The sequence below is a fragment of the Podarcis liolepis genome (genome assembly GCF_965112155.1).
Source record: "Podarcis liolepis genome assembly, chromosome: 14".
Lineage (NCBI taxonomy): Eukaryota > Metazoa > Chordata > Lepidosauria > Squamata > Lacertidae > Podarcis > Podarcis liolepis.
Window position 1 is genome coordinate 18,405,121 of NC_139569.1, and position 129,809 is coordinate 18,534,929.

The following is a 129,809-nucleotide window of genomic DNA, read 5'->3' on the forward strand; positions in this document are numbered from 1 at the left end:
GTTTATGGGCAAGAAAGGCTGTAACTCAGTGGTAGAGCATCAGCCTTGCATCCAGAAGGTCCCAGGTTCAATCCCCAGCCTCTCCAGATATGGCTGAGAAAGACTCCTTCTCTGAAACCCTGAAACCCACAAGTCAACATAGAAGATGATACTGGGCTGGATGGCCAATGATCTGACTCTGTATTCCTATGTTCCCTGTGAATTGAATGATGACATCTCCAAAGAGGGAGGTGTGGGCTTCATACACAACTAGAACCTGCACCTATCTCTGTGGGAGAGATTGTGTTACAAGAGGTCGGTACATCTGCTTTTGAACCTTTTTCTCATAACTTGAGAATCAGCCATCGATTACAGAAATGACACCCAAAGGCAGGGAAATAATGTTACGAAACTAAGCACCCTGGGCCCCTTCAGGAGGAAGGGAAAATATAAATCTAATAAGTAAACAATAACTTCTCTGATCCATTTCAGGTGCCAAGAGGTGGGTCAGGTGGGAGCATCACCCAATGTTTTGTGCAAGTAAACGTTTTAATTTCCTGCCATTGCACCATGGAGTGTGATGGATGAACTCTGTTGGGAAAGAGACAGACAGGAGAGTGCAACTAGGGATGTTGGAGAATTCCATCAGAAACGGGAGCGGAAATTTCCACAATTTGCATGTTTGTCAGAGATCAGGAATGTAAACCAAGCAAATGACATGAGTGGCATGGGTATCATTTTGGCCTGCAAATATTATGTAAATCATTTCATTATTCTCTGCTGTGCTTTTGACACAGTTCCCATCAATTGAAATTGGGTGTGTAATAAATTATGCTAGTTTTTGGCATAGCGGATAGCCAGGTGAACAATGTAGGTGTTAGTGGAAGCCAAACGGGTAGCACAGAAACAGCGCTGATTGCAATAGACACAGGATGGGACAAAAATGGCTGCCTCTTTACTTCCCTAAGTGCAATGCTGTGGCATGTCCTTGATCGCTCAGTGGCTTTTGGTACCATCCAGCGTGATATCCATCCAGGCTGGCCCTACAGGTTGGCAGTGGGAGGCACAGTGATATATATGCCAGCGGTGCATTGGGCAGAGGGTCTGGTTTGGTCACTTTGGCAGTTCCTTTTTCATAGCAGAAATTCGTGGTGCCTCGCAAGACGAAAAGAATCCGTTCTGTGATTCTCTTCGTCTAGCGTTTTTTTCGTCTTGCGGAGCAAGCCCATTGGCGGATTAGCGCTATTAGCGGCTTTTAGCGGCTTTTAGCAGCTTTTAGCGGCTTGTCTGCTGATCGGATCAGCTGATAAGCGGCTTAGCGGCTTAGAAAAAGGGGGGAGGGGAAAAAACAGCAGGAACTCGCAAGACATTGTCGTCTTGCGAAGCAAGCCCATAGGAAATTTGTTTTGCGAAGCACCTCCAAAATGGAAAACTCTTTCGTCTAGCGAGTTTTCCGTCTTGCGAGGCATTCGTCTTGCGGGGCACCACTGTAAATCATAGGTTTAGAGGGGACCCAAAAGATGGCATCTAGATTTTGTACACACACACACACACACACACACTGGGTGCAATTGTCAAAGTCTTGTTTCCACCTGCATTCCACCCCCTTTTAATTACAACAACAACAACAACAACAATTTCCCAAGTGTGTAAAGCTGAATGCACACAAGTTAAATGTGCATGTTGGGGGTTTCCTGCACCACTGGGCCCATCTAACCTGCCATTGCCTGCCCACCCCCATTTTCATACTCCAAGGGGGGGGGGGAGTGCCACTTCCAATGGAAATCAAAGTATGCTCTTTGCTCCAGAACTGTCGTTTCCCCCCATTGGCTGAGTAAGGCTGCAATCCTAACCCTGTTTACGTGGGAATAAGCTTCTCGAATTCAATAGGAATTACTTCTGAGTACACACAGTTAGAATTGTGCTATAAGGCTGCAATCCTAGACATACTTACCTCGTAGTGAGCCCACCTTGAACACGGCAAGGCTTATTTCTGCTAAGATACCTCCTTGTTTAACGGAACATCCTTTCTTTTATCAAATGAGAACCCTACCTATTTCTCCATACTTCCCATGCAGGCAGAATTGTGTGTCTGAAACAAAATCAAACCTGTGTTTGATACTAAAAATAATATGTATTTGTGGTGGAAGGGCTTCTGCGGGCAGCAAAGACGATGACAGGAGGTGTGTGTCGCCACCCTTAACTTCCCTCACTCTGAAACAGGTGTGTATTTTACATAACAGCAATAGGAAGAGCCATAGTTCAGTGGTGGAACATCTGCTTTGAGTGCAGAACATCCCAGGTTCCGCCTCCAGCATCTGCAGGTAGAGCTGAGAGAGACCCCCTGCCTGAAACCCTGGTGAGCTGCTGCCAGTCAGTGTGTACAATACTGAGCTACATAGACCAATGGTCCGACATGGAATAGGGGAGCTTCCTAGGTCTTGATGACCATTAGGGGCGCTAGTGAGCTATCTTTCAACGCTCTATGAAAAATTGCAGGTGAAAACTTTATTACCCAGTATCTGCGATTATAGTTTATTTTAATAAGCTTGGTGCCGAATGATTTTTGTTCCACTGGCATGTCATAGGGCTAGATTATCCATATTATTGCTGCAGCCTGCAGAGGATATCCGTCTCCTCTGTACAGCCTGCACAACTACTAAAAGGGTGATCAGTCATATAAAACTGCTGTTTAAAGCGCAAGAGCGGGGCAATTCAGTTCTCCCCCGCCCCCGTCAGTTGGTAATCTTAGGATTGGCTGCGGGTGGAGGAAAGAGAACGAGTGAACGACTTTACATTGTTGCAAATGGAACTCTTATTTCCTAGGCTTGCCATACGTCAGGAAAATTCCTGACATGTCCTGGTTTGTGGGTGCAAAAAAATTGTTTTTTTGGGGGGAATTGCCGAATAGGCAAAATGTCTGGGTAAACCCGGATGTATGGCAATGTGTGATGGAAAAAGCAGTGGAAACAGCTCCACAATTTTAAAACCAAGTTTTTTGGGGGTCTTCCTACAAAAAGCTCAACAACTTTGCGCGTGTCAGGAATTTTATTCTTTCCTATGCAAATTGCAAGCCAAAATAAAGGGGTGGGATCCAACTAAGGACTACAGACTCGTGTTTGTCCACCGCTCCCTGCATTTAAGGGCACATGCTGCCGCTCTGTTTGGTGCTTAATAAATAATAAATAATTCACAAAGCACAAGTGGGTCACTGGTAACAGATTTTTTAAAACATGGAATTTCCCCGGGAAAGGGTAAATCCGGATTAAAAATTGTGTGTGTGTGTGTGACGGGGGAGAGATCTTTCCCTGCCAACGACGACGTGGACGCTGCAAAAAAACTGCATGTATAATGAGCGCCCATCTCATAATAAACCCACTAATTTCTATGGCCAGTCAGCTTTCACAAGGTGCTTTGGGTCCAAAACCCAGTTGGGTTTAAACCTGCGACCTTTTGCATGCGAAACCGTTGCTCTGCAAGCTTTGCTCAAGAAGTCCTTCTCTTCTGAGGGTGGGGATTTGCGGGGTGTCCCCAAAACTCCTACAGACGTGCCTCTTCGAGCTCTTCTGCGGCAGATCCCCTTGCGGAGAGCAACCCAAAGGGGCGGAGCAGACGGGAAGGAGAAGACTGCGCCCCAGCACCTCTGACCCCTCCTTCCCCACCCTCTCCAGCCTCCTCCCCTCTCGGCGCGTCACGGGAGGCGGCGCCCGGGCGCATCAGCTGGCAACGAGCGGCCGCCTCCCCGGCCTGAGCCAACAGAGCCAGGATGGCAACGGTGCCGGCAGCTTCCGGAGCCGGTAAAGGGGAGTCGTCGCCTGCGGGACCCCGAGAGCTGTGTTAAGAAGGTAAGGGGCGCCGGCCCACCGTCCGCCTTTCCTCCCAGTGACTGCGCCCCAGCCAGCGATGCAGCCTCCCCCGGCGTCCCAGGCACAGCCGCTCCCAGGCGGCCTGCCTTGCCTCTGCCTTGCTTAGATAACCTTGCCCGGCCTCGATCCCACCTGCTTCTTCCTTTCCTTTGCTTGTGTGTGCGCGCCCCTCACCGGGTTTTGCAGCTGCTGTGATTTTCCCTTTGTTCTGCTGTTATATGTTTGTGTGTGTGTGGCTTTTGTAATACGCCGATCTTGAAAGCTCTTGAATTCCCATAAAGAGGAATTCGCCTTTTCACTCTCCATCCAGGACTGAGGCTGTGTGCTGTATATCAAAAGGAAAGACCCCTCCCGTTCCCCGCACTTCTGCTCCCCCCTACCCGTTTTGAAAACCCACCTTGCGTTGCCAGCATACAAAGGGCTTCCCAAAATGCTCTTCCTCCTCGCCTCCCTCCTTTCCCCTAGGTAATTTCTGTTTCCTGCCTGCCCGCCCTCCTACGAGACATCTCAATTTCCGTGGAGCACCGCTTTCCTCCTCTGTGCTTTGTTCGTGTTTTCTCCTGCTGCCCAGAACCCCCCCCCCGGTGTATTGAGGGGGTGCAGAAGTGGTCGTCGGCGTGCAAGTTCTCCCCTCTCCCCCTCCCCCACGGGCGCCCTCGCTTTCAAAGAGAGGTGGTGTATGTTCTAAGCAGCGCATGAATCATGCACCCTTCCCTATGACGTCACACCCTCCTCTGCTGGTGAGAACCTCATCCAGGGATGGGGTGTCGACCCAGTTCCTTGCTACCCAGGCAGGACCTTGGGGGAATTGGCTTAGGCTCCCTCTGTCTAGATTCAGGTAGGATGGCGGGGCCTGCCTTGCTCTGACACAAAGGCAGGGGGAAGCCAGAGGGCCTGTAAAGCCAGCTGGTGAATCTGCTCCGGCTGTTGGGGCTGGGGCTGGCCTGTGCCAGAGGGCCAAAGACTTTGGCTTGGATTGTAAACAAAGCAGTTTCCCGACTTGCAGTGCAGGCTGGTGTATATGGGCAAGTGGGGCAGTGCCCCAGCGGCCTCATTGTGCTCTCAGCCAGCCTCTGCCTGCCTGCCTTCATCCTTGCCACAGGGCTAGGGGTAGCACTAGGTGTCAGTTTCCGCTCCTTTCCCCCCTAATTTTTTTTGGGGGGGGAGGCTGCAAGGATCAAACCATAATATCCTGTAAGAAAATATGACTTAATATAAAATTACAACATTCCCTTCCAGAAAATTCAAAACCTACTTGAATTTGCATTCACGGGAATTATTTTATTGACAATATTTGTACAGGGCAACCAGTTTCCCCAGAATTTATTTATATGTTCACTTGCAGTTCTTAGACTGCAGCTATATGTTCACTTGCAGTTCTTAGCTGTTCTTTCCAAGAAGGGAGTAATGCAACTTTCAAGTTTTGAGCCATTAACATCTTTGCAGCTGGTAACAGATAAGATGTGAGTTCAAAGGGAATTATTCTTCTTTCTTGGTGTCAGTGTTGCACTTTCTGCCTCTCCAGTCCCACCAGTTCATCACCGAATGTAGCTCTGCTGAGGAAGATCTCTGGCCTTCGTCTTTTTTTGAATAGAGGTATAATTCCAGTTCTGTCTTTGATATTTGTTTTGGATGGGAGGAGAATATCTCTTCTGTAAGGAAGGATTCTCCAGGAGGTGGAATAGCTGGACTGTGTAAGGTACGTGCTGGAGAAGTTTTATTCAGGCCATAACTCTTGTGAAGAAGGACCATCACTCATCCCTGGCAGCTTCCATGAAAAAAGATGTCACAACAGCAGTTGATGAGACGGACTTTTCTCTGCCTTGGAGCTGCTAGACAGATTTGACAGTCCTTGGACAAATAGTCTGAGCTGCTATGAACAGCTTCCTGTGTCCCTAGAGTTCTGCCTGGACCTCTTAAGGTCAGGTGGTTGGCCACGATGGCTGCTTCAGATGGGAGCAGTTGGGTGTTATAATGGCAACAGAGTGAGAGGAATAGACTGGGTCACAGTGTCCATCTAGCTCACTGTCCTCCCTGGCAGCAGTTCTCCATCTCTGGCAGAGGTTTTCCACAACTTGACTGCAGGCCAGGTGCATCCCTATTGGCCTCTCTAGTCCACTGGCCTTTCTAAAACTTAAGTAACTACCAGGATTTGAACCTGGGACTTCCCTGCATGCAACGTAAGTTCTCTACCACTGAGCTATGGTCTTTGGGGGTGGGGTGGCAAGGTTCGGTGGTAGAGCATTTGCTTTGCATGCAGACGGTCCCAGGTTCAATCCCTGGCATCTCCAAATAGGGCAGGGAATGTTCCCTGCCTGAAACCCTGGAGAGTTGCTGCCAGTCAGTGCAGACAGTCCTAAGCTAGATGGACCAATGGTCTGTATACAGCTTTCTACATTCCTTTCTCCAGGTCTTTTTGTTCAGATCTTTCAGTAGGGGCATAACTATTTTTTATTCCAACTAGGCTTGTGTAGGAGAAGTTTTTTGGGGAAATGGGTCCCATGTTTCCTGACGATATTCTTCCACTCATTTCAGTGGGGATTTGCAAAGCAGAACTTCCAAGTGGATCAGCTCCTGTGTTAGCAGGAAATGTAGCCTTTTTCTTCTTCTTTTGCGCTTTGGGCCCTGGAATGTTTTGTGCTGGTTGCCTTAATATCTATAATGCTAGGGCTCAGTTCACATCAGTGAATGACTCCAAAGAGCCTGTGAAAAGCTCTTTTCTCACTGCTGAGTAACCAAAGCCTGCCCCTATTCATTGGAGATAATAGGCAGGGAGTCTGAGGGTGAAATTTCTAGACAGTTTTGAATTTCCATCGGTTTCCCTGTTTGGGAACCAACCATGATTCTTACCTGATTGTAGGTTTGGTGACAGTGGTGTTTTTGGTCCCCACTAGCATTTATTAGCTTCAAAGGAAACACACATGTATCAGGAATGGGGAATTGGTGGCTTTCCAGATGTTGTTTCTGCAACTCCCTTCATCTCAGGCCAGGACAGCCAATGGTCCTGTGTGTATGTGTATATGTCTGTCTATCTACCCATATGAACTTTGCTCCAGTCTGGTAATATTAGTTTGCACTTTGTCTCTCTTTATTTGAGTTTAAAATTCTAGACTGGAATAGCAGAGGTTATTGCAGAAAGCCCCCCACCCCCAGAACGGCTTATCTACCTTGTTTGTCTCCTGCTGCAAACAGAGAAAAGCTCTTTATTTACAAAATAGTGCAAGCCCTTGAGAGTCTGAGAACAAGGAGGGCATCAAAAGTAATTGCGTTTTTTAAAAAAATATTAATTCCTCTTTTTTGAATTTCAGGTGATATAGTTTCCATTCTCCCAGATTCATATAGAGATTTTGATTTCTGCCTGTCTCTGTGGACTTTTGCAATAGAGCAGATCCATACCATACATTTAAAGCACATAGACTTCCCCAAGGAATCCTGGGGACTTTAGTTTCACCCTCACAGAGCTACAGTCCCTAGCAGCCCTAACAAACTACAATTCCCAGAATTCTTTGGGGGAAGACCATGTGCTCTAAATGCATGGTGTATGCTCTGCCCCTAGTTTGTAGTGCAGATTGATTTGGATGTATGTGAGGGGGTTGTGCTTGATGGATTGTAGCCCTACCAAGCTCTATGGATCTAGGCTCCAGGTCGGACGCCTCTGTGAGGTTAGCAAATGGTTTGGGGTGGGGTGGAGAATGGATTGGCACACCCTGAAGGCTTCAGGTTGAGGAGGCCCACCCCCAGAGAGCCAACACTCTGTCTCTGGGTTCAGTGGCTTGCACAACTGAACAAACACTCCAGGAAATGTGAAGAGGGCGTTGATGAAAGGATCAATATTTTAACAGCTAGAAAATTGGGCTCTTAAGAGGGAACAAGTCCCTTGGGAATAAAAGAGAGCTTTTGTCAGGAGAGGAAGGCGGAACGTGGTGTTTAACTAAAGGTAACGCTGGGCCTCCTCCTTGTGGGATTCATTAGGATGCAATAGGTCTCTGAATGAGGTCACTGTCTCTCACACACAATGCGCTCTGAAATGTCAAGTGTCTTATGCCATCTGCACTCTTCCAGGCTCTTCCACACAGCCTTGGTTTCGTAATTTCCGATAAAACCCATCTCAAATGTGCCGCCTGGTCTGGAGCCGTGGTTTGCATTGGCGCTTATCATCACCACCATCTCCTCCTCCTCCTCTGGCACAATTTCACTTTTGCCTTTTTGCTGCAGGTTACTCCAGGGCGAGTTCTCTTGATACTGCAGTGCACAGTGGTTGGGGGAGGAGGAAATGTAGATTTCTGCAGTTTTACTTTGGAGTTCCGTCTGCTGCAAAAGCTCTTTCCTTGCGAGCAAGCTAGGCATGCAAAAGTGCAAGGAATAGAAGACTTCAAAGCCGCTGGAATGCAAAGCATCCCAGGGAGACCACAGAGAATTTTCCAGGTTGGTACTACAAATTGAAATAATAGGTCAGGAAATACTCATTTTGTAAAGAAGCTGCGCAAGGCAGTTAACCGGGTTTTTTTTTAATATATAAAAAAGCAAAATAAATCAGTTCCAACAACACTATAAAACAGTGGTGCCTCGCAAGACGAAATTAATCCGTTCCGCGAGTCTCTTCGTCTTGCGGTTTTTTCGTCTTGCGAAGCACGGCTATTAGCGGCTTAGCGGCTATTAACGGCTTAGCGGCTTTAAGAAAAAGGAAACAAACTCGCAAGACGTTTCGTCTTGCGAAGCAAGCCCATAGGGAAATTTGTCTTGCAGAACGACTCAAAAAACGGAAAACTCTTTCATCTTGCGCGTTTTTCGTCTTGCGAGGCATTCGTCTTGCGAGGTACCACTGAATTTCCAGAGAAGTAGCCATGCCAGTATGTGTAGCAAAAGCAACTAAAGAGTCTTGTGATGCTTTATTGACAAATTCATTATGGCATTAGTGAAGGGTCATTAACCTTTCTGGGCATGTTTGCAAACTGGAGAAGCTGTTGTGAGCACACCACCCACCCACCCACCCACCCACCCACCCACCAGGGAATGCCTCTCAGGGTACCTGTTCCATTGCAGGCACCACACTGGCAGCCCCTGGCATAAGCATTCATGAACTCAAGTCTAGCTCAGGTGCTTCTCTACCAGGCATTTAATGCAGAATTGCCATGCTTTGTCCACTCGTGTCTAACTTCCCAGTGGTTCTTCCAACTTTTCTTAGACTGCAGAAAGTCAACCCCCCACCTCACCCCCATCCTGAAGAATTGAAGGGTAATTCAATTTCCACAGATGTGGATGCCTTCAGCTCTATTTTTCTGTCGTTTTGTTTTAAGGGTGGGGTTTTGGTATGGGCAGGGACATATTGGGAAAGGGAAACTTTTGATATGGGCAGGGACATACTGGAAAAGTTAATCTATCACCACGCAGCCCACATTCCTTATAACACTTCTGGTGGGTAATGTTACGACATTTAAATAATCATTTAATTTAATAGTTGGTAATTGATCTTATCATTATAATTATCACTAAAACGCTTTTCCACTTTGGGTGTGTGTATGTATATATATATTGATGTCATGGGACCTTGTGGTGAAGGACAAGTAAGAAATTGAATAAATTCTTTGTCCAGGCCACTTCTGGATACAGGGGCCACAACATGAGAGGCATTTCAGCAGAGACTGGTCAGCCATTTCCCAGGGGTAGTGCAGTTGTACCATACCCTCCATTAAGATTGTGTGCAGGTAGCTTTCGGCTAGATGACCCCCAGAATCACTTCCAACTCAAATGCGATCATCAGCACTCTGAATTACACCTGGGAGCACATGGTAGATCTCTTAATGCTGATAAAACAAGCTTCTTCTTTTTTTAATATAATGGGTCCCTGTCAGTAATCTGACTGCCATATTCTGAACCAGCTGACGTCTCCAGATGCTGTTTGGGTATTTGCTGAAAGCATCATTCTGATACTCTGAAAAAGAAATGAGCCAGTGATGATAGAGCAGCGAACTGAATGTAAGGTCAAACCTGATTGCTGGGTTGTCTGCCCTCTGCCCCCCAGCTGTCTAGACCTGAGTTACATCCTTTAAAAATGCAGCGGTTGTGCTTGATGTCTTGTTTTGGAAATTATAGTATGCAGAGTGATAAATACAATTTCCCCTTACATACTACTAGTGGAAAGCACCTGGTGTGGCTCAGAAAGTGTCATTTGCTAGTTTCTAGGGCTGTGCACACCTGACTTAGGGTCCTGATCTGGAGCCATGGACTGGCCCAATCTGCATCTGGGTCAAATAATTATTGGGGGAGAGATGTTGTTTAATTAGGGTTTTTAAAAAACCCCATATGGAGGGTCTAACAGTTTCCAAACAAAAACAGAAACTGGTTTCTCCACCGGGGAACCTCATTGCCAAGTGGGGCAACAATATCTGAATGCATAGAGAATGGATGGACAGAGAGACAGGCAGGCAAACCACTTCCCAAAATACGTAATACTTAGGACCAATGGATGGGAATATTCTTTCAGGGTATGTTCACAGCAGAAAGAGACTCTTATATGCGCAGATGGAGCATACCTATGGGTGAGCACATGATCACGAGTGATGCAAGTCTGGAAACAGAATGATCTGCTCCTCCCTAGCAATAACATATTTAATACACCATGCCATTTGGTCCTGAGCGGCAAGCTCTTCGGTGTGAATTCCTGACCAGCCCATTTGATTCTGCAAGAGTTGTGACATTGATTCCAGTCATGTGGATGGGTCCTTTGAACACGTAGGAAGCTGTCTTATACTGAGTTAGACTATTGATCCATATAGCTCAGTATTGTCTACACGGACTGGCAGTGGCTGTCCAGGGGTTCAGGCATGGGACATTCTTCCAGCCCTACCTAGAGATGCCAGGAATTGAGCCTGAGACCTTCTGCATGTGAAGCAGCTGTTCTGCCACTGAACTATGGGCCTTCTCTACTGTGACATCAGTGATAGGTGATCTTGCCAGTAATAGGCAGGTGGAGGATATTCTTTTAAAAAGATCCTGGAAAACACCAGCAAATATGTTTGGGAAATTTCAGCAAGTTGTTACAGGTTTCCCTTAAGATCTCCTTCCCATTGGCCTTAGAACACCTCACCTACTTCTCAGCGCGACTGACAGTTTTAATCTCTTCCTCCTGCTGTCAGGAGATTTCCAGATACTACTTTTGGAGTGGCAATTATTCATTTGCTGTCCCTTTTAAACCACAGCTTGTGTGCGTGTGTTTGAGAGAGAGAGTGTGTGTTTGAGAGGTATGTCATTGCATAATAAGAGTGTTCAAGAGAACATTTTATTTCTTCCTGGATTTGTTCCCAATTTTATTCATAATGCAAGAGTGTAAGTTATACCAGACCTAGTGAATACCTTAAGGGAATGGAGGAAGATGTACAACTTATTTGTTGATAAACCCCTGAGATGTTCTATTCACAATCAAGCAGGACGTAAATCTTATTAATTGAATAAATCATCTTGATTTCCTTTTCTTTAGCCTGCCTGCCAGTCCCTGCGTACATGCAGTTATCACTCTAACTTTTCCGAGTTGCTGCACCAATGTTGTGAAGGGCACAAGTTGAAAAGTCCCCAGTCAAAATCTGGCTCAGAACCCATCTTCACCTACAGATTCACATCGCTAACATACCGCTTTAAACAGTCATGGCTTCCCCCAAAGAATCCTGGGAGCTCTGGTTTGTTTTACGGGTTCTGAGAGTTGTTGGGAGAAACACACACACCCCTTATTCCCCTCAGAAGAGCTATAGTCTGCAGGGTTCCCTAGGAAGAGGGGCTGGTTGTTAAACCCCCTCTGGGAATTGTAGCTCTGGGAGGGGAATAGAGATCTCCTAGCAACTCTCAGCACCTTTAACATTTTGGAAACCCCTGTATTGCCGAGCGTCTCCAACAGTAACCACACTGTGCCATTTTCTATTTAGCTACATCTTCCTCTTTTCTCACGTGGGCACTGGGAGTGCTTTCATTGCTTCTCACTCTGCTGGATCAGCCCAAAGGTCCCGTCTAGCCACAGCATCCTGTTTTCACAGTGGACCACCAGCTGCGCCAATGGAAAGCCTGCAAGCAAGACAACAGAGCTCTCTCACATGTGACTATCCTCGTGTTTCCGCTCAGGAGCGCAAAGCAGTACATGTGGTTCCAGGTCTGTGCAGAGAAGGCAGGGGCAGCTGGGTACACTTGTCCCGAACCTCAGAGGGGAAAAGTTAGCCGGGTGCCCCCGCCAGGGACCTGCTGGACTTCCGATGTCAGGCCAAGAATTAGACTCCCTCCTGGGGCCTCAAACAAGCTCTGCACAGGCCTGCGTGGTTTTCCCGTTTAATCATCACAACAGTCCTGTGAGGTAGGCTAGGCTGAGAGGCAGTGACTGGTCCAGGGTTCATGGCTCAGTGGGAATTGATTCTGGATCAGTTTGCAGTTCTTGCTGAACACTTTCCTTGGCGCCACTTTATTTGAAAAGTCTATTCCCTTTACAGTTTTGTGAGTACAATGGTACCTCGGGTTACAGATGCTTCAGGTTACAGACTCTGCTAACCCGGAAGTAGTACCTTGGGTTAAGAACTTTGCTTCAGGATGAGAACAGAAATCATGCGGCTGCGGCGTGGCAGCAGCAGGAGGCCCCATTAGCTAAAGTGGTATCTCAGGTTAAGAACAGTTTCAAGTTAAGAACGGACCTCTGGAACGAATTAAGTACTACTGTAATTATGTAGTGTGCTGTGTGGCTCTAAGTGAAATTTAAACAGAAGTAAAGATGGAAACTGATTTTGTTTTCCCCTGAGAGGGAGGGATTGGCCTCATCTTATCTTTGTTGACAGGTTATATGCAGATTTCTGTCATGCTCCAGAAACCTACAAAACCTGCTTGACCAGCAGGACAGAAAGAAATTGTGTCCTTAGTGGAAAATTCTGTCTGTCCATCCGTTCATTGCTGTTGCTTATCTCCAGCGTAATAGACCTTGATGATGGAGTGTTATGCTAGCAAACCCAACTCTGCTGGGGAGAGTTCACACAAAACTGGCTAAAGAGCTATCTCTGAACCAAAAGTCCTCCTCCTGCTTTTTATTCGTGCCACATACCAAAGCATGCAAGCTAAGCCTGGGATGGAGGGAACCTGTGACTCTCCATATATTTTTGGGAACTGCAACTCCTATCATCTGTGACCAGTGCCCACACTGGGGCTGATGGGAGTTGGAGTCGAACAAAATCTAGAGCACCACAGGTTGCCCATCTAGAGCTTTAGTCTCTGTAAACAAATGGATGTAAATAGATTCCAGATCTTAAGTCTCTCTCTATGGCAGATGTTGTGACTGTTCATCATTGCTTACATCTGGGGCGTTAACAGTCTCTGTCCCACACACTGTAATCATATAACTAATCCATCACTGTGGTCTGCAGGTGAGGGCTTCCTGCAAATGCCATCTTATCAGGACGTCTGCTCCACACAATGTAGTAGGAATTGGACGTTTAGTGTTGCGGTACTTGCCCTTGGAAAATTAGAGGCATGGAATTTTTCAGCAAATACTACATGCATTCCACAAGCCTTTTAAGTTGAGATCTTTCCAAGACTGCCTATATATTGGAATTGTTTTAAAGTTTATCTCCTGCTGTTTGCTGCCTGGGGCTCCTTTTAGGAGGAAGGGCAGGATATAAATTTAATACAGAAATAAATGATTTGGTGATAAAGGACAAACTGCCCCTGTTTTTAACCAAATTATTGTTAAGAGAGCCGGACGAGAGGGTTGGAGAGGGTGAGGGAGCCTGTACCTTTCCTAAGGACTTGGCTCTTTAGGCAGAAGGGGAAGTGTGTAACTACAGGGTCTGTTGCCGAAGACCAGAGAGGAAGTCTCTAGCAAAACCAGGGGAAATTGACTCTCTGCCTCTTATGTGGCAACCGCATGGCTCTTGACTCTCCCAAGCAGATGTGTTCTTAAAAGCAGAACAAAGAATCCCTGTTTTCCTTCTGTTCCAGAGATCTTGAGTACAATGTGTACTAACTTGTTGAAATTCCCCAGACATAAGTGACGTCCCTCCCATCATATTTGCTGGTGTTTTCAAGGGTCCCCCTGTAAAAGAATGTTTCTACCTCTTCTGCCTGCTTGCTGCTGGTGGTGGCAAGCTCATCTTACGCTGGTGTCCCAGTGCAGAAGGCCCAAAGCTCTGAGATAAGAGCACCTCCTTTGAGGTTTCTTCAGCAATCAAGTGGGTGTATACATTCTGTTAAATGAATGAACGCAGAAAGTCCTGGGTTCAACCCCTGGCATCTCCAAGGAAGAGAAGGGCTGCTGCCAGTCAGTGTGGATGGTACTAAGCCATATGAGCCCAGTGGTCTGACTCATTGTAAGGGCCGCTTTCTATGCTTGCACTGACCCCTCTTATCTGTGCCACATTAAATGCTCAAGGCCCGTGGGACCAAAAGGGGGAGGGAGCAAAATAACCCACGGTACACAAATGTTGCTAAATGACTCCGTTATTTTCTCCTTGATTGCTCTCGGTGCCTTGTTGAGAGGCTATCTGGCCTCAGGGTTGCCTTTGCCTTCCCAACCCCCAAAGCTTGACAGGAAGTGGTCCCGATGCTGCTAAAACAGGCAGAGACGAGGTTCCCATGATGCAAGGCTGTCTGGTGTAACCGTTCAGGTCAGAATCCCAGCCTCTCCAGACCTTACGGCTGCATCAAAGTGAGCTGAAACGCTGCCTTTTTTGCAGCCCCAGTTCCTATGGAAACGGTGCATCAGAAGAGCAAAGAACGTGGCGAGGGCTTTAAAGGAACCTCTTGTCTCTCCGCCAGCTGCTTTTGAACTTGCTTGCCCTCCTTGCAATGCGATAGCTTGGCAGCAGAGCTCATCTGTAGCCAGCCATGTGGCTGGGAACTCATATTTTGTGTTTTAATGTATTTTTATTGATTTTCAAGATAAGACTACAGATATGAAGAAGAAAAGGCATATAACCAAACGTTGGTGTAGCTGAGGATCTAATGCAGTATTGTTATATATAATAAATGTTCTCTCTCTTTTAAAAAGCTATTGTTTTGACTCAGCTGCACAGGTAACAGAGAGGAAGTGGGACAGTCATCAACAGTCTGTAGGCATAATCTATCATGTTCACACAGACTTGGCTATTTCTGGCTAAGAGATGTACATATTTTGATCCATGGTAGATTGAATGAAGTCCTTGCAGCTTTCATTTACCCTGTATCAGTCTGAATGCTATCTTTTCCAAGATTGCTATATAGACCAAATGCTGTGTGGAGAAATGGTCTAATTCCTTTCAGGGAACACATCTTTTGTGATTTATTTCTAGCGCAGAATAATACAGTGCTGTATGTCCTTATAGCAGCCTTTGGATTTCTAGCTATTGCATCAGTGTGTTACTGATGCTGAGAAAGCACAGTTTACAGATAATGTGAAGAGGCAAAGGTGAGCCCAGAGGATGGCTATGAAGGGCTTGTTGTTGTTTAGTCGTGTCCGACTCTTCGTGACCCCATGGACCAGAGCACGCCAGGGATTCCTGTCTTCCACTGCCTCCCGCAGTTTGGTCAGACTCATGCTGGTATCTTCGAGAACACTGTCCAACCATCTCGTCCTCTGTCGTCCCCTTCTCCTTGTGCCCTCCATCTTTCCCAACATCAGGGTCTTTTCCAGGGAGTCTTCTCTTCTCATGAGGTGGCCAAAGTATTGGAGCCTCAGCTTCACGATCTGTCCTTCCAGTGAGCACTCAGGGCTGATTTCCTTAAGAATGGAGAGGTTTGATCTTCTTGCAGTCCATGGGACTCTCAAGAGTCTCCTCCAGCGCCATAATTCAAAAGCATCAATTCTTCGGCGATCAGCCTTCTTTATGGTCCAGCTCTCACTTCCAAACATCACTATTGGGAAAACCATGGCTTTAACTATACGGACCTTTGTTGGCAAGGTGATGTGTCTGCTTTTTAGGATGCTGTCTAGGTGTGTCATCGCCTTTCTCCCAAGGAGCAGGCATCTTTTAATTTCGTGACTGCTGTCACCATCTGCAGTGATCATGGAGCCCATGAAAGTAAAATCTCTCACTGCCTCCATTTCTTCCCCTTCTATTTGCCAGGAGGTGATGGGCCCTATGAAGGGCTAAGGAGAGGTAAACTATTCAACATGTGCAGTGCACATGTGTCTCATTCCCAGTGGTGCCGTCAGGTCAGGACTTTGTGTCCTAATCCACAGGGGTTCCCACCACTGTAGTTAAGTGATGGCCCAAGCAAGGGGAGGCCAGTCATTCCCAGGGGGCAAGACAAGGGAAGATCAGCACCTTGGAGAGGGATCAAGGTATCGGTTTCAGGACCACAGCCGGTGAGTCTGCAGTTGAGACATAAAGTAGATGTTGTCTCAGCAATTCTGACAGATCTTTATCACATGATTAGGTATTCAATTGCTAGAAGCCCCAGCTTACCTCATGAATACTGAATACTTGGTCAGTTAAAGGGGCAGTACTTTTCCCTGCAACTGCTGGATCAGTAATGAGAATCTAGTGGCAGAGGGGTCTCATTGGGGAAGAAGATATGGGCTTCAGGATCCCCAGCTCCACAAGGGACAGACCAGGGAATGCGGATCCATCTCCTCCTTTAGGGCTGACAGAAATGGAAGACTTTGCCCATGAGAATTCGTGGTCAGGAGGCCATGGAACTCTGCAACAGAAGGTCAAATTTCATTCAGCATAATGAGCCCCCCAAACGTGAAGTTATACACATTACTTAAAAACATAACTATGTTTGGCAAGTAAGCGGTATATAAATCAATAAATAATAATACCTTCTAAAGAAGTAGGGTACCTAGCTGCAGCACTGCTCTTCTCTCTAGCCTGATCTGTCCCCACTGTGCCAGCTGGTGGGTCCATAACTCAGTAGTTGCCCACGTTTCAAGACATGGCATTTTTGGTTAAAGCAAGTGTGGGGAATCTCAAGCCCAGGTCCCAAATGCAGCCCTCCAAATCTCAACCCTCAGAACCCTCCCAGGCTCCTCACCAGTCCTGCTTTGAGCCTTTTCACTGGCTGGAGTGCATTTCCAAACTGCAATAATGCCTCTTGCTTGTTTGGATAGAGATTGGAGAAGTTTGTGTGTCTGTGTATGCCTGTGTAGAAACTTCTGACTACATGCAGAGGTGCATTACATACCCACAACAGCAGACCTGAGCATGACTGCTTTTATTCTAAAAGGCAAGTTTCTAGTCCTCAGTCCTGCAAAGGTTAGCTTGATGAAGAGACCTGCATGGGTGGTTCTCATTAAAATCTTAGGTGAGCTGCACAGGAAAGGATTCTAGCTATTAATACTGAGGGTTTTACATATCACTTAACCTCTCCTTGTTACTAGCAGAGCAGTTTATTTATGCAGAATAAACTTATGCATGTTTATGTGCATAATGAATCAAGGTAACAGAACTCAGGGCATAATCCGGGTTGCTTTCTTATGCATGCCTTTTGAGCCTCAGATGCGATGTTAATTGTGTGAATTCCATTAATGTGCAGCGGCTGTGGGGGACGGGAGGAGCAGAATCGGAACCATAGAGGAGGGAGAGTCTATCCCTTCCACCCTGTGCCACAGTCCTGGTAAAAATGGCATCCCTCTTTGCATTGAGAGGAAGCCTCCATTGTGGAAATCTTGCTTATTTGACTCCTGTTGTCATCAGGGGTGGAGCTGTTCCTGTGATTCTACAACCAGGGTGCTGCCACAGAAAAGGCTCTTTTGTGCATGGATAGCTGCTCTTTCTGCTTTTGCTTCTTTGCCATGGGAATCTCTTTGTAGATCAAATCAATTCAGGCTGCAAAAACCTGCAAAGTGTTGTCTTTTGAAGTGGGTGGATTTGTCTGTTTCAGTTTCTCATTTTTCCAATCTTAAGTAGAGTTTTCTACATTTCCACATTGGTTTGCAGTATAAAATAAAGTCCTTATGAAATTTCACCAGCATTATAGTATTAATTTATACACACACACACACACATACACACACACACACATTTTCCCCCCAAACCAGTTTTTCCTACTGTAATGCTATTTAGCATGTTATTTTCACAGATACATGCATTTTTATGCACTCTTTACCCCCATTCTGTGCATATTTGTACCCTTTACTTAGCTGGAGAACTGCATTACAAAATTCAGGTAAGTGCAAATTTCAAAGAATGTCTGTGTTTCAGCTAGTGTGTTGTTTCGGAAAGTGAAAATTAAATAGGTTCACCAGTAAGTGCAAATAATTAAATTTCTTTCCCCCTTCCTAATTATGTCTAAAACAGGGGATGGGATGCATTTTTGTGCACGCTGCTTTCAGCATTTGGATAAATGTGAATTTTAAAGCATGGCTGTGTTTCAATTCGTGTTTTGTTTCAGGAAATGTGGATTCGGTAGGTTTGCCTTTAAATGCAAACTGAATCAAATTCCTCCTTCATCCCTTGTTGCCTCTGTAGCATCCTTGTCTTGCGAAAGATCAGAGATGGTGCTTTGTTAGCCTTTCATTGATTTGTCTGGTTTTCTTCGATGCTATAAGCCTGGGCCTCTGGTGGTTTGAGGCTTAAAGTGAGATTATGGCGGTTTTGTCTCTGGAAGCCCATCTCTTTGATGAGGGCGTTCTTGGTTTTCAGACAAGGAAAAGGTAACATTAAGGCTTCTTGTCGGTTCATGGGTACCCGCTTAAATCAATAAGAGGAAAGCTGCCCTTTGTGTTGTGGAAGGAGGATAGCAGAATTGTCTGATGTTGCGGGGGGGGGGGGGAGGCTGGGCAAGCTGCTATTCCTTTATTTCCCTTTAAGTTGGCAACTTCTCTTCATGCAGCAAAGATGAGGCTATTTTGGTTTTGGGAAACAGGTAAAGAGGGGAAAATGCATGAGCAAGATAAAGGAACTCTCTCACTCATGTTTTACAGCACCATTCCATTTCTTATGAGAACTCCAGAAATAGCTGTGCTGAGATCTGGAATATGGGTGGGGGGTCTCAGCCCTCCAAGACTTTCTATCTGGTCCTTGGGAATCTCCTGAGGCCACACCTCCTCCCTAGCCACACCCCTTTGTCCCAGGCCATACCTGTCCCAAGCCCTGCTTTGCCCTCCTTGTGTGTTCTTGCCTGGCTGGACTGTTTCCTTGCACTCTGATCATGCCTCTTGCCTCCCTGGTTAGAGGAGAGAAAGGGATGTGTGTAGGAACTAGCCTACTGTACAGAGGCAGTATTTGTGGCTCTGCATATGTTTGCCTCTGGCCCCACCCACCACTACCACGTAGCCCCTGGGTTGCCCAAAAGGGGATGTAGTCCTCAGGGTGATCAAAATTCTCCATCCCTGATCTGTAATGTTGAACTTAGTGCCAGTCTACTTGTTTAGAGAAATTGCACTGAAGAATTGATGCTTTTGAATTATGGTGCTGGAGGAGACTCTTGAGAGTCCCATAGACTGCAAGAAGATCAAACCTATCCATTCTGAAGGAAATCAGCCCTGAGTGCTCACTGGAAAGACAGATCGTGAAGCTGAGGCTCCAATACTTTGGCCACCTCATGAGAAGACTCCCTGGAAAAGACCCTGATGTTGGGAAAGATGGAGGGCACAAGGAGAAGGGGATGACAGAGGACAAGATGGTTGGACAGTGTTCTCGAAGATACCAGCATGAGTCTGACCAAACTGCAGGAGGAGTGCCTGGAGTGCTCTGGTCCATGGGGTCACGAAGAGTCGGACAGGACTAAACAGCTAAACAACAACAACAACAAAGTCCTCCCAAGACCAGACCATTTCAGATGGTTGGGGGTGCATGCTTTAATACTTTCCTGTAACCATGTTTTTAAAAAGAAAGAAAATAAATCCTTCTTGAATGCTGAAAACCAAAAGGCCAGGGGCTGGATCTTCTGTCCTGGGGATTTCCCCCCAAAAGGTAAAAACAGTCCCAGGGCAAGGGGGAGTCAGAATGGGACTGTAACTTTTGGGAAAAGGCGGGTTTGACTTCCCCCCTTTTCCACCTTGATGCTGCTTATTTGCACCACAAGGGGACAAAATCCTGTTTACTATAGGGGTAGCATTTGGCTCAGAAGATGCTGTTGGTCTGCATCTGCATTTGGCTTCCTTCAGGGTTCCACTTTATCCCTAAATCAGTGCCTGGAAGTGGCCATGGGCTGGGTAAGGGCCAATAAATTGAACAGAGGAACAAGACAGAGGAACTGTTGTTTAGCCATGCCCCATGAACCCCTCAGAAGTTCAACCTTAAAAACTCTGGTGAATTTGAGAGGGATGTTGTCACTCAGCAGCATGGCTCAAAGTGAGATGATAGTGAAGCCAAACTAAATTATGTCTGCCTGAAAAGAAGTGGGATGATATCCTCATCACACCTCAATCATGAAAATGAACCACTGGATCGACTTCAAAATGGCCGCCCCTTGAACTCTCTCAACATACCAGCCAAGTCTACATCAGAAGGTGCTTTAGGCCTCACATCCCTTCCTGGCCTTGCGATCTTGAGCATCATCTTCATTGTATTCCCTGCTTAGAAAATAATTTCTATTTATTGCTCTTTTAGTTTTTCTATCCCTTTTTGTTGGTGAAAAAATAATGTGGGCAGGGTGAAGCTTGCCTCTGGCACACCTCAGGCGACTGTATCAGTTTCCGACTGGTTAATGACCTGCAAACCCAGCAAAGTCCTTAGGATTTATAACCCCTTAAGTACTTGTTACGCAAGAGCCTTAGAATTATATTCTGGGAAAATAAACACTGTACTCAACCCACAGTATGCTGAAACATAACAGCTGCGAAATGGAAAAATTATTTACCCCAAATGTCTTCAGGAAGATTATGGAAGTCGTTGTGATTTATAGTGAGGGACCAAAGCATTTGACTTTCATAGACCATAAAATAGCTATACTGGGGTCAGGAAAGGTTCTGGTATTAAAAATGAGAAACAATCAAAATTAAAAACTTTGCAACCTGTCAGTGCTGGCAAATGTAGTGCATGGGTGCTAAACATTACCTGTTTCGTTTATCCCAGTCTCCTGCTCCACCGCACAGTCATTTTGAAAGTATAGTCGAACTTCAAAATAATAGATAAAATACTGCTGAGCAGATGCAAAGTTTTAAAGGCTGCTGTTACCACAGAGCTTTTCCCATTGGTGTTACTTCAACCAGGTTTTCATCCCTCAGTGGCTCTTCCCTTAAACCTTTTGTAATATTGCTCTTATTGGCAATATGTGTCACCTGAGCGGGTGTTACATCCATGCTGCAGATTTGCGGTCTGGTAAGACAAAATTGCATTGCATGATTACAGTACATTATTTAGCCTTGCTTAATTGCAACACAATGTCACAGGCTTCTGGGCTAGGGTTCAAAGTACTCTGCTTTGTAGACATCTGGTCCAATTTAGACCAGTTAGTTGCACAGGTATTGCCAGCGCACATGGCTTTGCTTGAGCCCTTGCCATTCTAAAAACTGTGTTCTGCCTTTCACCCGGGATCTGTTATCTGTCCCACCACTCCGGAAAGGTGCACTTTCAAAGGGATCCTGACTGGTGCTGCCTTTCCAAATTTCGTATTGCTAGGAAGTAGCACTTTAGCTGTTCTCAGCTGAGCTGACCCAGGCAGCATAAATAATAAGATAAATGTTGGACTTTGTTCAAACAGCCTCTTGTTGCTTATTATGCTATTTAGCACTAACCTTGCAGATGCAAGAACTATCTGGGTAAGTTATTTGCATTGAAATTCTACCCATTCTGTGCAGACTCTGCTAATTCTCCAGTATGTACTGTTTGGATGAGTGAAGATCAGCAAGGAATTAGACTACTGGGCTCTACCAGATTCTCACAGTTTTGGGTTGGAATTCAATCCTATCCTGGCAAATTCAGGTCACATCATGCATTTAAAGCACTATCATATGTCTTTAAACAGTCATGGCTTCCCCTAAAGAATTCTGGGAGCCGTAGTTTGTTAAGGGCGCTGAAAGTTGCTAGGCCACACTTCACTCCCAGAGCTATAATTCAATTGGTTGTTAAACCACTCTGGAAACTGGAGCTCCAGGAGGGGCATAGGGATTCCCCAACAACTCTCAGCACCCTTAATAAACTACAGCTCCCATAATTCTTTAGGGGGAGCCATGACAGTTTAAAGTTGACTCATAGTGCTTTAGAAGTTTGGTATGAATGTACTCTCAAACCGCACACTTAAAACAAATACAGTGGTACCTCGGGTTAAGTACTTAATTCGTTCCGGAGGTCTGTTTTTAACCTGAAACCGTTCTTAACCTGAAGCACCACTTTAGCTAATGGGGCCTCCTGCTGCCACCGTGCCGCTGGAGCCCGATTTCTGTTCTCATCCTGAAGCAAAGTTCTTAACCCGAGGTAATATTTCTGGGTTAGTGGAGTCTGTAACCCGAAGCGTATGTAACCTGAAGCGTATGTAACCTGAAGCGTATGTAACCCGAGGTACCACTGTATGGAGCTCTTGTGAAAGAACCCTGCTCGTCTAAAAGACTGGATTTTGTGCAAAAAGGAAAATGATGGGGAGATGTACTAGACAGGGATAAGACTTGCTTGATGCAACATCATCTGCTCTCCTTACAAGCAAATTGGGATGCCTGCTCATTAAACAGGTTGTCTGGAAGTGACCTTTAGCCCAGTGGCAGCAGACGCTGCTTTGCAGGCCAAAGATCCCAGAACAGGTAGGGGGTAATGGCTGCTTCTAGAACAGACAGCACTGGAGGTGGGCCAATGCAGCTTCCTTTGTTCCTGTCACCAAGGGGCCTGTCACAGACCACGAGTCCTGAGTGTGTTGCTAAATCGGTACAACCAGCACCAGCGGCGTAGCTAGCCGCTCAGGCACCCGGAGCATCGTGTGCACCTTCTACCCAGGGGCGGGACAAGCCACCCATTGAGCAGGGTGCACTGGGGCAGGGCGCGCTGCATCGAGCTTCGTCACCCCCCCCCCAGCTGTAGGGTGGCTGAGGGAGAGGCAGTGGGCAGATGCAAGCCCCACGCTGCTGTTTGGGGCAGCATGGAGCCTGCAGGTGCCCAAGCCACTGTGTTACATAGCCCATAGCCATTTTGTCACCCCCTTCAGGGTGGTGACACCCAGGGCGGCTCGCACCCACCGCACCCCCCTTCCTACACCACTATACACCACCTGAGAACTTCCTGCCGCAAAGCATTTTACAGTAGTACCTCAGGTTAAGAACTTAATTCATTCCGGAGGTCCGTTCTTAACCTGAAACTGTTCTTAACCTGAGGTACCACTAATGGGCCCTCCTGCTGCCGCTGTGCCGCCACCGCACAATTTCTGTTCCCATCCTGAAGCAAAGTTCTTAACCCAAGGTACTATTTCTGGGTTAGCAGTCTGTAACCTGAAGTGTCTGTAACCTGAAGCACCTGTAACCCGAGGTATAATGTTCTAGGTGTTGCAAAGAGCATTTTCTGGTCTGCAGGACACTACACAGGTGAAGATAGAGATGTTGTTTGGAGCCTATTCTGCCCAAGCCCTGGGCTGTCTCCTCTCACTCAGAAGGAAGTTCTTAGCCTATTGTGTTTCTTCCCTCTTCAGTAAGCTGCCCTAAGCTGACTTGAAAGACAAGAGGGCGGTTTCTGTTGTTATGGAAAGGCGTAGGAGGTTTCTTTTCTTCTTACAACAGATAATTAAGAATTCAAAATAATACTTGGGTTATTGTAGTGCATAGGATCATAGGAAGCTGCCTTATACTGAGTCAGACAATTGGTCCATCAACTCAGTGTTGTGTGCACTGACTGGCAGCATCTCTACTGGGGTGCAGGCAGGAGACATTCTCCCAATCCTACCTGGAGATGCTGGGGATTGAACCTGGGACCTTGTGCATGCAAGGCGGAGGCTCTGTCACTGAGCTGCAACTCTTTCCCCCTGTGATGCTGGTGTTAGATGAGCTGGCCACTAGTAGGCAGGCTGAGGATGTAGCAACACATGGGCCAATGCCAGTATGTAATTTGTAAAATAATATTTATATACCTCTGTATCATAAAAATATATCATTGTGGTCTACAACGTATAGTTCCTACACACTCCGTGATGTGGCTTTGGGGCCCACAAGAGATTTCCTTGCTTCAGGTACCTTTTTAGGGAGCGAGATGTTTTCATCTGTTGGGTCTCTTGTTATTTATTTTTGAAACTGTTGCTGACCTTTACCTTTGATGGCTGTTTGTTGTTGCCTCCAGACATGGAGTCTAGTTGTGGAAAGATGCGTTTTGTGGAGCTTTGTGCCGTCTGTCTCTCAGGCCGTTGGAGTTTATACGTCCTCTTATTATTGGTTCTGTAAAGTGTTTTTCATTTTGCCTGCACAGTACAGAAGAAAGGAGCCTGTGCTTAAATCAAAGCCCATGGTAATAGAATTCCACTTTATTTCCCTTTTCAATAAATATAGAAGACACAGACACATGCAAAATAAAAAATGGTACAAATGTATTCTGTGGTGGGATGAATGTATGGTGTGCTTTGATCCTGATCAATGTAGCATCTGGAATGACTGGACTGAATGTCTCCCTTCCCCTTGACCTTTTGAGTGCAGCCTTTTAGACAGCATCCCAGATCAGAAGTTCTCAGACTTATAGATTTCCCTACATTGCCCTGTTCTGCCTGGTTCACCAGCTGCAACCTTTCTTGGACTGAGAGCATTTAGCCTCAGAGATTCATTCTCTAATAATTTCTCAGGTACTGTAATGCACTCTTCATGGGACTTCCCTGGATGATATTCTAGAAGTTGGAGATACTGCAGAATGCGATTTCCAAGTTACAGTACTGCACTGTGCAGCAAATGGAGATCATAGCACCGCCTTTCATTGTACTATTGCTCCTACTGCTTTTGAGCTACTAGGTCCAATTCAAGGTGTTAGTACTAGCGTAAAAAGGTACCCCTGCCTGTATAGGCCAGTCGTGTCCGACTCTAGGGTTGTGCACCCGTCTCACTTAAGAGGCCGGGGGCCAGCGCTGTCCGGAGACACTTCCAGGTCACGTGGCCAGCGTGACGAAGCTGCTCTCGCGAGCCAGCACCAGCGCAGCACACAGAAACGCCGTTTACCTTCCCGCTATAAAGCGGTACCTATTTATCTGCTTGCACTTAGGGGTGCTTTCGAACTGCTAGGTGGGCAGGAGCTGGGACCGAAAGACAGGAGCTCACCCCGCCGCGGGGATTCGAACCGCCGACCATGCGATCAGCAAGCCCTAGGCACTGAGGTTTTACCCACAGCGCCACCTGCGTCTTCAGTACTAGCGTACAAAGCCCCAAATAGCTTGAGACCCAAGAGTGCTTTCACCAGTACCTTCCAACCCTAAATCTGCAGCCTAGGGAAGAGCCCCTTCAGTAGGAGAAGTTAAATACATACTTTTGGGAAACAGTGTTTCCTAATATAGTGGTTTAATGATCAGTCCTTCTTCCCAGGGAACTCTGGGAACTGTAGCTCTCTGATGGAGAATAGGGGGTCTCCTAACAACTTAGCCCCACCCCTGTTAACAAACGGCAGGTCCCAGAGTTCTTTGTAGGAAGCCATGACCATCAAAGGGATATCATAGTGATTTGAATGCATAGTGCGAATGTGACCGAAGAGTTCTTCTCTGCTTCGCTTTCTGGAAGAGAAGCATTCCTTGTCATGGAGGACTGGTGTAATGTTTTAAGTTCCAGAGATTAAATATCGTACATAACTCGTAACAAGCTCATTCTGCTGGCACTGATCCTAATGTAGCCAAAATGACACCACCCAGACAGAAGGAAGATGTTCAGCAAATTTCAGAAGTTTACAGAAGCACAAAATCCTTTTTTTATAATTTTTTTTATTAGTTTTTAGCTTACAAAATTTTAAAAACACACCACACAAATTATTACACACATATTCTTATTTAGACTTCCTTCAGCTCCTCTGATAATCCTCCGTCATAATCACATCTCCTGCAATTCTTAACATAATATTGCCTTTATATTTCTTAACAGATCATCTCTCTCTTTCCATTTTTACAATATTTCTTAAATTACTCCTCACAGAACTTCTTGTAAACCTACAAACATAGTTTGATCATCACAAATACTTTTCAAATACTCTATAAATTTAGTCCAGTCTTTGGTGAACCTCTGGTCCCGCCGGTTTCGGATCCTTCCTGTTAGCTTATCCAATTCTGCATAGTCCATTAATTTCATCCTCCATTCTTCCAACGTTGGTAATTCTTCTTGCTTCCATTTTTGGGCCAGTAATATTCTTGCTGCAGTTACCGCGTATAAAAAAAGCTTACAGTCTTTTCTATTTATCTCATTTCCAACAATACCCAAAAGAAATGCTTCTGGTTTCTTTATAAATGTATATTTCAGCATTTTTTTCAGCTCATTATATATCATCTCCCAGAAGCATTTCACCTTTTTACACTCCCACCACATATGATAGAACGATCCTTTAGGGGGAAAAAACAATGATCCTTTAGGGGGGAAAAACCCTGAAGGGGTGGGTGTCTCTCTCACACACACACATACCCCCACTCCCAGCAAAGAACAGCCCAACCCAATGAAGTCACAGCATGTTTAGTGTAGGGTTACCAGACGCCCCCGGATTTGCAAATCTGTCCCTGGGAAACGTGACAGTGGCAGCCTCAGCAGCCCAGAGCCAGCCTGGTAGCGCAGTTGGCTCTGGCTGGCTTCAGGAGCTGCTCGCTGCTGTGGTGCCCGCCATTTTTCCTCGCTGGAAGTCCCCATATGATGTGTGTGATCTAAACTGCAGCATTTTGTTGCAGGTTCTGTTTCTCATCTTCTCTCTCAGTCCTTGTCTGAATTAGGAAACATCTATCTCCAAAAGGGAATTTACTGATATCTGATTCCGGCCAGCTCCTGAATGCAGGGCGAGTTCAGACTTGCCTTGCCTTACGTCCTATTAAAGCAGGCTATTTTGTTGCATCAGTTTTGCTGCCGGGATTCCTATGAATCTACACCCAAGTCTATTGTTCAGGGCTTTCATGCTGAAGTTAGCAGGGGCTATTCTCTCATGCCACCTCTGACAGTGGAGGTAGAACATAGTCATCCTGGCTAGTAGCCATTCGTAGCCTTACTCTCCATAAATTAGTCCAATCCTCCTTTAAAGACATCCGAATTGCTGGCCGTCGCCTCCTCCTGTGGGTGTGAGTTCCATAGGTTTATTGCGCACTATATGTGAAGAGAGTACTTCCTTTTATCTCTCCTGAATCTTCCAGTAGCCAAGGTGATGACAGTTTGAGCTAAATGGCTTCTAGAATATTTTCCAGCTCTTTTGGCTAAGATCAAGTGTAGTATCTAGAGTATTTTCCAGCTCTAATCCTAGGCTCTTCTTGAGACATGCAACTCTTTGTTTTGTAATTTTGCCCATTTCTTCCAACACAGGAGACAGCAGAACACTTCTTGGAGTAGGTCTTTCTATAAGATGACTGTCTGGTTGTGAATTTGCTTTGCATGATTAACTGAAAGCTCAAACCATTTTCTTCCTCAGAGTCCTGGAAGCTTGTGGCTCCTCCCTTCCGAAGTGAAAGATGGTTCTGCTACGGCAGTTTGGGCTTCTTCTCTGGAAGAATTACATCTTGCAGGTAAGATTACAGAGAGTCGTACAACATGGGCAAGAGGGTGGAAATGGAGAACAGAGATGTGGAGGTCAGACCTCTGCATTCTTGCTGCCAATGTACCTCGCTTTAAGGCCCCATCTGCACTATACAGTACATATATTTAAAGCTGTGACATACCACTTTAAGTAGTTGTTGCTTCCTGGGAAGTGTAGTTTGTTAAGGCTGCTGAGAGTTGTTAGGAGACCCCTATTCCCCTCATAGTGCTACAGTTTCCAGAGTTCCTTGGGAAGAGAGATTGACTGTTAAACCACTTTGGGAATTGTTCGCCATCTTGATCTAGCGATAAATGAAATAATAAAATTTCAACAAAGCGTTATTTCAAGAGCAAAGCAAAGCAAAGCAAATAACCAATGCGAACAGTTGGGAAGGAAGGTGTTTATTCCTGTGTAGCTCATACAAGACTTGGGCAATGCAAACGTATCTAACTAAGGTGTGTTTGTTTTGCTTTGTATTAAACGTTGATACGTCCCTGCGGGCTGGATTGAAAGATGCTTACTTGAGATTTTGGGCATGGACTAATCCTATGATCCCTTGCCAAGGTTAATCTCCTTTAGTCTCTCTTTTATTGCACCTGTCAGGTGTAAATGGATCTTCCATTGTGAATCAAAGAACCCACTAGGTCGTAAGGTGGTGGCCTACAATTGCGTATCACTGTGTTAGTTGCACAACTCATCTGTCTCATCTGCACTGTATCAGAGGTCAGTTTGCATAGAAGGCTGGTTTTATACCAAGTCCATCTTGACCATCAATCCCCCTTGACCAGGGGACTGGCAAAGCTTCTGAAGGGTTGTGTGCAACCTTTCCAAGCTCTGCTGCTTGAAATCCTTTTCAGTGGAGGTGCTCAGGATGGGACATGGAGCCTTCTGCCTCAAAGCATGTGCTCCACTCCAGAGCTGTGACTTCCTCCCAACGATGATTGTACACTGCATATGAAACAAAGGTAGCATAAACCAAGGCTTCTCAAACCATAGGCTTTATTCAAGTGGCATCCATAAAAATGCAATTAAAATTAAAATTAAAATCATACAGCATCTAGCACAATGCATTACAGTTGCTACAACAGGCAGAAAAATTATTCCTTGTTCCATCAAGACCCTCAGGAATTTTCAAGCGGGGGAAAAAGTTTGGGAGCCACTGGTTTAAACAACAATATTGTGGCACATTTAACAAAATTAGTGGAGAATAGCTTAAATTACCCAATGCATGAAGCATTTTCCTGTGTTGCTAGTATAAATACACATGCTTGGGAGAGGGAGAGAAATGTCAACCATAAAGTGTCAAAACCAGGAAGGGCAAAAGTACAAAGGGATATCTCCAAAGGGATAATAAAATATTAACTCATACAAATATTCCCTTCACAAATAATAAAGATATGTAAAAATCAATCCACCTGTGAATTCCATTATTGAGAATAAAGGTTCTATAAAGTCATAGATGAGCCAGACATTTTATATATATTAGTGTTACCGAGTGAGTATGTGCCTCAGTTTTTGTATAAGAAATTACGTCATGCCATATGGGGTGGTGGGAGGTTCATTTGAGTTCTGCCATTTAGATACTTTTAGTTTATGAGCGCTCTTGTCAAGGAAGGCAATTTGCCAAACCCTAGAGTACCAACAATCCAGATTATTAAGATTGAAGTTCGACAGTAACAATTACATAATAAGCAATGACCATTCACAGAAGGCACCTCCAGGCAAGAGTTTAATACTTCAAACAAGTCATTCACCTATTGCAAACAAGTTACTGGCAAACAAGTTTCTTGAACTTACTGGATTTTGCATGGAAAGGGTAAATTCTGATTCATTGGGGGGGGGTTCTACAGGGTGGCATTTTGATGCTGTCAGTGCCATGTGGATGCTGCAAGGGGAGGGGGGAGAATGCTTCATGCACCAATCCCACAATACACTGACATCCTGACATTGGTTAGGTAACTGGCTCAAATAGTGTGTCCGTGTGATTTATCCTGATTCAAGCCACAGGTGAGAGAATTGCATTATGACTGCAGAAGAAAAGGTTCCGCTTGATCCCAGCAAGTTATGTGAATGTATGGGATTCCTAGCCCACTCTGATAGGTACAAGAAATCCTATGTACACTGCACATTGATAGACCCAGCAAAGAGGAGGAATGGGCAAATGGTTTAAATGCTTTATGAATTTCCTTGGCAATTCATTGCTTAACCATTATCATTTTTGTTTGTTTTTGTTTTGGAGATTGCGGAACTGCCTGTACTTTACTTAATGAATAAATGTCTTTCCGAAACATCCACCCATTCCACCCACCTTTTTCATCCAAACCAACCCCACCCCCAGAGCCCCATTTCTTGGCCTCCTTTTTATCTGCCATGTAACTTGATCTGCTTGCAAAGTTTTGTGTAGAGTGTAGTAATATATGTAGAGTGTAGTAATACATATGTAAGGCAATTGCAAAAGCTGTGGTCGCTCCTGATCGCACGTCTACAGCATTTGCGACTGGATTGGCAGCTCTTCTCCATGGGTGAAGATCTAGATGCCTTGGCAAGTTCTATCTGCAGTTGCTGTAAAGGCGAATGAGCAGAGACTGGCTCTCTATGCTTTGTTTGCTAGCTCAAAGGAGGCACGAAATGGCTTGCAGAGGAGCAAGTCATCCCCATGTCTCAGTTTATTAAGCTGAATGAGGCCATTGTCTGAAAAGGTTATTGGTCCCAAAGATGCTGCAGTGCTCTTTGGACTTGATCTAGAGGTGATCCCTTGGATACGGTCTTGATCTCACTTGATTACAGGTATGAAAGAGAAATGGCCAAGATGAAAATTCAGTGCCCTGGAATTGCTTTTTAGAAATAGTTCAATAAGTTGGCAAATAATTTACTGCAGAAACAGAAAGTTGTGTCGTCGTTATCGTTATTAATATTTTTAATTTAATGAACTTAGTCACTTTTTTTTTAATAAAATGTAACTCAAAGTGATTTACAACAAAATAGCACATACAGTAAAAGCAACATAGAACTAAAACACACTTAAAGCTAAAAACACATTCAAATTTATAAAAAGGAGGCCTAAAACGTCCCACCCACTGAAGGGCACAATAGATAATTAAAGACGAATGCCAACAACAAAGGCCTGGCATAAAAGAAACATTTTGACCTGGCACCTAAAGATAGGCAACAATGGTGTCAGATGTGCCTCCCCGGAGAGAGCATTCCATAAGCAAGGAGCCAGCACTGAGAAGGCCTGTTCTCATGTCGGTTGCTAGCAGACAGACCCTCGTTGATGGTTCAGCATGTCAATTCTTAAGTTCTAGCAGCAGCAAAGAGTAACTTGCTGGGGGTGCAGCATGGATAGCAACACCTGATCTACACTTGCAGGTATTTCCCACCCAGGGGAAAGGATTCCATGCCAAGCTAAACACATATACCTGGTTTGTTTTGCAGAAGCGACAGATTTTGGTCACGATCATAGAGATCTGCCTGCCATTGTTGTTTGCTGCCATCCTCATTGCCCTCCGTCACAGAGTACAGGCGGTTGACCACCCGAATGCTACCACCTATCACAGCCTTCCGGTGTCTCAGCTTCCTGTCTCCCCTCACTGGCACCCATACAACTTGGAGCTGGCCTATGTTCCTGCTAACAACACGGCTGTGAAGAGCATTGTGGAGACTGTGGCGAAGGCACTGGAAATCAATACCAAAGGTCAGGAACTAGGCAAGGTTGTCTGCATGTGCAAATGTTTGCTCCTCTGTAGCATAATGCCTCTGCTTAGCACAGGAGTGGGGCACCCCTTGGCGTTCTTTCTTAGTCTTTGGCTTTGACTCTGTCTACTGTTGGGCTCCTTACCTTCTGCTCAACCAGTCCCAGTGGGGAAAAGTCTGGAGTTAGCTGGCTCTGCTTGTCACTGGATCTAGCTCCACCAGCTGTTGGACTCTCTGCCTTCCTCCCTACAAAAACCCATAGACACCAGCCACCACTTCTTGAATGAAACACCTTGCCGCTCCTGTTCCCCACCCCCACCTCGCACACTCATTGCGTATTTCGTTTTCCTTGCAGTTCGAGGCTTCCCTTCTGAGAAAGCCTTTGAAGACTACATCAGGTTTGACAACCGCTCTGGCAATGTTCTGGCTGGCATTGTCTTTGAAAACCTCTTAGCTCACAGTCAAGAGCCCCTGCCACTGCAGGTAAGGAGTTACGCGGGCAGGGTTCCTCAAGTTGATGAAGCAGGGGTGGGGGACTTTAGTGGGCTGGGAGCCATCTTGGAAAATTTAACTTGGCCAGTGAGTGGCAGCTAATAATGCACAGTTAATTAGCAGGTGCTTCCAGACAGCCTGTTATAGTGAGCATTCTTTTTGCTTTGTTGCAGGGAGGTTAGATGATGTTGGCTTTTTACAGTGGTACCTTGGTTGTCGAACTTAATCCATCCCAGGAGTCTGTTCGACTCCTGAAACCATTTGAAAACCAAGGCGCAGCTCCTGATTGGCTGCAGGAGCTTCCTGCACTCAAATGGAAGCTGCGTCAGACGTTCAGCTTCTGAAAAAGTTCAAAAACCGGAACACTTACTTCCAGGTTTGTGGCGTTCAGAAGCCGATTGTTCGGCAACTAAGCCATTCAGGAACCAAGGTTCCACTGTAATGAGTAATCATTCTGATTTGTTTGCTGGGAGATTGGCTTTTGCCCGTTTTTCTATATTGTTATGTGGGTTTTTAAATTTATAATTCCTCTTGCAGGTGAGTTACCGACTGCGTTTCAAATACAGCCCTAGGAATGCCCCTCGGAGTGAGCAGACAGGCCTGAACCCTAACCTGGACCGTGATTGGCACACCAGCTACCTCTTCCCGCTGTTCCAGTTACCAGGACCCAGAGAACCCAACTTGCACGATGGAGGGACACCAGGTGAGTAATCTCTGGGCCGGGAGTTCATGGGGAAAGTTAACTACATGGGCATCAGGGCACAGGAACAGAGGAAGCTGCCTTAGGCCAGGTCAGACTCTTTGAGCACCATAGAGTAGCACAGCCTCCCCCTGACTGGCAGTAGCTCAGGAGAGTCTCAGGCAGAGGCTTCTCATATTCTGTGCTGCCTAGTACATTTTAAACTGGAGATGGCAAGTATGAAACTTGGGACGTCTTGTGTGCAAAGACAAGTTCTTTGTCTTTGTGTGCAAAGACATGTTCTGTAACATGAACGATGGTCCCTCCCCAAAGGGATCTACCAGGCAGGTGTTTTTTTGTGTGAGTATGTATTCTGTTCTGCAGTTTTTATTGGAGATGGTGTTACTTTAGGTTCTTGCATCTGAGGCCATTTAGGACCATGCATGCTAATACTGGGACGTGGGTGACGCTGTGGGTTAAACCACAGAGCCTAGGACTTGCTGATCAGAAGGTCGGCGGTTTGAATCCCTGTGACGGGGAGAGCTCCCGTTGCTCGGTCCCTGCTCTGGCCAACCTAGCAGTTCAAAAGCACGTCAAAGTGCAAGTAGATAAATAGGTACTGCTCCGGCGGGACGGTAAACGACGTTTCCTTGTGCTTCTCTGGTTCGCCAGAAGCGGCTTAGTCATGCTGGCCACATGACCCGGAAGCTGTACGCTGGCTCCCTCGGCCAATAAAGCGAGATGAGCGCCCAGAGTCTTTGTAGAGCTCAGTAGCTAGGAGGATGGAGACAAAACTAGAGTTGGTTCCACCTATCATTGACTCTGACTCCACCCAGAGTGAGTCTCCTTGCCTCCTGCCCTACCAAGTCCCAATGGGCACCAGCTACCACTGGGGAGTCTGTGGCCCTGCAAATGTAGATGGACTCCTGCTCCCTTAGCCCTCAGTCAGGGCTGATGGGAGGCTGTAGTCCAACAAATGCCTGGAAGGTCACCGGTTCTCCACCCTTGCTGTTGTGGTTGTGAAGACAAAATGGAGGTGAGTAGAATCTCGCAGCCACCCTGAGATCCTTGGAGGAAAGATAAAAATATGATGCCCTCCTCTTTTTAAAAAAATTGAATTTGCATTCAGCTGTCATAGCTGATGTATGATCTTCCTAGAACAAATTGTGCTGTTAAGTTAATGAACTGTGTGGTTATAGATGTGGGTGAGGGCTGCCCTCATCAGATGGCAAGCAAGGCTTTTGGGTAAATACACAATCCATAAATGGCTGTTTTTTTCCAAAGCAACTAGAAACTGCTTAAAAGCAGACCCACTCTGCATTGCACACACACAGCCACGCTGCTCCACGAAGCCTCTGGTGGCAGGCACCGGCACAAAACTAGGGCATCGCTGGCCAGCACAGGCTGTGAGAAGCAGGAGGTCTCGTTTCCAGCTGCCTACTTGTTTATCATTTAAAGGACAAGCTGTGTGCATCGCCTGCCTCTCTCTCGAACCCACTTTCATTGTCTCCTTGGCTCACTTACGCTGAAGGAGTGAGCGGCGGAATGCATTTAATTAGCAGCTTAACAAATGGCTGCAGTTGCAGAGAGTTGGCAGAACTGCCGGCACCTAGGCTTGGCATGCTTCCGTGTTAGTCATCTCCTAATTGGAACAGTGTTGGTGAAATTCTTCTGATGCAAAGACACAATGACATTTGGCGGCTAATATGCACATCTTAGGTCTAGCTGCAAACTGCATGGATATGTCGTTTCAACAATAGAAGGGAATTTATGGGGGTAGGAGGATAGGGGGCTTGGAAAGAAAATACAGAGGTGATGGTGGTGGTGATATTGATTTATACCCTGCCCTTTCCCCTGGCATGGACTCAAGGTGGCTCAAGATTTTACAGATAATATCTCAGCTGTGATTCTAACTTGTAGGAATTTAGGTTTCCATGAGGTTTGAGGATCCCAGAGAGCACACTGCAGCTTTTGATCACAGTCACATGATACGTTTAAAGCACCCAAGGCTTCCCCAGAAGAACCCTGGGAACTGTAGTTTGTTGAGGGTGCTGGGAATTGCAGCCCTGGGGTGGGTAAACTACAGTTCCCAGGATTCTTTGGGGGAAGCTATGCACTTTAAATGTGCTTTAAATGCATTGGTGTGGATGTGACCTTTTAAGTCTCATGTCCGCATGTATGTATGCATTTGCAGAATTATTTATATACCACCAATAGTATAAACTGTTGAGGTGATGTAAATGGTGAGACATTACTTTGTTGTTGTAATAAAATACTAGGTTGGCGATTGAGTATGTAATTATAATGGTGAGTAGAGATCATAGAGAGTGCTGGAACTAATAGGCCATAAACTGTGGGAGCGGCTAGGAGAGGCCTGTAATTCCACACTGAACTTCAGTAACTGGCACAAGAAGTTATGCAAATGTTTGCCACGTGAGATGTATTTGCTTGATTTACAGGCTTTGTTTGGGCTGAATCCTTGTTGCTTGTTTTAAATAAATTCCCGTATTTTGTTAGAGTCCGAACATCCTACTATAACTTAGCCTTCCTTGTTGATTACTAACAATAATTGCACTATCTTGCCTGCAGGATTATAGTGTTAATAGACATGTGAAGCAAAGGCAAGAGGAAGGGAGTGGAGGAAGATAGCCCCACAGTTAAAATAAGTCAGTTAATTAGACAGGGCATGGGAGCCTGGTCATTTTTTGAGAGGCGCTGACCTCCCTGTAACCTGTTTATTCAGCACTCATCCAGATTTGCTTACACGAAGTTTATGCAGGGATTAGATTATATCTCATTTTTATTGAGCGTTCATTTTGATTTGTTTATGGAGCAGTTCTGTATTATAAGAACATAATTAGAGCTGGCTAGGTCAAGCCAATGGCCTATCTAGTCTAGCACCCCCTTCTCCCAGATGCCTGTGGGAAACCATCAGGCAGGACCCAAACACTATGATATCATTTTAAACAGCCTTGGAATTCTGGGAACTGTAATTTGTTTAGGATGATGGGTAGGGCCAGCCCAAGATGTTTTGCCGCTTGAGGCAAAAAAGAAAATGGTGCCTCTTCCTTCCCCTCCTTCTGTGCCTGAGGTCACTGAAGGAGACCAGGGAAAATTTGGTGTGCAAACTTTTCTCTAGTAAAACTTAGCTACAGCTTCAGCTTCTACTGGATTCATTGATTGGCATCAGGCTTATCTTGTGCAAACTCTAAAAATCATATGAACCTTATGCTAACATACTTAAGCAAGCAAGTGTGGTCAAATGCTCTCATCAACACTCGAAGAGTGTGAATCAAAGCATATCAAGATTACTTGGAGGCACATACCTCAGGGAGTTATTTGGCAAATTTTGTTTGTTTTTTTTAATAAAATATTTATTGAGATTTTACACAAAAGAAAAAACAGTGTGATAAAAAATACAAAAAGAAAAACAGACATTTAAAAAAGTAGAAAAAGAAGGGGGGGAAAGAAAAAAAAGAAATAATATCTTAAAAAAGAAATAATCAATTTTTCAATATCTTTAGGTTCGTTTGCTTATTTCCTTGACCTCCTCGCACCTCCCCTTTTTGTATTCCCGTTTACAAAGTCCTTTCAGCAAATCCTTACCCTCTTTCATTTATCTTTACTCTATATTCTTAACCTATTATAACTATAAGTTTTCATCCATATAACTATCTATATTTACATATTCTTATTAGCCTTAATACCAAAACCACTTATTTTCAGTCCAACATCATTTTAACATTCATTAATTTTACAGTATTTCTGCAGATAGTCTTTGAATTTCTTCCAGTCTTTATTTGGCAAATTTTGATGAGATTGAATAGCAAGCAAAATTTACTGTACCAGATGTAGAGTACAAAACTGTCAAAAGAAGGCAGAAAGTATGGGGGGGGTAACCTAATGATGGGACAGCACCCATAGTCTTAGATGAACTTTCTCCAAGAGATAAGTTTGGGGTAAATTCATTTATCCCTGTCATGGGTGTTGAAGCTGCAAGCAACCAAGGAACAGATTCACAATGGCATTGAGATGTTGGTGCAAGAGTATCCAAAGATGAACTTTTGCACTCACACCTGTACACCTGTACAGGCTCATGCTGAAAAGCCACCAAGATATATATCAAATAATATTCCAGGAGAAAATTTGGACCACTTTTCCAAATGTGGAAGCAATCTTCAGATTGTTCTTGTATTTAATGGTTGCAAACAGAATGGTTGTCTGATCTAAGCATTCTACTGCATAGAAAATGATAAACTGTATCTTCCTGATTTTAATGATAAGTTTGCATCAAAAAGAGCTCGAAGGAAACTGTTCTGACTTTGTATATAGTGAAATGTTATAATATAATATAGGTATGATTCCCCTATGAATGTTCTGTGTGAATGTCTTCATTAATTCCATACTTCTGTAAAATTATTAAAGGTTATAAATGTGTAAACAATTTATTCAATGCTGAAAATTCAGCAACGTTCTACTTCCATTGAGCAGATAAAGAAGAGGACTAGGTTTTATTTCTCATGATCCTGCTTGGCAGGGGGTTGGACTCGATGGCCCTTGTGGTCTATTCCAACTCTATGATTCTATGGTTCTATGATTCTATGATTCTAAGACCTCCTAGCCCTTGGCCTCCAGCTGTTTTAATCCAGGCCTGGAGGTGGGCAGAAAGGAGGCTGGAGAGGAACAGGCAGGGGAGGAAGAGGAGGAGTAGGAGGAGTAGTGCAGGAGGCAGCAAGCAGTGCCTTCCTGTGGGCCTGGACTTGCCCCCTGTGGCTGTCCCCAGCCTGCCACTTGAGGTGACTGCACCACCGAGCAGTGATGAGAGATGTTAAGAGACCCCTATTCCCCTCACTTGAGTCCCTACAGTTCCCAGATTTCACAGTGAAGAGGGATTGGCTGTAGAACCACTCTGGGGTCTCCTAAGGACTCTCAGCACCCGTAATAAGTTGTGGCTCCCAGAATTCTTGGTGGGGGATTGGAGGGGAAAGCCATGACTGTTTAAAGTGGTATGATAGTGATTTGTGGTGTGAATGTGGCCTCAGTATCAGACAACTCCTGTGATGTCCTTTCTGACCCCCTCCTCTTGCTTCCTTAGGATATTACCGAGAAGGCTTCCTGGCAGTGCAGCATGCTGTGGACAGGGCAATCCTGCAGTCTCACACCAACACTTCTGCAGAAAGTCTGCTGGAAAGGTTCATGGTGGTCATTCGCCGTTTTCCCTACCCACCCTACGTCAACGACCTCTTTGTGCTGGCCATTCAGAACCAGCTTCCCCTGCTGCTCATGCTGAGCTTCACCTATACCTCGCTCAACATAGTCCGTTCTGTGGTGCATGAGAAAGAGAAGAAGCTGAAGGTAATACAGTGACAAGTGCTTCTGACAGTCCAGGCTAGGCAGCAAGGCTGTCTGTGTGGATTTCTGCATCTGCCGTGTATATAACTGAATTTGCAGTTGCACCAAACACCTATTGACTTTGGGAATCTAATCCCAGAATTTTTTATCCCCAAAGAATCATAGGGTTGGTTCTAGCTAGGTCCTACTCAGAGCAAACCCACTGGACCTGAGTTAGTCATGTTCATTAATTTCAGTGTGTGTACTCTGAGTAGGACTTAGCTGGATACCACCCTTGTCTTCCATCCATTTTTTGGAAAGAGATTGAGGTCCCATCTGCACTATACATTTAAAGCAGTCATATTTCGCATAAAAAGGTAGGTAGCTGCTCGCTTCTTGCTTGCATATGTGTTGGAAACAGTAAGTGATCTTACAGCGAGCAGGAAAACTGAAGAGCAATTTATATTGACCAATCTTTTGCATGGAACTGTAGGGGTACGGCTGGTTTTGAAAGATTAGAAAAGACAAACTTGGGCAGAAGAACGTGTCCAGTGTTTGCTGATTGCCCTTATCTGCTGAAAAGAACTATAAACGTTCATAAGTGCTCCTTGGAAGGGAGAAACTGGCTATGGGATTCAAGGGATGAATAATGTTGGGAAGGAGTCAATGTTAGAAGAACCCAATGGCTTGCATGAGGTTATGCTGAATTTTTGCATCCGCAGGAGTACATGCGAATGATGGGCCTCAGTAACTGGCTGCACTGGAGTGCCTGGTTCCTCATGTTCTTCCTCTTCCTCTTGGTCTCCAACTTCTTTGTCACCATCCTCTTCTGCGTAAAGGTGAGCATCTCCCAGCTGGCACTGAAACTTACACACACATCAGGGTTGGCAGCACACTCTCCCTTCCATCTTCAAGGTTTCTTTAGTCTGTATGTTGCTGCTGAGTTCTGAGTAGATAATGGGACTAACCGCAGGGTATTGATTTTTGCAGGTGAGCAAACAGGGAGCGGTGCTCACAAATAGTGACCCCACTCTGGTGTTTACCTTCTTGACCGTCTTCTCCATCGCATCCATCTCCTTCAGCTTCATGGTCAGCACTTTCTTCTCCAAAGGTAAGCAAAGTGTCCTTGGCTGTTTGTCTGTCAGGATGTAAGAGTGACTGATTTGCACAACCACTTCTCTCAGGCTGGCAGAATCTGCTGGCTGCTGCTTAGCCCACATTTGAAAAGTTTGTTGCCAAGTTTGCTGAAAAGCTTGTTGCCTTTCAGGCCTTGCTTTTGGTCAGTGGAAGGCAGAAAGTGGATCCAGATCTGCTGGCAGATCCCTTTGTGCTTCGAAGCAGATAAACATGGGTGCCTGGAGGAGATTGGGAAATATTCTAAGAATGGCAGCAAGAAAATGGACCTCCCTAATGAAGTCCTGCCCAATAAAGATCACTTTCATATTATGTTAATGGCTGCTAAGCTCGCAATTTCACATTACTAGAAAGCGGATAATGAAATTTCTGTTGATAAATGGTATGACAGATGCTGGATTATTGCCCCGTTAGAAAAGGTTACCAATAATATAAGAACCACGAAAGGCAAATCAAATGCTATGAACCACAGTGCAGTCTGGGCACCCTTTTAATTTTGTGTACATCAACATCTGATACTGGGAGACATCCACCATCCTGGCAGAAAACAATTTGATTGACCTTGGTTGACTCTCTAATGAAAGGCTAATGTCAGTTTATTTGTTGTGCCGGCAAAGGCAAATTGTTATCAGCTGTAATGTGTAATAATCTCACCTGTGGTTTTTTTGTTTGTTTGTTTTTTGTCCCATTTCCTGTTGTTTTTTATGGTTTTCAGCTATTTGATTTGCATTTTATAGCTTGGCTGTGATTTCTTTTTCTTATACTGTGGTGTCTAAGGAGAATAAGTAGTTTTGAAAGGAAAAAAGGACTGTTCTCCCTGCAAATTATACTAGCCATAGCTGTCAACGTTTCCCCTTTTTTAAAGGGAAATTCCCTTGTTCCGAATAGGATTCTTCGCAAGCAAAGGGAAAAGTTGACAGCTATGACACTAGTGAGATGAAGTAAAATAAGGCGATGGGAAAGAGAGGGTGGCCAGCCGTGGATTTTTGCTTGGAAGGGCTTTGAGTTCAGTTCAGTTCTGGTACTCAAAACAAATTCTGAGGCTCACATGATGGTTCCTTTCTTGGCCCAAGGTTGTGGGGAGGAACGGAAGTACATGCTCATCCCTTGTTTGTTTTTAGCCCAACGATAGGATGTCCTCTTGCAATCCACAGAGAGTCGGCCACAAGCTTAACCTCACTTATCTATAGGCAATCCGAAATGAATCCCGTAGGACTTATTTCTGAGCAGATATGGGTAGGACTGTGCTTTTAAGTTGCAGAGGCAGTTAACTGCTGTTTATTCAGCCCCCTGGTGTGGCATTCCACAGCTTTATTGCTTCCAAGTTGAAAGTACAAGAAGCCATGTTTTGTTTTGTTTTGCTTTGCTTTGCTTTTGGCCTGGCAATTTCCCCCTCCCTAGTTTCCCAGGGTGATCACAAGACCAGGAAGCTGGTGGCGCTTTGTCTCGTCATATTCTGGATTTGAAATGTTAATTATGAGGTTATGCAGGAGCATCAGTGATGTGCATGATAGCTGATAACAGACGAGCAGCTGAGTGGAAATTCCCCAGGGGTGTGGACTGCCTCTTTGCAAACCTAGAAACACGTGCCTTTTTCTTCTACTGCTTTGGCCTGCTCAAGATACAGGATTGTCCCAGGCAGGGGAAGTAGGTTGGGTTACCCACTGCATGTAACTTAGCCATGGTTCCTATGGCAGCTCGATTTGTAGTCGATAGTGCTTGTTGCCACTGGGACTGCAAAATCATCCCCTGCTCATTTGTGAAGATCAAGTTGCTATTTCAAGCATCAGAGCAGTGTCCCTTGTTGTGTCCCTTGATGCCTTTTTGCTTCACTGCCCTCACATATTGGGGTAGAAGTGAATGAAAGAACTGGGAGGTCTCAGTAATATCCATGCACGTATAGTATTTGCTACTGTACTGCAGAATAGTAGGCTCAGCTTTCTCCCCCTAAATAAAGCATAAGAAAGGAGCCATGTAGGTCAGACCAAAGGCTTAGCTAGTCCAGTACAGTATTCTGTTTCCCACAGTAGCTGATAACACTGAATTTCCCTCCTTTGCAACATAATGCATCCCCACTCCCATCAATGTTTTTGCCCCTGCAGTGTGCCAAAAAACAGGGTGTGGAATGGTCCCTGAGATGATGGCATTGCTGGATTTGAGCATTGCAAAGTATGCCAGATTTAACTTACATTGTTTTTTAAATTTACTATTGTATTTTAATATTTTGTTGGAAGCCGCCCAGAGTGGCTGGGGAAACCCAGCTAGATGGGCAGGGTATAAATAATAAATTATTTATTTTAAATTTAGTATAAATTATATTAATTAATAATAATAATAATAATAATAATAATAATAATAATAATAATAATAATTATTATTATTATTATTATTATTATTATTATTATTATTATTATTATTATTATTCTGAAGTGGGGTGTATGGGTGGAGAATACCAAGGAAGAGGAGCTGTACATGGCTTCCTTTCAGACGAATTCGTGCTGCCCTGGGAACCATCGATAGTCCCTGGTGTGTTTTCAACTAGCCCCAAGACCTCATCGCACAGGAAGATGCCAAAGAGCAAGAGGTTTCTTTGACTCAGCCACTGCATTCTGAAGAGGCAAGCCACCTTTCCACTTTCAAATCTGAAATGAAATGTGGCTTGCTTCTTCAGCATTTGAAACAGCTGCCTGTGGAAACATCAGAGGGCTTTGAGCTTTGTTCTCCCTGCCCCCCCCCCCATGGCATGCTTATGGTATTAATTGGGTCGCAGCTTTAAAGCACAAGGGGAGGAGATGCAATTATATGTAGGGAGTAAGAAAACCAGAACTTTCAGCACAACAAATTTTATTGTAATGCTCTAAGCTAACCCTGGGAAAGGATGCCTCACTTTAATGCGGTGCTGGGGACTTCTAGCCCATGAGCCTAATTAGGCCTGATGAGGTAGGTGTCTTTGGTAGGTGTCCTTTTTCTGAGTGCAGCCGGTCCCTGCTAAATCAGGATTTGCACCCGGTACCTGGAAATCCCACTGGAATCAGCTGCAAATGCAGCTAGTCCCTGTTGAAGGTGCCAGCAGCAACACCCCACCCCACCTTTGGCAGTTTAATGGATTGCAATGTTTACATGTCAAAAGCAACTCCAGGAATTTGAGGCCTAAGCAGTGACTATGCTAGGAACAGATTGCAGAGTGAAAAACAGCCTGGTCTAGTGTGCCACTGCAACAGTAAAACTTGAAAATCTTGTTTGCCCCTGCTTTTCAGAGTTGCTCCTGTAATTCACTCTCTGGAAGAGGTGGGATGTGACTAAGCACAGTGAACAAGTTTGTCACTGTGGGAACGCAGATGCAGACTCTTGTTCAGCCCACCCATGCAACAGTTTGTCATTTTGATGCCTTTTATACTGGAACCTTCCAGCCAAGCAGACAGTAATTCATTTGAGGTTTACAAGTTTAATGTACCTGTCATTGTGCATTAACAACGCTTTCTTCTTAGTAGAAAACATTGCACATCAAGTCACAAAAGCAATGCCAATTTTAATTGCGCTTTGTTCATTTTTAACAGATGAAAAAGTTAACAAATAAAAACATTGTTACTTATTATATAAACAGTGATAGAATGTGTGTCAAGCATGCATCCAGTCAAAAGTTTCCCTGCATATGGAATGTGAGTATGTCAAGGAGAAGAGTTTGAGCCTGATCTCCTTCTTTATGTGCTAGCTTTCCAAATGCAGAGAGTTGTGTGTATGTGTGTTTTAACTTGGCGGAGTGTTCAGATCATGTTCAGACTGCCTCACCTGCAGTCTGAAGTGATACACTCCTGGAAAGGGTTTATAGACGCCATATACAGTGGTACCTCGGGTTAAGTACTTAATTCGTTCCAGAGGTCCGTTCTTAACCTGAAACTGTTCTTAACCTGAAGCACCACTTTAGCTAATGGGGCCTCCTGCTGCCGCCATGCCGCCGGAGCACGATTTCTGTTCTCATCCTGAAGCAAAGTTCTTAACCTGAGGTACTATTTCTGGGTTAGCGGGGTCTGTAACCTGAAGCGTATGTAACCCGAGGTACCACTGTATACATATATATATTTCTTTTTTTAAAAAAAGATTTAGACATACAGTACAGTGGTGCCTCACAAGACGAAATTAATTCGTTCCGCAAGTTTTTTCTTCTTGCGAGTTTTTCGTCTTGCGATGCACGGTTTCCCATAGGAATGCATTGAAAATCAATTAATGCGTTCCTATGGAAACCACCTTCAGACCAGGTCCGGGGACAGTCTGTCCCCCGACCTCTTCTGAAGGCTGGGGGGGGGCAAGGGCTTTTCTTCCCACCCCCAGCATTTTAAAAAACCCCGGGACAGCGGAGGACTTCTCCGCTGTCCGGGGCGATCTTAAAATGCTGGCGGGCAGCATTTTAAAATCGCCCGGGACAGCGGAGGACTTCTCCGCTGTCCGGGGCGATGTAAAAGCCCCTGGGAAGGCAGGCAGGGGGGACAAAGACTTTTGCCCCCCGCACGCCTTCAGAAGAGGTCCTGGACCTCTTCTGAAGGCGGGCGGGGGGCGAAAGTCTTTGCTCCCCCCCGCCTGCCTTCAAAAGCCGTCCGGGACAGCGGAGAAACGCGCTGCCTTTCTCCGCTCTCCCGGGAAGGCAGGCAGGGGGGAGCAAAGACTTTCGCCCCCCGTCCGCCTTCAGAAGAGGTCCAGGACCTCTTCTGAAGGCGGGCGGGGGGCAAAAGTCTTTGCTTCCCCCCCCCCGCCTGCCTTCAAAAGCCGTCCGCGATAGCGGGAAGCGCTTCCCTGCTATCCCGGACTGCTTTTAAAATGCTGGCGGTGGGGAGCAAAGCCTTTCGGCCCCCGCCGGCCTTCCTGGACCTCTTCTGAAGGCCGGAGGGGGGGAAAGGCTTTGCTCCCCACCACCAGCATTTAAAAGAGGTCCCCGGAGATTTCCCTATGGGCTTTCTTCTTGCGAAGCAAGCCCATAGGGAAATTCGTCTTGCGAAGCGCCTCCAAAACAGAAAACCCTTTCGTCTTGCGGGTTTTCCGTCTTGCGAGGCATTCGTCTTGCGAGGTACCACTGTATAAGTCTGGCGCAGGGGTTGGAACCACATATAGGAGTGATGAGCATGCTCAGTGTACACAGAATGCTGACTGATTGTTTTGGGGAAACAGGGAAGGAAAAGGAGACTGCAATGGAGTGTCCAGGAAAAGGGTATTATCTTGCTGGGCTCCTGAGCAGGAGCACTCCATGCTGCAAATGTTTTTTGCAGGTCCCCCTTCATATTGCATTTGGCTCCACAGTTTAAGGAGTCTAGGAAAAAAGGTGTCAGGACCACATGACCCTCTTTTGCCCTTCCCTTCATACACTGGTTTTGATGCCACAAGTTGGGTTTCCACGAAACAAAGAGTTCCTATTGAATTTGTTAGTGCACATGAATCCTTGCTGTTGCCGTTATTTTCTCTGAATATTGTCTCTCTTGTTTGCCTTCCCAGCAAACGTGGCGGCAGCTGCTGGGGGCTTCCTCTACTTCTTCTCCTACATTCCATACTTCTTCATCTCCCCGCGCTACGACACAATGACACACGACCAGAAGCTTTCGTCATGCCTCATTTCCAACGTCGCCATGGCTATGGGAGCGCAGTTGATCGGCATGTTCGAAGGGAAAGGTGAGTTGGCTAGGATGCTCCTGGCCAGGCGAGAGTCCCACCCTCTTGGCTGGCTGCCAGTTTTTGTGGATGCAAATCCTCCTCTGGCAGAAACTGCCGAGCTGCTTTTGTTCTTTGTGCACGTGCAGGAATGCACAGAGCCCATTGTTAAACTGTGGAACTCTGCCCCACAGGAGGCAATGATGGCTGCCAACTTGGGTGGCTTTTAAAAAAGATTGGACTAGTTCATGGAGGATAAGACTATAGATGGCTACTAGCCATGGTGGCAGTGCTCTGACAGTAGGCCTGGGCAATATATCAATATATCACCCAGGATTGGTACAAGGAGTAGACCATGATGTCAGCTTCACTCAGTGGTATATTGCTGGTGAAACCGCCATCACTTCCGAGTCCCTCCGCTAGCTACAGTGGTACCTCGGGTTAAGAACTTAATTCATTCTGGAGGTTCGTTCTTAACCTGAAACTGTTCTTAACCTGAAGCACCACTTTAGCTAATGGGGCCTCCTGCTGCCGCTGTGCGATTTCTGTTCTCATCCTGAAGCAAAGTTCTTAACCCAAGGTACTATTTCTGGGTTAGAGGAGTCTGTAACCTGAAGTGTCTGTAACATGAAGCGTCTGTAACCTGAGGTACCACTGTGCTTCCTCCAGCGATCGTTGCAATTCCATTCTGCCCTCATACTGTGCAGAGGGAGAAAAAAGCTTCATCGGCGAGGCACCGATAACAGCTTGTTCCTCTGCATCTTTTAACTGCTTGGCTGAGGAATGTGTGGTTGCCGCTCCCCTCAGCTGAGTAGGTAAAGGATCCCCCAGTCCAGCGCTGGCTCCTGCGCAAGCGGGTGTGGGGGAAGCACCAGGGATGGCTCTGCTGGGGGTGGGGAGCCCTCCCCATTGCTGGCAGTGCTGCCCAAAGGAGCCCCGATGCTCTCCCTACTCATCCGTGAGCGGGGAGAGCACCGGGGATGACTGAGCTGGGGATTGGGAGCCCTCCTGTGCCCCAGGTGAGCTGTACAAAGAAGCTGCCTTGTCCCACCCTCTAGGCACTAGGATGAACCCTGTGAGAGCTGCGGCAATTTCCTTTCTTTTTTTCTTTAGAAAATCTTTAATAATTTTCACATAGACAAATATACATAACATATAGTACAAAAGACGATACAAATGAATAAAAACAAAGTAAGGAAAGTTAGAAAAGCAAACATAAACAAATACAATATATTACACTTACATAACAAATTAAAATATCTAACTTCCAATAATTCTCCTACTACTTATGTTATCTGTATTCCTTGCACAGATTCATATTATTTTATTTTGCATATAGATAGATAATCCACTATTACATTTTGAACAATTCTTGGTTATCAGTATCACTCTATTTCTGCAAGTTCGTACAGTACATTTTCAGGTATTCTTTATATATTTTACATTCCCTAAATACCTTTTGGTTTGACATTCCTCTTAAGTTTTCCAGTCAGTTTTGCTAGTTGCTGAGGCCAATGCAGCTTGTTTTTGAACATCGCCAGACCGCGATGTTTGGTTGGTGATATAACGTGATGCTGAAAGGCTGATATCGGCCAGCCCTACTCCACAGCTGGAGGCAGCAATGCTTCTGAATGCCAGTTGCTGGAAACCACAGGAAAGGAAAGTGCTCTTGTGCTCAGGTTCCCGCAGACATCTGGTTGGCCCGTGCAAGAACAGAATGCTGGACTAGATGGGCCATTGGGCTGATCCAGGAGGCTCTTCTTATGTCTTTATGGCATGGCATGGGTTGCAGCAACCAGTGTGGTGTAGTGGTTAGAACGCTGGACCAGGACCCTGGGAAACCGGGGTTCAAATCCCCACTAAGCTATGTAGCTCACTGGGTGTCCCCTTGGAGCAGTTACCTTGATATCCTTGGAGGAAAGTTGGAATTTAATTGTATTAATGCAGATTGTACCATAAGAGAATGGCAGGAAATGTTGATTGTTTGCTGCGTTGGTCGTGATTAGCTCCAAAAAGAGGGTGGTGAGATTAGTACGCTGTGAAAGAATGTATTCACCCACGGTGTGAATTGCCTAACTATCATCAGGAGACAGGCAGCCATAGGTTTGTCCTGGGCTGGGCTCTGTATCTGTTGCTATATCTCTTGCAAGCAGGAGTCAGTGTGAGACCAACTCACATGACTTACCAGCTGGTTATTGAGCAACTGGTAAATGTTTGTTCAGCTGCAATACTCTTGTTGTTCCAGCTCTGGCTGGAATTAAAAGCGGGCTGAATATTTCTTCAATTTTTCTTTCTTTCTCCTGGAAAAAAACACAAACAAACAAAAGTGCAGCATATAATAATACTAATAATTAATAATAGTAAAAATTTATTTATATCCCACCCTCCCCAGCTGAAGCCTGGCTCAGAGAGGCTAACAACAGTAAAAATAACACAGATTACATAAAATCACAATCAGTTAATTGAAATACATTCTAAAATCAATTCATTCTAAAATCAATTCAAAATCAAATTAATGGCAACCATTGGGCTAAAGGTAAAGGTAAAGGTACCCCTGACCATTAGGTCCAGTCGTGACCGACTCTGGGGTTGCGGCGCTCATCTCGCTCTATGAGCCAAGGGAGCCGGCGTTTGTCTGCAGACAGCTTCCGGGTCATGTGGCCAGCATGACTGGTTCTGGTGAACCAGAGCAGCACACGGAAACGCCGTTTACCTTCCCGTTTACCTATTTATCTACTTGCACTTTGACGTGCTTTCGAACTGCTAGGTTGGCAGGAGCAGGGACCAAGCAACAGGAGCTTACCCCATCACAGGGATTCGAACCACCAACCTTCTGATCGGCATGCCCTAGGCTCTGTGGTTTAACCCACAGCGCCACCCGCGTCCCATTGGGCTAGAGTGGGCTAAAATATTTTTTATTTATAAGCGTGTTCAGTGTACATGGTGCTCTGCAAAGAACAGGTTTGATAGGTATCTACTCCAAGAGGTTTCCAGTCTAAAACACGTACAGGGAAAGAACAGGGAGGAATAATGGAGGCAGGGATAAACAGGGAAAGAGGTTTAGCTGGTGCAGCCATTTCCTCAAAACCATGGCCACCTCCTCATCACCTGATGTCGCAAGTGATATCAGGTGTGGGGGCAGAGAGGAATGTGGCTTCCAGCACACAGTCAGGAGCCTGTCAGCTGGTGCCTATTGGAATCGCCTGTGCCATTGTGGTGGCTAAAGTGTCAGGCTAGGGCCTGCGAGACCAGGGTTCAAATCCCCCCCCCACTCCCGCCAGCATGGTTGATGGTCAGGGCTGATGAGAGGTTACCATGTTGACTGCCCCTTGTCTAAAGGATTCCTGGAAGAACTGTTTTTGGGGAAGGACTTTAAGTAAGTAAAGGCCTGGAGGTTCTCTCGGAGGCAAATGTTGGAGTGTGAAGGATCAAGGGAGAGTCAATCAGGTCTGCAAGTATCCACCACAATCAGTGGCGGCTGGTGCCCGTTGGGAGTGGCAGGGCAGAAGGCAAGGAGCTCAACAGCAGGTGGAGCCAGAGTCCATGGCAACTAATCCTAGCTTTGTCCCCATCTTCTTCGCCACCCACCCTGTCTCAGGTCCTTATCTGCAATAACCATGAAGTCTGTGCGCTCTGTTTCCACGGTTGGAGGCAGAAATGCTGCGGAATACCATTTGCTGGAAACTGCAGGAGGGGAGAGGTCTCCTGTGCTTGAATCCTGCTTGCTGGTTTCCCACAAGCTTCTGTTTGGCCACTGTGAGAACAGGGTGCTGGACTAGATGGGTAATTGGCCTGATCCAGCAGGCTCTTTTCACATTCTTAGGTTCTTAATCCACCATCATACTGGACTACCTCGTAAGATTGTTGTAAAGCTACCCAAGATAGTGCATGCAATGTGGTTAGGACACTCAGAATCTTTTGTTGTGTTGAAATATTTCTTGTATACTCCAAACCGGCTAGTAAATATCCTTCACAATGATGTAGCAGTAAGTATTTAAAACAAAAACAACTTTGGGATCCCTAATTTGGGAGGAGAGGGTCAGAAGAAAGGGATGTCTTGTTCCCCACCCTGGCCCCTCACATTTCAGGTCTCAGTAATGTATTAGCAGCCTGCTTTCACTTTGCACTGTTGGATGCAAAACAGAACTTGGATGCTGAGACCACATAACACCAGTCTTGAAAGACCTACATTAGCTCCCAGAACGTTTCCAAGCACAATTCAAAATGTTGGTCCTGACCTTTAAAGCCCTAAACGGCCTCGGTCCAGTATACCTGAAGGAGCATCTCCACCCCCATTGTTCTGCCCGGACACTGAGGTCCAGCGTCGAGGGCCTTCTGGCAGTTCCCTCGCTGAGAGAAGCCAAGTTACAGGGAACCAGGCAGAGGGTCTTCTCGGTAGTGGCACCCACCCTGTGGAACACCCTCCCACCAGATGTCAAAGTGAACAACAACTACCAGACTTTTAGAAGACATCTGAAGGCAGCCCTGTTTAGGGAAGCTTATTATTATTATTATTATTATTATTATTATTATTATTATTCTGTTTTCCAGGCACTGGGGTGCAGTGGAGGGACCTTCTGAAACCAGTCAGCGTGGACGATAACTTCACTGTGGCTCACGTCCTAGGGATGCTACTCCTGGACTCGGTGCTGTATGGCTTGGTGGCCTGGTATGTGGAGGCCGTCTTCCCAGGAGAGTATGGCATCCCACAGCCCTGGTACTTCTTCTTGATGGTGAGTCCTGTGCTGCTCTCTCTCCCAATGACCAGCTGTTGTGTAGCCTAGCCTGTGCCAACCTGCTCCCTCCAGTTGCTTTGGACGACAACTTGCAAGTGGTAATTGAAAACGTCTGGAGCTTAGTAATGGGGAAGAGTCCAGTGCTGAGGGTATGCTGTGACGATTCTCAGGAGCACAGAAAAAGAGCAAGTTGTGGAACTGAGAAATGGAATGTTTGTGGTGGGGTTTGACGCTGTGAAGACACATGCAGAGAAACTTGGTTTGTCACCCAAACCTGGACACCTGGTTTTACTATCTCTGGACTAGCCATAAGCTGCCACCAAGGTTTCTTTTATGATTTACAGCTCATGATTTGTCCAGAGAGCCAAACCATGATTCTGGGATTGAATGGCAGGCTAAACCAAACGAGCAGAGGAATGACAGGAAGAGGAGCAAAGCAACTGTGATCTCCTCTTCTAGGAAGTACATGGCCATGTTTATGCCGGGACTTGGTTTGGTCCAGCGTGGCTTGTGAGCCAGGCCATTGTTTTAGGCCAGTGGCTTTCAACCAGTGTGTTGTGGCACCCTAGGGTGCCTTGAATGATGGTTGGGCGTGCTGTGGGCAACACTGGCCTCTGTCCCTCTTTCCTTCCCTCCCTCCTCTGATGCCCTCTTGCGTCTCTGCCTCCCAGAGACTTGCACAGTTGTTTGTTGCAGCAGCCCTGGTTATAAGCTCCCCAGGCAAATGGTGCCTCTGGGGCTGGCTAGGGGATGCTTCCCAGGCCCCTGTGGAGCAGTGTGAGGAAGCACCTTTCTTTGGGGTGGGTGGGTAGCTCAGTGATCAGGGGTGGCAGCAGCGGCTGCCCAGATGACTCCCAAGGAGAGGGGAGAGGGGAGGAGGCTGAGGGAACACTCCACAAGGGAGGTTGTTCGAAAAAGAGTGAAAGGCTGCCAGCTCTGCAGGCAAGGGGTGATATAACTGGGCTCCTGAGCCCCACAGGGGTGCCGCAGAAAGAATGTAGTTGGTCAAGGGAGCCATGGACTCAAATAGGTTTAAAACCTCTGTTTTAGGCAAACAAACAAGGCATAGTAGCTGATCTATTTCTGTCTTCATTAGAGGACATCATAATAGCAATTAGTGGCAACAACTTGTTCTGCTTACCAGGCTTCCTGATCTGACCAAGTGGATATATGTGAGCTCCATTTGGTATCTATGAATAGCTAAAATGAATATTGACTCTTCATGAATCCCTGATGCTCATTCTTACTCTTGCATCATGCAGGCTGGGGCTGATGGGAGCAGTAGTCCAAAGTATCTGGAGGACACCAGATTGGGAATGGCTGGCGCTGGGGGTAGAAGTTCACCCTGTTTCATTGGAACCAAACAAAATAGACAGAGGACTTCAGCTGGCATAAATAAGTAGCAGAGTATGAGAGAGTGAGAGATTTGTTTACCACCCTTCATCCGAAGATTATAGGGTGGTCTACAATATAAAAAATACAAAATGAGAACACAAAATCCATATTAAAACAAAAGCAAGTCAATAGTTTATTGCAATTTATTCTTCTGAGCATCTGGTATGTGGCCCCTGGAAGGGTGAATGTGGCCCTCAGACTGAAAAAGCTGCCTCACCCCATCAATGAAATAATTGGCAAACTCCAACTGTTCGCAACAATAAGAGCCTCCCTGTTTGTCTCTCCTTAGCCTTCGTATTGGTGTGGGAGTCCTCAGACAGTGCTGGGAAAGGAGAAAGAAGAGGAGGAGGACCCAGAGAAGGCCCTGAAAAGCCAGTACATAGAAGAGGAGCCGTCAGACCTGGTTTCAGGGATCAAAATTAAGCACCTGTCCAAGGTGGGTTCTTCTGGGATGCCGCACTCTGAAAGCTGAGTTGTGCAACAGCAGCTTATGGAAAGAGCATCTGAATGCCTGTTTATGTATACTTCTCACTTGGCTGTCCTCAGGTGTTCAAGGTGGGGAACAAAACCAAGGAAGCCGTAAGGGACCTGACCCTGAATATGTATGAGGGGCAAATCACAGTGCTTCTGGGGCACAATGGTGCTGGGAAGACGACGACTTTGTCCATGCTCACAGGTGAGGTTGGGCTGTTGGGACTAGGCTGGAAGGGCAGTGGTAGACTATTTGCTTTGCATGCAGCAGGTCCCAGGTTCAATCCCTAGCATCTCCAGGTAGGACTGGGATAGATTACCTGCCTGAAACTGTAGACAGCGGTTGCCAGTCAGTGTAGATAATACTGAACTAGAGGGACCAAAAGGTCTGACTCAGCATAAGACAGCTTCCTAGGCTCCTAGGATCATCATCATCATCACCATGCTGAGCCTGAATAATGAGTCAAGGCTATATTTACAAAAATGCATCTATTAGGAGCAAGTGTGCATAAAAAGGAGCATATTAATGAAGATACAGAAATGCGCTATATTTGCTTACAAAATGTGGGAATTCACACCCCCCACCTGGTAATAGGTTACAGTAATTAACGGGGTTTGAAATGGTTGAGATTCAGTTTATGTACCACACAGGCAGCAAACTGGGATTGGATACACCCAAGAGAGAGTTGTGGACAGTCTTGGCAGGGATACTATAAAATGCCTTTTAAACCTTCTCGGATTTTAGGGGATCCATCTAATCTAATGGCCGCTAATCTGAAGGCTGTTCTTTTTCCCCAGGACTGTATCCTCCAACAAGTGGCCAAGCATACATCAATGGCTATGAGATCTCCCAGGACATGAATCTGATCCGAAAAAGTCTTGGCCTCTGCCCTCAGCACGACGTCCTCTTTGACCAAATGACAGTGGAAGAGCACCTGTACTTCTACGCTGGGGTAATCTCGGATAAATATTGCGAGGCTTCTTTTTATCCTTTGTTACATAGCATGGTGTAACTCTTCAGGAGATAGCCTACATTAAATGAATGGTGTATATTCTCACTTAGAACACCGGCAATCACGATCTTCTGTAAAAGCAAAGGCCGTACAAACACCAAACTTCTCTCTCAGGCTGGAGGGAGATGCAGATGATGGATTCACATTTCTTGGGCTTGTGAATGCACACATGAGCTTTTCCTATGTGGAGCATTGATGCACTTTCAGGCTGATGCCACAATGTGGGACAAAGTGCAATAGGATTCTGGGGTCAGCAGTTGTCAACTACAGGGACTAGAAACCTGTTCATTTTTTTTAACCTTTTTGTCTAACTGGGGATTAGGAATCTCCGGTCCTCCAGATGCTGTTTGACTCCAATTCCCATCAGCCCCAGCCAGCATGACCAATAGCTAGGGATGGGTCACACATTCCCCAACCCTGATTTAAATGAAAGCAGCAGCAGCAGCATCAAAAAAAAATTTTTTTGTCAACCCGTGTGCTAACTCTTTTTCCATTTTATTTCCTCTCAGTTGAAAGGTTTTCCTGCAGAGAAATGTCTAGAGGAGATTAGCCGCATCCTGCACATCCTCAGCCTACAGGAGAAACGCTTCTCTCTGTCTAAAGCATTGTCTGGGGGGATGAAACGGAAGCTCTCCATTGGCATCGCACTCATTGGAGACTCCAAAGTGAGTCTTGAGAGTCCTCCGTTTTCTTTCTTCGTTATTCTTTCTGCCACCCCATTTGCTTCCATTTCCCCCTGCCACTGCATGAAATTAGGCCTCAGGCTGCCCCCCACAATTGCGCCACACTGTCTCTCTTCTGTATTCTGGGCACCATATTTTTCGCTCTATAAGACGCACCCGACCATAAGACGCACCTAGTTTTTAGATGAGGAAAACAAGAAAAAAAATATTCTGAATCAAATGTTGTTGAAGAGGTTTGCGCGGCTACCCCTGAAGCCAGAACAGCAAGAGGGATTGCTACACAGCTCTCCCTCTGCTGGCTTCAGCGATAGCTGCGCAGCCTGCATTTGCGCCATAAGACGCACACAAATTTCCCCTTACTTTCTAGGAGGGAAAAGGTGCATCTTATAGAGCAAAAAATACGGTATGTGCCCTTCATATCTTACACCAGCTGTGTTTCACCTTGCACTGAGGCCTCTTCTCTCTGCACTGTCTAGGTGGTGATGCTAGACGAGCCAACCTCAGGCATGGATCCGGTTTCCCGCCGGGCCACCTGGGAGCTTTTGCAGGAGCAGCGGAGCACCCGCACCATCCTGCTCACCACACACTTCATGGACGAAGCAGATCTGCTGGGCGACCGCATTGCGATTATGGCAAAGGGGGAGCTCCAGTGCTGTGGGTCTTCGCTCTTTCTCAAGCATAAATACGGTAAGGAGAATCCCCCTTGTGCCAGCACCTAACTTGAAGAAGACCACAAAGAAATAAGGACCTTGCAGTGGATGGCATTCCCCTTTGGTAGCATTCACAGGATTATTTCATTCTGTATGAGACTTGGAAGGGGAAGAGCCTAGTGACCTGTATGGGAGAGGGGCTTTAAATGTGAGTGCCTTCACCAATGGTGTGTATATATTCTGCATTTCAAAAAAACCCAAAAACCTGTCAGGCACCTGGCAATTTCAACATAGCAATTGTTACTGCAGGGCAACCTGCTGGTATGTAGTTTGAACACCCCTGATTGCTTCTTGACTGGATGGAGTTCAGTGGTAGATCATCTGCTTTATTTGCAGAGGGTCCCATGTTCTAGCATGAGACTCTTAATCTCAGGGTTGTGGGTTCAAGCCTCAGGTTGAGCAAAAGATTCCTGTATTGCAGGGGGTTGAACTAGATGACCCGTGTGCTCCCTTCCAGCTTTGTATTTCTATGATCTAATCCCCAGCATCTTCAAGCAGGGAAAGATCCTTGGTCTCAGACACTGGATTGCTGCTGCGAGGCAGTACTATTAGGCAATGCTATGCTAGATGGACCAACAGTCTGGTGGATTCAGACATGGGAAATATTTCGTTCCATTTTCCTGATTATAACGCTAGCACTTCTGTCTTGTTTAGGGAAGTTTAAAAAAAATTAAAAATGACCGATGTTTTAATGTATTTTTAATCTCCTGTTGGAAGCCGCCCAGAGTGGCTGGGAAAACCCAGCCAGATGGGTGGGGTATAAGTAATAAATTATTATTGTTGTTGTTGTTGTTGTTGTTGTTGTTGTTGTTGTTGTTATTTCCAATGTCACTTTCACACTGCAGTGCCTGTTGTGGAACTGTGGCTTTTTTACTGATATACCGACATGTCACACTAAATTAAATTCATGCCAAGTGGATGTGCGGTGACACAGGAACCAACATAATTGGACAATAGTGTTCCTCCCCAACCCTTTCCTCATATACCTGCTTTTGTTTCCCCATAATTCCCCCCATGAAAAGGGCAGGAAAGAATTGTATGTCAATGCCCTTTTTATTTTTATTTTTAGTTTTTTATTAGTTTTCTTGATGAACAAACACAGACAATAAAAAATAGTATGCCAATATCCTTCCCCAAATTTCACCATTTTAGTGATTTTATGGGTTAAGGGGCACAGACAGTTTTTTAATGGAATCAAACAGCAAATAAATCACTGCATTCCGTTAGTTTTCCAGAAGTGGTTTTTACATCACATTAAAGCTCCAACATAATGCGGAAATTAACAGTTAGGTAAAATGTCAGGGAAGTGGAACAAAATAAATGCAACCTCAGTATGAGGCAGCTTCCTATGTGCACACAAAAATCTCTTCTCTTCTCCTGCACTTCTTCCCCCCACCTTCAAAATCTCCATCTGCTCCCTTTCAGGTGCAGGATACCACATGGTGATGGTGAAGGAGCCGTGCTGCAACCTCGGGGAAATCTCCCGTCTCATCTATCACTATGTGCCCAACGCCACCCTGGAGAGCAACGCTGGGGCGGAGCTGTCCTTCATCCTTCCCAAAGAGAGTACGCACAGGTAGTGTCACCCTCTGCAACAACTGATGATGGCTTGCCAGGTCGTCATTGGTGTGGGAGCTTTGTCTGTTGTGAAACTGCAGTGCCGGGGGTCTCTCTAGCGTTTGCAAATTTTGGGTGTGTGTCTAAGCCAGTGAGAGCTCACCTTCTCTAGGCGAAGACTTCGCCCTCCAAGGATCACATGCCAAGAGTGGGTGTGGCCAAACTGTGAAATTGGGCTGGCAAGAACTGCCGTGCAGATTGCTTTCCCAGCAGCTGCTAAACTCTTGTGTGCATTGAAAGTGCATGGAAAGCACATTCCCCCACAAGAACCCCAGGTTACAGGCCTTTGCCAAAGTGGTAGGAAGCACTTCCTCTGTGTAATATAGGGAATGTTAAGAATACACTTTGAATGCTGAAGTTCTTTCCTGTTTCCTGCTGCTTTTCCAGGTTTGAGGCTCTGTTCACAGAGTTGGAGTTACGCCGGGAGGAGCTGGGCATTGCCAGTTACGGAGCCTCAGTCACCACTATGGAGGAAGTTTTTCTCAGGTAGGGCATTGGGGAAACTAGCAAGGAAGGTAAACGTGCTCTTTCAGCAGGAGTAAGTGTGAGTTAAAACATGTTGGATTTAATTTCTTTCTGAAATAAGATTCGGATGTATATTGAGGGGGAGGGAATCTGAGATTAACAGTGCTGTTCTATTAACAGTGCAGTTTGGAAGAAATCCCCATTGAGTTCATTGGGACTCAAGTAAACAAGATGCTGAAATGATTTGGCAAAACAAAATTTGGCAGTGGTGGGAATAATTTCACAAAAACATTTCTCCTCAAATTATGGGTCAATACCATGAACTTCTGGTCAAATCCCTGTTTCTCTGCAGTCTGAACAACCTGCCCTCCCTTCTCCCTCTGCATCAGATGAGCAACCCACATGCACTGCCACCTTTTGGTGCAATTTGGGGGGGAAAGCACAGAGAAGGAGGGACAGTGGCTTCATGATTGGCATCACAGCTGATCAATCAGTATCATGCACAGCTGTGCTTTGAAAAGAGGGAGGGTTGTTCTATGATTGAAGCAAGGGGCAACCAATCAGACCTGCCCCAATGCATACTCTGCTCACACTGGGAAAGCCCATTTCTGCTTCAACCAGAAATGGGTCCAGAACATTGTGCATGACTCAGAAATGTGGCAAGTGAGCTTCCAGAAGAGGCTCATTTCTAAAACTTGTATACAGGTATCAGTTACAGATAGGTAGCTGTGTTGGTCTGCCATAGTCAAAATAAAAAAATTCCTTCCTTCCAGTAGCACCTTAAAGACCAACTAAGTTAGTTCTTGGTATGAGCTTTCGTGTGCATGCACACTTCTTCAGATACCAGGTATGACGCTGAGGTTGTTGGGAAGCTAACCTCTGGGGTGACTTAATTTTAAAAACAAAACAAAACCACAAACCCCACCTAATGCCAATGGCATTCGCTTACATGGATTCACTCTTTTCCTTTAAGAGTTGGCAAGCTGGTTGATTCCAGCATGGACATCCAAGCCATCCAGCTGCCGGCTTTGCAGTACCAGCATGAACGGCGATCCAACGACTGGGCCATGGACGACTCCAGCAGCCTGAGTGGGATGACTGACATGACAGATGACAGCGGGGCTCTGATCACGGAAGATTGCTCCAACATCAAGCTGAACACGGGGGTGAGCTCTGGTTGGTTGCTCTGGTGCCATGGGGACCCACCAGCCTTTGTGAACATAGCAATTGATTAATCGTGGGTGTTGACAAAAATGGAACTCACCATACTTTGTGGCTTGAATGAGTAGTACCCCGAATGTGGCCATGCCTTAGTTCTGAGGAGTTTTATTTCCAGCCCCTTTCCTAATTATTCCTAAAGTTGAATCCAGCCTCTACCATTAGCCAGAGCACCAAGGACACTGGAGTCTTCATCCTCCTGGGAAGATGATCATCGTTTCTAGGATAACTGCCTGATTTTATATTTGACTAAAATTCTCACCCATGGTTCTTCACATGCTCAAACTGCTTTTGCAAATAGAGTAGTACCTCCGGTTACGTAACCCTCTGGTTATGTAAACTTCAGGATGAGAAGGCGGCAAACCCGGAAGGATTTGACCGGGTTTCACCGCATGCGCAGAAGCGGTCCTCAGGTTGCAGAAACCTCGGGATCCGACCGGACCTCTGGAACGGATCCTGTCCGTAACTGGAGGTACCACTGTATATGACCTAAATGAATGTTCATTATTGCTACATACGTATACAAAGCCAGACAAATTCAGTGTGGGTGATTTTGTCAAGCACTCATCATGATACTGCTTATTGACGGCTGGTGTGAAATTTCTTGGAAGCATTAGGCGCAGCTGTGTACTTAAACATATCCAAGAATGGCTTTGTAGTTTTAAAAACACATCACTAATTTTTTAAAAAAAAATTAAATGGAAAGGGGGAATGCTTCAATTTTTATTGATAATTGTTAATTCATATTTTATGTAAACTGCTCAAAGGCTTTTACGTTGAAGCAGTATACAAACAAAATACAGGTGGTGTCCAATGGATGTGTGATTGCTGATGTGCAGGTCCTTTGGACCCAGAAGAAGGCAGAACAAGGACAGAGCGGGATGTGCTTATATACGCTCCACCGACACACGCGGGGGCTTGGAATGGAACCCCCACAGGGAATGGTCACCGCCTTCATATAAATAATAACAGCAATAATGCCCTGTTAATATCAAAGTTTATCTAATCTTCCAAGGGGACCCACCTTATCAGTATCCTTAGCCTGCTCTTTGTCTTCATAGTTCTACCTCTGCTGTCAGCAGTTCTATGCCATGTTTATGAAGAGGGCTGTCTACAGTTGGCGCAACTGGAAGATGGTGGCAGCGCAGTTCCTGGTGCCTCTGATCTTCACTGCCTTTGCCCTGATTGTGGCCAAGACCTTTCCAGGCCCACGAGACTCTTCCTTGCTCAAGATGACCTTAAATCCGTATGGACAGACTACAGTGCCCTTTTCTGTCTCCCAAGAATCCACCCTGGCCCAGAGACTAGGAGAGCAGTATAAGGATATTGTGGACTCTCAGCACCAAGGGCCACTGGAGGTAGTGGGTGAGTAGCCGAACCAGGACAGAGAACAGATATTTAGTCTGTCTTTAAGCCCTTTCAGCAAGAAAGAGAGAGGAGAACAAATAGGAGCTGCTGCCGCTGTGGCTCAGCAGCTGGGATATGGCAAAATGCTCATGGGCATTGGAAGCACCTGAGGGAGAAGGCCCAGTCACAGAATGTGCAATATCAAAGTAGATGCTGGAAGGGAGGGAGAGAACGATAGTGACTGGTGTGTGCCTGCCTTGGTGCATTTGGCAGATAGGGAGACTGGGGAGCAAGGGATTAGGGTGGAAGGTTGTGAGGAAGAAGTCTCACATGGAGTGTGGAGTAAGGGAGCAAAAAGAGGAGGAAGATAGACTTCCATGTAAAGTTAAACACCCAACCAACTTTGGGGCTGCTGGAGTCTTAAAAACAAGATGCTGTCAGCAAACACCAAGCTTCAATAGGCTGTTCATGTACATTATTTATAGATACTCTGCTTTACTTGAGGCTTCAGATCATGCCAAAATTTGGCCTAGTTTCCAGCTTCTGGCACCTGTCGGTTTCCTGGAAATCCCCGTTTCTGTTCAAACAGCAAGTTTCTAGACCTCAAGGTTGCAGAGAAAACCTTCCTCCGCTAAATACCTGTAGCAATATCTCCTAACGGTTCATCTCAAATAGCATGTGATCGGCCAACAGAAGGACCACTTAGGAGGCCTGCTGCATTGACAAAAGTGTTGTTGCAGGTGATCTGCAGGAATACCTGATTTCTCGAGCCGCTGAAGAAGGGGGAGCCTTCAACGAGCGCTACATTGCGGCAGCGTCCTTCGAAGAAACCGGGGATCTTGTGAAGGTGACAGCTCTCTTCAACAACCAGGCGTTCCACTCATCTGCCGCAGCCCTTCTCCTGGTTGACAACGCCCTGCTGAAGCTGCTGGTTGACCCCAATGCTTCCATCTCCGTGGCTAACTACCCACAGCCCCGCAACACAACAGAGACCGCGAAGGACCAGCTCATGGAGTGAGTTGATTCTTCCTCTCTTTTGAACAACGATAAATTCACTCTTTATTTAATTCCTTTATATATAGTGTTGCCTTTCCTCCAAAGAACTGAAAGTGGCGTGCATAGTCCTCTCGCCTCTCTTTTTAGCCTTACAACAACCCTCTGAGGCTGCCACTTGGAGAGCAGATCTCCTGCGACTCTATTCCATTTCCCTCCCAGCAGTCAGCCAGCATTCCATGCCCACGGAGCATACTCAGTGTTTTTGGAGAGTTCCCGTTCCCCCTTCTCCTTGAATTTTCCCTGTACAAACCTCAGGATTCCCTTGAGTCTGTCACTACCACTCTCTCTTACACATGGCGTTTGCAGTTCTGTTAGCTTTGCAAGGCCTGGCACCTGAAGAGCTGACTTTCCTGATATTAGTACAATGGTACCTCGGGTTACATACGCTTCAGGGTACAGACTCCGCTAACCCAGAAATAGTGCTTCAGGTTAGGAATTTTGCTTCAGGATGAGAACAGAAATCGTGCAGCGGCGGCACAGCGGCAGCAGGAGGCCCCATTAGCTAAAGTGGCGCTTCAGGTTAAGAACAGTTTCAGGTTAAGAACAGACCTCCGGAACGAATTAAGTACTTAACCTGAGGTACCACTGTATAAACGGTGATGGATTACTGTTTTTTAAAAAAAATATTACTTTGTCTCGTATTAATTGTGTTTTGTTTTTAAATTGTTTTGTGAACTTCTTTGGGTGCCTTTAGGCTGAAATAGCAGCATAGAAATATTCTTCCAGAGGGTCCTTTTAAGGATGGGAAGGGAGATTTCCCCCACCCCCAATAGGGCTTATTCCAGTCTTCCCCTGCTTGGTGCCCTCTGGATGACTCCCAAATCCTATCACCCCTGCTGGTTGGAGTTGGAGTCCTGATGACGTCCAATGGGCAGCTGGTTGGTGAAATCTGGCTTCATCCCTTTCTCATCCCTGCTGCTCCCTGCACACCTGCCTTTCCCCCTTGGATTGGGAAGACATGGGGAAAGTGCAAGTGTCACCCCTTCATGAGCTAGACTTGGTCCAGGGCCTGCCAGTTGCTCACCTTGTTGCGCTGGAGTTCCTAGGATATACTTGTTCTACATTATAAAACCCCTGATTGGATCTTTTCTTGCTCTTGCTATTGCTTGCCTTCAGCCTTTTGGGTAGATGGGATGCTCCTCCAAATAAACATCCCTGGTCCTGCTCACCTTGCTGTCTTTAATGTCCCATCAGAGGCCAGACGGGTTTCGCCATTGCAATCAACTTGCTCTATGGAATGGCCTCGTTGTCCAGCACCTTCGCTCTCCTGCTCGTCAGCGAGAGGGCCATCAAGGCCAAGCACGTCCAGTTTGTCAGCGGAGTCTATGTCGTCAATTTCTGGCTCTCGGCCCTCCTGTGGGACCTCATCAACTACCTCACGCCCTGTGTGCTCATGCTGGTAAGTCAGCTCAGCTGCAGTCCCCAGGAGGTTCTTTGCCGGTGGTTTGGCAAAAATGCACCAGGAGATGTATGCTGAAAGAATCCAACAGAGGGGTGGGGGCAGGACATGCTAATCAGGCACATAAGCAAACTGGCTCAGTGGTGGATATCCACTTTGCATGCAGAAGGTCCCAGGTTTGATCCCCAGAATCTTCACGTAGGGCTGGGGGAGACTCCCTATCTGGAATCCTGGACAGCCACTGGCATTCAGCGTAGGCCAGGGTTTCCCAAACTTGGCTCTTCAGCTACTTTTGGACTACAGCTCCCATCACCCCTAGCTAGCAGGACCAGTGTAGTCCAAAAACATCTGGAGACTCAAGTTTGGAAAACCCTGGGGTAGGCAATACTAAACTTGATGGACCCAATGGCCTGACTTCCAGTGCTCCTGTTTTCTAGATTTGTGTGGGGAAGAGCATTATAATCAGTGCAAACCAGCAAAACATAAATTCAAACACTCTGATTTGTTTATGTTTATTAGATTAAGTAAATCTATGACTGAACCAATCATTAACAATTGAATCAAAAGCTCATTTACTTAGCAATTGGATAGAATACTGCCTGGATGTATTCCCCCCCGCAATAAGAATCCTAGAGATCATTTTCCCCCCCACGATGAAAGCTGAACATTCAAGCAAAGGAATGCTGACTATTCCTAAGAGGTGTACGTTCATATGCCTCCTCCTGCTGCTGCTCTTATAGCCATGGTGCTCATATCAGTCCCAAACTGGGTCAGTGACAGATATTTTGCATGCAGAAAATCCTAAGCTCAGTTTCAGGCATCTGCAGTTCCAGGGTTGGGCTGGATGACCTTCAGGATCCCTTCAAACTGTCTGGTGGCATGTTCTTCAGTTAAAAGAATCAGGAATGGGAAAGCCCTATACCTGACAGGGATGAATGGATCAAACTCTTTTCTAGTTCATCTCAGTCTTGTATGTGCCCATTCTTCTGCAATTAAACCCCCCCCCCCACAAAAAACCACATAAGCAAAATAATGTTTAAATAGTATGAATTTCTCCCCCTAAAATATGTATTTTTGTGTGCATTTTCTGCTGAAATACTTCCCCTCCCCCTGTTTCCTTGGTTGATCCCTCTCTCCAGGTGATATTCCAAGCCTTTGACGTGAAAGCCTTCACCCAGGACAACCACCTTGTTGATGTGATGCAGATCTTCCTCCTTTACGGCTGGGCCACTATCCCCCTCATGTATCTGCTCAGCTTCTTCTTCTCTGTGGCTTCTACAGCCTACACACGCCTCACCATCTTCAACATCTTCTCAGGGACAGCCACCTTCCTGGCAGTCACTATCATGAGCATTCAAGGTAAGGGATCGGGGACCCCCAGCCCTGTTGCTGATTGCATTTCCTAGTCTCAACAATATCCTTGTGCACACAAAGAGGGATTTCAGTCAGTGCTGTTTCCAGGGCATGGCACTCTAACCTGGAAGAGGCAGGAAAACTCCAGGCCTCTTTTCTATGACAATTTGTGCTAATAATGCTATTGGGCTAGTCATATGTGAGCCTTTCCCCCCAATGCTGTTTGTGCCTGAGAAAGTTTTGGGGCGGTCATACTGCTTCATTCCCAATCAGCGCAAAATTACTCAATATGTTGCTGAACTCCTGTAACTTTTAGCACCACAAAGGATCTGGGGTTTAGGGCGAGGGTGTGTGTCCCACTTTCATTGCACTATTGCCCCTCTGGATGGCAATAAATGAGATAGGTTTGTCGCAACTAAAAAAGCAGAACAAACCCACCCTTAAGACACTTTTATTGTGTCAGGACCATGCTGCAGAATACATTTGCAATATAAACACTAGTCTGGAGGAGAGGAGCTATATCTAAGGCAGTGTTTCCCAACCTTTTTTGGGCAAAGGCACACTTGTTTCATGAAAAAAATCTCGAGGCACACCACCATTACAGCCCCGTGACGTCAGCGCGCAGCATCACGCCGGGAGGGACATGAATTGCTAGCAAATTACATAATCACCTCCTTGAGGGCTGGCTCATCTTCTCCGAAGGCAGAACCCCATTAATTAACAGCACAGACTCACACCATAGCCAAGACGAGGGGGGAAAACCTCAGTCATGCACAGTCATGCACATGTGGGGGCTAAATGAGGACGAAGACCGGGCAGAGAGCAGGGTTCAAATCACCCCACCTTGCCAGGACAATCCCTGGGTGCTCCCTTGGGCCACTCGCCTGACCCACCTCGCAGGGCTGTTGTTGCGAGGATAACACGGGGAGAACCACGCGCGCCCCTGGGAGCTCCTTGGAGGAGAAAGCGGGCGATGAATGCAATGCACGAAATATATGAGAGGCGACCAGGTTTTGCAGGTGAGGGGCCCCCGCCAGCCTCCGCTTCCAACACCCGGCGCAACGACGCCGAAGTTTCCCCCCCGGGCTCGGCTCGGGGAGCAGCGCTGCTCCCCCCCCAGCTCCCCTTCGCCCTCCCGGCTCTCTCTGCCGCCCACTGGGGACCCCCCTCACCTGCCAAGTCCGGAGCGCCGGTGGAAGTTGCATGCATGCATGCAGGGCGCCGCGTTGCCATTGCACTGCACTGCACTCCATGCAACGCCTGCACGCATGCATTGCCTTGCACGCCCGCCAAGGGGTCTCCCCACGGTCCGATGCGTCCCCTCCGGCACGGATGCAGCATTGCAAAAATAAAAAACCCCCGACGCAGCCCTACCTGGGGGGCAGCCTCCGCCTCCGCCGCTCCGCCTCCGCGGGGATCCCCGGGCTCCATCCTGCCGCCCGATCTCCGTGGGGGCGCAGGCAGGCTGCACGGGGTCTGCGCGGAAGAGCCCCTGCCCGCCCGGCCGCCGCCGCTGCGCTCATTCCATGGCCGGGAGAAGAGCGCTTCAAACAAAATGCCCGGCCCGCCAGGCCATGCTGGGAAATGTAGTTCGCGCACCCCGCGCGGGCGCGGAGCCCAAGGGCGAGGGGACTACGGATCCCGGCAGCCCCCACGCCGGGGACGGAGGGGGAGAGGCAGGGATGGAGGGACGGGTGGGCAAGCGAGTGAGTGAGTGGCAGCCGCCAAGCCTTGGCCGAGAGCAAGGAAGGGCCTCCCCGGAGGAGGAGGGAGGCGCAGAGCGGGAGGGAACCCCAGGGGTCATCTAGTGACGGCGCCCCAATCGAAAATTTGACTTAAAAAAAAATCTTTAGAATTTTTTAATTTTTCCCGCGGCACACCAGGCAACATCTCGCGGCACACTAGTGTGCCACGGAACAGTGGTTGGGAAACAATGATCTAAGGCTATATCTGATATTTGATACTCTCTACAAGGTGGAAATTTGCAATGCTGTTAGCATGGTGGACCTTTTTCTGATCTTGTGGGGCCCTGGCAAATGTCCAGCTTTGACACCATCCAGAATACATTTTAACATTCATTGTTTGTTTGTTTAAAATATTTATAATTATGTCCCTTCCTAATGGCTAATGCAAGTATATAAGCCAACCCCATTAAAGCAAAACACCTACAAATACTAAAGTTTTATCACAACTAAGATTGGAGATGTCACAACCGGGGCTGCCTGGTTATCACTGACCCATGGCAGGGCCTTTTTGCTGGTGGTTCCGCAGTTGTGGAATGCCCTCCCTAGTGATGTGTCCCTATCATAACTTTCAAGATGAATTTGAACACCTTGCTTGTTTTCAAGCCCACCAATTTGGTGGCTGCAAAATACTGCTCCTGGTAACCCTCAGATCATTGGATGGAAGAATGTGTTTAACTACAGTGGTGCCTCGCAAGACGAAAAGAATCCGTTCTGTGATTCTCTTCATCTAGCGGTTTTTTCGTCTTGCGAAGCAAGCCCATTGACGGATTAGCGAATTAGCGCTATTAGCGGCTTTTAGCGGCTTATCTGCTGATCGGATCAGCTGATAAGCGGCTTAGCGGCTTAGAAAAAAGGGGGGGGGGAACCAGCAGGAACTCGCAAGACATTGTCGTCTTGCGAAGCAAGCCCATAGGAAATTCGTTTTGCGAAGCACCTCCAAAACGGAAAACTCTTTCGTCTAGCGAGTTTTCCGTCTTGCGAGGCATTCGTCTTGCGGGGCACCACTGTATCTTTTTTAAAAGTTTTTAATTGTCATTGTTTTCTGAATCACTGTGCTCTGTTTCTTAAAGTACGCAGCCCAGCTCCCAAAACTGGGCAGGAGAAAAAAGAGCCTGATGTAAAAAGGAGGAGAAAAAGAATTATTAGACACAAGCATAGCCACCCTCTATGTATGAACAGGGCAGACTCATTAATATACCTGGCTATCAAAGGCCACTTCCCTGACCTTCCCATGTTTGTTTTACAGAACTTGGAATGGTGGATCTCTCAAGGATGTTGGATAAAGTCTTCTTAATCCTGCCCAATTACTGCTTGGGACAAAGCATCAGCAAATTCTACCAGAACTATGAGTTCATTCAGTTCTGCACCTCCTCAATTGAGTCTCTCCTTGTCTGCAAAGTGTTTAGTGAGTATCCAGAATTCATCTTTTCGTCTCTGGCTTCTGCAGCAAGTCAAAACATCTTCTTCTTATTATTATTACTATTACTATTTATTAAATTTGTATAGCGCCCTATAATCGTAGATCTCAAGGTGGTTCACAACATAGATTGCAATACAGTGGTACCTCAGGTTAAGTACTTAATTCGTTCCGGAGGTCTGTACTTAACCTGAAACTGTTCTTAACCTGAAGCACCACTTTAGCTAATGGGGCCTCCTGCTGCCGCTGCGCTGCTGGAGCACTATTTCTGTTCTCATCCTAAAGCAAAGTTCTTAACCTGAGGTAATATTTCTGGGTTAGCGGAGTCTGTAACCTGAAGCGTATGTAACCCGAGGTACCACTGTATTAAAGAACTCAAAATACATAATAAAAACAAAGATAACCCAATAATCCCCCCTTCTGCAGCACATTTAAAAGGGCATTAAATGTCAGTCATTACACACACAACCCACCCCAGGACTGCCACTGAAAACAACAGCCTTGCATCAAGCTCACTGCTTCCCTTCCCTTGTGCATATTCAGTGTTACCCATGTCCTGATGTTCAGGCACTGCAGAAGAGAAAGGTCTCAAACAGGGCTGCTGTTATCAGCAGTGTCTCCATCCTATCCAGTGTTTGAAACTCCCATTGTTCTAGGCGCATTTTGCAGCAGGGGATTTCAATAGTGCAAGCAGTTTCTGAGCTCCGGGCACAGTACTACACTTAAGATTTCAGATTAAAACTGCAGAGTGGAAGGGGAGAAAGGTAAAGGAAAGGAGGACCTTTTTCTGCCTCCCCACTTCTCCCCTACTCTCTGAAGACTGGAGAAGAGACCCTCATAAGAATATTAGGGGGTGGGCAGGGGAAGGACTAGACCATGTGAAAATTGTCGCTCTGTGAGGGGATTTGGTGAGTTTAAAGTATTTGTTTGGGATTGGACAGTGCCCTTCAGTATTTTCTCTCTCTCTCCCCTCTCTCCTACCATTCCAGATATTACTTTCCAAACCAACTACTTTGCATGGGAGAGCCCTGGGATTGGCAAATACTTGACTGCCATGGCTGTCCAGGGGCTTGTGTTCCTCATCCTCCTCTTCCTCATTGAGACGAACATCCTTTGGAGACTGAAGAACCTTGTCTGCAACGTGCATCGGAGGCGGAAGTGGGTAAGGATTTCCTGGAAGGAAGAAGCGTTCCTGGGTTGACAGAACCGTAAGCCAAGCTTCCCAGTGGGCTGTGTCTACAGTGTAAGATATTCATCAAGCTACAAAGTCACAAGGAAGGACCGGCTGGAAAACAAACCAAGCTTCGGAGAAACAATTTTGGGTGGTTAAGTTGTAGTTGAGTAAACAAACCATGGCTTAGTATTGTGTGTGAACCAGGCTAATTACTTTTTCAGCTGCGCCAGAATCTTGCATTACTGCAGTATGCTCATCGTCTACATTCTGTTGGCTTTTTCTACAACAGGTAATGCTGCTGAACAGAGTCCCCGTCCTTCCAGAAGACCGGGATGTTGCAGACGAGAGGAAGAAGGTTTTGGAGTCACCAACAGCATCCCTTTCATCATTGAACAGTCCCTTAGTCATCAAGGAGCTTACCAAGGTAAACTTCTGACCCTCCTATGTGGTTTCTAAAGCTTAGCCTCTCTTTGAAGACATTATTATTATTATTATTATTATTATTATTATTATTATTAAATTTTTATACCTCTTACATGCCAAAATGGCTTCTAAGCAGTTTACCAATATAAAATCAATTGTACTATGCTATACACCAGGCTTCCTCAAACTCGGCCCTCCAGATGTTTTGAGACTACAGTTCCCATCATCCCTGACCACTGGTCCTGCTAGCTAGGGATCATGGGAGTTGTAGGCCAAAAACATCTGGAGGGCTGAGTTTGAAGAAGCCTGCTGTACACAATAAAACAAATCAGTTAAAAAGCGTAGCAATAAAAATAGCTTAAAACAATTAAGTCAGGAAGTTCAAATTCAGAGGAATGCTTTCCTGAAAAGAGTGTATTCAGGAGCCAGCAGAACCCCAATACCAATGGGGGCCTCTTGAACAGGGAGGGCATTCTGCAACACTGGTCCTGTCAGTGAAAAAGCCCAACACCATGTGTGTTAAATGTGCTTTAAAGGTATGGTGTGTGACCAAAGGTTTGGTATGTGACCAAATCAGACCATTTTTAAGGTTGTAAGACTAGCCAGGCCCCAACAACCACAACATGACCACTATTCTCATTTATTTATACTCCCAGTTGGAGGCAATGTGAGGTGATTATTTGCTGGTGTGCCCTCCACCCTCCCCTCACTTTTCTAGATTGAAGGAGTCTTGTCCTCCCAACTTCTGGAGGAAGTCCCATCTGGAGGAAGTGGGGAGATACCAGTGGAGATTGATCCACTAGGGCAATTGGGGCACTGCCCCACCAACTTCAGTTTGCCTTCAGCCACCTCCCACCACTTCCCCACCCAGCGTCTTCCAATCAAGGGGTGGCTCTTCCTGTTACTCCACCTGCTGTTGGTCTCCCTGCCTTCCACCCTACCAGTTCCAGTGGGCACCAGTCACACAAGTTATGGCATCACTTCTTTGGGAGGAATGAGGAGGAGCCATCTTGCAACCCAGCAGTTTGTTTGTTTGTTTTGCTCTTCCAGGTGTACAGCAACAGGGACTCATGCCTGGCCGTGGACAGAATATCCTTGGCAGTCAACAAAGGCGAGTGTTTCGGTCTTCTTGGCTTCAACGGGGCAGGGAAGACCACCACCTTCAAGATGCTGACAGGGGATGAGAGCATCACATCGGGAGACGCCTATGTGGATGGGCACAGCATCCTGGCCAACATCAAAAAGGTAAGGGTTGAAACAGTAGGAAGAGCCCTGCTGGATCAGGCTAAAGACCTCGTCTCAATTCAGCATCCTGTCGTCAAAGTGGCCTCTGAGATGCCTCTGGGAAACCCACAAGCCTGGCATGAGAGAGCCAGTGTGGGTTAGAGAGATGGGCTAGGATCTCCACTCTGCCATGAAGCTCACTGGGTAGAGTCACGGCCTCTCAGACTAACCTATCTCACAGTGTTATTGTGGGGATCAAATGAGGAGGGCAAGGCCATGTATGCCACCTTGAGTGGGGGCGGGGAGGTAGTATGTAAATGCGATAGATAAATAAATACAATGAGCGCATTAGCACTCTCCCTACTTGTGATCCCTGGAAACTGGTATTTAGAGGCATATTGCTTCAGACAGTGAAAGCAGAACAAGGCCGCCATGGCTAGAAACCATTGATAAGTCTTATTCTCCATGAATTTGTCCAGTCATTTTTTCCAAGTTGTTGGTTGTCGCTTCTGTTCTGCAGCTCCTTCTGCTTTATACAAACAAACTGGATTCCTTACTTTTATTTGTCGCCAGACCTGCACCCCCTCCAAACCCTGGAACCAACCCTATAGTCGCTGGTGGGTGCCAGGCTCTGTGACCTCCCTGTTTCACATTCAGGGCTTCTCTCTTAGAAGCTCAGATTAACAGAAGCAAACTGGAGCAGCCTGGATCACCTTCATCAAGTGCAGGTCCAGAAGAGGCCGTTTTGGGTTTGGTGGGGCACTGAAGCCATCAATAGGGAGGTTGCTGGGCAATTCTGTTGACTTTGGTCTGTCGTTTACATTCAGGTCCAGCAGCGGATTGGCTACTGCCCTCAGTTTGATGCCCTTTTGGATCACATGACCGGGAGGGAGACCTTGAGCATGTACGCCCGGCTGCGAGGGATCCCCGAGCGCTACATTGGCAGCTGTGTGGAGAACATGCTCCGAGGCCTGCTCTTAGAGCCACATGCAAACAAGCTCATCAGGACGTACAGGTGAGGCAGAGAGATGCTGGCCTCCAAAGCTCAGCCCCCTGCCGTGGATCCAGTCCAGAGAGCCCTCACCACACAGTTGTACTGGCACCAGGTTGACCCACCCCTGAGCTGGAGAGCTTTCCTCTCACTCTTGTGCAGTTCCTGTTCGTTTCAGATAGGCTTGTGCAGGAGAACTTCTCAAGGGAATGTGTCCCCCGAGACAAGAGTTGCTTGCCTCCCACCCCCTCTTCCTCCTCACGCAGCTAAAAAAAAAAAAGAGAGATGGGGTAATCCTAGTTGTCGATTCAAAGATTCATTTAGTGTCTCGCCCCAAGTCCATTGTTAATGGGTAAATTGTGGGTGAAGGCAGCCAGGGCAGAACGATCCCTTGATGGCTTTGTAACAGGCAAAGTCCATTGATACCTTCTCCTTCCACAGCGGCGGCAACAAGCGGAAACTGAGTGCGGGGATAGCCCTGATTGGTGGCCCCCCTGTCATCTTCCTAGATGAGCCCTCCACCGGCATGGATCCTGTTGCCAGGCGCCTACTGTGGGATGCAGTTGCCAGGACGCGGGAGTGCGGGAAGTCCATCATTATCACTTCACACAGGTTGGGACCATTTTCTTAGCCTGCACTAGCATGGTGGGAAGGGAAGGGGTATCGAGGGAGAAAAAGGGCAGTGCTTATTCAACCCACTGAAAATTAATGAAAGACAGTTTGGGCTCCAGTACACCTATTATTTCAGAAATCTTCTCTATCACATCTTCCCCAAATCTGTATGCATGTTTGCACGACCACTGCATGTTCCATGGCTTGTATGTTGGTTTTAACGTAATTTGGTTTGAGTTACTTTTGGGGTTTTCTTTTTTTAAATAATGGTGACTATAAATAATTATATCCTTGTCTCCTTTCAACAGCATGGAAGAATGTGAGGCTTTGTGCACCCGGCTGGCCATCATGGTGAATGGGCAGTTCAAATGCCTGGGGAGCCCACAGCACCTGAAGAGCAAATTTGGCAGTGGGTACACCCTGCTAGCAAAAACCCACAGCGATGATGAGGACAACCTTCAGGCCTTCAAAACATTTGTGGAGAAGACTTTCCCAGGTACGTACAGACAAGCTTGTGAGGACCTGAATCATAATAATTAGGGTGCCGGGAAATTAAGCAATTCTCTTTTTTTTATGTAGTCAAATGGGTTTTAGTCAAACAATCAGTTGACTTTGTACAAATTTTACTATACAAATGTGTTTGAATTTGCATATGTATTTGCATACATTTGCATGTGACTTAAGTGATTCTGAAGCAAGATGAAGCACATGCGTCTCATAACCAACACTGACTTAGAAGAGGGCATTCTCTCTATTGTGTGAGAGAAGGGGAGATGCCTTCATCCATTTTTAATAAAGGTTTACAATATATAAATAGCAAATGCAGTAAAGAATGCTTAAGCATATGGTATTAAAGAAATGATTGAACGTATATTAATTGCCCATTTTCAGATGGAGCTACTCTGTGTGTGTGTGTGTGTGTGTGTGTGTGTGTGTGTGTGTGTGTGTGTAAGCAGTTTGTATGTGCTTTATATTAAATATACATTTAAAAATTGAATGTCAGTGGCTGGGAATCACAGGTGGGCAGAGTGCTGCTCTGAGCAGGTCCTTCCTGCTGGCTTTCCATCGAGTCATCAGATTAGCCACTGTGAAAACAAGATGTGGGACTGCATGGGCCATTCGCCCAATCCCAGCAGGAATTTTCTGGTGTTATTATGCTGGCTATATATCTCTGCTTCTCCTCTTCCAGGGAGCATCCTGAAGCATGAACATCAGAGCATGGTCCATTATCACCTCACCAACAAGAACCTCAGCTGGGCACAGGTAAGGGCTGAAGGTGGGCTTGAGCAGTGGCCACTTCTGAAGGTCCACCTAAATGTCCTCCTTATTGTACATTCATGATAATTTGCAGGGGTACTCGGGGGGGCAGGTTTGCTAGACCAAAGGTGGGGAACCTTTTTGCAGCCTGAGGGCCACATTTCCACCTGGAAAAACTTCTGAGGGCCAGAAGCATTTTTCTCTGCCCTCTTGAGCTTGGGGTGGTGGTGCAGGAGATAGCATCCTCTGTAGTTGTGGGACTCCTTCATTATACAGCTCCTGACTTTTGACACTTGAGATGAATATTATTAGGTCTCAATTTCTTAAAATTTTTGTGATTGTAAGTTGCTTTCGTTGTCACCCACCCTGGGTGAAGGATATGTGATTTATTATTATTATTATTATTATTATTATTATTATTATTATTATTATTATTATTATTAATCTGTCTATCTACCTATCTATCATACATACATACATACCCCGCCCATCTGGCTGGGTTTCCCCAGCCACTCTGGGCAGCTCCCTACAGAATATTAAAAATAGAATCAAACATTAAAAACTTTCCATGACATCTGATGGGAGGGCATTCCACAGGGCGGGCGCCACTACTGAGAAGGCCCTCTGCCTGGTTCCCTGTAGCTTCACTTCTCACAGTTAGGGAACCAATAGAAGACCCTTGGAGCTGGACCTCAGTGTCAGCGCAGAACAATGGGGGTGGAGACGCTCCTTCATGTATACTGGGCTGAGGCCGTTTAGGGCTTTAAAGGTCAGCACCATATGGTCTTGGTGGCCGCTTCCAGTCACCAGTCTAGCTGCCGCATTCTGGATTAGTTGGAGTTTCCAGGTCACCTTCAAAGTTAGCCCCATGTAGAGTGCATTGCAGTAGTCCAAGTGGGAGATAACTAGAGCATGCACCACTCTGGCAAGACAGTCTGTAGGCAGGTAGGGTCTCAGCCTGCATACCAGATGGAATTGAACTGTGCCTCCATGGACAGCTGTGAGTCCAAAATGACTCCCAGGCTGCACACCTGGTCCTTCAGGGGCACAGTTACCCCATTCAGGACCAAGGAGTCCTCCACACTAGCCTACCCCCTGTCCCCCCAAAACAGTACTTTTGTCTTGTCAGGATTCAGCCTCAGTCTGTTAGCTGCCATCCATCCTCCAGCCAGACACTCACACAGGATCTTCACCTCCTTCACTGGTTCTGATTTAAAAGAAAGGTAGAGTTGGGTATCATCCGCATACAGATGAACACCCAGCCCCAACCCCCTGATGATCTCTCCTAGCAGTTTCATATATACGTTAAAAAGCATGGGGGAGAGGATGGAACCCTGAGGCACCTCACAAGTGAGAGCCCAGGGTCTGAACACTCATCCCCCATCACCACTTTCTGGACATGGCCCAGGAGGAAGGAGTGGAACCACTGTATAACAGTGCTCCCAGCTCCTCTAGATGGTCCAGAAGGATGTTATGGTCGATGATATCAAAGGCCGCTGAGAGATCCAGCAGAACTAGGAAACAGCTTTCACCTTTGTCCCTAGCCTGCCAGAGATCATTGACCAGCACGACCAAAGCAGTTTCATTCCCATGATGAGGCCTGACTCCTGGCTGAAGGGATCCAAATGGTCCACTTCTTCCAGGCGTGCCTGGAGTTGTTCAGTAACCACTCACGCAATCACCTTGCCCAAGAATGGAAGATTTGAGACTGGACGATAATTGGCCATATTGGCCGAGTCCAAAGAAGTTTTTTTAAGAAGCAGTTTAATGACCGCCTCTTGCTGTGGGTCTGGGAAGACTTCCTCACAGAGGGAAGCATTCACCACCCTGCAGAGCCCATCACTCAGCTATTCCTGGCTCTCTTTTATGAGCCAGAATGGGCAAGGATTGGTTTCACTCATCCAGGCAGCCTGTCCACATCCTCAAGAGGTAAAAGATTGGAATTGATCCCATGCAACTTGACTAGACAGGACTCTAGCACTCTCCCACCCCGGCCCTGCTCTCTACTTCCTTCCGAATCTGAGCGACTTTATCTGCAAAAAACTTCGCAAAATAATTGCAGGAGATCTTGGGGTCCTTACTGGGCCCTGATGGCAAAGGTGGTTCCATTAGATTGCAAACCACCTGAAAGAGTCTCCTGCTGCTGTTTTCTGCAGATGCAATAGAGGCGGTGAAGAAAGTCCTTTTCACCATCACTATCGCCACTTGGTAGGCTTGACGTTGAGCTCTAACCTGTGCCTGGTCTGATTCAGAATGAGTTTTCCACCACCAGCGCTCTAGCCGTCTCAGCAATTGTTTCATCACCCTTAGCCCTGGAGAAGACCACGGGGCTATCCAGGCTCCATGCAGTTGGAGAGGGCGCTTCGGAGCCAGACAGTCGATAGTTCTGGTTAACTCTGCATTTCAGCGGGCCACCAGGGAATCAGCTGAAAGACCACCAAAACATCCGCTACCATGTTATGGATGTTGCAGTAAGAATAGATCATAGTAAGAGGAGGCGCTGGCTTGTTCTTGGGGAGAAGGGAAGATCTTGGAAAAGCAACCCAAGGCCTCTTACAAACCTTTCAAAAGCGCTGCTTGAAGGAAGGTGCTTCCCTCCTCAGCCTCTCACCAAGATTTTGCTGTCTCCTTTCTCCCAGGTGTTCGGGGCACTAGAGAAAGCCAAAGAGAAGTACTGCGTGGAGGATTATTCCGTCAGCCAAATTTCCTTGGAGCAAGTCTTCATGAGCTTCACCCGTTTCCAGCACTACACAGAGGATCAAGGGAAATGAGGCGGAGCCCCTCTGCCTGCTCCGCACGGACTGACCCTGCTGCCTATACATAGTATATATAGAGACAGTAATTTATATTATCAGCCATGTCTTCAACAATGCATCAAAAGGACAGACATTCTCAACGAAGCCGGGGGGGGGCAGGCGAGATCTCCTGCTCTCCGCAGTGCCGGGATCAAGAGGAAGAGCATGCATGATGTGTGCGTGTGTGTCATGGTGTACGTCCGCATGTGGCGAGGCATGGGAAAGAGCAGCAAAGGGCTGCATCTCAAGGCAGCACAGCCAGCCTGTGGGTCTTAACTAGCTCTCCCTCCGCCTTTAAGCCAACCAGAGAGGACAGTGTTGCACCACCACGCGGGTAATGCACTCCTGGTGCTGGGATGACTGGTGGACCCTGTCTTTTGCATCCTCACCTCCAGGACTTCCACTGGGTCAACATCTATGTCATTGGCCCAGTGTGCCTCTGCAAATGAGGCACTGGCAACGCACACGTCTGTCTGTCTGCAGCCCATGTCTGTATGAGGAAACAAAACGTCCCCGTGTGGCGTATCCGTCCAGACCGACTACTTTTTCGCCACTCGCTTTCCTCAGGTGGAGCCGGGGGCGGGGGGGGGGGAGAGATAATGCATTTTGCTTTTCAGACAACTGTGAGGCTGAGTTTAGCATAGTAGGAATCCCGCGGGCACCACCCTTGCACATTCCTTCATCCATGTCACTAACCTTAAATGTTCATGGAGAATCTCCTTCGAGGTGGTTTTGCTGTAGTTTAGAGCAATGTTCTTCAACCTTTGGTCATCCCCAGATGTTGTTTGCTTATGCTTCCTATCACCTGCAGGGATATGAGCAAGCTGGAAGATGAGTAGAGAAGGACAGCCAAGATGATAAAGATACCAAGCCTTACGAGGAACGGTTGTGAGAGGTTGTGGGTAGGTTTAGCCAGGATAAGAGGAAAGGGAGAGGAGATATGACAGCCACCTTCAAATATCTAAAGGGCTGCCACGTGGAAGAGGGAGCAAGCTTGTTTTCTCCTGCTCCAGAGGGTAGAACCAATGGATCCAAATTACAAAAAAAGAGATTCTGACTAAGAACTTTCTGGCAGTAAGAGCTTATTCAGCTACTTCAGAAGGTGCTGGGCTCTCTTTCTCTGGAGGTTTTTAAACAGAGGTTGGATGGTCATCTGTCAGGGATGATTGAGTTGTAACTCGATGACCCTTTGGGTTCCTTCCAACTCTACAATTCTTCAAAACTATGATCCCTAGCCATTAGTTAAGCTGGCTGGGGATGGTGGGAGGCAGAGTCCAGCACCATCTGGGGACCAAAGGCTGAAGAGAACTGATTTAGAGAACTAGCCAAAAGCTTCCATCAGCCACAGATCATGGGAGAGTTCTCTGCTGTATGAAATCCTAGCCAATTGCAAAGAAGTGGAACTGCCACTTGGCAATCTGTCATTTTGTCTGTGTATGCTCCAGGACCAACTAATCACGTGCTCTGTTACGGCTTGGTTCTGGACCCAGGTGGGGACATTGTTCTGCACTTTTGGGGTTTGTAGCAGCCAAGTCAGCCTTGCAGAAGCGGAGGCTGTTGTCAGGTGGAAGCATCTCCGTGTCCTCCTCCTCCTCTGAAATCTGGAAAGAATAGGCCGTGAAGGTGTTTGTGACAGGCGGCCACTTATATTAAGGTGCTCTGCTGGAACCAGGGCTTTTGAATCCCTCCAAGAAGTTGGAGTGAGGAGAAGGTTCACGCCTGGTTTCAATGTGCTCACCTGCACTGTAGGATATGTTCTGTTGTAGTGCTGCTTTTGACTCAACAAATGACCAGGATGTGTTCCCACTTAGGGCCAGCTCAGCCCTTGGTTCCCCAGAATGAAGGATGTTCCCAATGCAGGGCAGGGGAATCCTGAGACTCTCCAAATGCCTCTTTGACCCCAGTTTCCATCATCCCAAAACCGTTGGCCATGCAGGCAGGAGGTGATGGGAGCTGCAGCCCAAGAACATTAGGAAGACAGGCTCCCCATGGCAGCCTTATCACCTCTGTAGGGTGAGTTAGCACATTCCCCTTGGGGGAAAAAATGAGAGAAATCCCACCATGTCATAGCAGACATTATTGTGGTTGTCCCTTGCTTTCCCCACATGGGGGCGCCTTATAGAAATCACCATGTTAAAACCTGCCTTTTGTATTGCATTGAGGAAAGATTAAGGAACAGAGTGAAGGGTCCTAGCAAGGGGTTATTCTGCTTGTCCAAATGGGGAACTCTGGAGACTAGCGTTTTGTAGGGCCAGGTGTGTTGCAGCCCAGGTGCCCATCCCGGCAAAAAAAATTTAAAAATCCTGCCTTAGATAAATGTGGGCCTAACTGCATGCACCTGTCAAGACTTGAACAGCACCTGCTAACTAAGCATCTGCTCTGCACTGAGCCCTCTGTATGCTGCTTGCTAGATCACCAAAAAAACCAAAACCCACCCAAATCTGCAGCTCCAAGTTGGGCAGAGGGGAACCCAGCAAAAACAACAACAACAAACCCTTCCATTTTGTCCCTCCTTTAATGCATCCTATTTTTGCAAAGGCAATGGTGGCAGTTGCAGTGCTCAAGGTTTTAATGAGACTCGGAGATTGCCAGCAGATCAGGCAGGAAGTGGCCTAGTACTTTATTCCTAGGCCCTCTAGCAAGGAGATAATTCCTGGCCACCAACCCTTAGCCATTGGCTAGTCCTTGTTCGGTTCATGCATTTCCTTGCACCTGCAGCCAAGTAAAATTTGATATCTGGAAGAGAATTCCACATCTGCAGAATCCTTAATTTGCATTACTATAAATCAACTTTTGATCCCTTAGTGCTCCAGAAATAAGCTTGGAAATGCAGTTGAAATACCAGAAGACGTGTGACGGGCTATGCAGGCCCCCCAGTTCTGAGGGGGTGGTGTTTCTAGTGCTCTTCATAATTTGTCCCTGCACATGGCTTAGCAGAAGTGGAATGAAATAGGCAAATGTAGGCACGTTAATGTAATACATCTAGATGTGTTAGCTATGCCTGTCATTGGAGCAGAATCTGGGTCTTTTAGGCACACAGTGGTCCATCTGCCCCCGTTCTTCTTATACAGGGAATTCCATGGAGGGGATGGCCATGATTCCTAATCATGTTTGGTGCCAGAAAAGTACTCCTTCAAACTACACTACTTAAGGCAGCTGTGCACTTGCCTTCAGTTGGCTTAAAAACTGACAGCTGCCTGAATGGGTTCTTCAGGCCAAGGAGAATTGGACCCCTCTTGATATGGACGTGTGTATTGCCAATCTTGGAGGAGCTAGCCATCTGCCATCTGACCCTGGAGTGGAAGCGATCAGGTTTCTGGAGGTGGAAAAGAGGGAGGAGCCAGTACTTTATTCTGGGGTTACTTTGTGCTTGTAGTTGTTTGTCAACGGGTTGCACTGTAGGACCAGTATGAAGATGGTCTGTGCTCTAGAAAGTGTGTATCTGCAGACCAACATCGCTGGTTGTGATTGTATCAGATTGCTTAAAGAGTTGGAAGACAGAGGGCTAATTTTGCTACTCAACAGCCTTGTGTATGGCATTGTGGATTGTTGTTTTCAAAACTTCTCATGGCCCTTTTAATAACTGTGATGTCATGTGGCCACAATTTTAAACAGAGGTTGGATGGCGCTCTGTCATGGATGCTTTAGCTGAGATTTCCTGCATTGCAGGGGTTTGGACTGGATGACTCTTGGGGTCCCTTCCAACTGTACAATTTTATAATTCTATTATTATCTAAATAAGAGTTCTGGTTGCTGCGTCCCACAAAAGGCTATTCTAGTACTGGGAAAGGTGCAGAAACGGGGGTGAGATTATCACGGTGTGGTTAGAGCACTTCTCTGCATCAGGTTGGCCACCGGGGCTCTTCAGAATAACCCAACTATGCATTTTCCAAGGGGTGCCTTTGGGTCACCCCCGGGCGCAAGTCGGACCGCCCTAGGTGCATCCAAGAGTTCTGTGCATTGTGTGCATCGTTTGCTTAGCCTCTTCCATGTGGCAGAAACCCAGTCCTATGATGTCTGTGAGCAAATGGGATGGTGTGGGGGAGCTAGTCAGCCCTTTCTATCACCACCCCTGCCTTTGGCTTACTCAAGAAAGGCACTTCAAACTACTTATTTCAGGTGGTGCATGTTCCTTGTTGTCTTCCTTTTTAAGAGTGTATTAGTGGTGTCCTTTTTTTGTCCATTTCCGTGTTCAATCACATTCCGTCCAGTTTGGCCAAGGCCAGCCTAAGGTGCCACTCCTCCTAGTGAACCCAGGCACAGTCCACCAAGAAGTTCTCCTGCATAAGTCGTGGCTCGCATACACAACATATGTTTTAAAATGCATTGCTTCCCTCCAGGAATCCTGGGAGCTGTAGTTTAATCCTCATGGAGCTACAATTCCCAGCAACTGCTGTTCCCCAGATCCTTTGGGGAAAGCCATGCTCTTTAAATGTATGGGGTTGTTGTGGCCTCTCTTGACATGGAGATGCTCAGTCCAACTGTCTTATCCCCCACTCCACCGTCCTAGGAAGCATTAAAAATATACCAGAAGCAGCAGCCACCTCACCTAACCTAGACACGCCCAACACCAGGTTCAGCTGCTCATTACTTGGTGCAGGCCTTAGCTGAAATTTGCAAGGTTCACTGGTGGAGAAGCAGCTCCCCTTTCGCAGGGAGAGCCAGTAGAGGACTGTGCAGGTGCTTTTTTGCTCCGTTGCCTTCCTTCCCTCCTGGGCTCCTGGGCCTTTTTTCGCACACACCCCCAGGTGCTTTCTGGCGAACAAAAGAGTTGCAAAGCCAAAGGGAAACTCTGATCTGCTTCGTGCAGATTGGAGAACAGCCTTTGCTCTTAATAAGGGCTGATCCGCTTTCAGGACTGCTTCAGGTTTTTACAGGCACTCAACACTGGCTTTTCTAGGCAACAGCGGGGGTTGCTTCATTTGGGCAAACTGGGCGCTGCCTCGTCAACTTCTGCCAAGCTCCAGCTGCCAGCCTTCTTACTTCATCCAGCCCAGCAAGGTGGCACAGCCTGCCAGCTTCCTCCTCCTCCTCCGTCTCAGTGTTGGCCCTTCTAGAACTCTGCAAGGAGGAGGATGGGGACAAAACTAGAATGCCTGTCCTTGCCTCTGGCTCCCCCTACTGTTGGGCTCCCTGCCTTCTGCCCTACCAGCCCCAATGGGCTGCAACCACCACTATTTATAAGCATGTGGCAGTCACCCACCAGGTCCTCTGAACAGTGGATATTTGCCAGGGAGCTGGTGCATCTAACGGATGCAAGTCTTCAAGTGTTATGTGGAATGTACCTTTTATGGAGGGGGTGGGTTCACTCACTCTTGCTTGGTCCACCTTTTGCTTTACCATACACTAAACTCTGCAGCTGTTCCCCTCCCCTGGGACCCCCCTGCTTGTCCATCCGCATGGGATCTAGATCTGTGGTTCTTTAAACCTCCCGTGGTTTCTTGAGGAACCTTATTCAGTAGGCCTTCCTCAGTGAGATCACTAATGGCAAACAGGCTTCCTTGGAAGGTGGCTCACCTGCTATTAGCAATATCCCTGTGCTACCACAGAGGGCTTTGAGGTGTTGAGATTCTCCCTTTTTTATTTCATTGGTTCTGCCCCTGCACATCACAGTTGCTGTGAAAGGCAGCAGAACCCTGAAATAAATGAGTAAAGCAGAGGGTGTGGGGGGGTGGGTGTCCCCCTTGTGTTCCCAGGTATGCACTCAGTTACTTCACAGGGGCAGTGGTGAGGCTTCCATGCAAGCAGACTGGTTCCCTGGGGATCGGGAGTTTTGACAACCACTGCTTTAGATGTCTCGAGACTGTAAAATAGTCACAGTTTTGTTGTTTTCAGTACTTTGACTTACACAGCAAATCCCTTCGTCTTGCACAAGTCACTGCATTTTTGCACAATTGTATGTGTGTGTGTGTTTATGGATCCAGTTTGTGCTCTGAAATTTCTCAGGTCTGTTATTGCACCAACCCCCCAAACACAATGTACTGAAATGTTTTTGCTGCAAAGGCAAACGGAACCAGCGGAGATCGCCTCTTGCTGCTTTTGGTCACACGACGACAGTGGCAAACTGAGCACTAATCAAAACCACGAAAGCCACCCATTACCTATTGCGTCCTCCCAATGTATATGCCCCTTTTCTTCCCCACCCCCATATTTCACTTTTTATTTGTGTTGGTTTTGTGTGTGTGTGTGCGTGCGCGCCTGCCTATGAAAATACATTTTTAAACACTAAGGAGGATACAGGGACTTCTGAAAGGGAGGGGTGCAGGGTTAGTCCATGTCTCAGACATGTGAGTGTGTGTCCACCTGCTCTTCAATGGCTCTTATGTACTGCAGTCAGTTGTAGTGGTGACATTTTCCCCCATCTCAAAAAATAAACTGGATTTTCAAAATAGTGACTCTGCATTTTTCCCCTGTCATGATAGATGGAGGGGGGTATGTATCTGTGCGCACACATGCATGCACACCCACATCCCAGAGAGTGGAGCATACTTAGCAGGTGTGTGTGCTGTGCATAACTACATGGCGTCAGCTGCTGCTCTGCGAAAATCATAGCTCAGCTCTGCTGAGTTTGGAGGCAGGAATGCCTCTGAATACCAGTTATTGGAAACCAACAGAAGGTGAGAGCTCTCTTGTGCTCAAATGCTGCCTGAGGCATCTGGTGGGCCACTGTGAGAACAGGGGGGTGGGCTACATGGGCCTGATGTTCTTAAATAGAACAATACCCAAGAACATAGAAACTATCCTCTCCTGAGCTAAAACTTGAAGCAAGAGCAGGACTTTGCACTCTGTGTTGTTCCTGCCTAAGCACTTGTATTACCTCCCAACATGCATGGGGGGGGGTGTTGGATGACGTACAGAGTGAAAAGCAACAATACTGTCAGAAGAGATAGCTCAGTTGGTTAGAACATGGTGCTGATAACGCCAAGGTTGCAGGTTCAATCCCCCGTATGGGACAGCTGCATATTCCCGCATTGCAGGCGGGCTGGACTACACGATCCTACATCCCTGCCTTGACCAAACGGCAGCGCAACACTTAGCAGCTGAGGCAAAAGCAAACCTGAATTCCCCTGCGCCACCAGCTCCCCCCTGCCCTTCATCTGCCAGCCAGCAGAACACCACCAGCAAAGGCTTTTGTAATCGTTTCCTTTTTTGCAGGAGTGGCGTCCTTGGCCCGCTCCCAGCCATAATTCCTCCCCACGCAATATGGCCTTGTTCCACTGGCACATTGGTGCTTTTATTGAGAATGCAGTCTTGGCTTTACAGGGCAGCGCTGGCTTTCCAGAGGGTGCCAGCTCCAAGTGGGAGTAGGACAGGGTTGCCAGACCCTCCCCTAAGCCTCCCCCCCAAACCCACGTTGCCATGGCACTTCCAGACATTCAGTGTGTCTGAATCTTCCGGTGGAAAAAAATCCAGAGCTTCTAAGGAAGCAGTTCGCTGTCGGTCGCTCTCCTTCCTGCCCCCAAAAGTGGGCTCCAGGGTGGGACTGCCAAGGGGTTCCCCATTTTCTCTCTCTTTTCTCTTTGCTTGGACAGGTGCATATTTTCCTTACGGTAAATTTAAAACTTTTTTTGTTTTAAGCTTTCTGCATAACCCCTTGTTAAGATCCGTTCTCGATTTTTGCCAGGAACTGTTGGGCCCACCAGTCCTCAAGGTCTATGGGCACAAAATCTGGAAAAAAAGAAGATTGGGTCCATTTAAGAGCACGCGCAGAACAAAAATCTGCCTGCAAAATCTGAAGGATTAGGCTAAGAAAATATAAAAACTACAGCTTCTCAAATAATTTAGTTTCTTTTGTTTAGTAGAGTCAAACTCAAAATGGCCACGGAAATTAAAACCAATATAAAGTTCAGTCATCCCTTGGTTGTTGAACACCCTGGAACTTGGACGTTTTGGCTCCCAAACACCACAAACCCAGAAGTGACAGTTCCGTTTGCGAACATTTTTTTTGGAACCCGAATGTCAGACAGGCTTTTGCGGCTTCTGATTGGCTGTAGGAGCTTCCTGCAGCCAATCAGAAGCTGCGATTTTGTTTTCGAACATTTTGAAATCTGAACGGACTTCTGGAACGGATTCCGTTTGACTTCCAAGGTACGACTGTATATACATTAAAATGCTGTAGAACACAACCTGCCCACAGAAAGAAGGCACTTATTTTGCATCCATCAACCCAATTACTATGCTAGAAACAGGAGACTGAGGGCTTCTCCAGCCTGGAGGGATTTTTATGGGTGTATTCTGCAACATGTATTCATCACAATAATAGTTCAAAGACCAGGGTAAAGAGGTGCAATAATCCTGGTAACCATTTCCAGAGGGGTTGTTTGTTTAACAACCAATCCCTCTTCACAGGGAAGTCTGGGAACTGTGGTCCTGGAAGGGGACCAGGGGGGGTCTCCTTGCAATATGTCTTAGTGAACTGAGTAGGGATTCACTAGAATATAGATGCAAATATGGCATTTTACCACTAAACAGTGGCTCTTCTAAGTATTCTGGGATGGGGGAAAGGGTGCGGGCAAGGGAAGAAAGCTGAGAGTTATTTTCCAGCTTGGATTTTTTAACCTGAGCCGGGGAAGAATCTAGGGGCTTGTAAAGATGGCTTCTTGGTTCTGGGGATCTGGCTGACATCTCTTGTATATCCCACGGCACTTGATTCCATGCCACTCCTTGAAGGCAGGCCACACGCACTTACTTACCTTTCAATTCAGGGCCAGGTGTTTTTTCTGTGTATTGCACTGGACCAGATCTGCTGTCCCCTTGCTGGACTCCATCCAGCTGCTGCTGCACCTGTTGCCAGGCTGGAGGGTGGGAGAGAGGAGGGCACATGAGGAGAGAAGGACACTCCAAAGCAGCAAACCTCATGGAGGCCCCATTTTCTGGCTGACAAGAACTTGAGCTGCTGACGCCTTTCCTGAAGAAGGCTTTGGCCCCTTTGCAGGCCAAAGACTATGTAGCTTTCAGTGGGGAACCAGATCCAGCCTATGGGCCAGATCCTTATCACCCTTTGCCTGTAGATCAAGTTTGACAGGTGGGTGGGGCTGCTAACCTGTCAATCACATGATGTCACAGTGATGTCAGACAGTGGTGGCTAATACCCATTGGGACCGGGAGGGCATTAGCCCAAAAGTAGATGGAGCTAATAACAGGCAGGCATAGCCAACTAATTCTAGATTTGTCCCTATCCTTCCCGCTGAGTTTTACAAAGGCAACACTGAATCTAAGCAGGAGGAGACTGACAGCCAGTGCCACCCTCTGGACCGGTTGGAAAGAAGGAAACAGGAGGTAGAGGCTGGCTGAAAGCAGGCTGATGCTGGCGGGAGCAGTGCCCCACTTGACCTAATGGACTGACCTTCACTAACATCTGCCGGCTTGTTTTCTTATCCCAGGACTCGTCCAGACTTCCACTTGCCTTGCCACTTTCCTCTGGGGAAACCTGCTCTCTACCGCTGAATCGGAGCAAACGCCAATCAGGTTTCCCGCTTATTAACATTTGCTCCAATTCAGCGGTAAAGAGTGGGTTTTCCCAGGGAACGTGGTGGGGGCAGACACATGCTTTCTAGGCACAGGAAAAGAAGTGTAGACGACTCCTTATAATCTAAGGCTTAGACCCGCTGGGTGGGTGGGGAGAAAGGAAGGCAACACCTGTTGAATTTCCCCTTTAAAAAAAAATCTATTTACATTTTTTTTAAAAAAATCTGCAGACACACGTTAAACGTCACATATAGTTTTGACCGTAGGCATGATGGTGTGAGGACCCTGAACTCCTTTACACCGGATCTCCTTAGACCAGGCTGCCATAGATGGGTGATGAGGGCCATTTACCTATTCAGGGCCACTGACCAATAGGAAAAGGGAGTCTGGGTGTGGCCAGAGGCAGAGGTTGCAGTTTTGCAGGGTTGCTTTTGTCTCTGGCACGTGCGCAACCACAAAGTGGAAGAGGAACCAGTTCCCAGAAGGAAGAATCCAGAGAGCAACAGACAGCCCACACTGACTGGTGAGACTAAGGGCCCTGTGAAATGAAGCCAACCACTGCCGATCCCAAACCCCACACCTAGACAGAAGCATCTCCATCCAAGCTGTAAGGAAAACAAGCACAGGTTAAAAACCTTGTTCCTGGGCTCAACAGAGCAGCTCACCTACCTTCACACACAAACCGAACATTTTCTTCATGTGCCACGGTGTAGTTTTCCTCTGTGGCCAACGTAGGGGGGGTCATGAGTGGGGGTCTCTTGCCATTTACCCTGTTGAACACAAGCTTTGGAGCTGGGCTGCCAAAACAGAGGCAGAGAATGTTAATCTTCCACAGTCATCATTGTTGTTATTATTCAACCCTTCAAAGCAAAGCATTTGCCAAAAGATGTACAGTGAGGAAACCAGACACACCTCAAATACTACATTTGTTCGTTGTTATTATTATTATTATTATTATTATTATTATTATTATTATTATTAGACTTGCTATGTCTCCAAGTGACTGACACACTAAAGACATAAATCTAAGTACATAATGCAATAAAATCAGAACAACCAGCCCCCACAGGAAACTTGGCAGGATGCTAATAACAAACCAACATCATCTCAGTCTGTCAAAAGGCCTGGTGTTAAAAAGATGTCAGTGAAGGTGCCAGGTGGATCTCGCTGGGGAGAGCATTCCACAGAAGGGAAGCCACAACTAGAATGGTCCTTGCCGCTTGTCACCAGTCCCTGTGCCTTCCTTGGAGGGGGAACCTGCTTGTGGTGCTTCCCTGCTCTGCAGTATTTTCTTTCTCCCCAGCTAGGAGAATTATGTCTTTGTCCACTGCCCAAATAAGGATTTGACACCTCCTGTAAGGCTGTTGCTGAGAACAGCAGCCCTGCAACCTGCCCATAGTGAGGGAAGGCAATGCACAATACGTTTATAACACTCCATCTCAGGTGCCCAATAAAAATGGTTTTATTGTTCAGTAAACGGCTGGGCTTACAAGGCAATACCTGGCCTGGCACCTACCGTAATACTTGCTCGAGGGCAATCAGAGCATCTTAGCTATGGGCGGAGGTGGGTGAGTTATCAATTCTTCAAAAAGATCAGCCGCAGAATAGATTTCTATGGGAACCCTGGTGATTGCCCCGGGCGTTGGGCTCAAGGCGGTGCTGGGTTGGGGTTGGGGTGGGGTTCCTGTCATGAGCTATTATACTCAACTATCCACTCAGCTGCTGAGGAAAAAATAGTGCAATCTGCTCACCCAGCATGAATAAATCAAAGATCTACAGATCGCTGCTTGCAGATTTTACAGGGATAAATTGTGTATGTAAAGCAGGGCATTGAAGATTTGAAACAAGGAACAAATAGGTGTGCCAAGGGCATGTACTGTCTTGAATCCTGGACTAGGAGCTGGCAGACCAGGGTTCAACCCCCCCCCCTTGCTGGGAATAGTCTCTGGGCATGACCTACCTTACAGAGTTGTTGTGAGAATGGAAGGGGAAGTGGGGAGAGCCATGTGGTGCCCATTGTATCCTGAAACTGCAGTTGATTTGATAAGGGAACCTTAACAATGTGACGGAATAAGGAATTTGCCAGGCTCCTCCACATAACCCATTTATTATGTTTTCATCCTGATCTGCTTCCACAAAGCTTATGCAGTGGTCAAACTACATCCAGTCTTTATTGACTGTCTATTCTCATTTGCTTTTGGGGTGGTTATATGGCAACGGCCATTCAGCCCACTTTGCTTGTACAGTGGTTTAGGTCTTCCCATTAGTCATTTGTTCACCCCATCACTTTCCTGACTGCAAAAAGCCTGTTTATAAAAATAGGACTTTGCAGTGCTTTAATTGAGCAAACCTTAAACTTATGGCCTGCAACTGAATCCCTGCTGCAAAATCCTAATAGTCTGGAGGCCACCCAAGTTTTCCCCAGCTCATACAAAAAAACCAGAATGTCATACAAGGAAACTCGTTGATTTAATTTTTTTAAAGAAAGAGCTGTCTTTGTGTTCAAGAACGTACTGTATCAAGGATGCAATGCTGAACATCTTCCAAATCCATTAGTTCTCTAGATCAGGAGACCGCAACCATGACCTGATTGTCCCCAGGCCAAATCCAGCAGTCCCCCAAAATGGAGCAATTGCCATGTTCCTTGCTTTTCCCTCCATGCCCAATTCACTCTCTCTCCCAAATGTTAGGTGCGTGGGGAGCAGGGAAGGCTGGTGCCCACTGGGGCTCCTAGGGCAAAAGGCAGGGAGCCCAACAGCAGGGGGAGCAAGAGCCAATGAGAGGCGGAGATGAATCATTCTGGTTTGGTCCCCATTCTCCACCTCCTCGCTAAGTTCTACAAGGGCAACATTGAGACTGAAGAGGAAGGAGCTGGCAGGCAGGACCTCCCCCTGGACTGGTTGTAAGTACGGAAGCAGGCAGGTGGGGGTGGCCAAAAGCAAACTGATCATGATGGGGGCAGGGTCCCATTTGCCCTAATGGACCAGTCTTCACTGAGGGCAAATACAGATTTGGACTCATGCTCCATGTGCGATCAGTGGAATGAACATGTGTCAGGAAAACTGGGTGAACACACCATTGGGAAAGAGTAAAGATTATCCCCCCGTCTCATCCTATTATTTCAACATACGTTTAGGTATGGAGCAAGGATTCTAACCCCACGTTAGTGTATTTTGCATCATCATCATAATTAATCCAGAATTAACAAGCACACACTTGTGCAAGCCAAGTGGACCATGTCAGGTGAGCTGGGGGAAGCAACAGGGCTGCCAAGACACACCCCTTCATCCCCATTTCCTATGGTACAGGATTATGCCAGTCTCAAAGCTGCCAGTCTCTCTCCTCAGCTCACAGGCTATACACTCTAAATAGCGACAGTTATCGGTGAAATGGATCTATCGGACCAGGCATGTTGGCCAAATGACACAGATCCCTTTACTTTTAAAAATAAACAAAAATAAGAGCCTATTTTGTTGTGAGTTGTTAATGTTGCTGCTACCTGCATTATGAAATGCAATCAACAAGGAGGATAACTGCAGTGAAGAAAGGGCCCCAGCTCAGTGGCAGAGCATCTGCTTGGCATGCAGAAGGTTGTGGGTTCAATGCTGGGCATTGCCTGGTAAGGCTGGGAGATATTCCCTGCCTGAAGTCCTGTATACACTATCAGTGTTCCTTCACAGAGTAATACAAGCTCGATCTAACTATCCATCTTGCTGGCTACTATATATTTGGGGAACAGTTTGTCTGTTTGTTTTCTATAGGTCGGGCTGCCTCTCAAGATATTGTTACCAAACTTGGCATGAGGGTTCCCAATGTGGGGGTGATGTCTTTGCCAAGATTTGGACACCAGGCGCCATTCTGAATCAAGATGGCAGACCAAAATGTGACTTTGACATGACTTCACCCAATTTTTGATGGATCGAAACTCACAAATTAACACTATCCATTTAAAAATCAAATTTCCAGGGCTTTCTAAGAAGATCCGAGACAGGACAGGGCACTTTTGTGTGTGTGTGTGTGTCTGTGTGTGTTTGTGTATGGTAGTGTGTGTAGCAGGAAAGTCCCGCCTCTGAGGAGTTCCTGGGTTAAATTTCAACAGTAAAAGAGGACGCCACCCTCCAGGCTAATAGAGGCAGAGTTCTCTAGTGGTTGGAGTGGTTGGACTTCAGAGCCTCACCCTCCATTCCTCAAATCCTTGCTCATCATAAAGCTCAGAGGGTTTCTGTGAAGATAACTTTCCAGTCAAGAATGAGCATGGATATAGCCAAGGGTTGGGGGCAGCTGCCCCCCCATCGAGCAAGACAATAGAAATACTGTTCTTAACTGACCAAATCACGTTGGTTCTGCCCCCCCCCCAATCCTGGCTACACCCATGAGGGTGAGTAACAAATTTAATTATGATGGGGGAGGGGGGACAAAAATACAAATTTGCCACCTTGAACCCCTTGGAGGAAGGGTGTGATCTAAATGTAATAGCCAACAGAATAAATAGAAACAGAGAGTGAATACGAGCTAGCTTTAAAATTAAGGGCTCACAAGATCTGTTCCACAAAACCTCGCGAGCGCACCACTTCCGCGGCTTCCTAGGGCCTTTTGCCTCCGAGGGGCCAAGGATGGAAGAGGCAAGGATCTCCTCCGCTCCAGATTCCTTCGCCGTCACCAATTCCGAAGGGGGCCCCGCTAGGCTCGGCCCAGCCCCGTCTTTGGGACCCCCTCCTTGGCCCCGCCCCCTTGCCAGGGGGTGTGTCCGCTTCCTCGGCGCTTTCCAGGGGAAAGGTCGCCCGCTGGGCACGGGCTCGCGATCGATCTGGAAACACGAGCGCGCCCCCTCCCTCTCCAGCTCCAATGACGTCGCCTCCAAACACCCCCACCGTAGCGAAGGAGATCCCCTCGCAGCCCAACACGTGCACGCACGTGCCAATGGGCGTCCCTGCACCCAGCGGGCCCTGCGCCCACTCCCACCCGCACTGGCCCAGCCCCCCGACCCCCCGCCTCGCCTCTTACTCGTTTCCTACGAAAGCAGCCCGCCCTCCACGTGGGAGCCATGGGGCAAGGGCAACCCCGGTAACCTTTCCACAAGGTCACCTCCCTCCCCCGTCGCTCCCCCCCCCCAAACACCGGAGGGCTGCATGCCGCGGCGATGCCCCCCCCCCCCACTCACGCCCCCTCCCCAAGCAAGTCGGCCCAGGCGGGATCGCAGCGATTACGCACACCCCTCCTCCTCCCCCGGGCGGCTGTCACTGGAAGGGCCCAGCAGCAGCAGGAGGAGGCGCCGCATTAAGGAGATCGCCTCGCACGCGGCGCGCAAGGTCACCGCCGCTCCGGATCGTCCTCTCCGGCCGCCCGGGCAGGATTTCCCCCACCGCTGCCCAGGCGGCCATTGGGACCCAGCTCTGCGGTCCCGTCCCTGGCTGCGCGTGGGTAAGGGAAGCACAAGGACCGCCTTCGCTCACCTTGACAGAGGCCACTCGCTGAACTGTTGCTGCTGCTGCTGCTGCCGCCGGCGGCATTTCAGGTCGGCCAGTTTGCTCTCCACCTGCTGCGTGGGACCTGCGTGGGGGAAATCGAAGCAACGTCCTTAAGGGGTGGGGGGCGCGACCTCCCGCCCAGAGGAGCCCCATCAGGCCTGGAGGGAGAGCTGAATGATCGGAGCTTACGTCCCCTCAAAACACACACACACGGATCAATTTTGCAAAGGAAGGAAGTTTCCCAGAGGCACGGGCTGGGGAGGATTCCGGAGGGTCCTGCTCCCTCCTCCCTCCCTCTCAAAGCACAACCGGGTTGGGGGCGGGGGGGGGCGAGAGAGGAGTCACTTACGCACATGCAGATTCATCCCCACACATAAACGCCCACCTCCTTGTCCCGTCCTTACCTGTCCTCCGTTGGGTGGCTAACTTGCTAGGTCCCTTAGTGATGGTGTACATCATCTGCGTCTCCAAGCAGCACCAGATGACTGAAATGTGGGTCAAGGCTGGGAAAGGGGGAGCCGATCTGCCGCACGCGCGCGCCCAACTAGAATAGTTTGGTTTTAAAAAATAAAAAAGTGTGTGTCCTGCACACACAACTTTACATGGCAAGGTGTGTTTTTTTAACAAAAGCAATAATACATAATCATAATAAGATGCCTCTGTGCGCTCTCCTTTCTCCCCCACGTTGCGCTGGTGGTGGTTCCCCCGCAAACCTTCCCAAGTGTTGTTGTTTTTGCTGCTGCTGCCGCCTGTTGCAATGGCAAAGTCTTCCCGGCTTGCCTTTGACTTTAACTTCTCGGCGGCGGCAGCTGGACGCGGCGCGGTTCTCCTTTAACTAGGCGAGTGGGAGCGCGAGCGAAGGAGGCATGTCTGCAACACGCCCTCCCGCCCATCGCGCCTCTTAAAGGCGCAGCGCGGCGCTTGGCTCAGCCTAGAGGTCTGCCGATGACGGTGCAAGAACTTTTCCAAGTCAGAGGTCCCTTTTCATGCGTTGCGCAATTGCACAGCAGGCTTTGAAACTGCGGGAGAAGGTGCGCCTAGGCTACTCTCTTGGCTCTCTTGGGCTTGATTCACACGAGCACGCGAGTGCAGCAGGTTTCTGGGATTTCTCGGCACCCCCAAAGCAATCCTGAGCTGCATAAAAGTGGGCTGGACCGCTTCATGGCAGCTGACCAGGAATAATATCTGGAATGTTTCATTATGTAAATAATTCCCTGCAAGGAGAAAACTACCACATCAGGGCTGTAGTCCAGTACACCCACACATACTAGATATTTACTTTTAAGGAGAGTAGCCTCCTGTGTGAACTATTGCAGCAAAAAACGCAAGGAGTCTTGTGGCACCTTACAAGACTTAAGACACATTTGTTATGACATATGCTTTCAGGTCTTACAGTCCACTTTAGCAGATTCAGGTAAGTGTTATCTTGAGTTGCAGGTATACACTGATGGAATAACGAGGGATAACGCTTCATACATCTGATGAAGTGGATTGTGGGCCACATAATAAAAGCGTTTGTCTTTGTTTTTAATTTCTCTTTAATGGAAAGGAGGATTTTAAAATTTCATTCTGTTCCTAAGTGTTATGCTCTGTTTTACCCCCTTATTCTGCCCCATGCCTAGAGAAAAGAGAGCAGTTATTCTACTTGCTGATTCAGGGCCAAATGTGTGAACTGGTTCTACTACCCAGGCTGGAGTAGAGGAACTGAATGCAAATAAATCAAGGGATGTTTATGCATGTGCCAATCAGCAGACATTTCTTCCCATTTCCTGATCAATCTTTAATCTTCCTGTGTGCAGTGAAAACATCTTAAGAACTAGCCTGCTGGGTCAAGCAATACGGTCCCATAGACCAGCTTGCTTTTTGGGTATTCTTAACACAAAATAATAATAATAAATTCGCTCTGTTTCTTATGTTCAGGCTGTGAGTGCCATTCCTTATGTTGCCAAAATATGGAACCACACACAAACATACACAAAATGGGAGGCATCAGCTGGCCTGCAGTGGGGGGAGCAGTAACTCAGTGGTTTGCATGCAGAAGGTCCCAGGTTCAATCCCTGGCTTCTCTAGGTAGGGCTGGAAATATCCTCAGCCTGAAACTCTGGAGAGCTGCTGTTTGTCAGTGCAGACAATACTGAGCTAAATAGATTAGCAGTATGAGTCAGTAGCAGGCAGCTTCCTATGATCCCATGATTCACAGAAGCACAAAACACAACAACCGTGGGGAATGTGGAACAGGAGGGACTCAAAAACAGGCAGGGAGGGCTGAACGTGTTTGGAGACCATGGAACGCTGCCTGATTGTGTTCAGGGGAGAATAAAATAAACTGGGGAGAGGAGAATGGAATGGAGTGGCCGGAATTCGGGACATGCAATATTTTGTTGCAGCCTATTTGTGATAATGATGACAATAGCAGGAAAGCAACAGTATTTCACACTCTGTAATATGTACATGTGTGCCCCAAGTATGTACACAAACTCAGGGAGAGAGCTGTGAGCTTGCTTTTGTTGGGTAATCTCATTTATATTATGTCTAAATTGAAACGAGCAATCTCTCAACTCCTCACAAACACAAAGAAGCCCTTCTCTTTTCTGACCTTTCATATTTGTTGAAAATCCCTGCTCACAGCAATATGTCATGGAGAACTGTAGGATGCTCTTGAAGAACCATTCCCAAAATATAATTATAAATTAGTCTTTTCTAGAACTCATTTTGAATGGCAATTCTGGATTCAAACTCTGTTTGAATGGCCATCCTAGTTGTGATCACTTGACGTTCTTGTTGTCATTTTGAAAATATCCATATTCTGCAAATAAAAAAAGCAATTGATACTATAGTATACAATATTACACTGGAATGTTTAAATGTTTCTTTGAGTGTCCTTGAATCTTCCTGCCACACCATCCTCTCCTGCTACACCACCAGTTTACTGTTTGGGGAGTCTTTGGGCCAAAAAGCAGCATATAAATTTAACAAAATATAGCCAGCTTATCACTGTGCTCTACAGGAGAGAGCATTCTGCAGACATCATCTCATTAGGAGATACCTTGCCTATGATATAGGAATCAGCTTTTAGTGCGGGAGAACATATCTTTGGAATTGCCTCCCATTATATACCAGACAAGTGCAGTCTCTGCTGTCTGATGCCTGTTTAATACCTTCCCCTCCAGCAAGCCTTTGAAGTGAAATTTTCTATCCCACTCTGTGAATACGTGAAATCATTTTCATTGTTTTGATACATGAACTTGCTTTATGGTTTTGCAGTTTTATTGTAAAACTGCTTCGTGATGTTTTGTAGAAAGCAATTCATAAATGAAAGGAAAAACACAAATAATCAAATTCAATGCTTCATCAAAATATGATTTCCCCCCTCCTGCATTTTCTGCCAAAGGCGCTTCTGCTGAAGAGGATTCTACTCTCACCAAAGCTGGAAATAAAACCTATTAGTCTTTGGTGCTGCTGTTTCCTGCAGTCTGAGATCCTTCAAAAAGGATGGCAGATGCTCACTGTCGGAGCAGCTGCTTCTGTGTGCAGAAGGTCCCAGGTTCAGGCCCCCACATCTCTGGGGTATGGCTGGGAAAGAGAACCCTGCCTGAAATTCCAGAAAGCTGCTGCCAGTCAGTGTGGACAATACTGAGCTTGATGGACCAATAGTATGACTCAGCCAGTATCATGCATCTTCTTATATTCCTATGTATATTAAGAGAAGTGCTTCATGGGAAAGCCAGCGGGCTCTGCCATGCCTTCACCTTTCTCCATGTGCTCCAAGGTGAGCCAAGTTCAGAGATGACCTTGGGAATTCCTGCTCTAGCTAGCCAAAGGTCGGCAACGTTGCAAGGGTGACTTTGTCTGTTTGTAGGTGAAAGGTGCTGCTTTCCTCCCGCTGTTGCATTACATGCCCTCTAGTCAATTGACTACTACTATTCAAATCCAGCCTACCTAACGAGCACTCGGTGCCAAACTACAGAAGAAGTTAAATAAGATGGGTGCCTCTTTGCACCTAACAAGCAGTTTTTTAATTAACTAATTAATTAGTAATATATATTTAAAATGTAGATTGCGACAGCTGGGAAGGGCTGGTAATTCACAAGACCATATGTAGTGGGATTTTAAGCCTTTCTTCCCCTCCTGCAGTGCTGAGGAAACTCTTCTGAAACTGGCACAGTATTTTGCATTGAGAAGAAGTGCCCCCCCCCCCCAATTTGGCCGAGATGCAGTGACTCCCCTACACACCCACTCAAGAACAAGTGGCAGTTTTTTTAAAAGGGTGGTTTCCCCCTTGAAACTGCAGAAGTTTCACCTCCCTTCCTGCTACAATCCTAATAATAATATAACAAAAGCTGCATGTTAGGTTATGTCCACATTAGTGACTTAAGCAGAGCCATCTTTCCCATAGGGCTTAGTGGTGTGTTGCGCCAGGGTGCTGGTCTCTCAGGGGCGCCACAATGAGTGGGAGACTGCGCAGCTTTGCCGGCGGCCTCCCCTTTACCTGCATGCCCGCCAGCTGCGCCCCGTCAACCATATGGCTGGCGGGCATGCAGCTTGCCTCCCAAGCCTCCACGGGAGGAAAGCGATCCCTGCAGAGGCTTAGGATGGAAGCTGCAACCCCCCATGGCTGGCAGTGCGCAGCCGCCCCCCCCCCACTATCTGTGGTAATTTGGGGGCGCTGGGCAGATATTTGCACCCTGGCGCTGCATCTACTAAAGATGGCCCTGGACTTAAGACACAGCAAAGTCCTAGAGCCATAGAATTATAGAGCTGGAAGGGACACCCCCCCACACACACAATGCAGCAATTTTTAGCAAACCCACAACCCAGAGATTTAGAATCTCATATTCTACTGACTGAGCTATCTCATTGTCATCCCTTCTTGCAGCTGTGTTTCAAGCCACATTTGCACAAAGTTTCATCTCATCAGAAAGCAGCTGAGGAGGTCTTCTACTGAGAAGGATGGCCTTTTTGGTTTCCCTGCCCCTACAGCTCCCCCCCCCCCCAAATCTATCCCCGAAGCTATCATCTTTGCATACCTATTCAGCTAAACATGCATTGTGCCAGGCAGCTGGCTCAAATGTTCATATTACCCTGCATTTGCTTTTCTAACCGGATTGGAGCTGGTTTGAGAAAAAGACAGCAGTATTTGTCAAGAATCTACAGGATCAATATGGATTGTGGCTAAGTTTGTGTGAATGTGGCTTCAAACTCTAGCCATGGGAGCCCGCTGGATGTGGAAGAAATGGAAATGGGAACTTGCATTTTGACGCAAAGATGTCTAGTCTGGCCCTTGAGCAACTGGGGGAAAGGGAAATCCCAGTACGTACCCATCAACATTTCATAATGACAACAGGGGTGTGTGTCATTAGCACCCTAATTCTCATGAAACACCAATTCTTACAGCATGGATTTTTGAGGGTCTGCTGGATTCACATCAGAGAGCAATGTTGGTGGTGCTTTAAAAATTATATACCGTATTTTTTGCACCATAACACTCACTTTTTTCCTCCTAAAAAGTAAGGGGAAATGTCTGTGCGTGTTATGGAGGAAATGCCTACGGGTGGCATGCCTACGGATTTTCCTCCTCTAAAAACTACATGCGTGTTATGGTCTGGTGCGTGTTATAGAGCGAAAAATACGGTAATTGCACCAGTAGCTGGAAATGTTCCAAGGTCCATGTCCTTCTGGAAGCTGAGCTTGTTTACATGAATGAAGTGGATTCAGAGCTAGATTTACCAATGTCTGGGCCATAGGTGAAAACAGTTTACAGATTATCCCAAGGTATGCGGAAGCTTTCGTAAGTTGTGGGCAGATCATCTTTCTTATGTATTGGGCCCCCTATTCATATGGATGCAAAATTAATCCAAGAGTTCCACCCTTCTGGGAGCTGAGGGACACAAACAAGTGTCCTACATTATAGGCGACAATCTTCTAAGCCACAGTGTTGTCCAGTTGAGATATTATGGCTGTGCACACATTAGTTTTCACTCTGGCTCCAGTGCTCTCCCACTGCTGGTGTTTGAAGCCAAGTGCATAGGACAGTGGTTCTCAAAGGATGTTCTGCCTGGACACTGAGGTCCAGCGCCGAGGGCCTTCTGGTGGTTCCCTAGCTGCAAGAAGCCAAGCTACAGGGAACCGGGCAGAGGGCCTTCTCAGTTGTGGCACCCGCCCTGTGGAACGCCCTCCCACCAGATGTCAAAGAGGAAAACAACTACCAGATTTTTGGAAGACATCTGAAGGCAGCCCTGTTTAGAGAAGCTTTTAATGTTTAATAGATTATTGTATTTTAGTGTTTTGTTGGAAGCCGTCCAGAGTGGCTGGGGGGACCCAGCCAGATGGGCGGGGTATAAATAAATTATTATTATTATTATTATTATTATTATTATTATTATTATTATTATTATTATTATTATTATTATTATGGCAGGAGAGGATGGCAACTGTGGCAGGAAGATTCAAGGACAATCAAAGAAACATTTAAATATTTCAATGTACTATCCTATAGTTTCAAAATAAATCTTTTTGGATATACCATCAGAAACATTATCTGCACCTCTCTTCAAGAGCGTTGGCTGATCTTCTATGGTTCTCCACAGCATATTGCTGTGAACTGGGATTTTCAACTCTGACAAATTTTAAAGATCAGAAAAGAGAAAGTATTATTTGTGTTGATGAGATGAGAGCTTGTTTGTCTCAATTCAGACCCAATATAAATGAGGTTAGTGGAAAAAGCAAGCTCACATCTCTCAGTTTGTAAGGTACATATGTAAGAGGCTCATTTATAACTATATTTTGGGAATAATTCATTTCTTATGTAGCTGAATTGTTTTATACTTTCTGGGTGCCTCATGATCAAATTATAAAATAGTTGTGCTCTGTGTTCTCAAGCACTGCTAGTTGTTTCTTTTTATTTTCCAGTGTATTTCTTACCGATAAAATATTTGGCGTGATGCAAGCAATTTTTTATTCCGAAACTGTGGCCCAGAAAAAGAAAGTTTGAAAACCACTGGCCTATGACATTAGCCACAACAGCTAACAACATAATAGTTTTTAAAAGTTTAGGAGAGTTTGAATTGTTTAAAGTATGTATTATTTTAAGCTGTGTTGTTTTGCTGCCCTGGGCTCCTTTGGGAGGAAGGAAGGGATACAGATCTTTAATAAAAATACTAATACATTCCAGGATGGTCCCTTCAGCAAAATGGGTATAACAACAAGTCTGACATAACTTCCATCCACAGTCCTCCCCCCTGCAAAATATGGGGTTTAATAAAGATGTACTTTATCTACATTGGCATTAACAAAGTAAGTTTTAAATGTTTGCAAACTCAGAAAAAAAGTTACATTTTGTCACTTGCCCTTTTTTTTGGTATAAAATAAAAAAACCACTGAAAAGTCAGGAGCATGTTATTTTTTCACGAAACTAACGGGAAAATTACAGGATGCTTACCATTGCGTACCTATAGGTGGCTCCCTCTTACGGCTTGATAGGAACCCCCAGAGCACAAATTTCCTAACCGCGCCGCTGGTGTAGTGGTATCATGCAAGATTCCCATTCTTGCGACCCGGGTTCGATTCCCGGGCGGCGCAGGATTTTTTTTCATTTTTGGTTTCGTTTTACTTCGCAAACACTATACGTATGTAATATTTGCATGCACAAACTCGTGATAACAGTTTCTCGCTTCTCCTCCTTTGTGTCACGCGGCTGCTTTGCGTCTATATCCGCTCCATGAGTTTAAAGCTGTAATTCTACGTGCATATTTAGCTGGGAAGAGCCCCCACTTAAACCCAGAAGAAGGGCATTACTTTCGATTATACACGAACGGGAAAAAGCTATCTGTATTCAGGGCTCACCCCCATTCATTACATCCAGAATAACCTGTTTTCCAATACAGTTTAATTCTGTAGAGTATTTGTAAAGGATAATACAAACCTATATTACAGGGTTGTTGGATTATAATTTAGAGTGTGAATATGAAGTCTTTCACCACAAGAAAACATAATAATAATAATAATACGAATTGTTTTTATTATTAACAACAATGTCTCAGAGGAGTACACCAGTTCACCGGCTACTGCAGCAAAAAGGAATAAGGAGCCCTGCGGACTAGCACCTTGAAATATCCCGTTTCTTTTTTGCAGCCGAAATTTCAAAGGAACCTGTAAGGCATGAATTAGCTACAGCAGCGCAGGCACTTACTAGGAAGTAGGCACTTACTAGCAGCGCGGGCACTTACTAGGGTTTATTTGCTAAGTCCAAACACGCATTCAAGAAGCCCGCGCTTCCTATCGTTTGAAAATCACGATCCCTCCATAAACCTGGTTTCCGGACTTTCCAAGCACCCGCTTGCAAAACCATCTCTACCAGGAGGAGGGGCAGAAGTGGAACCAATAGCCACGCTTCCCCCCCCTCCGCGCTGCATTCTGGGAATCGTAGTCTTTTGCTTTGTGGCTTCATTTAACTTCCTCGATCTCCTTCCCTCCCTCCCTCCCAGCAGCTCGGAGGACAAAATTCCCAGCCTGCAATCCTTGGGTGCGGGGGTGCGAGCCTCCTTAAAGGTAGACCTAGAGGACGAGCAGGAAAGTCCTTGCAGGCTGCTTGCAAGGGGCACCCAAGCGGATCCTGCAGCCAAACTGTTGCAAGGCGCCCTGCGGCTCTCCTTCTGCTCTGCAAGCGGCAAGTCCCTTCCAAGGACCCCCTCACTCCTCTTTTGCAGGATGAGTGCCGCGTTCGTAGCAGCGGCGGGGGAGAGGAACAAGGAGCCTATCCTGAGGGTCCTCCGGGACTACGTGAACCCCTGCCAGCCGCAAGTCCAGGTGCTGGAAGTGGCTTCAGGCTCCGGGCAGCACGCGGCCCACTTTGCCCAAATGATGCCCAACGTGGTTTGGCAGCCCTCGGATGTGGATCCGAAGTGCATCGAGAGGTAAGGCGAGGCGTGGGAGCCTCGCTGCTGGGGCGGACCTGGGAGGCTGGTCGGATGGATCGTCGGAGTGGACTTGCACGGGATTCCCCGCCGGTCCAGTCTGGACACGAGGAAGACCCCCCCCCTGCATCCTGGGTCTCGTCTGAAACGTGTTCTTGACACGCTTCAGGCCTCATGTGCACCATATACATTGAATGCACGGACTATGCCATGTGGCTGGTAGGTGGTGGGTGTTGCTCCTCCCACCCACTTTCCACAGCTGGCTCGCGGGGGCGGGAGTCTGCTCTGCCAGTGAGTTCCGTGCAGGAAACACACTGGCGAAGCAGCCGTGCCCAGCGGGACTGAGCCCCACTGCCACCACTACCCCGCCCATGAGCTGACGTCACCCAATGACACCAGCAGATTGACAGCAGGTGGGCTTGGCTAGGGGAAAAGGGATCAGTCTGCAGAGAGAAGTTCCCCACCCATGGTGAAGTTATTGCATCCATAAGAGGATGGCACGATGGCTTTCCGGTCTCTCTCTTTCTCTGTCGCTCCCCCACCCCGCAGAATGGACGTACAGAATCTTCTCTGCATTATAGACAATAGTTAAGAAATACATCTCTTATTAGCCTGTGCCCACCTGTAAGACTAATGCTGGAAATTAATGGTTTTAGGGCTGCGGTCAGTATAAAATATTTCATTTGTATTTATTTAAAGGGATTTAAATTAAAGGTGCCTTAAAACCGAACCTGGAAACAAACTGGCACCCAATGTAAGCGATACAGGATTGGCATAATAAGTCTGGTCTCTAGCTCCTACCAGCACCCTGGCAGCTGTGTTCTGTACCAAATGGTGTTTTTGAGCTGCCTTTAAAGACAACGCCGTGTAGTGAGCGCTATTGTATTTGTTTGCTTGTTTTCTTCTTCTTCTTCTAAGCATCTTTAACTGGTCTTTAACCGAAAGAGCATCTTGAAGGTTTCTTTCTTTTTCTACTTCAGGTTTACAAAAAAAAAACAAAAAAAAAACCAGATACCAAAAAAGAGATAACACGCAATGAAAAAAGAGTGGGGAAGGAGGAGGAAAAAAGCAAACTCAAGCTCCAGCTTTTGAAGCTGCTGTTCTAAAAATGACCAGCAGGGGTGGAAGCAAATCCGAAAGCCTGGTGGAATGGCTGTTCCTAGGTGACAGTTGAGGTTGGGCAAATTAATGTAAAGCAGTAGTTAAAAAGTGTCCCTTAAATTGTACTTGAAAGTGAGCTTGTCCATAATGATTGGCCAGCTTCATGGTTAGTTGGTTGCTCTGATTCTTGCTACGAAGGCTGGTCTCAATGGACCTTGACCACGTCCAGCAAAGCACCTCCTATGCCTCTAAACACAGGATCACTGAGCACTGCTCTGTTACACGTTAACTCTTCAGCAAATCTCAGTTGTCATTCTGGTTTTGCAAATCTGAAACATATTACAAGAATCCTTGGGGCAGGGGGGGCTGGGGAGGAAAGTATACCACGCATGGCTGAAGTCAGAGCCCCTAGTTTAGGGGATGGCGCAGACCATAGTTTAGTGTTAGGCCTATAATTCTTTGAAATTAGTACCAAACTAATATTACATCATGGGACGTGGGTGGCGCTGTGGGTTAAACCACAGAGCCTAGGACTTGCTGATCGAAAGGTCGGCGGTTCGAATCCCCGCGGCGGGGTGAGCTCCCGTTGTTCGGTCCCAGCTCCTGCCCACCTAGCAGTTCGAAAGCACCCCTAAGTGCAAGTAGATAAATAGGGACTGCTTTCTAGCAGGAAGGTAAACGGCGTTTCCGTGTGCGGTGCTGGTGCTGGCTTGCCAGATGCAGCTGCGTCACGCTGGCCACGTGACCCAGAAGTGTCTTCAGACAGCGCCAGCTCCCGGCCTCTTGAGCGAGATGAGCACGCAACCCTAGAATCGGACATGACTGGCCCGTACGGGCAGGGGTACCTTTACCTTTAATATTACATTGGGATGCGGGTGGCGCTGTGGGTTAAACCACAGAGCCTAGGACTTGCTGATCAGAAGGTCGGCAGTTTGAATCCCCACGACGGGGTGAGCTCCCGTTGCTCGGTCCCTGCTCCTGCCAACCTAGCAGTTTGAAAGCACATCAAGTGCAAGTAGATAAATAGGTACCGCTCCAGCAGGAAGGTAAACGGCGTTTCCGTGCGCTGCTCTGCTTCGCCAGAAGCAGCTTAGTCATGCTGGCCACATGACCCGGAAGCTGTACACCGGCTCCCTCGGCCAATAAAGCGAGATGAGCGCCGCAACCCCAGAGTCGGCCACGACTGGACCTAATGGTCAGGGGTCCCTTTATCTTTACCTTAATATTACATCACTTGTGTAATTAGCAATTGCTTTGCTAATTGGTTTGCAGCTTTGCTTGTAACACAACCAACCTCCTTTGCACTTCATTTATCAGCTGGATTTGCTTTATGCTTTCAACTGGTTGGTTCGGTGGTGCAATGAAGCCATTTTAGGAATGGGCCTTTAGCTCAGTGGCAGGATTATTTGCCCTGCATGCAGAAGGCTCCAGGTTCAGTCCCCGGCATCTCCAGGTAGGGCTGCATGAAACCCCCAAAGAGCTGCTGCCAACCTTTGTAGAAAATACTGAGCTTGGTGGACCAAAAGTTGCTTCCTGTGTTCCCACATTCAGACTGTGCAGTTAATGGACTTGTGCAAGGCCTCCTCTGTAAATGACAATAGACATCTCATACATGAGATCATCCACCTCTGCTTTGCCTGGAGGCTCTCCTGCTGAGAAGGGCCCTGAGGGTGGTTGTGTTACAAGCAAAGCTGCTGAAGAGTTCAGAAGAACCCTTCCAATTAATCAATTAAACCTGCATAAATTGTGCATAGGAGGGAAATGACCCACAGGCTTCCTAAAAAAAGGGCCCTGAGGGTGGGGTCTCCCACCCTGATGGCACCCCTGTCCCTACTGAGAGCAAACTGCTGGTGCCGGCTCTACCGTTGACCCTTGCCCCATCTGCAGTCTGGCTCTCTTCCTTCTCTTTCTAGCATTTCTGAATTTATCAGGGCGTACCGCCTCCCGAATGTCAAACCACCCATTTACTTGGATGCATCGCGCAGCTGGGAGACGTGGGGCGGCTTGCGCCCGGACTCTCTGGACCTCATTGTCAACATCAACATGATTCATATCTCGGACATGAGCTGCACGGAGGTGAGGCCGCGCTCCTGTCAGCCCGCTTGGCAGTGAAAGCCTGTACTGTGTCTGCTGGGAAGTCAAGCCCACTTAGCTGAATGGGACTTCATATTATTCTGATTTATTTACCCAACCTTCACCCTAAGGTGCCAGGGCGGGTTAGAACAACAGAAACACCATGCTAAAAACAGTTTGAAATGTGGTGCTACAGGGTGATAATACCTAACTTACGTCAAAAGGCAAACTTGTGGCCGGAAAGTTCTTGCAAAGTATGATTTTATGTGAATTTGATTGCATCCCAGGACTTATTAACGACTGCTCCGTTGCGCTTCCATGGAATCATAATGTTATTTTTAGCATTGGATTTATGTCTCTGCAATAACCATTTGTCCGCACTGTATCATTTTCTTTTTAAAGTTGTGGACCATATGACACCAAACAGGCAAGCCATTGTTCATTTCTGTATCTCTTTTAAGTTTGTGATGTTATATGTGGCAAAAGAAAGCAATTTATTTAAAAAGTTTAAAACACAATCACAGGAATAAGGTAAGGCCCTAAAATATCCATCTAGGGTGCCGGAAGGTAAAAAGGAGTGTCTTCACCTCTTACTCCCACGTAAGTGCATATAGTGGGAACAGGGAACTTTTTTCTGCCCATTTCTATCAGGGTAATTTGGATAATGCCTTTTGCCTGCCTGATCAAGGGAGAGAAAGGGGTGTGTGAATGAAAAAAGTAGTCAGCTGTACAAAGGTAAAATTTACATTAATGACTCCACCCACCTTTGCCTTTGAACCCGCCCACCAATAGAATCAGACTGCCAGGCACCACCTGAGCCAAATGCTTGCTGGACCAAGAACCTAGCCCAACCCTGGCTCTCCAAATGCTGCTGAACTCCCAACTCCCATCAGCCCCATCCAGCATTGCCACTTGACTGGCCAGGGGTGGTGGGAGTTGTGGTCCAGCCACATTTGGAAGCGGGTATCAGGTTGGCAGGGGCCAATTGGATCTTCTCAAGTATGGATCTTCTTAATTTTATGGCCCCTTGGCTCAATGCCCTACAGGTGAAGCGCCTGCACAACCCTAAATCCAATTCTGGAGGTTGGGGAAAGATGACACTAACTGTTTTGATTTGACATCTTAGAAGCTTCCTGGCAGTAGGTCCAAATTATACCTAAGTAGCTCCTTAACTGGTTTCTACTGGTAAGCAACAACAGGCCATTAAGTCAGGAAATGCTTATAAACTGGAAGAAAAAAAGTGATTTTTAATTCCTTTTAAAGTCACTAAGTGTGTAATAAGTAGTAGTAGATGCATGTTTAGCTGTGTGCTAGCAGCAGAACCTTGTAGTCTCTAGTTACTTATGTTACCAAGCCTTGTTCATATAATCATAGACAGCACCAAGAACGGTGGCACATAATCCCCCCCCCCCAAATATAAGATTTTAACAATCTGCTTTTAAATGAAGCAACATCCATTTAGACCAGGGATTGTCAACCTGGTCCCTACTGCCCACTAGTGGGTGTTTCAGGATTCTAGGTGGGCAGTAGGAGGTTCTACGGCACCAGCTGAATCCTCCTTCCATCGAGCACTGGTGGGCGGTAAGGAAATTTTACCATCAAGAAAGATGCGTTGGTGGGCCGTAGGTATAAAAGGGTTGACTACCCCTGATTTAGATGGTCGATTTGAAAATTCTCGGAATATGCTCAAATGATCCGTTTGGGAGGGGATGAAAGCCAACATAACAGTAGAGTAATCCCTTTATATCAAATGGTCTGTGAGAGAAAGGAAGCTTTCAGGTTTGTTTGGGTTCTTCAGCAGGCTGCATGTTAAAGGCCCAAACAAAAACCGGAAGGAAGGAGACAAACCTTAGTTTTCTCATTGGAATAATGGAACAGGGAGTGTGTTCCGTGGAGTTAAGGGTATTAGTCCTATCAGTTCCCACTTTTGTTTTTGTATTTCTGCTTAATCTTCAAGAGTTCCTACCAACTCCTGGACTTTTTGCAGCCCAAATGATCAGCTATGGCATTCAAGATTTTTCAAAAACAAATAGTCGTTGCAAAGAGAGGAGAGTGAGCTGGATTGGGAGAAGGTTGAGTTGGAGGCTTTAACCCTTAGTCTCTGCTGCTGCCTTGATTGGATGCGCCTTCTCCAGCCTCCCATCAGTGAGTTGCAATGAAGGCAGTTACACTTTCCTTGCTTTTGGACTTGAGTGGTCTCTGTGTAGCTAATGCAAGCGCCATCTTGTGGTTCTTGGTTGAATGTCCTTCTAGCTAACAACCTTTCCTGGGCTGTTTAGGGAACCGGCATCACCAATAGGAGAAATCTAGTGTGTTCCTCCCAGTTGCTTATACACCAAGTGGTGCACCATATGGCCAGCTGAGGCTTTTAGTATAGCAGCACCAGGCCTTTGGGATGCCATTCCCTTTGAAATCAGACCAACACTAACACTTCTGATATTTTGCTGCCTGCAGAAAATGCTTCTGTTTTCCCAAGTGATTTTAGAGAATTAATTTGATTCAGTGTTGGTCATATCTCCTGTATCTTATGATTTTGTAATTTTATGGAGGTTTAACAAATTTATTATTACACTGCCATGAGACCTTTTTCGATGATTTGGCAGGTTAGAAGTACACGCAGGTCTCGCTTACCGAAAACAATGCATTCCCTAGAAATTATTAGTTATGAGAGTGTTTGCATAATGAGTTGATAATTTCCATTGATTCCTGTGGGGAAATTTATAATGTGTTCCTGACCACAGAATTTTGACCCCCGAAAGCAAAAAATATTAAAAGCATGCTCTCTGATTTTGTCCAATCGCTCTCCCTCCCTTCTTCCCTCTGCTCCTCAGCCAACCTGTAAAAGGCAAACAAGGAAATAAAAAATAAAGGTTTTGTTTCAATATCTGAATCTGTGGTGCGTATAGTAAGGTTTGAGTACTAATTCACTGTGCTTGGATAAGTGAATTTTCACACGTTGAATGTTCAGAAAGCAGGACCTGCGTGCATTCCTACAAATAAACTGATGCAACAGTGAGAGAAATGTACTCTGCACATGCTTAAAGGAAGCACCCCTGAGTCTACGTAGAGTCCATTTCCCTCACCATTGTTGACCAACTGCATCTACGGAGAGGAGGTAGTCTAAGGTGCCTCTTGCTCTGGAAACCAACCACAATTTTGCAAAACTTACACTCTGTTCTTTTACTGTTCCGTAAGGAATCTGCAAGAAATAGAATTTAGATACACAGGAAAGATCCTACTGGAAAGATCAGTTGCCACTTTCTTGCTAATTTTTGTACATATCCTGCAAACGCTTTGTGATTCTCATGAAATCCGCTCTTTCCAAATGTGCTTGTTAACCTATTTCCTTTGCATTTTGTTTAATTATTCCCTGACCCCCCCCCCCGCCCACAACCACAGGGTTTGTTCAGAGGAGCAGGAAAGCTGTTAAAGCCTAAAGCGGTGATGGTCACATACGGGGTAAGCTGTCAGTCAGGATCCTTGTAATCTAGATGCTGCTTTTGCTGAAGCAGCCTTTGTCAAGTAGGTGGCCTCTAGATATTTTGGACTACAACTCCCGTCAGCTCCAGCCAGCAGTTAAAGAAAACAAAAAACATTGTGCAAAACTTGCAGTTCTTCCCAACTTGCTAAATTCTCCGTCTGTTGCATGAATTTGGCTACATACATACCATATTTTTCGCTCTATAGGACGCACTTTTCCCCCTCCAAAAATTGAGGGGAAATGTGTGTGCGTCCTATAAAGCGAATGCAGGCTCCTTGGCTTCAGCGATAGCAACGTGAAGCCTCCAAAATGCAGAGGGAGCGCTCCTTCCGCGCTCTGGAGGCTTCGTGTTGATTTCGCTGAAGCCTGGAGAGCGAGAGGGGTCGGTGCGCACTGACCCCTCTCGCTCTGGAGGCTTCAGGGATAGCCGCCTGAAGCCTGCGGAGCACAGCGCAAGTTCCTGCTGTGCTCTGCAGGCTTCAGGTTCCTTTTGCTGAAGCCAGGTGAGCAAGACTCTCCTGGCTTCAGCAGAGAGGGAGAGCTGCTCAGCGCCCCTTCAGCCAAGCGGGAGGAGAAATGGAAGGGGCTCCATTTCTCCTGCCGCTTCTCTGAAGGGGCGCTGAGCAGAGAGGGGGAGATTTTTCTTCTTCTTGTTCTCCCCCTCTAAAACAAGGTGCGTCCTATAGAGCTAAAAATACAGTACATACAGATAATGCGCTGGGAAATGTCCTTCCATTTGCAAGTAGCAGCAGAGGAAGGATTTTTCTCATGACTTAAAGAGGAGTGGGAGAAATTATATTTACTTCTCTTTAAAAACTCTTGATTATTCTTTTCCCCAAAGATGCTTTTAATGCCACATGTAGTTTTGACCCTAGGCGTGATGGTACAAGGACCCTGAACTCCTTTATGTTGTGTCTCCTCAGAACAGCCTTCTCTCAAGCTGGCAACCTCCAGATGTTTTGGAGTATAAATTGTAGGCTGAAACATCTGAATGGCACCAGCTCAGGGAAGGCTGCTCTAAAGTAACGGGAATGCAAAGCTGCTGTTCTTGGGCCTCTGGTGGTGGTACAGAACCTGTGTCACTCCAGATGTAACTGGACCACAACTCCCAACATCCTTGGCCATTGGTCACTCTGGCTAAGATTGAGGGCAGCTGCATTAACCACCTCTTGAGGGCTTCAGGTTTATCCTTTGCAACAGCCTAGTGTTTCTGTGTATGCAATGTTTTGCTTTGGTCTCGGGTTTGGGGGTTTTTTTGGAAGTTGGTCGCATTCGTTGCCAACAGTAGGCCATGTCCCCCCCTAGTGGCAAGCCTTGGCTCTGCAGAAAATCCAAGGTGCATTTTCTCACACTGGCAACTTTGAGGTAACAGGGCTGATGGTTGCTGTTTTGTTTTGTTTTAAAGCTTTCTGTAATCTAAGCCCTCCATAATTTCTGAAAGCTTTGTTAAGAGGAATTTAGCTGTCTCAATTTTTAGATCCCCCCCGCCAGTTCTGAGTTAAGGGGTGGCACACATTATTTGATTTTTTTAATAAAACAACATTTTTTTAAAAAATAATATTTGATTGTTTGATACCACTTTGTCTTAAACTGTTTGGTGTGTTTTTCCCCTGCCTGATTCCACACCAAGCCTTATGCTGTGAATGGCTGCATCTACCCACAGAGCAACGTGGACTTTGATTGCTACTTGAGGCAGAGGTAAGGAGGAGCTAGGCCAAATCAGAGGAGTTACTCGTAACATATAAAGCCCTCAGCAGCTTTGGAACTACTGCGCCCTTTCAGCCGTTTCCATCTGTAGAAAAGGCACTTTCAAAAGTCCTGCATAATGTTCATTCTGCAACTGCAAGGAATCTTCACTTTCAGCATGGCAGTAGGTATCGTTAGGAACTCCCTGCCTGCTGATATTAAGCACTATGGCTGATGCTTGGTAAAAAACCCCAACAAGAACCCCTTTCTGTTTTTGTTTTAGCAAGTCTAGCCAGACACGTAATTTTATCAGGTTCAAAGATCTGTTGGTTTTTTATGTATATTTGGGTGGTTTTATTTATGTCTACTGTTTCTCAAGTCTCTGGGTTTTGGGGTTATCTTTGCTATTTTTAAATGTTTATTTTATACCATTTTATGCAAATGATATAAATGAAGCTACCAGCATGCGTTTGACCAAACTGCGGGAGGCAGTGCAAGACAGGAGTGCCTGGCGTGCTCTGGTCCATGGGGTCACGAAGAGTCGGACACGACTAAACGACTAAACAACAACAAATGCAAATGGCTTAGAGATTTATTTATTTTTGATTGAGCAGTATATAAAATAAGGAAGAGTAGTGTGGCTCTACTCCTGAGTTTTACTTGGTTGACATCTGCACCATCCATTCAAAGCACTCTTATACCACTTTAAACAGTCATGGCTTACCACTAAGCATCCTCAAGATTGTAATTCATTGAGCATTGTTAGGAGGCCCCCATTCCCCTCACAGAACTACAGTTCCCAGAGTTCCTGGGGAAGAGGGATTGACAGTTACACCACTCTTGACAACTGTAGCTGTGTGAGGGAAATCGGGGTCTCCTGGCCACACTTGGGGAAGTCATGACTGCTAAAGCGGTATAACACTGCTTGGCATATAAGGCACAGACATGGCTCAATTCAGGCCATCGTTAGCCACACACACAGAGCTACAATTCCCAGAATTCCCTGGGAAGAGGGAGTGATTGTTAAGCCATTGTAGGCATCACCTCAAGCAGGATTCTGACATGGGTGGGTAGGAAACCCTCATGTGGAGGCAGCAGTGTTGCTCTCTGTATGGAAGCACCTCTTGAATACAGTGATAGACTTCATTCTCTCTCTTTCTTCTCCCCTCCACTCCCAACCACAGAAATCCAGCCTGGGGCCTCCGGGACACGGCTTTGCTGCAGCAGCTTGCTGAGATCAATAGGATGTGGTTGGAGAGGATGGTAGGTGGTCATAGGAACCTAAAGAATAGGTTTGGGGGAAGGGGGAGTGTGCTGCCCCACAACTGTTGTTTGGCTCCTATTAGCTCTGTCTAGCGTGGCTCAAGGATCTGGGAAGATGGGCACCTGTCAAGGATGAGTGTCAGGAGCATAAGTCACACGACATCAGTAAAGTTAATTCTTTATTCAAGGAAGCAAGTTCTGCTTCAGAGGCTAGGCGTAATAATCACAGCAACTCTTCCCAGCAGATCTTGCCCTAATGAGGCAGTTGCAATAACTGAAGGTCCCTGCCTTCCACAGCTCTCTAAATCTCCTCCTCCCCATGGTCCTTCCCAAGCAATTGGGGGACCAGTGGGGAGGGGATCTGGTCGCAGCAGGAGCAGGTGACACCCTGACTTCTTCACCAGCCTGACTCATCTCTGCTTCTTGGCCCCTCTCCTCTCCAGTCTCCTCTTCTGGACTGCTCTCTGCCACAGCCTCTTCCTGCTCACCAAACTCTGTTGCCCCTTCATCTTCCCACACCTCCTCCCAGTTTGCTCCTTCTTCTGCCTCTGACCACTCTTTGTCATCCCACCACCAACCCCCTGGCTCTGAGCCTTCTTCCCCTGGGAGTTCCTTTGGGGTTCCCCAGCTGGTTTCTCCCACCACTGAAGTGTGGAGTAGCACACCCCCGCGAATAGCAACAGGATATCTGTGGGTGAGGGAGGGGGAAATACGTGTTGAAAATCGATTTGGGAGGAGCAAATTTGTCTCTTGGCGAGTGCCTTCACTATGAGAACACCATGGCTGTGTTCTCCCTCCACTGGGAATCAGTTGCTGGGAACAGCAGCTGGAGGGAGTATGTAGCTGAGGTTCTCCTGGCAGTCTTCTGGTTCGACATGGTGAGAATGCAGGGCTGGATAGGCCTTTAGTCTGATCCAGCAGGGCTCTTCTTGTCTTGTTCTGAAGCAGAGTGTGTTAGACATTCTTGTGGGTCAGGTGTGAGGAACCTTTGGCCCTCCAGATGTTACTGAACTACAACTCCCATCAGCCCCGGCAAGCATGGCCAACAGCCAAGGGTGGTGGGAGTTGTATAGTTCGTCAACAGCTGGATGGCTAAAGGGGGTTGCAGACTTTGGGCTCTTAAATTCCAGTGCAGCACAAAAATTTGACGTCCCCACCTTCCATTCTTTAGCATTGTTGTGGCACCCCTGCATTGTGGCACCCAGTATCATTGTACTGGTTCCACCACCCTACAACCGCCTCTTCCAGAGGTTCCCCACACATGCTGGGCTCTCCAAGCAATTTAGGTTCCTGACCCTCCAGGGTTCTGAGTTGCATGGAGAGCCTAAGAAACTGCCTTATATGGAGTCAGACCATTAGTAGATCCCGTTCTGTATTGCCTGCGCTTGAGTGCTTCTCCAGAATGTCAGAAAGGGTTCTGTGCCAGGGCTGCCCAGAGATGCCAGGGATTGAGTGTGGCAGCTTCTGCATGCCAGGAAGATGCCCTACCACTGAATTATTGTCATTGCCTACAGGAGCAGGGCAGGTTTGCCAGTGCAGAACTGCAGCCCCCAACATGTGGAGAGCTGCAGGAGAGGAGAAAGTCGTACAAGGGAGGAAGAGGCTCTAGGGAATGTGCCCCTCACTCTCCCCACCCCCTGCAATGAGAATCTGGCTTGGAGGGGGAGACACCTGAAGAGGCCTAGTGGTGTCTTTGGTTGAACTGTGTGCCTGCGTCCGTATAATGTGGCTGCCAAGTGTCTCAAGTAACCTCAAGATTTTCTGCTTCCAGGTCGACATGCCTGCAAACAACAAGTGTCTTGTTTTCCGCAAACACTAAGCCAGCCCATCCACTTTCTCTGCCAAGGAGAAGGGACCACCAAGGACGGTCAAAGTGTCGCCTGCCGTCGCCAAATTTGCTCTGTGTCTGTCATGCTCAAGCCCACCAGGTTTCTAGTAGCTTCTTCGGCTCCTGGGTGAAAATAGCTCTTGGTGAGATGGGAATGATTCCCTGTATGAAGATCTGCATCAGGAGAGAAAAGCCTTTACAGAGAATGGAGCTTTGCCCAAAGGTTTCTGGCCAGTGTTGAGCTAGCACAGGGATGGAGGAGCTGCAGTCCTCCCAGATGTGCTTGGACTCCCAATTCCCATCAGCCCCCAGGCAGCATGGCCAGGGGAGGAGGCAGAGATGGAGGGAACTGAGCCCAAGCACATCTAGAGGGCCTGCGGGTCCCCCAACTAGCCCGTTCAGGCTTCGATTTTGGTATTCGCTGCTGGTTTCAAAGTTGTGGGTTAGACATGGGCATCCATGTACCCATCTCAAAACACCTTTGTCTCTTGTGCATGATTATTACCTTTTGCCTGCTTCAGTGAAGGCTTTGTTTTCAGGCCTTCTTTGATGGAGACCTTAATGTCCTTTGACCCTGTAACTGTGACTTTTGGGTTAAGAGGGGATTTCGGAGTAGAAAATATTACGGAATATGGGAGGAAGGAAAGCTCAGAATGACACTTCCCCAAGTAACTGAAGGCTATCGTGCAGAGCTAGATGGGAAAGAAGGATTTGATGACTAGTATTCTTTACAGACTCATTACAACAAAGTTGTTAAAATACTGGGTATTCAATAATGTAATTCCACTCCTGTATTCTGAAAACGCTACCACCCCAATAACAACATACCCACCTGCATCTGTAGGTTAGCTTACAGTCTAGCAGCTTTAACAAGTCTTAAGCTGAGTAATTCCTCCCCCCCCCCTTTGCCTGTTCCAAGTGTTCCTCAAGAGGTAGCAAATCACTCCAGCACATCTTTTAAAAAATCTGTATGAAGTAATAGCTCCCTCTAGTGGTGATCAGCCACTAGAGCAGCAACAATGTATAGCTAAGGGCTGAGCTTGTGGGAATAGCAAGCAGGAAGAACTTTGCCGGGGAGATCTGTGTGGATGTAGTGCTGTGTGGACGCTGCTGCATTTGAGTGCAAATAAATATATTGCTTGGGTATTGCTTTGTGAGAAATGTATTCATTTACTGTACTCGATTGAAGTACCAGAGCTTTACTCTCCTATGTAGCCTAGGTTGATGATAAGCAAAGCCAAAGTTTAGATTAAATATTTGTACCCCCACTTTTCTGTTATAATAATGTTCAAAGCAGCTTACATAACAAAGGAGTAAACCTTGCAATATGTAACCTGAGAAGATAAAATTTGATCCAGAATCCATCTCTGAATATAAGAGCCTACTGGATCAGGCAAATGACCCACCTAGTCCAGTATTCTGTTCTGACAGTTGCCCAGGCAGGGAGACTCCAACAGGACCTGAGAACAAGAGCACGCTCCACTCTTGAGCTTCCAGCATCAGGCAGTCATCAGAAGCATTTTCCCTCCCAGAGTAGAACTAAGAAAGGCTTCTTGCAGACTTTAAGTGGTTGTTTTTCTGTCCATTGCTGCACACAGCTAAATAACCCCAAAGTGATTGTCCAAATAAATGTGGCTCTACATAGGATTGCTTGTGACGGGGAGGCGATTCTGCTTTGGCCAGCACTGCTGTAGACCGACAATATTGCTTTAAGACAGGCTGGGGATCCTTCAGTTCTTTGATGTTGCTGAACTGCAACATCCACCATCCCGAGCCATGCGGAGGGCAATTTCCCCATCCCTGCCTTAAGAACAAGTCCAAAAGTGGAATAGCCACACGAGCACTTCAAATCAATGCCAAAGAGGATCTAATTTCCTCATCCAGCCACATTTGGGACAGGTGGTTGTCACTTTCTGTTTCTCCTTTAGCAATTGTTCTTCCTTCCTTAGGAAGGTCCCTCTCACATTTTGCAAACTCTGCTCCCCACCCGCATCCGGCTACAGTAAGCCTGTTTCTCCCCCTCCCCTTTGCCATTATTTGATGGGAGGCTAGTCCTCATGACCTTTTTCGCTAGTAACGCTGGGCTAAAAGCAGAATTTGCTTTTACAACAGGAAAGAAAGGGGCTGGTAGAGAACAACCTCCAGTGTAGAAGGAACACAGGATTTCCTTTTCGTTATTATTATTATTAATTCCACATAGGCTGGGCTGGAGGGATGTCACAGGCGCAGATAAATTACAGCTCTCTCTCACACACAAAAACAGACAATAGGTAGTTACAAGCAATAATGGAGCTCATTGAAACAGTAGTGATAATAACTGAAAACATCTAAAAATGAGAGGCAGGTCCATGGAGGTGGCATGGAATAAGGATTCGCCCCTCTGCACTCTGGACCCACTTGGAGGCTCATGGGCTTTCCAGGAGCGCCAGATTTGTCCTGCCAGTCTCCAACCCAGTCCTTGCATAGCTGCAGCACAGCACAAGAAAAGGAGAGCAGAGTCTCTTGGGGAAAGGGACGTCAGCCTTCGTCTGCCTTCCCTTCTCTGCCACAGACAAGCAGCAGCTGTCACTGCTGCCCATGCTAGTCCTGGAAGCGGTTGAGAAGTTCGCACGTCTTCTTCTCCAGCAGTTCGTGGATCTTCTTGACCCGCTTATCATTGGCGGCCCGGACGTAGCTGTTGGGGTCGAGGACTGCCATGCCTTCCTGCACCTCGCCCATGATGATGAGGGGCCCGTCCTCAGTGGTCATGTTGGGGCAGGGGCAGTTCCAGTCCATATCTGTCAAGGTCACCTCCAGGTACTTGATGTTGAAGAATTTGAGGCCCATCTTCTCGTCCTTGAGGATGTCATCCAGGGCAAAGCGGGCAATGCCAGAATCCTGGTCCTCGATGATCTCCATCAGCCGTCCCACAATGGCGAAGTCGCTGCGGCAGAGGCTGGGCACCATCTTGCTCTTCAGACGGCAGGCTTTGCACTGCAGCGTCTTGGGGAAAGGGCAGACGTCCTCGCAGCTCTCCTTGCCGTCGAAGTTGTTCTCGTTGCCCTCGCAGCCGCCGTAGATGAAGGAGTGGCACTGCTTCATCAGGTGGTTGTAGGCCCAGCGGGGCTCCCAGTTCTTACAGGGGCCCTGCACGATGGGGAGAGTGCAGAGGTTGACAGCGTTATTGACACAGGCCAGTTGGCACTCTGCGTAGGTGTCGAAGTGATTCTGGTTAGCCCCACAACCACCATAGCGGAAAGTGGTGCACAAGCCTCTCTTGGAGTCAAAATGCCAGCGGACTTGGTAGGCCTCGCATTCCTGCTTGTCAGGCTCCTTCAGGCACTCGCCGGGCGGGAGCTGAGGAGGGCTGGATGCCTTCGGCTCCCCTCTGGAGTGCTCTCTCTTGACAACAGACAGCGGGAAGTCCGCCCGCAGGAGGCCGGCGGAGTTCCTGGCCGTGCAAGTGTAGATCCCGGCGTCCTCCGGCTGGGCGTTGTAGATGACCAGCTGGCCGATGTTGGTCACGACCACATTGCCATACATCTGGTCGGGCCGCATGATGAAGTTTTCCTGGTGGTCGCTCTGCTTCTCCCACGTGATGTCAGGGCGCGGCCGCCCACTCACATCGCAGTGAAAGCTGACCGTGCCCCCCACGTAGACCAACTGGTGGAAGGGGTTGTTGTAGAGGGCCGGAGGTATGGGCAGCTCAGTGCCTGTGCCGGGCGTTGGGTGAGCCGTGGTCTCCATCGGCACCGGGCTGGTGTTGGGCCAGGTGAAAATGTACTTGCACGGCACCACGGCCAGGCTGATGCCCCGGATGCAGGCCTCGGCATCCATGTAGCACTTGTTGTAGTAGGTGAGTCCGTCGGAGGCGCAGGTGAAGTTGGGTTCCTTCTCGCACCTGTCCTTGCACTTGCAGACGGGCTGCCCGTCCCAGATGTCACAGTCCGAGCCCTGTTGCGTACACACAAAGCTCTCGCATGTGGCCTCTTGCACCAGCTCCAGCGAGGAGAGGCTTCCGTCCGCGTAACGGGCTGCCACACAGCTCCGCAGGCCACAGACGTTGGTGCAGCATTTCTCAAAGCCTTCGCAGTCCTGCAGAGGAGGAGGAGGAGCAGAACTTTTAGATTTGAGTGAATCGGCATCGTTTTTTCCACCAAACTAGGTGTGACAGGGCCTTTTCGGTGTTGGTTCCCCAGTTGTGGAATGCCCTCTGTTGTGAGGTGAGCCTGTCTCCACCCATTAACTTTTGGGAAGAATTTTAAAACACACCTGTTCACACAAGCATATCTGGTAGCTGAAGAATACTGTTCCTGGTAATCCTGAGATAAAATAGCTAAATTGGCAGAGCATGAGACTCTAATCTCAGGGTCGTGGGTTTGAGCCCCACGTTGGGCAAAAGATTCCTGCATTGCAGGGGGTTGGACTAGATGACCCTCGTGATTCCTTCCAACTTTACAATAATATGATAGCTGGATGGAAGTATGCTTTTAACTGCTATTGCATTTAGAATGTTTTCAATTGTAAGTTTTAACATTTTAAGAATGTTTCTGCTTTGTTTTTAAGTTGTGTAACTGTTTGCCACCAAGGGCTCCTTAGGGAGGAAGGTGGGGTATGAATTCAAATTCAATAAATAAATAAATATGCATATAGGAAGCTGCCTTATACTGGAGTCCAACTTCAGCCCAACTAGTTCAGACAAGGATTTCAGACAAGGAACTATCCCAGCCCTGCCAGGGATTGAATCTGAGACCTTCTGCATGCAAAGCAGATGCTCTATTACGGAACTGCAGCCATTCTCAAGGCAGTTCCCACTCCACGGAAATAACAAAATATGCAAGAAATGGCATCTCCTATAACAATTAAATCACATTAAAAAATAGTTCACAACCAGAAGTTTAACAACAAAAAACCCTGCTACTATTTGGCAGAGTAATCCTATTATTGGACAGCTGGTGAGTTTTAGCTGGATTTTTGTATTTGGGGGCTGGTTTGACTGGTGGTGGTTTGGCTGGCTTCTTATTAATCAGTTATGTGTGGTTTTGTATCTTACTTTCACTCTGGAAGCCTTTATATTATATATATATATATATATATATATATATATATATATGTGTGTGTGTGTGTGTGTGTGTGTGTGTGTGTGTGTGTGTGTGTGTGCAGTGAGTGCACACTAAGTGCAAAATGAAATCAGCTCCCATTAAAACAGCCTAATTTTAATGTATTTTTAATCTTTGTTGGAAGCCGCCCAGAGTGGCTGGGGAAACCCAGCCAGATGGGCGGGGTACTGTAGCCTTATGAGGCTTTGCCCTCGGGTGGGAAAAATACAAATAATAAATTATTATTATTATTACTACTACTAACAAAAAACAACAATTAACATACAGCTTAAAATCAATAAAACAAACATAAAAAGCAAATAAAACAGATTCAGGGGCTTCATACACGTAAACCAGGGCCCAATTTCATGGGTCAGGAGAAACCTGGGCAAATAAATTAATTCTATGCTGGTGCTGAGGGGACACTTCTGTGGTGGTTTCCAAAACCTTGCTGGCTCACTGCAGCCAGAGTGGTGTTGCGGTGCCTTTTCCTTCTCTAAATTGTGGCCATGATTTTTCTTAACACCCACATTCTGCTTCTCTCGTACAAGTTGTGGTGAATGGGAGGGAATTAGTTACACCAGCTGCAGGACTGGCATACTTGAGGGCCCCTTTGGGGTAACACGAAGGGCAGCAAAGAGGTCTTGCTGATTCTCATTTGCCCCCCAAAGTGCCCTGTTTCCACACATATACACACTACCACGTATACATCCACCCCTGTAGAAGGTCCCAGGTTCGATCCCCAGCACCTCCAGGTTAGGACTGGGAATGTCCCCTGCCTGGAACCCCTGGAGAGCGGCTGCCAGTCAGTGTCAACAGAACTGAGCTGGATGGATTCAATATAAGGCATCTTATTTTGCTTTTGCGGGAAGACCATAGTAGCTCAGTCATAGCTCAACATCTGCTTTGCATGCGGAAGGTCCCAGGTTCAAATTCTGGCCTCTCCCAAGTGCTGCTGGGGGAGATCCTTGCCTGAAAGGCTGAAGAGCCGCTGCCAGCCAATGTAGAGATTACCGAACTAAATGGACCAATGGGCCTGATTCAGTATAAGGCAGCTTCTGAGGGTTTTCTGTGGGTGTGCCAGTGATGTTAAGTGCCATTCTGTGGGGGAGCCTCCCTCTGTTGGCAGAGCAGCAGTTAAGCAGCATCTATTGGCCCCTCAGCTGACATTCATCTTACTTTAGGATTGCGGCCTAAACCACAAACCCCTTGAAACAAGCAAGGAAGGAAAGGGCCTTGATGGAGTAATCCTCCGCACACAAGGGGGATTAAAAAAATTTGAATATGGAGGCCCCTTCAGTTCCCAACTCCTACCAACCTTTTAACACCTCAGTGAGAACTGGAGCAGGTTCAGGGATGAATCATTTGGCTCGAAGGAAGGGAAGTCTGTGGTCCAGAGAATGCCACCCATCTCCGGATGAGGCAGCATGGCCTGTCTAGGGCTGTCAGCACCTCCCTCTGGCATCCCATTGAAGCAAAAAAGGGAGACAGAGAGAGCTCAGGAGAGGCTCAGACAGGAGAAGCATCTCCTGGTGAACTCCCAGCTTTTGCGGAAAGGGCCTTTTTCTTTTTTTAACCTCGTGAATCAACTAATGTGTGAGGGAGAACAAAATGGATGCCCCGGTAGCAGGCCGCTTCACCTGCGCTCTGCCCCTGTGTCTAAATACATAGCTGCCTGTGTAAGGCCCCATCTCCTCGGTGCAATTACAGCAGCAGCATAACCACCTTAAACAGCCATGACTGTTTAAAAGTCATGTTTGAAAATCAGTGATACTGATTTAAGCACATAGTGCAGACGGGGCCTACGGGCCTCCTCTGGGTTGTGACCTAGCAGAAGCAGCATCCCAAAGTCTTCCTATATGCTTATATATGCTTCTGTCAAGCAACCTGCCTCTAATACACACATCTACAGTGCAGGCTGGTCCATAAGGGTGAATGTGGCCCATCAAGCTGAGCTTGCCTGCAGCCACCTGCCTGCATTCTTATTGCAACCAGTCCTGGGAGCTGTCCTGCCTGTCATCTTCCTCTTCCTTCCTGAGTCTCAGTGTTGTCACTGTAGAACTTAACAGGGAGGAGGGGGAGGGGGAGGAGGAGGAGGAGGAGGAGGAAGATGGGGACAAAACCAGAATTAGTGGCTCTGCTTGTAGTTTAATTCAGTTGGCTCTGGCTCCATTAACCCTTCAGTTCCCTTAACCAGGCCTGGTCAGTGGAGGACCTTGGAACCTCAAATTCCAGTGGTGCCTTGTGCAATGCCAAAATCTGCCCCTTTGCCTCCTGTTGCATTTCATAGTTGCGGCACCTGCCCCAGAAGATCTGCACCCAGTGCAACTGAACCAGTCGCACTCCCCTAGATCTGGCTTTGGCCTGGGGAACCTGTGGCCCTCAAGGTGTTGTCAGAATCCATCTCCCATCATCCCAGACCATTGGTCACGTTGGTCATGCTGGGCTGATGGGAGGTGTCGTTCAACAACGTTTGGAGGAGCACAAGCCCCAACCATGCTCTAAGCTGTGAGGTACAATTTTACCTCTGAGGTACTTGTGCTCTCAACCGGGGGGTGGGGGAGGGGGGTGGCATTGCTGCTTCCTTATCACGTATGAAGTTGCTTGACTGAAATTGACCCTGACTGGGGTGGGGATGGGGGAACCAGTTTACCACTTTGAGCAAAAAATATTTTTTGGATGGTCTCTCACACAAGGGAGTGAGAGGAAGGGAGGGATTAATTGGAAAGAATTTTTCAACTCCTTTCCCAGACAAAAACAAGGTAGCACAGCCACGATTTGACAAAGCTGATTGATTGATTTCTATAATGCTTAATATATTAAAAATATTTCTAAGCAGTTTATAGAAAACTGAAGCAACAACAGACAACTTAATCAAAATATTACAAAAAATAAACAGCTGCATATAAAAATTAATAGAAAGTTACTAATATATTTTAAAAATCAGTATCGGTTCATTTTCCTTCTGACACGCCCTCCCTCTCAGCCTCCAGGTTCTCACCCGAGGTCCAAACAAACTCTCAGAACATCCACAAAAGTATTACAGGGTGAAGAGTTCCTGGAAACAGCAGACATCACCCTAGTCTCTCACTCTAGACTTGCTTTCTGTAGGCAGGTGGGTGGCACCTTCTCTGGCTACCCACAACTGTGTCCCATTCAATTGTACTCTCCACACCCAGTTCCAGGTACAGCAGGTTTGCTGAGTTTCCCAGGAGGTCCAAAGGTGGGGAAGAGAGTCCTCCCTCCACTGACAGCTCTTTCTTCACCCTCTGTCCTCTCTTTCTCCTCCTCCAGTTGCCATCACATATGCAAATATATAAATTTCCAGTTATGTGGGGGACTGATAAGAGAGATGGATGGCAAAAGCAGAGGATGGGGCTTAACCAAGTATTTGAGGGTGGGTGTTAAAGCCAGAGTCAGGGAGGATCCTATTCTGGTTTCCTAGCAACCGCTTGCACCTCCCCAGGAAGGAAGGACCACTTCACACAAGAAAGACTTTCCTACATGGAAACATATTGTGTGTTGTTTCCTATGTGATGGTTTATACTGTGTCATATTAGGAGTGGGGAGATGTGGGTTCAAATCCTCACTCAGCTGACTGGGTGACCATTGAGTCTCTCTCTCTCTCTCTCTCTCTCTCTCTCTCTCTCTCTCTGTCTAGTCTCCCTCACAGGATTGTTGTGAGGATAAAGGGGGGGGGGGAGCAAGAAAGCATGTGTGCTGCCTTGAGCTCCTTAACGGTTTCAAATTTAATAATGAAAATGATGACGATGCATGGGATATCCTATTTTTAAAAGACATCTGAAGGCAGCCCTGTTCAGGGAAGTTTTTAATATTTAACGCTGTATTGTTTTTAATACTTGATTGGGAGCCGCCCAGAGTGGCTGGAGAAACTCAGCCAGATGGGCGGGGTATAAATAATAAATTAATAATAATAATAATAATAATAATTATTATTATTATTATTATTATTATTATTATTATTATTATATAGGGGCTTCCACTCCCTCAGCAGCAATGCCCATTCCCATCTGTCAGTGGCGACTGCACCATTAGCATGAATGGGTACTGCTCCATTAGGGTGAACAGCGAACTGCCTCACCAACCTATGTCTGCCCACCCAACTTGCCTGCCTTCTTTGAATCAGATAATTGTAGAGTTGGAAGGGGCCCTGAGGGTCATCTAGTCCAACCCCCTTCAATGCAAGAATCTCAACAAAAGCATCCATGACAAATGGCCATCTAACTTCCACTTAACAACCTCAGAGGAAGGAGAGTCCACTCCACTATCAAACTGCTCTTACTGTCAGAAAGTTCTTCCTGATGTTTAGTCAGAATCTCCTTCCTTGTAACTTGAAGCCATTTGTTCATGTCCCTCCAGGGCAGGACAAAACAGGCTTGCTCCATCTTCCATGTGGCAGCCCTTAAGATACTGGCTACCATATCTCCTCTCAGTTGGCCCTTTTCCACTGTTCCTCTTACTTAGAACCAATCTAGGGGGTCGTTCTGCCTATCAGCTTCCTGAGTCTCAGCATTGCCCTTGTAAAACTCAGCAGAGGAGAGGATGGGGTGGGGTGGGGTGCATGAGAGAATTATTTGGCACTGCCTGTCATTGGCTCGCGCTCCACCTACCATTCGCCTCTCTGCTCTCTACCCCACCAGTCCCAAGGGGCATTGGCACTATGCCCACCTGTGCTGTACTAACAACACCAGTGACATGTCTACTTGCCACGCCAGCGCCACCTGTCCTGGGGCAATGCAAGTGTGAGAAAGAGCCACAATGTTGGCTTCTTCCACATGTCTCAGGAGTGTGGGAATGAGGCACACTGTAGCAACTTCCACACTTGATGGAGTACCATTAGATACTGCCCTTGGACTGTGTGGTTTACAAAGCAACTTCCTTTTCTCCTTGAGCCACTTGGCTCATTCTGAGCTATGCATATACCTACTATCATGTACGCAGGCACCCACGTACACTGCAGGCTGCATACAGATAAGGTGCAGAAGTTCCCATGACCCTGGCTGTTCACATGGAGGAGGAAAGGGGACAATGTGAACCAGCCTTTCGACTTAGTCCTAATGCTGAGCAAAATGTTACAGTTTCCCAAACTGGAATGTATTCATGCAGACATTCACGAGCATTGGCTCCTCCACTGCCCACCCCCTTGGAAATGCAGCGTTTGCTCAAGGATGACCCAAGATATGATCTCCTTCTTGGAGGTACACCAAAAGCTGCCTTACTCAGACCATGGGTCAATCTAGCTCAGCTTTGTCTAAAACCGGCTCCCATACAGGATAATTTCCCAGCCCAACTTGAAGATGCTGGAGAACTGAACCAGAGTTCTCTGGTGTGCAAATATGTGCCCTGTTACTGAGCCATGAAGGATTAGCACTAGCGAGTTTTCTTGTGCAAATATCATTTGCGCTCATCCGAAGCTCCTACGAGTTTCATTGCACATAAGAGTTCCGTGGTTTATTGTGCCCCATGGGTCAAAACTGTTTCTCTCTCCCATTCTGCCATCCTTAACTGGCAACCAAAAACCTGTCACCACTTCAGGAGTCAGCCACCGTGTACTGCTCCACGGGCACAACATATCGTTAGGTGAAGAGGGGGTACTACTTGCCCCAATGACTTGATTAGACACCCCTATTTCTGTGACCCATCTAGACTAACAGACATCCTGCATCTGAGAATTGTGCATGAGAGAAGGTGCGCAAAAAACACACACACACAAAACCCCAAAACAAATGGAGGGAGAATTGATTACAGCTGCAACTTTTATACATAGGCACATTGATGTTTTGAGTTTTATGCAAAAGAGGGAAGGTGTGTAGATTCTGAAAAGAAATGGAAAAATAATCCTAAAATGATGTAGGCTTATTAGCCTAACAAACTGCACTATCTCTGAAGCATCCAGAGAAGCAAATAAAATAGATCCTTTGAGCACATACAGAGTGCTGAGTAAATGCAGGCACCGTCCCTTTGCCCTTGGTGGCAGAGAGAAGGAACATAGGAAGCTGCTGAATTCTGAGTCAGACCACTGGGTCTATCAAGACCCTCCTGTGTCTCAGATAAGGGTTCTTTCCAGACCTCTTAACAGAAGGTCTTAAAAAACAAAAACGAAAAAACTCGAGGGAAGCCAGATTCTCAGCTGCACCATAAAGTTTATTGAGCATATAAAGCTGCCTGATGCTGTGTCAGGTCATTGGTCAGTCTAGGACAGCACTGTCCACTCTGACTGGCAGTGGTCTCAGCAGAGTTGAGGATGAACGATGCCTATCGGGGACTGTTTTAACTGGAAACGCCAGGCGCTGACCCTCAGACCTTCTGCCTACAAACTAGGGAAGGGCTGTGGCTCAAGGACAGAGCATCTGCTTTGCATGCAGGTGGTCCCAGGTTGAATCCCTAGAGATCCCGAATGCAGGGGAGCCACTCCTGCGCTTTTCAGATGAGGCACCTTCCTAAGCCTCCCTCGGTGACAAACCCTTGAGCGATGCGACCTCCCGGGCTGAGCTATTACTCTTTTGCCATAGAAGGGCATTTCACCCGAGGGGAGCACAGCACCACCCCCTGCTGGTTAGGCCCGGAACTGCGCGCCGAAGCTCTCGCAAAGCGGATGGGCGAGAGAGCGAGCGAGCTCACCTACAGCGTCCCCGACTCACCTGATCGGCCTGGCACTCCCTCTCGCAGGTGCTCTGCGCATCCACCCACAGGTTGGGGTTCAGCTGGTTGGGGCACACCCCTAGGTGGCTCATCCTGATTGGCTGCAGGCTGGCCCCTTCTGCCAGGAGAGACAGCAGAGACAGGATGAGTGAAGGCAGCATGGGGTCGCGAAGGTGCTGCTCTCCTCCGAGCCGTCGCTGGCCGCCCTCTCGCTTCGAGCCCTTCCCGAGGAAAGTCCAAAAAGGCATCCAGCCGCGCCACCAAGCTCCTGCCAGCCACTGCTGCGCCTCCTTCCTTTTTTTGTGTGTGTTCCCCCACCCCCAAAACCCAGGAAGAGTCTTCCACTTTTGCCTTGTGTGATAGACAAAACAATCACATTTGCAAGGAGGCTGCGGCTGGGGGGGGGGGGGAGAGAAAGAGAGTGGGGAGAGGAAGGTGAAGGGAAGGGAGGAGGAGGAAATAGCAAGAAACCAAAGAAAGCTCTTCTTTTTTCCCTCCCCTCCGCTCTTACACCCCCCAGCACACACTCCTCATTTTATCGCCTGTCCTGGACGAGCCAGTGTCCATTCTGCCTTCTGCCACCAGCAGCCAGACACGAGGCCTTCCAAAAAGCAGCATCACTTAAAGCGCAGCCGTCCAGAGGGAAAGGTCCATGTTTCACCAGCAAGTGGGGCTCCCAGTCTCTTCCCTCGAACTTCATCCAGTTGTGGGGTTCGCCCTCCTGATCCTCCTCTTCTTCTCTTCACTCAATGCCTTCTCTTCCAGTTTCTTTTTTTAAATAAAAATAATAAAATCCAGGCCCAGGGGCAAATGGCAAAGTGCTGGATCTTTTGGAGCCAGCAGGCCAGAGGCTAAGGGGAAGAAGGTTCTCTAGGGAAGGAAGATGGCTTGGTGAACAACCTTGGGGAGAGAGAAAGAGAGTGCGAGCACATCAACAGGGAAATTAAGTTCCTGGGTCAGGGAGGAACAGAGTTATAAAGCAGCTCTCCCGGGTGTGTGTCTGGGGTGAGCAGAAAAAGAGAGGCAAGGAGGGGGGTGTAACCGGAATCTCCTCCCCTCTCACCGATGGGCTGGGAGTTTGGAATGGAAAAGCGACTGACCTCAGACGCTAACCCTGTCTGGGTTGATCGACTGGGCAAACACTCGGAGGAGATCAAAGGGGGGTGGGGGGAGAAGAGAGAGAGAGGGAGCTGCAGAGCCTTCCAAAACCGAGAGACAGACACCACCGAGACCCACCAAGTGGGGGGAATTCTTTCAGAATGAGAGAACATCCCAAAGGCCTCTTGGCCACTGGCGGCGATGCTGACCATACCAGGCCTCCAAGGGCCCGGGCAAGCCCAGACCTCTTCCACAGGGCATTTTGGAGACTGGGTTCTCCCCAAATTGCCTCTCTTTCCTTTAAAAGGTGAGCAATTCAGGCAGCCGTAATCTGCAGCCGCAGCAAGAGGCAGGTGGGCTGAGGTGACAGCAGGTGATATAGGATCAAAGAGGCTGGAATGGAAGTTTGAAAGCCTACTAGAAGAGGCCCAGCATGGATACCTGGGAATCACTCTGTATTTTATTTTTCTGTACATATATATCCCATCATTCCTCCAAAGAGCTCAAGGTGGTTAAGATCGTTCTCTGCATTTCCCCGTTCCATCCTTTGTGGCAACGCTTGAGGTAGGTTAGGCAGACAGACTGGAGGTAACGCGGCAAGCTCCATGGCTCAGTTGGGATTTGAACCCTGGTCCCCCAGGTCCTAGTCTAACACATTAACCACTACACCACACTGGCTCTCTAGATGGGCCTGTATCGAGGCCTAAGGTAAAGGTAAAGGGACCTCTGACCATTAGGTCCAGTCGTGACCGACTCTGGGGTAGCGGCGCTCATCTCGCTTTACTGGCCGAGGGAGCCAGTAAAAAGTTGGGATAGGAACATAAGAATCTGCCTTATTCCAAGTCCAAGTTAGTCCATCTAGCGCAGTATTGTCTACACTGACCTGCAGCAGCATGCAAGCCCTCCCTTCATTTCAGCTCATCTTTAGTTTAAAGCAGGGGTGGGAAACCTGCGCCCTCCAGATGTTTTTGGACTACAGCTGCCATCATCCCTGACCACTGAGGGTGCTGGCTAGGACTGATTCGCTATGCCAAGCATGTCTGTTAACCATCCTAGCAACACATTTGCAACAGAGTTCTTTTTCCCGTGCTAAGCTAGGCTGGGCAAGTCATAGCCGATTTATGTGAAAAAGTTCATCCACTTTGCAGGGGATCATGAAGAGTACATCTAGGTCAGGATTTAGTACTGGAACTTACTCACCTAGAAATCTGTTTAAATGCTGGGGGTCCACTCTCCAGTATTCAAAGCAACAGGAAGTTCATCTGAGCATGTACAGAGTGCTTCTCTCTGGCTAGCCATGAACTGCAAGGAAAACTCTCCCACCCAGCTACAACTCCCAGCATGCTTCAGAAACTACAGTTCTCAGGAATCTTGGGGAGGACGGACGTCATGTGCTTTAAACATGGTACAGTCATACCTTGGTTCTCAAACGGAATCTGTTCTGGAAGTTCGTTCGACTTCCGAAAACATTAGAAAACCAAGACGTGGCTTCTGATTGGCTGCAGGAGCTTCCTGTATTCAATCGGAAGCCGCGTTGGACATTCAGCTTCCAAAATGCATTCGCAAACTGGAACACTCACTTCCGGGTTTGCGGCGTTCGGGAGCCAAAACGTTCGAGAACGAAGCTGTTCGAAAACCAAGGTATGACTGTATGCACATAGTCACGGGCGTTTGACTCTTTGATGAACATCCCAGCTAGACACATGAAACTGAGATTACCTGTCATAGCACCCATCACCACAGGTTAGGGCAGCGCAGGAGTACTGAGCTTTACAAGGCCATTGCCAGAAAAGGGTTGCCGCAAAACTCACTTTTACCTTGGCTGCATTTTGGTAGCAACATCTCCCGTTGCCACTTCACCCAGAAGACTTTCCGATTCGGCCTTCGGCAGCCAACCACAGCCACCTCAGCACAGCTTAAACCCGGCATGTACTGTTCTTCTTAGCCACAACAAGGGTGTTCAAACACCACTGAAGGCCTTTTTAAAAAATGACAAGACTGCTTTGTTTATGACTAGGGCTGAACTATTTATCGGCTCTGTCTCTCTCCTTAATACAAGAATTCATGGTCATCTGATCGAGTTGAAGGCTGGGGGATTCAGGACAGACAACTTTAAAGGGCGGTCAGATAAATTCATGGAGGACAAGGCTATCACCTCCGGGAGGAAAGGTAAAATACCAGTTCCTGGGGGGGGGGGGTGTCAAGAGAGCTATTGTGCTCCTATCAGAATGCTGGACTAGGTAGGCATACATAGATGGTCTGATGCAGCAGGGCTTTTCTCCCCTGTTAGGATCATAGGAAGCTGCCTTATGTTGAGTGGCTGCTGGTCCATCTAGCTCAGTATTGTCAACTAACTGGCAAAGGATCTCTAAGGTCTCAGGAAGTCAGTCTCTCCCAGCCCTGACTGGAGATGCTGGAAATGAAATCTAGGACTTTCTGCATGCAAAGCTCTACCGTTCTGCTGCTGAGCTCAGTGTAATTGTAACACTGTTTTTTGTTTATGATTTTTATTCAAGAACTGACAAAAATGTGAGTAGCAGGCACCTTCTGAGGAGAGTCGTTTTCTCTCTCTCATTCACACACACACAGAGCAAATGGTGTCACATTGCAACAGGGTTGACACATGATCCAAAAACAAAGAAAACCCAAGCCAATTTCCTTGGTATTTCCCCACTCTTATGTGGATTTTTTTGCTGGATTTTTTTTGCTCCAGGTGAAACCTCCAGAAGGGCGCTATTGAAGCTCCCAGTCTGTGAGTGTCTGTATGGAAATGTGTGGCTGGGTTTTGTTGTTGTTGTTGTTGTTGTTTGCCAAACTGGGTATTTGAGGTGAAATAAAGCCTAGTTTCACCTCTCATTTGATCAATCAACTAAAAACCATACAATTAATCAACTAAGTTTTCTTCAAGTTGGCAGTCTTCAACAATTTTATTCCGTCTTTCAGTCTGGGGCTCTGTATTCAGACTTAAAAGGCATCCGAGTCAATCATTAAAAAAATTAGTTCCAAGTTAATCGTGGCTAAAGAAGGAAGGCACTGTCAATTCTAGTTCACCCAGTTCCCCATTTTTCCAGTCTTAAATTCAGTTCCCCACACTTTGCATCAATTCGCACATTCACAGACACACAAGGTTTTTCATGCTCATGAAAATTCATTGCCGTTTTACTGCAAATTTCTCTCAATTAACAAATTTTTAATGCAATGTTGCCTATTATGCACATTTTTGCAATGCTATTTCCACAGTGTATTGCACTTGTGTATTTTCTTTTTTTACTAATATATGTATTCTTGTGCACACTTTACCCCCTCAATGTGCATTGTACATTACTCTGACCATACATTGTTTCAGAACGTGAGAATTTGGTAGGTTCACCTTTAAATGCAAACTGAATTGAATTTCTTCCTCATCCCTAGAGATGTTGAACTTATCTCATGTATATAAGTGGGAATTAATTTCAACTAACTTAGCCTGGATAAATACATTAACCAGCCTAGCATTCCAGTGCTTAGATTATTAAGGGGGTGGGAATTAGGGAAGTCCTTAATTAAATAAGCAAATTCCATGTTTACTCTCCCCAGGTTTCACCAGATCACCCTGTTCCCACCTCCTGAAATTCATAGCTAAGGGGCCAGAAAATGTAAGAGACTGTGATGAACTGCAGCATTGTCCAAGGGCTTTGCGAAAGACTATGCACCCAAAATGCCTCCAAAGAAGGGGTCAGGAGGGTTTCACGGGGGAAATTCTACCCTGGGAGTATCTTTTGCAGGCACCATCTCAAAAAAGAAGAAGACTCAATGCAGCTTACAAAAAAGATACATAAAATATACAAAATTTAAAATAAAAACAGCAAAAATATTATCTATAAATACAAAAAAGAGGGCACCTCCAACTCTTCCTACCACATAAAAGCTGACACAATCAACTTAATCACAATGCACAATCAATAACCAAAGACCATCATATAAACATAGGAATTAATTTGCCTTACACTGAGTCAAACCATTGGATCTATTTTAGCTCAGTACTTTCTACACTGACTGGCAGCCGCTATCCAGGGTCTTGCCCAGCTCTGCCTGAAGAAAGATGCCCAGGGATTAAACCTGAGACCTTCTCCATGCAAGACAGATGCGATGTTACTGAGTTATGCCAAGGATATTAGATGGACCCTGCTGAATGGATTGACCCAATGGTCCAGCTAGTAGTATCGCCTTTCCATCAGTAACCAGTCAGATGCCTCTGGCAAGCACACAAGCCGGGCCTATAATCTACAGCCTGCTCTTCAGTTTGTGCCTCTGAACTTGGGGATTGGACATCGTTACAGGATGGGAGGACCAGTTTGGGTGTCATCTTTGGGTCCACATCAAGCCAGCAGAAGGAGAAACCTGCTGAAATGGCCACACCAGCCTGTATTCTTAATGGCCCTAACCAAGTCCTATTTGCATGACTAAAGAGTTGGCCAACTCCATATTTGTTGCCATAGGAATGACTAGCTAGGGATGCTTTCCAAAGGGAGCAGGTCTTCCCTCCTCTCACCTGGCTGGAGAACAACTTGACATGCTCTCCATGCCAATTCCAAGACTATGACTTTGGGACCATCTATCTCCCAAAACCTAAGGGGTGGGGGAGCAAAATCTGGTTGATGTGCTGTGAGCCCTTCCATCTTATGTTCAGTTTGTATATTTGTGTGTAAATAAAACCACATTATCACAAAGACACCGCCTTCTCCAGTGACTTCCATTCTAAGGAAACCAAGTCTGAGGTGTACGCCAGCACCCCTGAAATCTCTCGGCACTCAGAGATTGGCGTGCACACAAGAATATGGTTGACAGCCATTGATAGACATACCTCCATGAATTTAGCTAATAGGAGTAAACTGGAAAAGGACCAGGGTTCAAATTGCAACTCACTGGGCAACTTGGGGCCAGGCAACATCCCCCAGCCTAAAGTAGCTCACAGGGTTGTTGTGAAGATAAAATGGGAAGAACTTTGTATGCCACCTTGAGCTGCTTGCAGGAAAAGTGGGACATCCTTGTAATGATAGACAGCATATGTCTATCTGTCTCTCATCAAGAGAGCTGCTGCTAATTTAAATCAAAGGCGTCATATTTACAGCTGGGTTCCTTCCAGACCCCTGGGAAAGTAGCAATATAGCCTGCTAAGGGATTGGGGACAGAGCTGTCTGGGAAAGCCTGTTGTTGGCTGCTGTTAAGCTTCTAAAGAGCTGTGATGGAAAAAGAAAAAGAAAGTCTAGCACTACATATAACAGTTGGTAGAGCTAAAATAAATCCCCAGGGAGAAGTGTGTGTGCTGTCTGTTGCTAGGAAGAGTTATCAGCCAACAAAACAGCTTCAATGTACCTGCCGGTTGGAGATTCAGCTTTGCTCCATTGCAAAGTTGATGCCTCTCCCCCCCCCCCCCCGGTTCTCATGTCTCAGCTGCAGAGGGCCAGAGAATGACTTTTGTTCCTGGAGTCTCCTGTTTAAAGAAGTGGCTTATGGAAAGCACCAATGTCCTCCTGTTAATGGGACCAGACTGGAGGATGGCACACAAAAGCCTCACTGCCAGCAAACACTGGGGATGTTTGTGCATGCATGCAGCCACACTTGCAGGTTCATTCTGACTACAGCTTCTTTTTCTGGAGTAGTACAGTGGTACCTCGGGTTACATACACTTCAGGTTACATACGCTTCAGGTTACAGACTCTGCTAACCCAGAAATAGTACCTCGGGTTAAGAACTTTGCTTCAGGATGAGAACAGAAATCATGCTCCGGCAGTGCGGCAGCAGCAGGAGGCCCCATTAGCTAAAGTGGTGCTTCAGGTTAAGAACAGTTTCAGGTTAAGAACAGACCTCCGGAACGAATTAAGTACTTAACCCGAGGTACCACTGTAATAGGGACAGCCCTGGTGCAAAGTGTGTCTTGAGTGCATTCCGTGAAAAAAAAAGGAGAATTGGAAGCCTGAGCCCAGATTCCATGACATGCATTAATTACACAAATTTATTTAATTTACACACCTCAAAATAAGTTTATTGTACTAGTCGAAGCCCATGACAATTCCACACAATCACAATTGGTTTAAAATATAATTCAGCCACCTGCAAATAAAAACAGTAGAGAGGCAGTGCAAGATATCCAGTAACAGGGGTGCCGCCGCGTCTACACTATTGAGTGGCAACTACGGTAAGTCCTCTGAATCCCCCTTACAGTTTATGGCTATTTTATCCAATTCCTTCTTCCTGATCTTTTTTGCCGCCAGAGCAAAAAGGGCCACCTTATGTGTCACCAATGCATTGTTGTCACTCAACACCCAAATTTGCACAGCTGCATTCGTTTCCCTTGCCTTTTAAAAGCATTTTTCATCGTTTGTTCTGGTTTTGCAAGAGATAGAGGAGAAGCAGAGAGCTTTAAGCCACTGAAACCCCACTCCCTGAGCTGATTCAGCAATCCCTCTGAGCTTCCGAGATTTTGCCAGAAAGCACACACATGAACAATAAAAGCTAGAAACTTGACTTCTTAAGAGCAGAGATTATTGGGGACTTAAATATGACACCCAATAGCACATTCTGTTCTTGTGCAGAGACAGAGCATACAGGACCAGCCACAGAGCAAATGATGGCGCAGGTGAGATGCATCTTGCACATGCACACACTCCATCATTCGTACAACTTTTTGAACTCTTTCATTTTTAAAATTGCATTTTCAGGCTTGGATGCATGATTTGTGCAAGTGACTTATCCCTGTCATTTAAGATGTTGAGATCCTAGTGTGCAAATCTCTCTCTCTCTCTCTCTCTCTCTCTCTCACACACACACACACACACACACACACACACACAGTGTTTGTCGAGCAGGCAGCCACATCATAAATTTTCCCACGAATCAAAAAACACACAAAGCATTAATGCAATGCTGCCCATGTGGGTCAAACGAAGGTTTGTACTATTTTTGTTTCAGCTGTTGAGTAAATAGTTGAACAGAGAGTCCTTGATAGGATTCCCCCGAGTTTGGCAGCCAAGACGGGCACCTGAGTCGCCTGCCCCTCAATCTGCCCCTGACAACATACAGACAGCTATGGCAGCGTAAAACCCAAGTAGAAGGCTTTGGGAGCAGAAAGCAGCCTTTGCCAACTTGGTGCCCTGCAAGTGTTTTGGACCACAACTCTCATCGCTCCTGACTATTGACAATGCTGGCTGGGGCTGATGGGAATTGGAGTGACGGCATCTGGCGGGCTATTGGTTCCCAATTCCTGCTCAAGAGAGTTTTTCAAACACACGTTCTCCTGAGTGCAAAGAAAAGGAGGATTTTGCCAGAATCAAAGCTCTCAGGCTGGAAGCTGCATACATTAGCGATGGGTAAGTCAGACTAAAATTACTGTTGAGAACTTCCCTAAGCAAAAAACCATGCACATTTGTGAGAAAGGTGCTTGGTTTGTCTTCATTAGGCTTCTCAGTGGTGAGAGACACTCTGAACATGTTTAGAGACCACCTGCTTTGGGCTCTGTGGGGGGTAGAGGAGGAGGAGGAAGGGAGAAATACAGCAATTTGAGAGGACCTGAAATTGCAGACTTGCCAAAGTTGAGTGGTGTCAGCCCGATGGGCCCCATATACAGTGATACCTCAGGTTACGTACGCTTCATGTTACAGATGCTTCAGGTTACTGACTCTGCTAACCCAGAAATAGTACCTCGGGTTAAGAACTTTGCTTCAGGATGAGAACTGAAATCGTGCTCCGGCGGCACGGCAGCAGCAGGAAGGCCCCATTAGCTAAAGTGGTGCTTCAGGTTAAGAACAGTTTCAGGTTAAGAACGGACCTCTGGAATGAATTAAGTACTTAACCTGAGGTACCACTGTAATAGGAGGATATTAGTTACAAATTAATAGAATGGGGGACGGGAAGAGGATTTCCCAGGCAAAGCCTAGCTCACATCAAACACCTTCCTTCTCTCCAGTCCATCAAAATCTCCCCTGTGGTCTCTTCCACTGGTGTAAAAAACTTCATAAACACAGGGAAGAAACTGTGTCTAGAGAGAAAGGAGGAACAGGGCCTTTTAACAGAGCAGCAGCAGCAGCAGCAGCAGTAGTGCAGTTGGACGCTCCCCCTGCCCCACGCCTGCGTTTCACAAGCAATCCTTAGATGCCTCACACCCATGCCACAGAGATCAAAAGCGAGAGCGCAGGATCAAGGGAGCTGAGACAGGCCGCGCTGGAGGAATGGAGCAGGGCGGGTGGGTAGGGTGGGGGAAAGAGAGAGAGAAAGGGGCCC

The 129,809-nt window shown here is 47.0% G+C and overlaps 4 protein-coding genes across 6 annotated transcripts; 2 read left to right on the top strand and 2 right to left on the bottom strand.

The window, feature by feature from the left end:
* Nucleotides 1–3,689: 3,689 nt before the first annotated feature.
* On the top strand, nt 3,690–79,820 carry ABCA3 (ATP binding cassette subfamily A member 3). 3 transcript variants are annotated; one of them, XR_014518833.1, is made up of 31 exons: nt 3,690–3,824; nt 27,263–27,356; nt 30,803–31,061; nt 31,416–31,543; nt 32,090–32,255; nt 37,327–37,586; nt 38,285–38,401; nt 38,553–38,673; nt 44,178–44,351; nt 48,882–49,063; nt 50,751–50,897; nt 51,008–51,137; nt 51,731–51,885; nt 52,455–52,610; nt 53,105–53,315; nt 54,764–54,914; nt 55,343–55,441; nt 56,394–56,586; nt 57,700–58,003; nt 58,726–58,999; nt 60,236–60,440; nt 61,580–61,799; nt 64,785–64,943; nt 65,945–66,117; nt 66,419–67,238; nt 67,281–67,797; nt 68,604–68,791; nt 69,209–69,379; nt 69,688–69,875; nt 70,569–70,642; nt 73,276–79,820. XR_014518833.1 is itself a non-coding variant. In XM_083473600.1 (31 exons), the coding sequence occupies exons 2-31, from the start codon at nt 27,303–27,305 to the stop codon at nt 73,405–73,407; spliced, it is 5,121 nt and encodes a 1,706-aa protein (XP_083329726.1). In that variant the 5' UTR covers nt 3,690–3,824; nt 27,263–27,302; the 3' UTR covers nt 73,408–79,820. The 3 variants fall into 3 exon arrangements, 2 of the variants coding, with proteins under 2 accessions (XP_083329726.1, XP_083329727.1); XM_083473600.1 differs by having other exon boundaries at nt 66,419–66,553; nt 67,603–67,797; XM_083473601.1 differs by lacking the exon at nt 3,690–3,824 and adding an exon at nt 8,051–8,270 and having other exon boundaries at nt 66,419–66,553; nt 67,603–67,797.
* An 819-nt stretch (nt 79,821–80,639) lies between these two features.
* Nucleotides 80,640–89,203, bottom strand: MCRIP2 (MAPK regulated corepressor interacting protein 2). The gene is made up of 5 exons (XM_083473906.1): nt 88,772–89,203; nt 88,353–88,449; nt 83,569–83,696; nt 82,125–82,226; nt 80,640–81,099 (listed from the first exon to the last, which is right to left on the bottom strand). The coding sequence occupies exons 1-5, from the start codon at nt 88,824–88,826 to the stop codon at nt 81,029–81,031; spliced, it is 453 nt and encodes a 150-aa protein (XP_083330032.1). The 5' UTR covers nt 88,827–89,203; the 3' UTR covers nt 80,640–81,028.
* A 7,612-nt stretch (nt 89,204–96,815) lies between these two features.
* Nucleotides 96,816–109,857, top strand: METTL26 (methyltransferase like 26). Its single transcript, XM_083473905.1, has 7 exons — nt 96,816–96,934; nt 96,974–97,279; nt 100,294–100,456; nt 103,853–103,912; nt 105,565–105,632; nt 106,805–106,883; nt 108,655–109,857. Exons 2-7 carry the CDS (start codon nt 97,074–97,076, stop codon nt 108,700–108,702), a joined length of 624 nt encoding a protein of 207 aa, XP_083330031.1. The 5' UTR covers nt 96,816–96,934; nt 96,974–97,073; the 3' UTR covers nt 108,703–109,857.
* A 1,017-nt stretch (nt 109,858–110,874) lies between these two features.
* WFIKKN1 (WAP, follistatin/kazal, immunoglobulin, kunitz and netrin domain containing 1) lies at nt 110,875–121,472 on the bottom strand. Its single transcript, XM_083473677.1, has 2 exons — nt 120,452–121,472; nt 110,875–112,785 (listed from the first exon to the last, which is right to left on the bottom strand). Exons 1-2 carry the CDS (start codon nt 120,698–120,700, stop codon nt 111,292–111,294), a joined length of 1,743 nt encoding a protein of 580 aa, XP_083329803.1. The 5' UTR covers nt 120,701–121,472; the 3' UTR covers nt 110,875–111,291.
* Nucleotides 121,473–129,809: the final 8,337 nt, after the last annotated feature.

What these genes read in the sequence shown, in the direction of transcription:
- METTL26 (XM_083473905.1), top strand. Translation starts at nt 97,074, where the DNA reads ATGAGTGCCGCGTTCGTAGCAGCGGCGGGGGAGAGGAACAAGGAGCCT. An exon ending in GATCCGAAGTGCATCGAGAG is followed by an intron (nt 97,280 to 100,293) that starts GTAAGGCGAGGC and finishes TTCTCTTTCTAG; the next exon opens with CATTTCTGAATTTATCAGGG. An exon ending in GGATGTGGTTGGAGAGGATG is followed by an intron (nt 106,884 to 108,654) that starts GTAGGTGGTCAT and finishes TTCTGCTTCCAG; the next exon opens with GTCGACATGCCTGCAAACAA.
- MCRIP2 (XM_083473906.1), bottom strand. Translation starts at nt 88,826, where the DNA reads ATGATGTACACCATCACTAAGGGACCTAGCAAGTTAGCCACCCAACGG. An exon ending in AGCGAGTGGCCTCTGTCAAG is followed by an intron (nt 83,697 to 88,352) that starts GTGAGCGAAGGC and finishes CTGTTTTGGCAG; the next exon opens with CCCAGCTCCAAAGCTTGTGT. An exon ending in ACCTGGCCCTGAATTGAAAG is followed by an intron (nt 81,100 to 82,124) that starts GTAAGTAAGTGC and finishes CTTTTTTTCCAG; the next exon opens with ATTTTGTGCCCATAGACCTT.
- ABCA3 (XM_083473600.1), top strand. Translation starts at nt 27,303, where the DNA reads ATGGTTCTGCTACGGCAGTTTGGGCTTCTTCTCTGGAAGAATTACATC. An exon ending in AAGAGCCCCTGCCACTGCAG is followed by an intron (nt 31,544 to 32,089) that starts GTAAGGAGTTAC and finishes TTCCTCTTGCAG; the next exon opens with GTGAGTTACCGACTGCGTTT. An exon ending in CAGCACTTTCTTCTCCAAAG is followed by an intron (nt 38,674 to 44,177) that starts GTAAGCAAAGTG and finishes TTGCCTTCCCAG; the next exon opens with CAAACGTGGCGGCAGCTGCT.
- WFIKKN1 (XM_083473677.1), bottom strand. Translation starts at nt 120,700, where the DNA reads ATGCCTTTTTGGACTTTCCTCGGGAAGGGCTCGAAGCGAGAGGGCGGC. An exon ending in GGGAGTGCCAGGCCGATCAG is followed by an intron (nt 112,786 to 120,451) that starts GTGAGTCGGGGA and finishes CCTCCTCTGCAG; the next exon opens with GACTGCGAAGGCTTTGAGAA.